General features: G+C 42.9%; 1 protein-coding gene across 1 annotated transcript; it reads left to right on the forward strand.

Annotated features, from left to right (window-relative positions):
• The first annotated feature begins 13,434 nt into the window (after positions 1-13,434).
• On the forward strand, positions 13,435-100,602 carry grin3a (glutamate receptor, ionotropic, N-methyl-D-aspartate 3A). Its single transcript, XM_036976532.1, has 11 exons — positions 13,435-13,530; positions 27,291-27,923; positions 53,737-54,377; positions 55,882-56,077; positions 57,633-58,487; positions 68,786-68,931; positions 72,269-72,384; positions 74,700-74,941; positions 77,176-77,337; positions 84,567-84,758; positions 100,369-100,602. The coding sequence occupies exons 1-11, from the start codon at positions 13,435-13,437 to the stop codon at positions 100,600-100,602; spliced, it is 3,513 nt and encodes a 1,170-aa protein (XP_036832427.1).
• The last annotated feature ends 8,287 nt before the right edge of the window (positions 100,603-108,889 follow it).

Below are 108,889 nucleotides of genomic sequence, written 5' to 3' on the forward strand. Positions count from 1 at the left end.
AAATGAATATAATCATTAACATAAAAAAAAATAACTTTTAAAGGCAATGAGGCTGACAACAGCGCTGAACGTTTAGCTTAAAATGTTGATAAACTATTAGGCTATTTCCTTCACATTATAAGCACAGCAACGCAGACACAGCAGTAGGCCATAAGCGCTAATTTTCCAAAATGCTATCAATTAGCGGAAAAACAACATTATCAAATGTGATTATGCAGGTAATGCTTTTATTATAAAGGTGCATTTATATGGTGAAAATTAACTTCCCCAAACTTCAAACTCACGCGCTGCTTATGTATACCAGTTTGGCTCTACACCCGTTGTAAAGCGGACTAATGTGCTTAAACGTTTTTAAGTTATTTGGTCACTTTAGTTGTTAAGCAAACCTTATTAAAACATATAGGCTAGGCTACAAACGGTGTGAGACTATGATTTGAAAAACAGGAATGCAATGTTTCTTGCCTTATTGCACACAAGCTGGGATAATATATAATTCACCAGTGATATTATTGTCACCCATCAGACGATCCTTGATTTAATCCTCTCTTTACATACTGTATGCTAAATAACATATTTGTGAAGTTTGTTTTCATTTAGAATGGACCATTGTCATGCCCCTGTCTCAAAACAGGGGCATGGGAAAAATACATGTCCTCTATGCACTTAAAGCGAAAAGAGGACACTTTTCCCATGGTTTACTTTCATGCCAGTCAGGTAGGCTATACTCCTGTTGTAAAGATAAGCAATGTACTTAATATTAGGAAAGTTAAGAAATAAATACAGTAGGCCTATAGAAAGCTGATGGGATCTTTCTCTTTTAATAGATGTCATCAAAACTGGGTGGCTACACAAGAATCTCAAATCTAAAATATATTTGGATTTGTTTAACACTTTTTTGGTTTCTTCATGATTCCATATGTGTTATTTCATAGTTTTGATGTCTTCACTGTTATTCTACAATGTAGAAAATAGTAAGAATACAGAAAAACCCTTGATTTAGTGGGTGTGTCCAAACTTTTGACTGGTACTGTATATAATCCCAACCAGAAGGCATGGATTACAGGCAACATCCGCACCGAGCTAAAAGCTAGAGCTGCTGCTTTCAAGGAGCGGGACACTAATCTGGACGCTTATCAGAAATCCCGCTATGTCCTCAGACGAACCATCAAACAGGCAAAGCGTCAATACAGGACTAAGATTGAATCCTACTACACCGACTCTGACGCTCGTCGAATGTGGCAGGGCTTGAAAACTATTATGGACTACAAAGGGGAACCCAGCCGCGAGCTGCCCGGACCCTTATCGGACACTATCAGAGCCTCCCAGGATGGTGATAACCAATCAGATTAGCAATCTCAACCCCCACTGACTCTCTTTACAGATGATTGTGAATCCAAAATGGAACCCTATTCCCTATACAGTGCACTAGTTTTGACTAGAGTCCAGGTTCTGGTCAAAAGAAGTGCACTATGTAGGGAATAGGGTAAAAAAAATTGCCGCGCTTCAGACTCCCAGTGTTGTATTATTATGATGATGGTTTGTTTTATTGTGTCCCAGCGTAGCTAATCATGCTACAGCAATGAGGTACTGAAGCCCTGTACACAGTCTACTTATACAACATTTGACACTGGTTGTATTACAACAGAGAGTTTAGCTGAACAAAAATAATTACAATAGCGTTATGGAGGCACCACACCAATTCTGCATTGTACAAATATATTAGTTGTATCACAACCAGGGACTGGGGATAGCCTAGTGGTAACATGGGTATACAGTACTGCTAGAGGCAGGGATATTGGTGGTAGTTAGTCTAGTGGTGACAGGGGTACATAGTATTGACTGGGGCAGGGGTATTGGTTGTAGTTAGTCTAGTGGTGACAGGGGTACATAGTATTGACTGGGGCAGGGGTACTGGTGGTAGCTAGTCTAGAGGTTACAGGGGTATATAGTATTGACTGGGGAAGAGGTATTGGTGGTAGTTAGTCTAGAGGTTACAGGGGTATATAGTATTGACTGGGGCAGGGGTATTGGTGGTAGTTAGTCTAGAGGTTACAGGTTTACAAAGTATTGCTAGAGACAGTAAGAGGTACAGTATTTGTTGAGAGGTTACTTGAGATAATGGTGATACAGCAGGTCTGGTGTCAGTAGGGTGTTGATTGGTTAACAGCAGGTCTGGAGGCAGTAGGGTGTTGATTGGTTAACAGCAGGTCTGGTGGCAGTAGGGTGTTGATTGGTAACAGCAGGTCTGGTGGCAGTAGGGTGTTGATTGGTTAACAGCAGGTCTGGTGGTAGTAGGGTGTTGATTGGTTAACAGCAGGTCTGGTGGTAGTAGGGTGTTGATTGGTTAACAGCAGGTCTGGTGGTAGTAGGGTGTTGATTGGTTAACAGCAGGTCTGGTGGCAGTAGGGTGTTGATTGGTTAACAGCAGGTCTGGTGGCAGTAGGGTGTTGATTGGGTAACAGCAGGTCTGGTGGCAGTAGGGTGTTGATTGGTTAACAGCAGGTCTGGAGGCAGTAGGGTGTTGATTGGTTAACAGCAGGTCTGGTGGCAGTAGGGTGTTGATTGGGTAACAGCAGGTCTGGTGGCAGTAGGGTGTTGATTGGTTAACAGCAGGTCTGGTGGCAGTAGGGTGTTGATTGGGTAACAGCAGGTCTGGTGGCAGTAGGGTGTTGATTGGTTAACAGCAGGTCTGGTGGCAGTAGGGTGTTGATTGGTTAACAGCAGGTCTGGTGGCAGTAGGGTGTTGATTGGTTAACAGCAGGTCTGGTGGCAGTAGGGTGTTGATTGGTTAACAGCAGGTCTGGTGGTAGTAGGGTGTTGATTGGTTAACAGCAGGTCTGGTGGCAGTAGGGTGTTGATTGGTTAACAGCAGGTCTGGTGGCAGTAGGGTGTTGATTGGTTAACAGCAGGTCTGGTGGCAGTAGGGTGTTGATTGGTTAACAGCAGGTCTGGTGGTAGTAGGGTGTTGATTGGTTAACAGCAGGTCTGGTGGTAGTAGGGTGTTGATTGGTTAACAGCAGGTCTGGTGGCAGTAGGGTGTTGATTGGTTAACAGCAGGTCTGGTGGCAGTAGGGTGTTGATTGGTTAACAGCAGGTCTGGTGGCAGTAGGGTGTTGATTGGTTAACAGCAGGTCTGGTGGCAGTAGGGTGTTGATTGGGTAACAGCAGGTCTGGTGGCAGTAGGGTGTTGATTGGTTAACAGCAGGTCTGGTGGCAGTAGGGTGTTGATTGGTTAACAGCAGGTCTGGTGGCAGTAGGGTGTTGATTGGTTAACAGCAGGTCTGGTGGTAGTAGGGTGTTGATTGGTTAACAGCAGGTCTGGTGGCAGTAGGGTGTTGATTGGTTAACAGCAGGTCTGGTGGCAGTAGGGTGTTGATTGGGTAACAGCAGGTCTGGTGGCAGTAGGGTGTTGATTGGTTAACAGCAGGTCTGGAGGCAGTAGGGTGTTGATTGGTTAACAGCAGGTCTGGTGGCAGTAGGGTGTTGATTGGGTAACAGCAGGTCTGGTGGTAGTAGGGTGTTGATTGGGTAACAGCAGGTCTGGTGGCAGTAGGGTGTTGATTGGTTAACAGCAGGTCTGGTGGCAGTAGGGTGTTGATTGGTTAACAGCAGGTCTGGTGGCAGTAGGGTGTTGATTGGTTAACAGCAGGTCTGGTGGCAGTAGGGTGTTGATTGGTTAACAGCAGGTCTGGTGGCAGTAGGGTGTTGATTGGTTAACAGCAGGTCTGGTGGCAGTAGGGTGTTGATTGGTTAACAGCAGGTCTGGTGGCAGTAGGGTGTTGATTGGTTAACAGCAGGGGACTTTGTAATTATGCTACATAGATATAGGCTATTTCCTCCTTCCAGCACATTCTTAGTCGAGCAACAAAAGATGCTAGTTGCATTTATAGATGTTATGCTTACTCTAGTACCCCCTCACTCTCTACTCTCCTCCTTAAAAACAGAATGACAGTGTAGAGGCTTTCATTCATTGTGGAATGTGACGTAAGCAATACTATGATGTTTTAATCCAACAGTCAGCCACCACCTGGGGAGAGGAAAGGAGAGGAGAGGAGAGACACATCCTAATCCAGACTGATGTTAGGTCCACATAACCAGCTTCTCAAGATGGCGTACATGTCTTCTCCTGGATCCCTACTCTCTGTTCATCAGTCAGTAGAAACTGTGTGAGATTCAACTCAATGTAATGAGTAGCAGACCTGGGAGGGTGGCAACGCAATTAGTTTAAGAGCTTTGGGTTAAGGATGTTACAGGGAATGTGGGATGGAGGAATGGATCACTGTGGAAGGAATTACAGCTCAGTCTTCTGGCTTCTGTATCAAATTTACAGTACATCCTAGATTTACCTTCAGATTTGTATGTGCGACTTACTTTAGAAATCACAGAGAGGTTTAGAAAATAACTGACAAATCAAAATATTATGTGTGAAAAGGAAATTAAATCGGTTGAGGAATTAGATGCAGGTAATGTGGAAAAGCCTGATGAAGGCAAATACAGTAGCTGCCAGATCATTACATCTGATATATCTATACACAGTATAATCTACAGTCTGTTCTGTTCTATCTGATATATCTATATACAGTATAATCGACAGCCTGTTCTGTTCGGTTCTATCTGATATATCTATATACAGTATAATCTACAGTCTGTTCTGTTCTGTTCTATCTGATATATCTATATACAGTATAATCTACAGTCTGTTCTGTTCTGTTCTATCTGATATATCTATATACAGTATAATCTACAGTCTGTTCTGTTCTGTTCTATCTGATATATCTATATACAGTATAATTAATATACAGTCTGTTCTGTCTGATATATCTATATACAGTATAATCTACATTCTGTTCTGTTCTATCTGATATATCTATACACAGTATAATCTACTGTCTATTCTGTTCTGTTCAATTCGGTTCAAATCTATTCTGTTTTATTCCGTTCTATTCTATATTCATCTTCAGTCTATTGCATCAAAGCTGGAGTGTGTACCATGATCACTGAACACGGGAAATATAACATGATCACTGAACAGGGGAAGATAGAACATGATCACTGAACAGGGGAAGATAGAACATGATCACTGAACAGGGGAAGATATAACATGATCACTGAACAGGGGATGATAGAACATGATCACTGAACAGGGGAAGATAGAACATGATCACTGAACAGGGGAAGATAGAACATGATCACTGAACAGGGGAAGATAGAACATGATCACTGAACAGGGGAAGATAGAACATGATCACTGAACAGGGGATGATAGAACATGATCACTGAACAGGGGAAGATATTACATGATCACTGAACAGGGGAAGATAGAACATGATCACTGAACAGGGGAAGATAGAACATGATCACTGAACAGGGGAAGTGTTAATAACTAGTCCTAAATCCTCTTCTCTACCTGGCGCTAGTCTAACTCCTCTTCCCTACCTGGCGCTAGTCTAAAGCCTCTTCTATACCTGGCGCTACTCTAAATCCTCTTCTCTACCTGGCGCTAGTCTAAAGCCTCTTCTATACCTGGCGCTAGTCTAAATCCTCTTCTCTACCTGGCGCTAGTCTAAAGCCTCTTCTATACCTGGCGCTACTCTAAATCCTCTTCTCTACCTGGCGCTAGTCTAAAGCCTCTTCTATACCTGGCTCTAACAGCCGTCGTGGTCTTGTCCATTCAGATCACTTTCAGGCATGTGTCTAAATTGTGTCTCGTTGTCCGTCCACTGTGTCCTCATTGTGACGAGATTCCCTGTATTCAAATGATTTGACCTACTGTGTATTCTTTAACAAATAATGTTTATTTATCAAATTTTTGATTTAAATGGTTTTACTGTTCATCTTTAAAAAACGCTTTATCCAATCCTACTGTGGAATATAGTGACTTTCAGAAAGATCTCATGTTGACTTTCAATCAGATCTCATGTTGACTTTCAATCAGATCTCATGTTGACTTTCAATAAGATCTCATGTTGACTTTCAGTCAGATCTCATGTTGACTTTCAATCAGATCTCATGTTGACTTTCAATCAGATCTCATGTTTACTTTCAGTCAGATCTCATGTTGACTTTAAATCAGATCTCATGTTGACTTTCAGTCAGATCTCATGTTGACTTTCAATCAGATCTCATGTTGACTTTCAGTCAGATCTCATGTTGACTTTCAATCAGATCTCATGTTTACTTTCAGTCAGATCTCATGTTGACTTTCAATCAGATCTCATGTTTACTTTCAGTCAGATCTCATGTTTACTTTCAATCAGATCTCATGTTTACTTTCAATCAGATCTCAAGGTGACTTTCAGTCAGATCTCATGTTGATTTTCAGTCAGATCTCATGTTGATTTTCAGTCAGATCTCATGTTGATTTTCAGTCAGATCTCATGTTGACTTTCAGTCAGATCTCATGTTGACTTTCAGTCAGATCTCATGTTGACTTTCAGTCAGATCTCAAGGTGATTTTCAGTCAGATCTCATGTTGCCTTTCAGTCAGATCTCAAGGTGACTTTCAGTCAGATCTCATGTTGACTTTCAGTCAGATCTCAAGGTGACTTTCAGTCAGATCTCAAGGTGACTTTCAGTCAGATCTCAAGGTGACTTTCAGTCAGATCTCATGTTGACTTTCAGTCAGATCTCATGTTGACTTTCAGTCAGATCTCATGGTGATTTTCAGGCTTCCGGTATAGCTAGAAGCGAGGGCCGAGCCAGTACTGGGGTGACTGAATGTATAAGTGAACAGCCAGTGGCTGTCTGGATCTGAATGTGAAGACTAAAAGGGTTTCTGTACATTTGCTGGTGTTTCTCCCTCCCTCCCTACTTTTGTCCCTCCCTCCATCCTATCTCCATCCCCAGCCCCCCTGTCGGTCTGCCTCTCCTCTCTCCAGACCCTCTTTAAACAGTGATTGCTGCTCTGCACAGCTCATACGATATATCATATTACAGTCTCTACCACTATCTCCTCTCTCCTAGCCTTAACTCATACTGTAGCAGAACACAGCCTCATCCTCTACAGTACTGTAGCAGAACACAGACTCAACCCCTACAGTACTGTAGCTAGTAGAACACAGCCTCAACCCCTACAGTACTGTAGCAGAACACAGCCTCATCCCCTACAGTACTGTAGCAGAACACAGCCTCAACCTCTACAGTACTGTAGCAGAACAAAGCCTCAACCCCTACAGTACTGTAGCAGAACACAGCCTCATCCCCTACAGTACTGTAGCAGAACACAGCCTCATCCCCTACAGTACTGTAGCAGAATACAGCCTCAACCCCTACAGTACTGTAGCTAGCAGAACACAGCCTCAACCCCTACAGTACTGTAGCTAACAGAACACAGCCTCAACCCCTACAGTACTGTAGCAGAACACAGCCTCAACCCCTACACTACTGTAGCAGAACACAGCCTCAACCCCTACAGTACTGTAGCAGAACACAGCCTCAACCCCTACAGTACTGTAGCTAGCAGAACACAGCCTCAACCCCTACAGTACTGTAGTAGAACACAGCCTCAACCCCTACACTACTGTAGCAGAACACAGCCTCATCCCCTACAGTACTGTAGCAGAACACAGCCTCAACCCTTACAGTACTGTAGCAGAACACAGCCTCAACACCTACAGTACTGTAGCAGATCACAGCCTCAACCCCTACAGTACTGTAGCTAGCAGAACACAGCCTCAACCCCTACAGTACTGTAGCAGAACACAGCCTCAACCCCTACAGTACTGTAGCAGAACAAAGCCTCAAAACATACAGTACTGTAGCAGAACACAGCCTCAACCCCTACACTACTGTAGCAGAACACAGCCTAAACCCCTACAGTACTGTAGCAGAACACAGCCTCAACCCCTACAGTACTGTAGCTAGCAGAACACATTCTCAACCTCTAAAGTACTGTAGCAGAACACAGCCTCAACCCCTACAGTACTGTAGCAGAACACAGCCTCAACCCCTACAATACTGTAGCTAGCAGAACACAGCCTCAACCCCTACAGTACTGTAGCAGAACACAGCCTCAACCCCTACAGTACTGTAGCAGAACAAAGCCTCAAAACATACAGTACTGTAGCAGAACACAGCCTCAACCCCTACACTACTGTAGCTAGCAGAACACATTCTCAACCTCTACAGTACTGTAGCAGAACACAGCCTCAACCCCTACAGTACTGTAGCAGAACACAGCCTCAACCCCTACAATACTGTAGCTAGCAGAACACAGCCTCAACCCCTACAGTACTGTAGCAGAACACAGCCTCAACCCCTACAGTACTGTAGCTAGCAGAACACAGCCTCAACCCCTACAGTACTGTAGCAGAACACAGCCTCAACCCCTACAGTACTGTAGCTAAAAGAACACAGCCTCAACCCCTACAATACTGTAGCTAGCAGAACACAGCCTCAACCTCTACAGTACTGTAGCAGAACACAGCCTCAACCCCTACAGTACTGTAGCAGAACACAGCCTCAACCCCTACAATACTGTAGCTAGCAGAACACAGCCTCAACCTCTACAGTACTGTAGCTAGCAGAACACAGCCTCAACCTCTACAGTACTGTAGCAGAACACAGCCTCAACCCCTACAGTACCCTAGATAGCAGAACACAGCCTCAACCCCTACAGTACCCTAGATAGCAGAACACAGCCTCAACCCCTACAGTACCCTAGATAGCAGAACACAGCCTCAACCCCTACAGTACCCTAGATAGCAGAACACAGCAGCAGTGAAGGCTGGCAGACTTTGCTCGGTGAACAACCCGGCATGAATGTCAGACACAACTTGTTGACAGCTCCAGTATTTAGCTGTTGTCTTGTCCAGGGTGGTAGGTATTGGAAGGGACAGGATACTGTAGCTGGGAACAGCAGCACACTGCTTTAACCATTGCAGTGGCAATGAGGAGCAACAGTAATGGCTGACAGGCCGTGCCTATTGAAAGACCCTTTCTATCAGGGAATGTCTGTCAGACTGCAGTTCCACACCACCTGTTTGTATACAGTACAGTCTGGATCCAAAATGGCACCCTAATCCCTATAGTGCGCACAACTTTTGACAGGCCTTGTTTAAAAGTAGTACACTACAGTGCCTTCAGAAAGTATTCACACCCTTTGATTTCTTCCACATGTTACAGCCTGAATTTAAAGTGGATTATATTGAGTTATTGTGTCACTGATCTACACACACATGAAAATATATTCAACCCGTTTGTTATGGCAATCCTAAATAAGTTCAGGGGTAAAATGTGCTTAGCAAGTCACATAATAAGTTGCATGGACTCATTCCATGGTCAATAATAGTGGTTTAAATGTTTTCTGTACCCCACACATACAATTATCAGTAAGGTCCCTCTATCGAGTAGTAAATTAAAACATTTTCAACCACAAAGACCAGGGAGGGTTTTAATGCTTGGCAAAGAAGGGCGCCTATTGTTAGATGTGTAAAAAATTATAGAACATCCCTTTTGGCAAGTTATTAACTTTGGATGGTGTATCAGTACACAGTCACTACAAAGACACAGGCATCCTTCCTAACTCAGTTGCCGGAGAGGAAGGAAACTGCTCAGGAATTTCACTATAAGCCCATTGGTGATTTTAAAACTGTTACAGAGTTTAAGGGTTGTGATATGAGAAAACTGAGGATGGATCAACAACATTGTAGCTACTTCACTACACTAACCTAATTGACGGTGAAAAGAAGGAAGATAACCTAAAACACAAGGCCAGCTCTACACTGGAGTTGTTTACCAAGACAACATTGAATGTTCCTGAGTGACTGAGTAACACTTTTGAAAATGGCTGTCTAGCAATGACCAACAACCATATTGACAGAGCTTGAATAATTAAAAAAAAACTGATAATGGGTAAATATTGTACATATAAATATTGTAAATATTGTACAATCCAGGTGTCCAGAAGCTCTAAAGACTCAGTAGTTGCCACCAAAGGTGATTCTAACATGTATTGAATGAGGGATGTGAATACTTATGTAAATCAGATATTTCTGAATTTCATTTTCAATAAATGTGCAAACATTTCTAAAATCACATTTTTACTTTGTTATTATGAGGTATTGAGTGTAGATGGGTGAGAAAAAAAAACATATTTAATACATTTTCAATTCAGGCTGTAACACAATGAAATGTGAAATATGTGGCGGCAGGGTAGCCTAGTGGTTTGAGCGTTGGGCCAGTAACCGAAAGGTTGTTGGATCAAATCCCCGATCTGACAAGGTAAAAATATGTTGTTCTTCCCCTGAACAAGGCAGTTAACCCACTAGGTTGTCATTGTAAATAAGAATTTGATCTTAACTGACTTGCCTAGTTAAATAAAGATTGCATTTATAAAATATAAAGGGGTGTGAATACATTCTAAAGGGGTGTGAATACTATCAAAGGGGTGTGAATACTATCAAAGGGGTGTGAATACTATCTAAAGGGGTGTGAATACTATATAAAATGGTGTGAATACTATCTAAAGGGGTGTGAATACTATATAAAAGGGTGTGAATACTATATAAAGGGGTGTGAATACTATCTAAAGGGGTGTGAATACATTCTAAAGGGGTGTGAATACTATCTAAATGGGTGTGAATACTATCTAAAGGGGTGTGAATACATTCTAATGGGGTGTGAATACTATCTAAATGGGTGTGAATACATTCTAAAGGGGTGTGAATACTATCAAAGGGGTGTGAATACTATACTATCTAAAGGGGTGTGGATGCTATCTAAAGGGGTGTGAATACTTTCTAAAGGGGTGTGAATACTATCTAAAGGGGTGTGAATACTATCTAAAGGGGTGTGAATACTATCTAAATGGGTGTGAATACATTCTAATGGGGTGTGAATACTATCTAAATGGGTGTGAATACATTCTAAAGGGGTGTGAATACTATCAAAGGGGTGTGAATACTATACTATCTAAAGGGGTGTGGATGCTATCTAAAGGGGTGTGAATACTTTCTAAAGGGGTGTGAATACTTTCTAAAGGGGTGGAGATAGTGTGGTGGAGAAATCAGAATTAGCTAATTAAGATGTCTTATCTGCAGAATATGCTTATGTGATTCAACTGTTAAACTCTCGTTGTTTCCTTTCGGACCCTTGTGATGACGGCTGTACTTCCACCCTCTTATGGGCCTGTCACCTTGGGCCCAGAGAGTGGAGCTGTCAGGTTTCTCTACCACATGTCCCTGTTGCTATGCCGAATATCAGAAATAGAATAGGGCAAAGGAGGTCAGAATGTTTCCTTCTGTGAATACGTGTCTATACCTATTGCAAACCATGTGAAGGGATGGTGTGAGTAATGGGAACCGGGCACTTGTCTCCACAATGTCTGTACGTCAGTCACACCCTTCTTGGGCCTTGGGGGAGATTGTCCTCTACCCTGGTTCATTTTTAACAAGGTGGAAACTAAGTAACAACAAATTCACTTTTAAGATCTTAGTACTGAAAATATATATATATATATATCTTTCTTCCTGGAGCCTAAGGTCTGGCACAGGATGTGTGGGTTTAGTGTCTGGAGCCATTGTACGTCATCTCTGAGGTTGCACCTATCCTGAGGTAGTAGATAACCCAGAGGCTCCACTCCACTCAGTGGGCTCTGACTCTATCCACTCTGTGTGCATGTTGTGACGGCTCCCGTACTAATAAGTACAATAAAGATTTTTGATCAGGTATAATTGGTGATTGGTTCTGGCTCTCCTCATTTGGTAGTTAAGATACTATCTAAAGGTGTATGAAAACTTTGCAAACACTTTCTAAAGGGGTGTAAATACTACCCTAAATGGGTGTGAATACTGTCTAAAGGGGAGTAAATACTACCTAAATGGGTGTAAATACTATCTAAAGGGGTGTGAATACTGTCTAAAGGGGTGTGAATACTGTCTAAAGGGGTGTAAATACTATATAAAGGGGTGTAAATACTGTCTAAAGGGGTGTAAATACTGTCTAAAGGGGTGTAAATACTGTCTAAAGGGGTGTAAATACTGTCTAAAGGGGTGTGAATACTATATAAAAGGGTGTGAATACTATCTAAAGGTGTGTGAATACTATCTAAAGGGGTGAGAATACTGTCTAAAGGGGTGTGAATACTATCAAAGGGGTGTGAATACTGTCTAAAGGGTGAGAATACTGTCTAAAGGGGTGTGAATACTGTCTAAAGGGGTGTAAATACTGTCTAAAGGGGTGTGAATACTATATAAAAGGGTGTGAATACTATCTAAAGGTGTGTGAATACTATCTAAAGGGGTGAGAATACTGTCTAAAGGGGTGTGAATACTATCAAAGGGGTGTGAATACTGTCTAAAGGGGTGAGAATACTGTCTAAAGGGGTGTGAATACTATCTAAAGGGGTGTAAATACTGTCTAAAGGGGTGTGAATACTGTCTAAAGGGGTGTAAATACTGTCTAAAGGGGTGTGAATACTATATAAAAGGGTGTGAATACTATCTAAAGGTGTGTGAATACTATCTAAAGGGGTGAGAATACTGTCTAAAGGGGTGTGAATACTATCAAAGGGGTGTGAATACTGTCTAAAGGGGTGAGAATACTGTCTAAAGGGGTGTGAATACTATCAAAGGGGTGTGAATACTATCTAAAGGGGTGTGAATACTATCTAAAGGGGTGAGAATACTATCTAAAGGGGTGAGAATACTATCAAAAGGGGTGTAAATACTATCTAAAGTGGTGTGAATACTATCTAAATGAGTTTGAATACTATCTAAATGAGTTTGAATATGATCTAAAGTGGTGTGAATACTTTCTTAAGGGGTTCTAATGGGGTGTGAATACTTTCTAAATGGGTGTGAATACTATCTAAATGGGTGTGAATACTTTCTAAAGGGGTGTGAATATTTTCTAACGTGGTGTGAATACTATCTAAATTAGTTTGAATACTATCTAAATGAGTTTGAATACGATCTAAAGTGGTGTGAATACTTTCTAAATGGGTGTGAATACTTTCTTAAGGGGTGTGAATACTATCTAAATGGGTGTGAATACTATCTAAATGGGTGTGAATACTATCTAAATGGGTGTGAATACTTTCTAAATGGGTGTGAATACTTTCTAAAGGGGTGTGAATACTTTCTAAATGGGTGTGAATACTTTCTAAATGGGTGTGAATACTTTCTAAATGGGTGTGAATACTTTCTAAAGGGGTGTGAATACTATCTAAAGGGGTGTGAATACTTTCTAAAGGTGGGGGGGTACTAAGCTAACATATTGACACACACACACACACAAGCAAACAGACAGACAGAGAGGCAGGGGTATGGTGGGGTGCAGGACGGACTCAAGCCCACGAGTAGCCTGGTCAATAGAGGGATTGTGTCGCTGCAGCCATGAGAATCCCAATACCTCATGAAACTGCAGAGACTCAACTAGCAGGAATTGGATCATCTCGCTGTGGTTTCCTGACACTTGTAGGTTGATGGGGTGGTAATGGTGGGTGACCCGGCCTATAGAGCGCCCGTCCAGTGGTTCAACATCCATGGGAATGGAGAGGGGATGAGTGGGGATGCCCAGCTCGACGCCAGGGTAACGTCCATAAGACTCACATCGGCCCCCAATTCGATGAGCAGCTGGAGAGACTTGGACTGGTCACCCCACAGCAGGGTAGCATGGAGAGGGGGGCGAGTAAGGGGAGAAGAACAATTATCTTTCTCTTTTGTCTTCTCTCCTCTTGACTTGGCTTGTCTTCTCTTATCTTTCTCTTGGATTATCTTCTCGCGTCTTCTTGTTTTCTCTTGTCTCTCTCCTCTTCTTTTTTCTCATCTCCTCTCTTGGCTTCTTTTCTCTTCTCTATCTTGACTTGGCTTGTCATCTCTTCGCTCCTCTCGACTTTTCTCTGCTCTTCACTAGGCTTCTCTCCTCTTCTCTTCTCTCCTCTCCTTTCCTCTAGGCTTGTCTTCTCTCTTTTTCTCTAGGCTTGTCTTCTCTCTTTTCTTCTAGGCTTGTCTTCTCTCTTTTCCTCTAGACTTGGTTTCTCTCCTTTCCTCTGGACTTGGCTTGTCTCCTCTCCTCTCCTCTTGTCCTCTTGTCCTCTCCTCTTGTCTCCAGTGTTATCACAAAATTTGAAATTGTGTTTTTTACATTGGGTAAAAATAGAGACTCAGCTAGAAAAGTATATATCATACACCACAGTTGAGGAACAATGGGAACGTAATTCTGCTTTGAAAGTTGCTATACTTGTACCCTCACTTTTGAGAAAATGGCCCTTGAATGTTTTGGTATAGCAGCTCACTGTGACCATTTTACTCACCCTAGCAGAGCTGGTTAGGCTGTTTTAATGTTACCCAGAAGGCATTTCTGCACTTCTGTGAAGTAGTGACGAGCGATATATGTCTAGTTTCCTGAAACGAGTCACATACAGTTACAATGTGCCATATGATATACATATAATCTGATGTAAGACATTTTCTGAAGGGCCCTTAGAAGTTGTATTGGGATATGCATCTTAGATCACCTGGGTTTGACTTTGTAATGCTGTAACTCGAGCCCCTCCCAGTAGGCTATGGGTTGTGTTAGCAGAGGATCAAACCCAGAGGTACTGTCTGAGGTACTGACTGTCAGACAGAGAGAAAGACAGCGGTAGTGGTGGTGGTGGTCTACCTTTTGGGAGAAATCTAAGAGGAAGGAAACATAAACCAAACTGACAGTACATTCCTGTGGCGTGTGGATAGTACACAGGGATTCATCCCAAATGACACCTACTGTACAACCTTTATAGAGTCCTGCTTCACTTTATAGAGTACTGCTTCCCTTTATAGAGTCCTGCTCCCCTTTATAGAGTCCTGCTCCCCTTTATAGAGTACTGCTTCCCTTTATAGAGTCCTGCTCCCCTTTCTAGAGTCCTGCTCCCCTTTATAGAGTACTGCTTCCCTTTATAGAGTACTGCTCCCCTTTATAGAGTCCTGCTTCCCTTTATAGAGTACTGCTCCCCTTTATAGAGTACTGCTCCCCTTTATATAGTACTGCTCCCCTTTATAGAGTCCTGCTTCCTTTTATAGAGTACTGCTTCCCTTTATAGAGTCCTGCTCCCCTTTATAGAGTACTGCTCCCCTTTATAGAGTCCTGCTTCCCTTTATAGAGTACTGCTCCCCTTTATAGAGTACTGCTCCCCTTTATAGAGTACTGCTCCCCTTTATAGAGTACTGCTCCCCTTTATAGAGTACTGCTGCACTTTATAGAGTACTGCTCCTCTATATAGAGTACTGCACCCCTTTATAGAGTACTGCTCCCCTTTATAGAGTACTGCTCCTCTGTATAGAGTACTGCTCCCCTTTATAGAGTACTGCTCCCCTTTATAGAGTACTGCTCCCCTTTATAGAGTACTGCTCCTCTGTATAGAGTACTGCTCCCCTTTATAGAGTACTGCTCCCCTTTATAGAGTACTGCTCCCCTTTATAGAGTACTGCTCCCCTTTATAGAGTACTGCTCCCCTTTATAGAGTACTGCTCCCCTTTATAGAGTACTGCTCCCCTTTATAGAGTACTGCTCCCCTTTATAGAGTACTGCTCCCCTTTATAGAGTACTGCTCCCCTTTATAGAGTACTGCTCCCCTTTATAGTACTAGTGTAGGACACAACATGGGTTCTTATAGTGAATGTCTCTGACCTGTTTTCCAAGGCAGAGTAAGAGAGACAGGGCTTGGTCATCTTTACCTTAGAGACAGCCAGAGAGACAGAGATCCAAACAGACAGTCAGACAGACGTCACTGTGTTCGTGGTCCCCCGACATGATTATCAGTCCTCTGCCGGTACCTGTCTGTCCCTGCCTGTTACGCCCTGTCTGACCCTGTCTGTCCCAGAGGGCATCGGGCCAGCCTCACCATGGCACAAAGACACCAGAGAAACATGAATGGTTGAGTTGATAACAAAGGAGACAGAATTACTCCGGCAATCAGATGTCACTTCTTCAAAGGAATCATTAAAATAAACTTAGAGTAGTATCTGGACAAAAAAAGAACCTTCCAAGACTCTGAGAATTATGGTAATATGATGGCTATGAATATGTCCTGGATGATCTACACACACACACACACACACACACACACACACACACACACACACACACACACACACACACACAGTCTATAACATGTTAATCACTGAAGAGGAATTATCAACAGTGAAGTAGTCTGAAGTTGAGCTGTGCTGTTATAATTCAGTCATTTTATATCAGTATATATTTGACCCGCTTCTATTTTTCTCTTCACATCAACATCAAGAATCCTAATTGGGTCCAAGCTTTGAACAGTGAACTATAAAGCCCTAATTGACCTGCTACGGAGCTGTATCTACACAATAAAGAAAGGAAACCGCTGCACACTGCTACTCATGTTCCCAGGGGATTCTATTATAACAACGTTTCCACCCGTAGGTCTTCATCCATAACCCACCCGTAGGTCTTCATCCATAACCCACCCGTAGGTCTTCATCCATAACCCACCCGTAGGTCTTCATCCATAACCCACCCGTAGGTCTTCATCCATAACCCACCCGTAGGTCTTCATCAGGCATCTACATCCCACCCGTAGGTCTTCATCCATAACCCACCCGTAGGTCTTCATCCATAACCCACCCGTAGGTCTTCATCCATAACCCACCCTTAGGTCTTCATACATAACCCACCCTTAGGTCTTCATCCATAACCCACCCGTAGGTCTTCATCCATAACCCACCCTTAGGTCTTCATCCATAACCCACCCTTAGGTCTTCATCCATAACCCACCCTTAGGGTCTTCATCCATAACCCACCCGTAGGTCTTCATCCATAACCCACCCGTAGGTCTTCATCAGGCATCTACATCCCACCCGTAGGTCTTCATCCATAACCCACCCGTAGGTCTTCATCCATAACCCACCCTTAGGTCTTCATACATAACCCACCCTTAGGTCTTCATCCATAACCCACCCGTAGGTCTTCATCCATAACCCACCCTTAGGTCTTCATCCATAACCCACCCTTAGGTCTTCATCCATAACCCACCCTTAGGGTCTTCATCCATAACCCACCCGTAGGTCTTCATCCATAACCCACCCGTAGGTCTTCATCAGGCATCTACATCCCACCCGTAGGTCTTCATCCATAACCCACCCGTAGGTCTTCATCCATAACCCACCCTTAGGTCTTCATCCATAACCCACCCTTAGGTCTTCATCCATAACCCACCCGTAGGTCTTCATCCATAACCCACCCGTAGGTCTTCATACATAACCCACCCGTAGGTCTTCATCCATAACCCACCCATAGGTCTTCATCCATAACCCACCCTTAGGTCTTCATGCATAACCCACCCGTAGGTCTTCATCCATAACCCACCCGTAGGTCTTCATCCATAACCCACCCATAGGTCTTCATCCATAACCCACCCGTAGGTCTTCATCCATAACCCACCCGTAGGTCTTCATCAGGCATCTACATCCCACCCTTAGGTCTTCATCCATAACCCACCCTTAGGTCTTCATCCATAACCCACCCGTAGGTCTTCATCCATAACCCACCCGTAGGTCTTCATCAGGCATCTACATCCCACCCTTAGGTCTTCATCCATAACCCACCCGTAGGTCTTCATCAGGCATCTACATCCCACCCTTAGGTCTTCATCCATAACCCACCCGTAGGTCTTCATCAGGCATCTACATCCCACCCTTAGGTCTTCATCCATAACCGACCCGTAGGTCTTCATCCATAACCCACCCTTAGGTCTTCATACATAACCCATCCGTAGGTCTTCATCCACATCCCACCCATAGGTCTTCATCCATAACCCACCCGTAGGTCTTCATCCATAACCCACCCTTAGGTCTTCATCCACATCCCATCCGTAGGTCTTCATCTACAACCCACCCTTAGGTCTTCATCCACATCCCACCCATAGGTCTTCATCCATAACCCACCCTTAGGTCTTCATCCACATCTCACCCTTAGGTCTTCATCCATAACCCACCCTTAGGTCTTTATCCACATCCCATCCGTAGGTCTTCATCTACATCCCACCCATAGGTCTTCATCCATTTCCCACCCGTAGGTCTTCATCCATAACCCACCCTTAGGTCTTCATCCACAACCCATCCATAGGTCTTCATCCATAACCCACCCTTAGGTCTTCATCCACATCCCATCCGTAGGTATTCATCTACATCCCGCCAGTAGGTCTTCATCAGGCACCCACACCCCACCCTTAGGTCTTCATCCATAATCCACCCTTCGGTCTTGGATAGGGAGCGTTGCTGCACAGCAATTTTCAGGTCTCTCCAGAGATGTTCGATCGGGTTCAAGTCCTGGCTGGGCCACTCAAGGACATTCAGAGACTTGTCCCAAAGCCACTCCTGTGTTTTCTTAGCTGTGAGCTTATGGTCGTTATAGCGTTGGAATGTGACGCTTCTCTCTAGAGCAGGTTATCATCAAGGATCTCTCTGTACTTTGCTCCGTTCATCTTTCCCTCGATCCTGACTAGTCTCCCAGTCCCTGCCGCTGATAAACATCCCCACAGCATGATGTTTCCACCACCATGCTTCACCATAGGGGTGGTGCCAGGTTTCCACCAGACATGACACTTGACATTCAGGCCAAAGAGTTCAAGCTTGGTCATCAGACCAGAGAATCTTGTTTCTCATGGTTTGAGAGTCTTTAGGTGGCTTCTGTCTGGCCACTCTACCATAAAGGCCTAATTGGTGGAGTGCTGCAGAGATGGTTGTCCTTCTGGAAGGTTCTCCCATCTCCACAGAGGAACTCTAGAGCTCTGTCAGAGTGACCATCGGGTTCTTGGTCACCTCCCTGACCAAGACACTTCTCCCCCAATTGTTCAGTTTGGCCGGGCGGCCTTGGCGGTTCCAAATTTCCATTTAAGAATGATGGAAGCCACTTTGTTCTTGGGGACCTTCAATGCTGCAGAAATGTTTTGGTGCCCTTCCCCAGATCTGTGCCTCAACACAATCCTGTCTCGTAGCTCTAGGGACAATTCCTTCAACCTCATTGCTTGGTTTTTGCTTTGACATGCACTGTCAACTGTGGGACCTTGTATAGACAGGTGTATGCCTTTCCAAATCATGCCCAATCAATTGAATTTACCACAGGTAGAAACATCTCAAGGATGATCAATGGATACAGGATACACCTGAGCTCAATTTCGAATCTCATAAGCAAAGGGTCTGAATACTTATGTAAATAAGGTAGTTGTTTTTTATTTTTAATACATTTGTAAAAATGTCTAAAAACCTGTTTTCGCTTTGTGACTATGGGCTATTGTGTGTAGATTGCTGAGGAAATGTGTTAATTTAATATATTTTAGAATAAGGCTTTAACGTAACAAAATGTGAAAAAAGTCAACAGGTCTGAGTACTTCCCGAAGGCACTCTATATTGACATCACTTCCTGAAACGGGAGATAAAAATATATACAATAGGTTCAAAATATCTGTCACAATTACGCATGGAGTCAGGAAGCAGGTGCAGAAGGAGAGTTTAATAACAATGATGAAAGGCAAATGAACAAACAGGAGATGTGTACTGAACATGAAAACAAACCAATACTGTGTGATGACTGAGGCTTCTGAGGGCCAAATAAAGGGAAGGTGATCAAGGTGATGATGAAGGTGTGCGTAATAATGGAGAGTAGGACCGGTACTTTGTGGTCCGTGTCGTCGAGTGCTGGAGAGGGGGAGCGGGTGTAGGCGTGACAATATCAACATTCAATATATCACAATATATGACCATACACAAGGAATGTGAACAATATTTCAAGTAATATACAATATTCAATTTGGGTTAAAAAAATAAAAATAAATCACACAATCATTTTGACATTTTGGAACCATAAAAACGGTTTGAGGTCAAACTGAAATAAATAAATAAATGTAAAAACTCCTCGTTAGGGCCAAGAGGAGAAAGCGTGTTCAGCCTGTGGATCCAGAAAGATCCCCTTTGAAGAAGTTTCCTCTCAATGCCCCCCCCCCCCCCCCCTGCATGACATCTTGACCATTTCTATTCTCAGAGAGCTGATAGAATGTCCAGCTGGTACAAAATGAACCAGATATTTTGTCTCCCCTGTCTGTATGTTGCTGCGATGCTCACTGATCTGTGTCTTAAGGCTTCTACTTCTACTTCAAAATGCAAATAACATTGGTGGACATGAAGATAATTCGACCTTTGATCTTAATTCTTTGTCCTGTGCGGGGGTAGGTAAAAGTCACATTTACATTTAAAACTGCATTGAGCACATTGGCCACGTTTTCAAGTACCATCCGGAACCTTGTTCAAGAAAAATGTCCCTTTTCGTCTGGTGGATTTAGCAGATGTAACCACGTTGTCTTTTGAAGACCATATGGTTTATCTTTAAAGGTTTCAGTTGTCAGTTAGTATCAGTATCAGTAATATACCAGTGCTTCCTGATGATGTCTTTAAATGCCCTCCCCGATGGTGAGTATTGGGTAAAGCATGATGAGACATGTTCTGGTGAGTATTGGGTAAAGCATGATGGGACATGTTCTGGTGAGAATTGTGTGAAGCTGCTTTTTCGTTACTTTTGTTTGAAGGCTTTACAACTGTTAGCCTTTCAAAACCATCATTGGCATGTTTTACTTACGTTTGTACCCTGGTGTACATTTACTTTGCAACGCTCGCAAATGCGATGCAAGCGGTGTGGTCAGCATGTCAGACTTGCTTTCAATGAGAATGACAGATCTACAACTCAGATGTGTGGATTTTTTTCAGGTTGCCCAAAAAAGTTACATATTGCAGTTTTAAATAACTAAAACATAGTCTTTGCGTCTTCATGCCCCTTTGTTTAGACAATCCTAAACTCAGTTCAGGAGAAAAATGTGTTTTAACAAATCACACAAAAGTAGGGGTTGACATGATTTTTAAATGACTAACCTCTGTCCTCCATACACACAACATATGTAAGGTCCCTCAGTCAACTGTTGAATCAATCACAGATTAAAGTACAAAGACCAGGGAGCTTTTTTTGAAAGCCTCAAGAAGATGGGCAGTGATTGGTAGATGGGTAACAATAACAAATCAGACATTGGATATCTCTTTAATGACGGTCTAGTTAACATACAAAGGTACTGTCATCCTTCTGAACTGAGCTACAGGACAGGAATGAAACTGCTCAGGGATGTTATCATCAGGCCATTGGTGATTTTAAAATGACTACAGAGTTCAATGGCCGTGATGGGACTGAAGATGGATCAACAACATTGTAGTTACTGTGAAAAGAACACAAATATACAAAATGTTCTAAAAATACGGATCTGGTATGCAACAAGGCACTAAAGTAAAACTTCCAAAAAGATACATGATAAAGGAATACACTTTTTAGCCTAAATGCAAAGCCTTATGTTTGGGGCAATCCAGCACATCACATCACTGAGTAACTGCCTCCTTATTTTTCAAGCATGGTGGTGGCTGCATCATGTTATGGGTATTCTTGACATCGGCAAATACACAGGAGTTTTTCAGGATAAAAAGAAACAGGATGTGACTAAGCACTGGCAAAACCTACAGCAAAACCTGCTACACCAAACATGGGAGGAGGATAGCATTTGGGGAATAGGTAGGACAGTGTTTGCCTAAATGGAGGATATCCTCTTGGGGGGGAAAGTGCTTGTCTAAGTGGTGTGTCTGCTTTTGGCCTGCAGTGTATTCTCACATATTCAATGGTTAGCTGACTCACCAAATCAACCAAGGGGGAGAGTACAACAACAACATAGAACCACAATCTGCAGGACAATACAACACCATAGAATCACCCTTTGCCATGTGTAGGCCATGTCATCTGATGAAGCGCTCCATCACTCTCCTTCCTGGTCAAATAGCCCTTACACAGCCTGGAGGTGTGTTTGGTCATTGTCCTGTTGAAAAATTATAGTCCCACTAAGCCCAAACCAGATGGGATGGCGTATCACTGCAGAATGATGTTGTCACATTCTGACCTTAGTTCCTTTGTTTTTGTCTTTGTTTTAGTATGGTCAGGGCGTGAGTTGGGGTGGGCAGTCTATGTTGGTTTTTCTATGTTGGTTTTTGAGTACGGCCTAGTATGGTTCTCAATCAGAGGCAGCTGTCAATTGTTGCCCCTGATTGAGAATCATACTTAGGTAGCCTGGGTTTCACTTTTGGTTTGTGGGTGTTTGTTTCCGTGTGAGTGTTTGGGCCACACGGTACTGTTTCGGTTTGGTTTGTGGGTGTTTGTTTCCGTGTGAGTGTTTGGGCCACACGGTACTGTTTCGTTTTGTTCACATCGTTTATTGTTTTGTTCCAGTGTTCAGTTTGTTTATTAAAAAGCCATGAACACTTACCACGCTGCACCTTGGTCCTCCTCTCTATCTCCAGACGACATCTGTTACAGCTGTGGTAGCCATACTGGTTAAGTGTGCCTTGAATCTGTTAATTACTCCATCAATCTACATCATATGTCAGGTTTATCAAAATCAGGGTAATCTCACTCAGATTTATCTACAAAATAATTTAATGTTCAAATCGGTTTACCAGTGCAGTTAGATTAACAAGAATTTAAGCTTTCTGCCAATATCAGATATGTCTATGTCCTGGGAAATGTTCTTGTTACTTACAACCTCATGCTAATCGCATTAGCTTACATTATCTTAACCATCCCGTGGAAGAGTGTGCAAAGCTGTCATCAAGGCAAATGTTGGCTTCTTTGTAGAATCTCAAATATAAAATATATTTAGATTGGTTTTATACTTTTTTGGTTACTACATGATTCCATATGTGTTATTTCATAGTTTTGATGTCTTCACTATTACTCTACAATGTAGATAATAGTACAAATAAAGTAAAACCTTGGAATGAGTAGGTGTGTCCAAACCCTTGACTGGTACAGTACATCTATTTTTTTATAGTACAACTGATCAGTAGCACTTGAAGTCCCCACAAGAATAGTAAACAAACTGGGGACATTTTGTTTGTCCCGACAAGGTCAAATGCTATTTCAAGGAGGTTTAGGGTTAAAGTTAGAATTAGTGTCAAGGTTAGAATTAGGTTTAGGGTCAGGGTTAGGAGTAATGGTTATGGTCAGGGTTAGGAGTAATGGTTAGGGTTAGGGGTTAGGAGTAATGGTTATGGTCAGGGTTAGGAGTAATGGTTAGGGTTAGGGGTTAGGAGTAATGGTTAGGGTCAGGGTTAGGAGTAATGGTTAGGGTTAGGGGTTAGGAGTAATGGTTAGGGTCAGGGTTAGGAGTAATGTTTAGGGTTAGGAGTAATGGTTAGGGTCAGGGTTAGGAGTAATGGTTAGGGTTAGGGGTTAGGAGTAATGGTTAGGGTCAGGGTTAGGAGTAATGTTTAGGGTTAGGGGTTAGGAGTAATGTTTAGGGTTAGGGGTTAGGAGTAATGGTTAGGGTCAGGGTTAGGAGTAATGGTTAGGGTTAGGGGTTAGGAGTAATGGTTAGGGTTAGGGGTTAGGAGTAATGGTTAGGGTTAGGGGTTAGGGAAAATAGTATTCTGAATAGGACTGAATTGTGTCCCCACAAGGTTAGTTGTACAAGACTGTGTGTGTGTTTGTGTGCAAGGAAATCGAAAAAATGTTGACTCATCCTACTTGCAGACACCAATACTATCCTCCTCTCTTTCATGTTGGAAAACGGTCTATGTCTCTGACATGCAGTCCACTTTTAGTTTTTGTTGCCATAGGCTACCTAGCTAAAAGTCTTGCTAGCCTAACTTCCTGAAGTGGGCAACAATGAACCAGCTAAGTTAGTTAGCTAGCTAGTTAATGTGAGCCTACTGGGCTACATCTTGGCTACATATTGAACTTCAATCGTCTCAGGCCAGTGGCACAATATATTAATTAATGGCTAGATCAGAATCGCCATCATAATCATTGGCCTGGACAGATAATGAAGTCAAAACCACAAGTCCAAATCCCCATATCCATCTATGGTTTAGGAAAGGGACGATTTAGCAAGCTAGCTACAGCAGGACATCAACACATGCAGACCAGAAACAAACACGTTTTTCTGACAATGATGTTTTGCTTAGGATGTGATTTGATTGGTCTGGTCTCCCTTGGGGGGGTGTTTTGCTGCGCTAGGACAACCCATAGCTGAGCTCAACTGATTGGCTAATAATTGTATTTATTTTTTATCAAGGGAGACCAAATGCTTGCTGGCACCAATCGATCAAATGCTTCAGCGGTCCAGACAACATCATATACATGGGCTACACATACTGAGACAGAGGGGCGCTGTTTCCCTCGCTCAGATGATTTCTCTGGTGATGTTCCTGCCAGTTGCGAATTAATGGAAAATTATGAAAACACAAAGATAGAGATGAAAGCATCGAGCTAAAGGCTGCTGATTTTAAGGAGCGGGAGACTAATCTGGGCGCTTATAAGAAATCCCACCATGGCCTCAGACAAACCATCAAACAAGCAAAGCATCAATACAGGATTAAGATTAAATCGTACTAGACCGACTCTGAAGCTCGTCGGATGTGGCAGGGCTTGAAAACTATTACAGACTACAAAGGGAAACCCAGCCGCGAGCTGCCCAGTGACGTGAGCCTACCAGACGCGCTAAATGCCTTTTATGCTCGCCTCGAGGCAAGCAACACCCGAAGCATGCCCGAGAGCACCAGCTGTTCTGGATGACTGTGTGGTAATGATGTGAACAAAACCTTTAAACAGATCAAGATTCACAAAGCCTCTGGGCCAGACGGATTACAAGGACGTGTACTCAAAGCATGCAAGGCCAACTGGCAAGTGTCTTCACTGACATTTTCAACCCCTCCCTGACCGAGTTTGTAATACCTACATGTTTCAAGCAGACAAGCATAGTCCCTATGCCCAAGGAAGCGAAGGTAGCCTGCCTAAATGATTACCACCCCGTGGGAATTACGTTGGTAGCCATGAAGTGCATTGAAAGGTGGTCATGGCTCACATCAGCAGCATCCTCCTGGACACCCTAGACCCACTCCAATTTGCATACCGCCACAACAGATCCACAGATGATGCAATCTCAATCACACTCCACACTGCCCTTTCTCACCTGGACAAAAGGAACACCTATGTGAGAATGCTATTCATTGACTACAGCTCAGCTTTCAACACCATATTGCCCACGATGCTCATTACTAAGCTAAGGACTCTGGGACTAAACACCTCCCTCTGCAACTGGATGCTGGACTTCCTAACAGGTTGCCCCCAGGTGGTAAGAGTAGGGAACAACACATCTGCCACGCTGATCCTTAACACTGGGGCCCCTCAGGGGTGTATACTTAGTCCACTCCTGTATTCCCTGTTCACCCACGACTGCGTGGCCAAACATGACTTCAACACCATCATTAAGTTTGCTGACGACACAACAGTGGTAGGCCTGATCACCAACAACGATGAGACGGCCTATAGGGAGGAGGTCAGAATACTGGCAGTGTGGTGCCAGGACAACAACCTCTCCCTCAATGTGAGCAAGACTAATTAACTGATCGTGGACTACAGGAAAAGGCAGGTTGAACAGGCCCCCATTAATTAACATCGACGGGGCTTTAGTGGATCGGGTCGAGAGTTTCAAGTTCCTTGGTGTCCACATCACCAACAAACAATCATGGTCCAAACATACCAAGACAGTCGTGAAGAGGGCACAACAAAACCTCTTCCCCCTCAGGAGACTGAAAATAATTGGCATGGGTCCCCAGATCCTTGAAAGGTTCTACAGCTGCACCATTGAGAGCATCCTGACCGGTTGCATCACCACCTGGTATGACAACTGCTCGGCATCTGACCATAAGGCGCTAGAGAGGATATTGCGAACGTCCCAGTACATCACTGGGGACAATATTTTCTGAAATATTCCAAGCTGTTTAACGGCACAGTCAGCTTAGTGTATGTAAACTTCTGACCCACTGGAATTGTGATACAGTGAATTATAAATTAATTATAAATTAAAAATTAAAATTATAAATTAAATATTCTGTCTGTAAACAATTGTTGGAAAAATGACTTGTGTCATGCACAAAGTAGATGTCCTAACCGACTTGAAAAAGCTATAGTTTGTTAACAAGACATTTGTGGAGTGGTTGAAAAATGAGTTATAATGACTCCAACCTAAGTGTATGTAACGTCCGACTTCAACTATAAACCTCATAAAGTATGTAATCTCATTATTGTTTTTCTTATTGTATAACTTTTTTATTATTACTTTCTTTTTACTAAATATTTTCTAAACTCTTCTTGAACTGCATTGTTGGTTAATTAAGGGCTTGTAAGTAAGCATTTCACGGGTAAAGTCCACACTTGTTCTATTCGGCACATGAGACAATAAAGTTTGATTTGATTTGAAAGATACATTATTTAATCATTTTAATTAATTTATTGATAAAATATTTGGGGAAGCCTGATTCCATTTGGCATCCATGAATACACACCACTGCTAATGATATTGATACCTTATTTTTTCGCAAACCCCTTAAAAGCTCTCGGGGGAAAATAAACATACACACAATTCACTATTGTAATTCACTATGTGGTTGGTTCCTTGAAGCTCACTGCTTTCTGACGAGGGAGAGTCACTGGTCAACGAGACCAAATTGGAGGTTTGTCTTTTTTCAGCTGCAATTTTACCAAAACGTCAACTGTCCGGTGACAACTGTCCGGTGACAACTGTCCGGTGACAAATGGGTTTTTTCAGTACAAGTGGCAGGAAGGGTAAACCCGCGGGCGCCTGCGTTAGTGGATTTTTTTAGCAGACATTTGGAGAGTGTCTAGTGGATGAAAGAAGAAAGAGAATAGCGGATGTTTTTTCCAGATCAAATGGATGTTAATATAATTTATTTTTGGAAGTTAACATATTTTACTAACAGAAAATGAGATGGAACCTAACAATAAGTTATGAATAATACCCAAACTGTAACGACGTGTTGATCATTCCCAAATCTGCATTGTTTTTCTTAATATGTTATTTTTCATTGACCTGCAAACCAAACGGAAACTCGATCATTTTCTTATATAAATGCATTTATTTATAATATTTTTAGATGAAAAGCTGCAGGTTTGGTCAATATTTGTATGTGCGTGAGTTATGGCCGCGCTCCCTCCTGTTGGTGTCTGACCGAGATCATTACATGGGAGACGGAGAGATCTAACCGGTGCTGCGCTGGGACATCAAGAGGTGCAGGGGAACGAGTGGAGATCCGTTTTTCGGTGTGGTCGGAGGTCCCTGTTGCGTGATGACGGGGCTCAGGATTTGGGTTGCGTTTGTCCGGTTTGTGCTGCTCCCTATGCTCGCACCATGCACCTTGCTGTTGTGCGTTCTGATTCCAGTGTGTCTCTCCCACCCGCAGCCTTGTCAAATCCTCAATCGGATTGGGCACACGGTGCGCGTGGGGGCCCTGCAACTGCAGCCGCGGCTCTTCAGCCACGTTTCCACCTTCAGAGGCGGTAAAGAAGCCCCTGTCCCGGTTGATGAATGGGATATACACGGCGGCACGAGGGAAGCAGTGGAGAGACAGTTGGAAAATATTACCAAAAGTGTCAATGAACACGATTTACGCAGCCTAGGGACTAGGGCGTCGATAAACAGCCAACACAAGGACAGGGGGTGTAAAAGTAAGAACATGTACAAACAGAACGAGAGTGAGAGAAGTGTGTTCATGCCGAGGGACTCGATCCTATTAGCCACGGAGACGTTGAATCGCATGGCCGGTCTGTTACCATATAACCTCTCATTGGAGGTAGTGATGGCTGTGGACGCGGGGCTCGGGGAATTACCCACGTTCTCCTCCTCTACCCCGGTCTGTGAAGACCCCATGTCGTTTCTGCAGAGTGTTTGTCATACTGTTATAGTCCAAGGAGTTTCTGCTATGATGGCTTTCCCTCAGACCAGGGACGACCTGGTGAAGTTGGAATTCATCGCGTCAACGCTTCAGATTCCTGTCATCAGTGTTGTCCAGAACGTATTCAAACGGCAGAGTAAGGTAAGGCAGTTAATGTCTGTTGGCTTAAAACACTAATGTAATATTAGCATAATATTGTCTTTGCCGTATGTGGTGTATGAACAGAGCCCTCAAGTTTAGAAAGTACAACCATGGACAGTTGAAGAAGGAACGGTTTGTTAATTCAGCATCACCGACAGGACTCCTCGTGCTGCTTTTGAGATTTCAACTCGACAAGTAAATGTTTGTATTTTTTATAAACTTGTCCTGTGTAACATGGGCAGCTAAATTCACACTCCATAAACAATCTATCCCACAAATATCACAGCACACACACACACACACACACACACACACACACACACACACACACACACACACACACACACACACACACAAACACACGCACCCCCACAACTTTTATTTTTTGCCCTAGCACTACACAGCTGTTTAAAATAATCAAAGCTTGAAGATGAATTAGTTATTTGAATTAGCTGTGTAGTGCTAGGGCAAAAACCCTGGGATCTTTCTCTAGCATCATGGCAGCATAGTGGTTAGATCTACACCCCCTGGGATCTCTCTGTTTGTCTCTACCCCAGCATCATGGCAGCATAGTGGTTAGATCTACACCCCCTGGGATCTCTCTGTTTGTCTCTACCCCAGCATCATGGCAGCATAGTGGTTAGATCTACACCCCCTGGGATCTCTCTGTTAGTCTCTACCCCAGCATCATGGCAGCATAGTGGTTAGATCTACACCCCCTGGGATCTCTCTATTAGTCTCTACCCCAGCATCATGGCAGCATAGTGGTTAGATCTACACCACCTGGGATCTCTCTGTTAGTCTCTACCCCAGCATCATGGCAGCATAGTGGTTATATCTACACCCCCTGGGATCTCTCTGTTAGTCTCTACCCCAGCATCATGGCAGCATAGTGGTTAGATCTACACCCCCTGGGATCTCTCTGTTAGTCTCTACCCCCAGCATCATGGCAGCATAGTGGTTAGATCTACACCCCCTGGGATCTCTCTGTTAGTCTCTACCCTCAGCATCATGGCAGCATAGTGGTTAGATCTACACCCCCTGGGATCTCTCTGTTAGTCTCTACCCCAGCATCATGGCAGCATAGTGGTTAGATCTACACCCCCTGGGATCTCTTTGTTAGTCTCTACCCCAGCATCATGGCAGCATAGTGGTTAGATCTACACCCCCTGGGATCTCTCTATTAGTCTCTACCTCAGCATTATGGCAGCATAGTGGTTAGATCTACACCCCCTGGGATCTTTCTGTTAGTCTCTACCCCAGCATCATGGCACCATAGTGGTTAGATCTACACCCCGTGGGATCTCTATTAGTCTCTACCCCAGCATCATGGCAGCATAGTGGTTAGATCTACACCCCGTGGGATCTCTATTAGTCTCTACCCCAGCATCATGGCAGCATAGTGGTTAGATCTACACCCCCTGGGATCTCTCTGTTAGTCACTACCCCAGCATCATGGCAGCATAGGGGTTAGATCTACACACTCATTAGTCATTTTAATAGCTTTTTACTGCATGTCAATGAATATTGAACAACAACTAGAACAGTGGTCTGTTGTTTGATGTGTCCCACATGGCACCCTATTCCCTACATAGTGAACTACTGACCAGGGCCCATTGCTACATAGTGAACTACTGACCAGGGCCCATATCTACATAGTGAACTACTGACCAGGGCCCATATCTACATAGTGAACTACTGACCAGGGCCCATATCTACATAGTGAACTACTGACCAGGGCCCGTTGCTACATACTGAACTACTGACCAGGGCCCATATCTACATAATGAACTACTGACCAGGGCCCATAGCTACATAATGAACTACTGACCAGGGCCCATATCTACATAGTGAACTACTGACCAGGGCCCATAGCTACATAATGAACTACTGACCAGGGCCCATAGCTACATAGTGAACTACTGACCAGGGCCCATAGCTACATAGTGAACTACTGACCAGGGTCCATAGCTACATAGTGAACTACTGACCAGGGCCCGTTGCTACATAGTGAACTACTGACCAGGGCCCATATCTACATAATGAACTACTGACCAGGGTCCATATCTACATAGTGAACTACTGACCAGGGCCCGTTGCTACATAGTGAACTACTGACCAGGGCCCATATCTACATAGTGAACTACTGACCAGGGCCCATATCTACATAGTGAACTACTGACCAGGGCCCGTTGCTACATAGTGAACTACTGACCAGGGCCCATATCTACATAGTGAACTACTGACCAGGGCCCGTATCTACATAGTGAACTACTGACCAGGGCCCGTTGCTACATAGTGAACTACTGACCAGGGCCCGTATCTACATAGTGAACTACTGACCAGGGCCCGTATCTACATAGTGAACTACTGACCAGGGCCCATATCTACATAGTGAACTACTGACCAGGGCCCGTATCTACATAGTGAACTACTGACCAGGGCCCATATCTCATAGTGAACTACTGACCAGGGCCCGTATCTACATAGTGAACTACTGACCAGGGCCCATATCTCATAGTGAACTACTCTTTCATTGGTTTTTCTCTATTTGTATTATTTTCTACATTGTAGAATAATAGTGAAAACATCAAAACTATAAGATAACACATATGGAATCAGGTAGTAACCCCAAAAGTGTTCAAAATATATGTTATATTTGAGACTCTTCAAAGTAGCCACCCTTTGCCTTATTGACAGCTTTGCACACCCTTGGCATTCTCTCAACCAGCTTCATGAGGAATGTTCTTCCAACAGTCTTGAAAGAGTTCCCACATATGCTGAGCACTTGTTGGCTGCTTTTCCTTCACTCTGCGGTTCAACTCATCCCAAACCATCTCAAATGGTTTGAGGTCGGGTGATTGTGGAGGCCAGGTCATCTGATGCAGAGCTTCATCAGAGCTTGGTCAAATAGACCTTACACAGCCTGGAGGTGTGTTTTGGGTCATTGTACTGTTGAAAAACAAATGATAGTCCCACTAAGCGCAAACCAGATGGGATGGTATATCGCTGCAGAATACTGTGGTATGCATATTGGTTAAGTGTGCCTTGAATCCTAAATAAATCAACGACAGTATCACCAGCAAAGCACCCACATAATATCACAACACCCTCTCCATGCTTCACGGTGGGAACCACACATGGAGATCATCCGTTCACCTACTCAGTGTCTCATAAAGACACAGAGGTTGGAACCAAAAATCCAAATTTGGACACATCAGACTAAAGGACAGATTTCCACCGGTCTGATATTCCATTGCTCGTGTTTCTTGGCCCAAGCAAGTCTCTTCTTCTTATTGTTGACCTTTTAGTCGTGTTTTTTTTTTTTACAGCAATTCAACCTTGAAGGCCTGATTCACACAGTCTCCTCTGAACAGTTGATGTTGAGATGTGTCTGTTACTTGAACTCTGTGAAGCAGTTATTTGAGCTGCAATTTCTGAGGCTTGTAACTCTAATGAACGTATCCTCTGCAGCAGAGGTAACTCTGGGTCTTCCGTTCCTGTGGGGGTCCTCATTAGAGCCAGTTTCATCATAGTGCTTCATGGTTTTTGCGACTGCACTTTTCTCTTTGACTATATGAGCTGTTCTTGCTATAATATGGACTTGGTCTTTTACCAAATATGCCTATCTTCTGTATACCACCCCTACCTTATCACAACACAACTCAAATGCATTAAGATGGATAGAAACTCCACAAATTAACTTTTAACAAGGCACACGTGTTAATTAAAATGCATTCCAGGTGACTACCTCATGAAGCTGGTTAAGAGAATGCCAAGAGTGTGCAAAGCTGTTATCAAGGCAAATAGTGGCTACTTTGAAGAGTCATAGTTTTGATGTGTTCACTATTATTCTGGGTTGTAGAAAATAGTAAAAATAAATAAAAAACCCTGTAATGAGTAGGTGTGTCCAAACTATTGACTGGTATGGTAAGTAAAGCAATTCATGTCCTGTCATGGTTCACACCGTAGGGCGCTTCATAAGTACACCTTCTGGATAGGACACTCGTCTGTCTCAGGGTCTTACCCCTAATCCAGCTAATTCATTCTGAGTGCCAAATGGAGCTTTTAGAGTCCTTGTTACAACTTGACCTGGATCAAAGACTGGTCATACCCACACTTTCAGGGCGGACACTAACCACATGGATACTATGTTGGTCTTAATGCACTTCCAACTGACAAGACTGTAATACTCACTGCAGGGCTAATATTCTGGTTACAGACTGTCAGACTGTAATACTCACTACAGGGCTAATATTCTGGTTACAGACTGTCAGACTGTAATACTCACGACAGGGCTAATATTCTGGTTACAGACTGTCAGACTGTAATACTCACTGCAGGGCTAATATTCTGGTTACAGACTGTCAGACTGTAATACTCACGACAGGGATAATATTCTGGTTACAGACTGTAATACTGTAATACTCACGACAGGGCTAATATTCTGGTTACAGACTGTCAGACTGTAATACTCACTGCAGGGCTAATATTCTGGTTACTGACTGTCAGACTGTAATACTCACGACATGGCTAATATTCTGGTTACAGACTGTCAGACTGTAATACTCACGACAGGGCTAATATTCTGGTTACAGACTGTCAGACTGTAATACTCACGACAGGGCTAATATTCTGGTTACAGACTGTCAGACTGTAATACTCACGACAGGGCTAATATTCTGGTTACAGACTGTCAGACTGTAATACTCACGACAGGGCTAATATTCTGGTTACAGACTGTCAGACTGTAATACTCACTCCAGGGCTAATATTCTGGTTGCAGACTGTCAGACTGTAATACTCACGACAGGGCTAATATTCTGGTTACAGACAGTCAGACTGTAATACTCACTACAGGGCTAATATTCTGGTTACAGACTGTCAGACTGTAATACTCACGACAGGGCTAATATTCTGGTTACAGACTGTCAGACTGTAATACTCACGACAGGGCTAATATTCTGGTTACAGACTGTAATACTCACTGCAGGGCTAATATTCTGGTTACAGACTGTCAGACCATAATACTCATGACAGGGCTAATATTCTGGTTACAGACTGTAAGACTGTAATACTCACTGCAGGGCTAATATTAGATCATTGTCAATCTGTCAGACAATTGTCAAATCATTCAACGGGACAGGAAGGAGCAAACACTTGCTTTGGGGGGACATTTACCCTGGTCCCAGATCTGTTGTCTCCTTCTATACCCAGGTCCCAGATCTGTTGTCTCCTTCTATACCCAGGTCCCAGATCTGTTGTCTCCTTCTATACCCTGATCTGAGATCTGTCTGTGCTCCTATCAACTCCATTGCTGTCATTGTCATGCCAAACAATCCATAAGGGGTTGGCAAGAAAGCACAAACAGATATGGGACCCAGGCTAGAAAAAACTCCTCTTGAAGTTTACTTTCCATAGTGGTTCCATTACGTTGATGCTGGCTGAACAGCGCAATGAGTTAATGCAGATTAATGGTAATTCTGGATTCTGTGTTGGCCATACAGCATTTGCTGTGATGCGGCCTCTGCAGAAGACAGGGCGTTCACACTTCTTGTGCTTCACAGATTGGAGTTGTTGTGAAGGAAGTTGTCAAGGAAATTATTTTTTGTCTATACAGGACATACCGAGCCAACCCTAACAATTATGTCAATGTGGAGCTATATATGAAGCCCTCCACAATGTTACAACATTTCGGGGTCGCACGGTGATGCGGTATGGAGCTTGATTTGACCTCCGCAAGCCTCCCCGTGCTACACAGTTGTATCACACACTCCGTACGGAGCCTCTGACCGCATTTCTGGATCAAGCATAAATCGGCTTTTATCTGGGTCATATTCATCAGGTCATTTAGAACTCTACTGTAATGAACGGCAGGACCTATCAGGTCATTTAGAACTCTACTGTAATGAGTTCAGGTCATTTAGAACTCTACTGTAATGAACGGCAGGACCTATCAGGTCATTTAGAACTCTACTGTAATGAACGGCAGGACCTATCAGGTCATTTAGAACTCTAATGTAATGAACGGCAGGACCTATCAGGTCATTTAGAACTCTACTGTAATGAACGGCAGGACCTATCAGGTCATTTAGAACTCTACTGTAATGAACGGCAGGACCTATCAGGTCATTTAGAACTCTACTGTAATGAACGGCAGGACCTATCAGGTCATTTAGAACTCTACTGTAATGAACGGCAGGACCTATCAGGTCATTTAGAACTCTACACTGGCAAGACGTCCTGCCTTTGTTTTGCCGTTTGGAGATGAAACCATGAAGAGATGAAGAGCTTCTTCTTTAGTGTGAGTAGATTAGTCTGTTTTCTGTCTGTCATTTACAAGAAGTAGACTTCACTATATACCCGGCACCATGGGGAGATTATTCAGCCTCACTAAGCATCTCATCCTGCCCCTCTGGAGAGATCTGGGGCCTAGTTTATAAATGTTGCTTAGGCACATTTCTAAGTAAACTTTGGGATTTATAAAAAACTAACTTTACGGGAGAATGGGCGGTCCTCCACGGACACTTTGACCCATGCTGTACGTACTGTACATAAACTGGAGAAATGAGAAACTGCAACTCCGATGGCAGAAGGATGAACCTCGACAAACGCTTTGAAATTGATACCATTGTGTAAAATAAAATCAAAATATTACCTCTTACGTATAATATATGAAGAGTTCCCTGGAGTGCACACAAAAGAAAAACAGCAGGACCCAGGTATATATATATATATTTATATATATATATAGTTTCCTGACCTTTCTTAAATACTTCAGACATAGGACATAGTTACATTTTGGGGGCGATTAACAGTCATTCAATGTGTTTCTATGGGCTAATAGCAGTAAGGCTTCCAAGATCTCTCTTCCAAGACTCTTCCAAGATCGCATAGCAGTTCAGACGTCTTTTGTCCTCGTCTTGTCGTGTCCTGTATATATATATATTTACAACTTTTTTCACATACATTTTATTTTTTTTCCATCAACTCATCTTCTAAACACTCTCCTGCAACCAGCCTCACCAATTTATATTTATAAAAAAGTATTATTTACCTCAGATCTGCAATCCTTCAGGAAGCTAGCCAGAAACTCCAGGAGGCTGGCCAGAAACTAGCCAGAAGCTAGCCAGGAGCTAGCCCAGAAGCTAATCCAGAAGCTAATCAGAAGCTAACCACGGTTTGTGGTCATCGGCTGTCCTTTAGCTCGAAAATCTATCGAAAATCTATCGCCAGTTTTGTACGGCGCAGCGCGGCTCGGAACGGAACATACCGGACCAATTTTTCTCTCCATGTCCCTGGATTTCAACTGCTCTCTGGACATTCATACCCGGATCTCACAGCTAGCTAGCTGCTATCCGTGTGACAGTCGGCTTTCGTCGATTCCGGAGCAAACATCGATTGTTCCGGTGCTAGCCAGCTCCGTCAATCACTCCTGAGTTCCATCATTCACTCCTGTGCTGCAGTCACCTATCCGGACCCGTTTCACTGCCTACGCGGAGCCCCACCGGGCCTTCACAACCGGACTGCCGACGTTATCTACCTGAATGAGATCCGGCTGGCTCCTCTGTCGCGACGTTACCTGAACGCCCATCTGCGGCCCGCTAACCGTTAGCTGTCTTTCCGGCTGCTATCTGAATAGACAATCGGACAATTTATTTATTTTTATTATTATGTTTTCTTCTCGGGCCTCTATAACTATATCTATTGTTCTTATTTTTGTTGTTGTTGTGTGATTTGGATTAATCCCCTCTACCACACGGAACCCCACTAATCTACTGACCGAACGCAAGAGGTGGCTAACAACAGACTCCATCCTATGCTAGCTTGCTACCGGTTGGCTTGGCTAGCTGTCTAAATCGCCGTGACCCTAAACCAACCTCTCCACTCACTGGACCCTTTTGATCACTCGACTAAGCATGCCTCTCCTTAATGTCAATATGTCTTGTCCATTGCTGTTCTGGTTAGTGTTTATTGGCTTATTTCACTGTAGAGCCTCTAGTCCTGCTCACTATACCTTATCCAACCTATTAGTTCCACCACCCACACATGCAATGACATCTCCTGGTTTCAATGATGTTTCTAGAGACAATATCTCTCTCTTCATCACTCAATACCTAGGTTTACCTCCACTGTATTCACATCCTACCTTACCTTTGTCTGTACATTATACCTTGATGCTATTTTATCGCCCCCAGAAACCTCCTTTTACTCTCTGTTCCAGACGTTCTAGACGACCAATTCTTATTGCTTTTAGTCGCACCCTTATTCTACTCCTCCTATGTTCCTCTGGCGATGTAGAGGTGAATCCAGGCCCTGCAGTTAACATTAGAAGCCTCCTCCCTAAGTTTGTTCTATTCACTGCTTTAGCACACTCTGCCAACCCGGATGTTCTAGCTGTGTCTGAATCCTGGCTTAGGAAGACCACCAAAAATTCAGACATTTTAATTCCAAACTACAACATTTTCAGACAAGATAGAACTGCCAAAGGGGGCGGTGTTGCAATCTACTGCAAAGATAGCCTGCAGAGTTCTGTCCTACTATCCAGGTCTGTACCCAAACAATTTGAACTTCTACTTTTAAAAATCCACCTCTCTAAAAACAAGTCTCTCACCGTTGCCGCCTGCTATAGACCACCCTCTGCCCCCAGCTGTGCTCTGGACACCATATGTGAACTGATTGCCCCCCATCTATCTTCAGACTCCTGCTAGGCGACCTAAACTGGAACATGCTTAACACCCCAGCCATCCTACAATCTAAACTTGATGCCCTCAATCTCACACAAATTATCAATGAACCTACCAGGTACCTCCCCAAAGCCTTAAACACGGGCACCCTCATAGATATCATCCTAACCAACTTCCCCTCTAAATACACCTCTGCTGTCTTCAACCAAGATCTCAGCGATCACTGCCTCATTGCCTGCATCCGTAATGGGTCAGCGGTCAAACGACCTCCTCTCATCACTGTAAAACGCTCCCTGAAACACTTCAGCGAGCAGGCCTTTCTAATCGACCTGGCCGGGGTATCCTGGAAGGATATTGACCTCATCCCGTCAGTAGAGGATGCCTGGATATTTTTTAAAAATGCCTTCCTAACCATCTTAAATAAACATGCCCCATTCAAGAAATTTAGAACCAGGAACAGATATAGCCCTTGGTTCTCCCCAGACCTGACTGCCCTTAATCAACACAAAAACGTCCTATGGCGTTCTGCATTAGCATCGAACAGCCCCCGTGATATGCAGCTGTTCAGGGAAGCTAGAAACCATTATACACAGGCAGTTAGAAAAGCCAAGGCTAGCTTTTTCAAGCAGAAATTTGCTTCTTGCAACACTAACTCAAAAAAGTTCTGGGACACTGTAAAGTCCATGGAGAATAAGAACACCTCCTCCCAGCTGCCCACTGCACTGAAGATAGGAAACACTGTCACCACTGATAAATCCACCATAATTGAAAATTTCAATAAGCATTTTTCTACTGCTGGCCATGCTTTCCACCTGGCTACTCCTACCCCTGTCAACAGCACTGCAGCCCCAACAGCAACTCGCCCAAGCCTTCCCCATTTCTCCTTCTCCCAAATCCATTCAGCTGATGTTCTGAAAGAGCTGCAAAATCTGGACCCCTACAAATCAGCCGGGCTAGACAATCTGGACCCTTTCTTTCTAAAATGATCTGCCGAAATTGTTGCCACCCCTATTACTAGCCTGTTCAACCTCTCTTTCGTGTCGTCTGAGATTCCCAAAGATTGGAAAGCAGCTGCGGTCATCCCCCTCTTCAAAGGGGGGGACACTCTTGACCCAAACTGCTACAGACCTATATCTATCCTACCATGCCTTTCTAAGGTCTTCGAAAGCCAAGTCAACAAACAGATTACCGACCATTTTGAATCTCTCCATACCTTCTCTGCTATGCAATCTGGTTTCAGAGCTGGTCATGGGTGCACCTCAGCCACGCTCAAGGTCCTAAACGATATCTTAACCGCCATCGATAAGAAACATTACTGTGCAGCCGTATTCATTGATCTGGCCAAGGCTTTCGACTCTGTCAATCACCACATCCTCATCGGCAGACTCAACAGCCTTGGTTTCTCAAATGATTGCCTCGCCTGGTTCACCAACTACTTCTCTGATAGAGTTCAGTGTGTCAAATCTGAGGGTCTGTTGTCCGGACCTCTGGCAGTCTCTATGGGGGTACCACAGGGTTCAATTCTTGGACCGACTCTCTTCTCTGTATACATCAATGAGGTCGCTCTTGCTGCTGGTGAGTCTCTGATCCACCTCTACGCAGACGACACCATTCTGTATACTTCCGGCCCTTCTTTGGACACTGTGTTAACAACCCTCCAGGCAAGCTTCAATGCCATACAACTCTCCTTCCGTGGCCTCCAATTGCTCTTAAATACAAGTAAAACTAAATGCATGCTCTTCAACCGATCACTACCTGCACCTACCCGCCTGTCCAACATCACTACTCTGGACGGCTCTGACTTAGAATACGTGGACAACTACAAATACTTAGGTGTCTGGTTAGACTGTAAACTCTCCTTCCAGACCCATATCAAACATCTCCAATCCAAAGTTAAATCTAGAATTGGCTTCCTATTTCGCAACAAAGCATCCTTCACTCATGCTGCCAAACATACCCTTGTAAAACTGACCATCCTACCAATCCTCGACTTTGGCGATGTAATTTACAAAATAGCCTCCAATACCCTACTCAACAAACTGGATGCAGTCTATCACAGTGCAATCCGTTTTGTCACCAAATCCCCATATACTACCCACCATTGCGACCTGTACGCTCTCGTTGGCTGGCCCTCGCTTCATACTCGTCGCCAAACCCACTGGCTCCATGTCATCTACAAGACCCTGCTAGGTAAAGTCCCCCCTTATCTCAGCTCGCTGGTCACCATAGCATCTCCCACCTGTAGCACACGCTCCAGCAGGTATATCTCTCTAGTCACCCCCAAAACCAATTCTTTCTTTGGCCGTCTCTCTTTCCAGTTCTCTGCTGCCAATGACTGGAACGAACTACAAAAATCTCTGAAACTGGAAACACTTATCTCCCTCACTAGCTTTAAGCACCAACTGTCAGAGCAGCTCACAGATTACTGCACCTGTACATAGCCCACCTATAATTTAGCCCTATCAACTACCTCTTTCCCAACTGTATTTAATTAATTTATTTATTTTGCTCCTTTGCACCCCATTATTTTTATTTCTACTTTGCACATTCTTCCATTGCAAAACTACCATTCCAGTGTTTTACTTGCTATATTGTATTTACCTTGCCACCAAGGCCTTTTTTTGCCTTTACCTCCCTTCTCACCTCATTTGCTCACATTGTATATAGACTTGTTTATACTTTATTATTGACTGTATGTTTGTTTTACTCCATGTGTAACTCTGTGTTGTTGTATCTGTCGAACTGCTTTGCTTTATCTTGGCCAGGTCGCAATTGTAAATGAGAACTTGTTCTCAACTTGCCTACCTGGTTAAATAAAGGTAAAATAAAAAAAAATAAAAATAAATAAAGGCCAAATTCAATGTGTTTCTATGGGCTAATAGCAGTAAGGCCAAATTCAATGTGTTTCTATGGGCCAATAGCAGTAAGGCCAAATTCAATGTGTTTCTATGGGCCAATAGCAGTAAGGCCAAATTCAATGTGTTTCTATGGGCCAATAGCAGTAAGGCCAAATTCAATGTGTTTCTATGGGCCAATAGCAGTAAGGCCAAATTCAATGTGTTTCTATGGGCCAATAGCAGTAAGGCCAAATTCAATGTGTTTCTATGGGCTAATAGCAATAAGGCCAAATTCAATGTGTTTCTATGGGCTAATAGCAGTAAGGCCAAATTCAATGTGTTTCTATGGGCTAATAGCAGTAAGGCCAAATTCAATGTGTTTCTATGGGCTAATAGCAGTAAGGCCAAATTCAATGTGTTTCTATGGGCTAATAGCAGTAAGGCCAAATTCAATGTGTTTCTATGGGCTAATAGCAGTAAGGCCAAATTCAATGTGTTTCTATGGGCTAATAGCAGTAAGGCCAAATTCAATGTGTTTCTATGGGCTAATAGCAGTAAGGCCAAATTCAATGTGTTTCTATGGGCTAATAGCAGTAAGGCCAAATTCAATGTGTTTCTATGGGCTAATAGCAGTAAGGCCAAATTCAATGTGTTTCTATGGGCTAATAGCAGTAAGGCCAAATTCAATGTGTTTCTATGGGCTAATAGCAATAAGGCCAAATTCAATGTGTTTCTATGGGCTAATAGCAATAAGGCCACATTCAATGTGTTTCTATGGGCTAATAGCAGTAAGGCCAAATTCAATGTGTTTCTATGGGCTAATAGCAGTAAGGCCAAATTCAATGTGTTTCTATGGGCTAATAGCAGTAAGGCCAAATTCAATGTGTTTCTATGGACTAATAGCAGTAAGGCCAAAGATAATTCTTAAAAATCCAAATTACTTCACAGATCTTCATTGTAAAGAGTTTAAACAATGTTTCCATTGCTTGTTCAATGAACCATGAACAATTAATGAACATGCACTAGTGGAACTGTCGTTAAGACACTAACAGCTTACAGACGGTAGGCAATTAAGGTCAAAGTTATGAAAACTTGGAACACTAAAGAGGCCTTTCTACTGACTCCAAAAGAAAGATGCCCAGGGTTCCTGCTCATCTGCGTGAACGTGCCTTTGGCATGCTGCAAGGAGGCATGAGGATTGCAGATGTGGCCAGGGCAATAAATTGCAATGTCCGTACTGTGAGACGCCTAAGACAGCGCTACCGGGAGACAGGATGGACAGCTGATCGTCCTCGCAGTGGCAGACCACGTGTAACAACACCTGCACAGGATCGGTACATCCGAACATCATGCGTGCGGGACAGATGCAAGATGGCAACAACAACTGCCTGAGTTACACCAGGAACGCACAATCCCTCCATCAGTGCTCAGAGGACTACAAGTACATAGGCTGAGAGAGGCTAGACTGAGGGCTTGTAGGCCTGTTGTAAGGCAGGTCCTCACCAGACATCCAGACATCACCGGAAACACCGTCGCCTATGGGCACAAACCCACCATCACTGGACCAGACAGGACTGGCAAAAAGTGCTCTTCACTGGCAAGTCATGGTTTTGTCTCACCAGGGGTGATGGTCAGATTTATGTTTATCGTTGAAGGAATGAGCATTACATTGAGGCCTGTACTCTGGAGCGGGATCGATTTGGAGGTGGAGGGTCCGTCATAGTCTGGGGCGGTGTTGTCACAGCACCATCGGACTGAGCTTGTTGTCATTGCAGGCAATCTCAATGCTGTGCGTTACAGGGAAGACATCCTCCTCCCTCATGTGGTACCCTTCCTGCAGGCTCATCCTGACATGACCCTCCAGCATGACAATGCCACCAGTCACACTGCTTGTTCTGTGTGTTTCCTGCAAGACAGGAATGTCAGTGTTCAGCCAAGGCCAGCGAAGAGCCTGGATCTCAATCCCTTTGAGGACGTCTGGGACCTGTTGGATCGGAGGGTGAGGACTAGGGCCATTCCCCCCAGAAATATCCGGGAACTTGCAGGTGCCTTGGTGTAAGAGTGGGGTAACATCTCACAGCAAGAACTGGCAAATATGATGCAGTCCATGAGGAGGAGATGCACTGCAGTACTTAATGCAGCTGGTGGCCACACCAGATACTGACTGTTACTTTGATTTTGACCCCCCCTTTGTTCAGGGACAAATTATTAAATTTCTGTTAGTCACATGTCTGTGGAACTTGTTCAGTTTATGTCTCAGTTGTTGAATCTTGTTATGTTCATAAAAATATTTACACATGTTAAGTTTGCTGAAAATGAACTCAGTTGACAGTGTGAGGACATATTTTTTTTGCTGAGTTTACAAAATAAATAATTATACCTTAAACTCCTAAACCTCAAATCAAATAGCTAAATGATCCTTGGTATGACCATTGTAAAACAATTCCATATGTTAGCTTAGCATAACCCTCCCCCAAAGTCCTCTACATTGTTAAATGCAAGAATATCTAGCCTGAGTGCCAGTCTGGTCGTGCTATCATGCTAACTCCTTGTCACTAATTGCCATGCCAATAACATCAACAGATTTGGCAAGAGCACTAACAGACATGGACCCACGTTAAGGAATCTCCCCTTTCTGGAGACACTGGAGGAAGTGTTACTTGGACATAGGGGTTTTGGGGAAAGTTAGTTTTATAGTGGGGTTTAGCACCAGGGCTGGTGATGGAGGCTAAAGGTTATACAGTTTAGTTGGAGACGGAATCTGCAGCTGCCAGTATACAGAGGCAATCCATCCATTTGCTTTTAGAATGTTAATTGCTGACAGGTTCTGGAACCATCTCCTTTGTTAGATCATTTATTGAGTTTGTTTATTGCTGACAGGTTCTGGAACCATTTCCTTTGTCAGATCATTTATTGAGTTTGTTTATTGCTGACAGGTTCTGGAACCATCTCCTTTGTCAGATCATTTATTGAGTTTGTTTATTGCTGACAGGTTCTGGAACCATCTCCTTTGTCAGATCATTTATTGAGTTTGTTTATTGCTGACAGGTTCTGGAACCATTTCCTTTGTCAGATCATTTATTGAGTTTGTTTATTGCTGACAGGTTCTGGAACCATCTCCTTTGTCAGATCATTTATTGAGTTTGTTTATTGCTGACAGGTTCTGGAACCATCTCCTTTGTCAGATCATTTATTGAGTTTGTTTATTGCTGACAGGTTCTGGAACCATCTCCTTTGTTAGATCATTTATTGAATTTGTTTATTGCTGACAGGTTCTGGAACCATCTCCTTTGTCAGATCATTTATTGAGTTTGTTTATTGCTGACAGGTTCTGGAACCATCTCCTTTGTCAGATCATTTATTGAGTTTGTTTATTGCTGACAGGTTCTGGAACCATCTCCTTTGTCAGATCATTTAATGCTTCTGCTAGTATTTCTGTCACACTCTACAGGACCCATTTAGGCTCGGTAGTAAATTATGCAGATGAATAAGGATTGTTGAATTTCCATGTTAATGGAGAAGGATTAAACCAATTGAGGCAATTAGACAAATCTTGATCATTTAGTGATTTTGCATTGGGCAGAATTTAGGATCAATTAGCCTAATATAAAACTTGCTGACCTCTGGAAGGAAACTAACCATAGCATTGATCTTTCGGCTCCTTTGCAAACTACTGCCAAAGTCAGTGCTAGAAGTACAGACATCAGAGGACAACAAGTACAGACATCCGAGGACTACAAGTACAGACATCCGAGGACTACAAGTACAGACATCCGAGGACTACATGTACAGACATCAGAGGACTACAAGTACAGACATCAGAAGACTACAAGTACAGACACCAGAAGACTACACGTACAGACACCAGAAGACTACAAGTACAGACACCAGAGGACTACAAGTACAGACCCCAGATGACTACAAGTACAGACAGCAGAGGACTACAAGCACAGACACCAGAGGACTACAAGTACAGACATATGAGAACTACACGCACAGACATCAGAGGACTACAAGCACAGATATCAGAGGACTACAAGTACAGCCATATGAGAACTACACGTACAGACATCAGAGGACTACAAGTACAGACATCAGAGGACTACAAGTACAGACATATGAGAACTACACGTACAGACATCAGAGGACTACAAGTACAGACATCAGAGGACTACAAGTGCAGACATCAGAGGACTACAAGTACAGACATATGAGAACTACACGTACAGACATCAGAGGACTACAAGTACAGACATATGAGAACTACACGTACAGACATCAGAGGACTACAAGTACAGACATCAGAGGACTACAAGTACAGACATATGAGAACTACACGTACAGACATCAGAGGACTACAAGTACAGACATATGAGAACTACACGTACAGACATCAGAGGACTACCAGTACAGACATATGAGAACTACACGTACAGACATCAGAGGACTACACGTACAGACATCAGAGGACTACAAGCACAGACATCAGAGGACTACACGTACAGACATCAGAGGACTACAAGTATAGACATATGAGAACTACACGTACAGACATCAGAGGACTACCAGTACAGACATATGAGAACTACACGTACAGACATCAGAGGACTACAAGCACAGACATCAGAGGACTACACGTACAGACATCAGAGGACTACAAGTATAGACATATGAGAACTACACGTACAGACATCAGAGGACTACAAGCACAGACATCAGAACTACAAACATCAGTCTCTGTATTATTATTATTTATTTGGACAATGTACAACAGGAACATACAGTACCAGTCAACAGTTTGGACACACCTACTGGACACACCTACTCATTCAAGTGTGATTCCTTATTTGTTCTATTTTCTACATTGTAGAATAATAGTGAAGACATCACAACTATGAATTAACACATGGAATCATTTAGTAACCAAAAAAGTATTAAACAAATCTAAATACATTTGATATTTGATATTATTTAAAGTAGCCACCTTTTGCTTTGATGACAGCTTTGCACACTCACATTCTCTCAACCAGCTTCATGAGGTCGTCACCTGGAATGCATTTCAATTAACAGGTGTGCCTTGTTAACATTTATTTTGTAGAATTCTGTCGTCCTTAATGCGTTTGAGCCAATCAGTTGTGTTGTGATAAGGTAGGGGTGGTATACAGAAGATAGCCATATTTGGTAAAAGATCAAGTCCATATTATGGCAAGAACAGCTCAAATAAGCAAAGAGAAACGACAGTCCATCATTACTTCAAGACGTGAAGGTCAGTAAATCCAGAACATTTCAAGAACTTTGAAAGTTTCCTCAAAAACAGTTGCAAAAACCATCAAGCGCTATGATGAAACTGGCTCTAATGAGGACCGCCACAGGAAAGGAAGACCCAGAGTTACCTCTGCTGTTGAGGATAAGTTCATTAGATTTACCAGCCTCAGAAATGCAGCCCAAATAAATGTTCAAGTGTTCAAGTAACAGAGTTGAACATCAACATCCAACTGTTCAGAGGAGATTGCATGAATCAGGCCTTCACGGTCGAATTGCTGAAAATAAACCACTACTAAAGGACACCAATAAGAAGAAGAGACTTGCTTGGGCCAAGAAACACAAGCAATGGACATTAGACCGGTGGAAATCTGTCCTTTTGTCCGATGAGTCCAAATGTGAGATTTTTGGTTCCAACCGCCCTGTCTTTGTGAGATGCAGAGTAGGTGAACAGATGATCTCAGAATGTATGGTTCCCATCATGAAGCATGGAGGAGGAGGTGTGATGTTGTGTGGGTGCTTTGCTGGGGACACTGTCAGTGATTTATTTAGGATTCAAGGCACACTTAACCAACATGGCTACCACAGCATTCTGCAGCGATACGCCATCACATCTGGTTTGCGCTTAGTGGGGCTATCATTTGTTTTTCAACAGGACAATGACCCAAAACACACCTCCAGGCTGTGTAAGGGCTGTTTGACCAAGAAGGAGAGTGATGGAGCTCTGCATCAGATGACCTGGCCTCCACAATCACCTGACCGCAACCCAATTGTGGTGGTTTGGGATGAGTTGGACCACAGAGTGGAGGAAAAGCAGCCAACAAGTGCTCAGCATATGTGGGAACTCCTTAAATACTGTTGGAAAAGCATTCCAGGTGAAGCTGGTTGAGAGAATGCGAAGTGTTCAAAACTGTCATCAAGGCAAAGGGTGGCTACTTTGAAGAATCTAAAATATATTTTGATTTGTTTAACTCTTTTTTGGTTACTACATAACTTCATGTGTTATTTCATAGTTTTGATGTTCTCACTATTATTCTGCAATGTAGAAAATAGTAAAAATAAAGAAAAGCCTTAAATGAGTAGGTGTGTCCAAACTTTTGACTGGTACTGTAAGTCTCAGTAAACAGAGAAATTATGCATTGCACCAGATTTAGCAAAGTGAGAGAGAGAGAGAGACAGAAAGAGGGAGAGAGGGAGAGGTAATATGACTGGCAATATGACTGGCAAATAGAATGAATAGAACCTCTAACCCTGGTAATATGACTGGTAAAGAGAATGAATAGAACCTGTAACCCTGGTAATATGACTGGTAAAGAGAATTAATAGAACCTCTAACCCTGGTAATATGACTGGTAAATAGAATGAATAGAACCTCTAACCCTGGTAATATGACTGGTAAATAGAATGACTAGAACCTCTAACCCTGGTAATATGACTGGTAAAGAGAATGAATAGAACCTCTAACCCTGGTAATATGACTGGTAAATAGAATGAATAGAACCTGTAACCCTGGTAATATGACTGGTAAATAGAATGAATAGAACCTGTAACCCTGGTAAATAGAATGAATAGAACCTCTAACCCTGGTAATATGACTGGTAAATAGAATGAATAGAACCTGTAACCCAGGTAATATGACTGGTAAATAGAATGAATAGAACCTGTAACCCTGGTAAATAGAATGAATAGAACCTCTAACCCTGGTAATATGACTGGTAAATAGAATGAATATAACCTGTAACCCTGGTAATATGACTGATGAATAGAATGAATAGAACCTCTAACCCTGGTAATATGACTGGTAAATAGAATGAATAGAACCTCTAACCCTGGTAATATGACTGGTAAATAGAATGAATAGAACCTGTAACCCTGGTAATATGACTGGTAAATAGAATGAATAGAACCTGTAACCCTGGTAAATAGAATGAATAGAACCTGTAACCCTGGTAATATGACTGGTAAATAGAATGAATAGAACCTGTAACCCTGATAATATGACTGGTAAATAGAATGAATAGAACCTCTAACCCTGGTAATATGACTGGTAAATAGAATGAATAGAACCTCTAACCCTGGTAATATGACTGGTAAATAGAATGAATAGAACCTCTAACCCTGGTAATATGACTGGTAAATAGAATGAATAGAACCTCTAACCCTGGTAAATAGAATGAATAGAACCTGTAACCCTGGTAATATGACTGGTAAATAGAATGAATAGAACCTCTAACCCTGGTAATATGACTGATAAATAGAATGAATAGAACCTCTAACCCTGGTAATATGACTGGTAAATAGAATGAATAGAACCTCTAACCCTGGTAAATAGAATGAATAGAACCTGTAACCCTGGTAATATGACTGGTAAATAGAATGAATAGAACCTCTAACCCTGGTAATATGACTGGTAAATAGAATGAATAGAACCTCTAACCCTGATAAATAGAATGAATAGAACCTGTAACCCTGGTCATATGACTGGTAAATATAATGAATAGAACCTCTAACCCTGGTAAATAGAATGAATAGAACCTGTAACCCTGGTAATATGACTGGGACATAGAATGAATAGAACCTCTAACCCTGGTAAATAGAATGAATAGAACCTGTAACCCTGGTAATATGACTGGTAAATAGGATGAATAGAACGTCTAACCCTGGTAATATGACTAGTAAATAGAATGAATAGAACCTCTAACCCTGGTAATATGACTGGTAAATAGAATGATTAGAACCTGTAACCCTGGTAAATAGAATGAATAGAACCTCTAACCCTGGTAACATGACTGGTAAATAGAATGAAAAGAACCTGTAACCCTGGTAATATGACTGGTGAATAGAACCTGTAACCCTGGTAATATGACTGGTAAATAGAATGAATAGAACCTCCAACCCTGGTAATATGACTGGTAAATAGAATGAATAGAACCTCTAACCCTGGTAAATAGAATGAATAGAACCTGTAACCCTGGTAATATGACTGGTAAATAGAATGAATAGAACCTCTAACCCTGGTAATATGACTGGTAAATAGAATGAATAGAACCTCTAACCCTGGTAATATGACTGGTAAATAGAATGAATAGAACCTCTAACCCTGGTAAATAGAATGAATAGAACCTGTAACCCTGGTAATATGACTGGTAAATAGAATGAATAGAACCTCTAACCCTGGTAATATGACTGGTAAATAGAATGAATAGAACCTGTAACCCTGGTAAATAGAATGAATAGAACCTGTAACCCTGGTAATATGACTGGTAAATATAATGAATAGAACCTCTAACCCTGGTAAATAGAATGAATAGAACCTGTAACCCTGGTAATATGACTGGTAAATAGAATGAATAGAACCTCTAACCCTGGTAATATGACTGGTAAATAGAATGAATAGAACCTCTAACCCTGGTAAATAGAATGAATAGAACCTGTAACCCTGGTAATATGACTGGTAAATAGAATGAATAGAACCTCTAACCCTGGTAATATGACTGGTAAATAGAATGAATAGAACCTCTAACCCTGGTAAATAGAATGAATAGAACCTGTAACCCTGGTAATATGACTGGTAAATATAATGAATAGAACCTCTAACCCTGGTAAATAGAATTAATAGAACCTGTAACCCTGGTAATATGACTGGGAAATAGAATGAATAGAACCTCTAACCCTGGTAAATAGAATGAATAGAACCTGTAACCCTGGTAATATGACTGGTAAATAGGATGAATAGAACGTCTAACCCTGGTAATATGACTAGTAAATAGAATGAATAGAACCTCTAACCCTGGTAATATGGCTGGTAAATAGAATGATTAGAACCTGTAACCCTGGTAACATGACTGGTAAATAGAATGAAAAGAACCTGTAACCCTGGTAATATGACTGGTGAATAGAACCTGTAACCCTGGTAATATGACTGGTAAATAGAATGAATAGAACCTGTAACCCTGGTAATATGACTGGTAAATAGAATGAATAGAACCTGTAACCCTGGTAAATAGAATGAATAGAACCTCTAACCCTGGTAATATGACTGGTAAATAGAATGAATAGAACCTGTAACACTGGTAATATGACTGGTAAATAGAATGAATAGAACCTCCAACCCTGGTAATATGACTGGTAAATAGAATGAATAGAACCTCCAACCCTGGTAATATGACTGGTAAATAGAATGATTAGAACCTGTAACCCTGGTAAATAGAATGAATAGAACCTCTAACCCTGGTAACATGACTGGTAAATAGAATGAAAAGAACCTGTAACCCTGGTAATATGACTGGTGAATAGAACCTGTAACCCTGGTAATATGACTGGTAAATAGAATGAATAGAACCTCTAACCCTGGTAATATGACTGGTAAATAGAATGAATAGAACCTCTAACCCTGGTAAATAGGATGAATAGAACCTCTAACCCTGGTAATAAGACTGGTAAATAGAATGAATAGAACCTCCAACCCTGGTAATATGACTGGTAAATAGAATGAATAGAACCTCTAACCCTGGTAATATGACTGGTAAATAGAATTAATAGAACCTCTAACCCTGGTAAATAGAATGAATAGAACCTGTAACCCTGGTAATATGACTGGTAAATAGAATGAATAGAACCTCTAACCCTGGTAATATGACTGGTAAATAGAATGAATAGAACCTCTAACCCTGGTAAATAGAATGAATAGAACCTGTAACCCTGGTAATATGACTGGTAAATATAATGAATAGAACCTCTAACCCTGGTAAATAGAATGAATAGAAGCTGTAACCCTGGTAATATGACTGGGAAATAGAATGATTAGAACCTGTAACCCTGGTAAATAGAATGAATAGAACCTCTAACCCTGGTAACATGACTGGTAAATAGAATGAAAAGAACCTGTAACCCTGGTAATATGACTGGTGAATAGAACCTGTAACCCTGGTAATATGACTGGTAAATAGAATGAATAGAACCTCTAACCCTGGTAATATGACTGGTAAATAGAATGAATAGAACCTCTAACCCTGGTAAATAGAATGAATAGAACCTCTAACCCTGGTAATAAGACTGGTAAATAGAATGAATAGAACCTCCAACCCTGGTAATATGACTGGTAAATAGAATGAATAGAACCTCTAACCCTGGTAATATGACTGGTAAATAGAATGAATAGAACCTCTAACCCTGGTAAATAGAATGAATAGAACCTGTAACCCTGGTAATATGACTGGTAAATAGAATGAATAGAACCTCTAACCCTGGTAATATGACTGGTAAATAGAATGAATAGAACCTCTAACCCTGGTAAATAGAATGAATAGAACCTGTAACCCTGGTAATATGACTGGTAAATATAATGAATAGAACCTCTAACCCTGGTAAATAGAATGAATAGAACCTGTAACCCTGGTAATATGACTGGGAAATAGAATGAATAGAACCTCTAACCCTGGTAAATAGAATGAATAGAACCTGTAACCCTGGTAATATGACTGGTAAATAGGATGAATAGAACGTCTAACCCTGGTAATATGACTAGTAAATAGAATGAATAGAACCTCTAACCCTGGTAATATGGCTGGTAAATAGAATGATTAGAACCTGTAACCCTGGTAACATGACTGGTAAATAGAATGAAAAGAACCTGTAACCCTGGTAATATGACTGGTGAATAGAACCTGTAACCCTGGTAATATGACTGGTAAATAGAATGAATAGAACCTGTAACCCTGGTAATATGACTGGTAAATAGAATGAATAGAACCTGTAACCCTGGTAAATAGAATAAATAGAACCTCTAACCCTGGTAATATGACTGGTAAATAGAATGAATAGAACCTGTAACACTGGTAATATGACTGGTAAATAGAATGAATAGAACCTCCAACCCTGGTAATATGACTGGTAAATAGAATGAATAGAACCTCCAACCCTGGTAATATGACTGGTAAATAGAATGAATAGAACCTCTAACCCTGGTAATATGACTGGTAAATAGAATGAATAAAACGTCTAACCCTGGTAATATGACTGGTAAATATAATGAATAGAACCTCTAACCCTGGTAATATGACTGGTAAATAGAATGAATAGAACCTGTAACCCTGGTAACATGACTGGTAAATAGAATGAAAAGAACCTGTAACCCTGGTAATATGAATGGTAAATATAATGAATATAACCTCTAACCCTGGTAAATAGAATGAATAGAACCTCTAACCCTGGTAATATGACTGGTAAATAGAATGAATAGAACCTGTAACCCTGGTAATATGACTGGTAAATAGAATGAATAGAACCTCTAACCCTGGTAATATGACTGGTAAATAGAATGAAAAGAACCTCTAACCCTGTTAATATGACTGGTAAATAGAATGAAAAGAACCTCTAACCCTGGTAATATGACTGGTAAATAGAATGAATAGAACCTGTAACCCTGGTAAATAGAATGAAAAGAACCTGTAACTCTGGTAATATGACTGGTAAATAGAATGAATATAACCTCTAACCCTGGTAAATAGAATGAATAGAACCTCTAACCCTGGTAATATGACTGGTAAATATAATGAATAGAACCTCTAACCCTGGTAAATAGAATGAATAGAACCTGTAACCCTGGTAATATGACTGGTAAATAGGATGAATAGAACGTCTAACCCTGGTAATATGACTAGTAAATAGAATGAATAGAACCTCTAACCCTGGTAATTTGGCTGGTAAATAGAATGATTAGAACCTGTAACCCTGGTAACATGACTGGTAAATAGAATGAAAAGAACCTGTAACCCTGGTAATATGACTGGTGAATAGAACCTGTAACCCTGGTAATATGTCTGGTAAATAGAATGAATAGAACCTGTCACCCTGGTAATATGACTGGTAAATAGAATGAATAGAACCTGTAACCCTGGTAAATAGAATGAATAGAACCTCTAACCCTGGTAATATGACTGGTAAATAGAATGAATAGAACCTGTAACACTGGTAATATGACTGGTAAATAGAATGAATAGAACCTGTAACCCTGGTAATATGACTGGTAAATAGAATGAATAGAACCTGTAACCCTGGTAAATAGAATGAATAGAACCTCTAACCCTGGTAATATGACTGGTAAATAGAATGAATATAACCTGTAACACTGGTAATATGACTGGTAAATAGAATGAATAGAACCTCCAACCCTGGTAATATGACTGGTAAATAGAATGAATAGAACGTCTAACCCTGGTAATATGACTGGTAAATATAATGAATAGAACCTCTAACCCTGGTAATATGACTAGTAAATAGAATGAATAGAACCTCTAATCCTGGTAATATGACTGGTAAATATAATGAATAGAACCTGTAACCCTGGTAATATGACTGGTAAAGAGAATGCATAGAACCTCTAACCCTGGTAATATGACTGGTAAATAGAATGAATAGAACCTGTAACCCTGGTAATATGACTGGTAAATAGAATGAATAGAACCTCTAACCCTGGTAATATGACTTGTAAATAGAATGAATAGAACGTCTAACCCTGGTAATATGACTGGTAAATATAATGAATAGAACCTCTAACCCTGGTAATATGACTAGTAAATAGAATGAATAGAACCTCTAACCCTGGTAATATGACTGGTAAATATAATGAATAGAACCTGTAACCCTGGTAATATGACTGGTAAAGAGAATGAATAGAACCTCTAACCCTGGTAATATGACTGGTAAATAGAATGAATAGAACCTGTAACCCTGGTAATATGACTGGTAAATAGAATGAATAGAACCTGTAACCCTGGTAATATGACTGGTAAAGAGAATGAATAGAACCTCTAACCCTGGTAATATGACTGGTAAATAGAATGAATAGAACCTCTAACCCTAGTAATATGACTGGTAAATAGAATGAATAGAACCTCTAACCCTGGTAATATGGCTGGTAAATAGAATGAATAGAACCTCTAACCCTGGTAAATAGAATTAATATAACCTGTAACCCTGGTAATAAGACTGGTAAATAGAATGAATAGAACCTGTAACCCTGGTAATATGACTGGTAAATATAATGAATAGAACCTCTAACCCTGGTAATATGACTGGTAAATAGAATGAAAAGAACCTCTAACCCTGGTAATATGACTGGTAAATAGAATGAATAGAACCTGTAACCCTGGTAAATAGAATGAAAATAACCTCTAACCCTGGTAATATGACTTGTAAATAGAATGAAAAGAACCTGTAACCCTGGTAATATGACTGGTAAATAGAATGAATAGAACCTCTAACCCTGGTAATATGACTGGTAAATAGAATGAATAGAACCTCTAACCCTGGTAATATGACTGGTAAATAGAATGAAAAGAACCTCTAACCCTGGTAATATGACTGGTAAATAGAATGAATAGAACCTGTAACCCTGGTAAATAGAATGAAAAGAACCTCTAACCCTGGTAATATGACTGGTAAATAGAATGAATAGAACCTGTAACCCTGGTAAATAGAATGAAAATAACCTCTAACCCTGGTAATATGACTGGTAAACTCTCAGGTACACTGGCAAAGGCTGCCTGGTATTGTGATGTAATAATTTCCATGGTAATTTTATAATGTTCAATCAAATGATGTTAACTGATGTTGCTCATGTAATGGCCACCAGTCCACTTCCTGCTTTTACTTCCTACTTTGCTCTTTGTAGTGGCCACCAGTCCACCCATTATGCCATCATTGACTTGAATGGGGACGCCTGTTCTATTGATTCCGTTTCTATGGCAGCACATGTAGTGAGGAGTGGAGGAGAGTTGAGAGAAGGCCAAGATTGTGCAAAGCTGTCATCAAGGCAAAGGGTGGCTACTTTGAAGAATCTCCCATTCTAAAATAATTGTTTTATTTAAAAAAAATACTTTTTTGGTTAATAAATGATTCCATATGTGTTATTTCATTGTTTTGATGTCTTCACTATTATTCTACGATGAAGAAAATAGTAAAAAACTTTGACTGGTACTGTATCTCTCGCTCTGCCTCTTCTCCTCCCTCTCTCCCTCCTTTCAGAACCCTTTCCATTTCCAGATGCCGATGCAGAACCCGGCCCTGCCCCAGGTGGAGCTGCTCTACTCCCTGCTGGTGATCAACAGCTGGTATGACGTCAGCCTCCTGCTCTGTCAGGAGTGGAACATTTCTAGCTTCCTTGTTCGTCTCCGTAACAACACCAAGTTCCACCTGGGTTCTGTGGTCAACATCACCACCTACACTACCTCCTCTGGATCTCACCGCAACAGCTCTGTCTCCAAGGCTGACTTCCAGACCTCTCTACGGGGATACCTGGAGTCCATCAAGGAGTCAACGTCTACAGTCGTAACATTCGGCTGCGACATCCGGGACATGAAGAGGATCTTTAACGTGGTGACCAAGCTGGGCCTGATGCTGCCAGAGTACCACTGGGTGTTGGGGGACACGCAGGACGTGGAGGAGCTGAGGACCGAGGGGTTGCCGGCAGGACTGCTGGCCCATGGCAGGATGGGGACTCCCTCCCTGGATCACTACGTACAGGATGGGCTGGAGCTGGTGGCCCGGGTGGTGGGGTCAGCTGCGTACCGCTCCCCTGAGCTCGCCCTCATCCCCTCCATCACCAACTGCATGGATACACAGAGTAGCCAGAACAGGAACATGACCTCAGGGAAATATCTGTCCAGGTGCAGTACTGATGCTGATTCACTTCTGATATAAGCATTAATAAAGAAGATTGTGGTGATTTAATCCTAGTGGTTTAGGACAAAAGCTCTGTATTGGTCAACACCTGTAAATACATAACCTAGAGGACATACTGTATGTCTCTTATAAAAATTCCACAACAACAAACTTGCCAAAACAGAGAGAGCTGAGATCCCCCTTACTGTCTCAAGTCAGGTGTGGAGCATGTCCTTAACTGACTTGCCTAAAGGTAAACATTTTTTTTTTAAATGACCACCTGATAGAGTCTGACCCCCTAATAGTGAAATATATTTATTTTACCTTAATTTAACTAGGCAAGTCAGTTAAGAACAAATTCTTATTTTCAATGACAGCCTAGGAACAGTAGGTTGACTGCCTGTTAAGGGGCAGAACGACAGATTTGTACCTTGTCAGCTCGGGGATTTGAACTTGCAACCTTTCAGTTACTAGTCCAACACTCTAGGCTACCCTGCCGCCCCATCTATCAGACATACACAGTCTGACCCCCTGATAGGGATATTTATAGTCTGACCCCATGATAGAGATATCTATAGTCTGACCCCATGATAGAGATATCTATAGTCTGACCCCATGATAGTGATATATATAGTCTGACCCCCTGATAGGGATATCTATAGTCTGACCCCATTATAGAGATATCTATAGTCTGACACTCTGATAGAGATATCTATAGTCTGATTTCATGATAGAGATACCTATAGTCTGACCCCCTGATAGTGATATCTATAGTCTGACCCCATGATAGTGATATCTATAGTCTGACCCCATGATAGAGATATCTATAGTCTGACCCCATGATAGAGATATCTATTGTCTGACCCCATGATAGAGATATCTATAGTCTGACCCCCTGATAGTGATATCTATAGTCTGACCCCCTGATAGAGATATCTATAGTCTAACCCCCTGTTAGTTATCTATAGTCTGACCCCATGATAGAGATATCTATAGTCTGACCCCATGATACTGATATCTATAGTCTGACCCCATGATTGAGTTATCTATAGTCTGACCCCATTATAGAGATATTTATAGTCTGACACCCTGATAGAGATATCTATAGTCTGACCCCATGATACTGATATATATAGTCTGACCCCATGATGGTTCTGTTTGACCAGCAGGTCACAGATACAACCCCCTCTTTGCCTTTCCTGGCATCAGGGCTCAGGCCCTGCCAAAAGGGCACATAATGACCCAGGCTTGTGCAGCTTAGAGCTCATCTCAGTAGCTAGGTGAGGTAAGACGGTGCTGTCTGCTGCAGTAGTTTAGTCACAGTGTCCTCAAGCTGCAAGTGCAGGTGTAAAGAATTATATGATTTCATTGAGATTCATGAACAGAAGACAGTCCCACATCAGATTCACCTGAGTGGTTTTCTGTTCTGGCCTTCAACCCCTGAATTCTAAGCCTCAAATGTACCCTTATCCTATAACCTCATCTGTTCCTCTGCCCCTCCCCCTGCAGGTTTCTGTCCAACACGTCGTTTGAAGGTCTGACTGGTTTCATCTCGTCCCAGGAGGAGACAGTGATCTCCTCTGAGAGCCATCACTTTATTTGGTCCCTGCAACAAGACCCCATAGGGAAGCCCATGTGGACCAGACTGGGCCGATGGAAGCATGACAGGGTGCTACTGGACTACACTGCCTGGACCAACAAACAGGTGAGAGGGAGGAGGAGAGAGAGATGAGGGAGGGGGAGGGGCTCAGAGAAACAGATATGTTACAACTTCCCCCTGGTCTCCCCTTACTAATAGATATGTTACAACTTCCCCCTGGTCTCCCCTTACTAATAGATATGTTACAACTTCCCCCTGGTCTCTCCTTACTAATAGATATGATACAACTTCCCCTGGTCTCCCCTATGTTACAACTTCCCCCTGGTCTCCCCTTACTAATAGATATGTTACAACTTTCCCTGGTTTCCCCTTACTAATAGATATGTTACAACTTCCCCCTGGTCTCCCCTTACTAATATATATGTTACAACTTCCCCTGGTCTCCCCTCACTAATATATATGTTACAACTTCCCCTGGTCTCCCCTTACTAATAGATATGTTACAACTTCCCCTGGTCTCCCCTTACTAATAGATATGTTACAACTTCCCCCTGGTCTCCCCTTACTAATAGATATGTTACAACTTCCCCTGGTCTCCCCTTACTAATAGATATGTTACAACTTCCCCCTGGTCTCCCCTTACTAATAGATATGTTACAACTTCCCCTGGTCTCCCCTTACTAATAGATATGTTACAACTTCCCCTGGTCTCCCCTTACTATTAGATATGTTACAACTTCCCCTGGTCCCCCCTTACTAATAATAGGCACTCAACTTATAAACAATTCCCCCACACTTCCCTACCAGTGAATCAAGGACATTCCCTCCCTCTTCCCTACCAGCGAATTAAGGACATTCTCCTTCTTCCCTACCATCAAATCAAGGACATTCCCTCCCTCTTCCCTACCATCAAATCAAGTACATTCTCCCTGTGCCCTACCAGCTCATCAAGGACATTCTCCCTGTTTCCTACCAGCTCATCAAGTACATTCTCCCTGTGCCCTACCAGCTCATCAAGGACATTCTCCCTGTTTCCTACCAGCTCATCAAGGACATTCTCCCTGAGCCCTACCAGCTCATCAAGGACATTCTCCCTCTTCCCTACCAGCGAATCAGGGATATTCTGATAAGCGTGACAACGTTTGATGATGTAATGTTACAAGTAAAGTAGGAAGACCAGGTTTTAAAAGGCAACAGGATAGTCATGTGACATGAAGGAGGTGTTTCCATGTGGTCTGGAGAAGCGGTTTAATGCTCTGACTGAATGGAAGCTGATAATTATTAGTTTTTTACTCTGCTGGTCTCAGCAGGTCCCAGGAAGAAATGACGAGTGCTCGCTTTCCGAGACCGAGTACCAATGTATCCGACACCGAGACAAGACCAAGACACTCAATATGTTGACTCCAGTACTACAACCCTAGCTCATGGACTATGCTGCCTGGACTAGAACATTATAGCCTGGGTACCATACCTGTTTGTGCTATTATTCCTCTCCTTGCCACCTCTTGTCAGATGCCAAACATGTAAATGCTGGCACTGCTACGGTTAACCTCTCTTTTCCACCTTCCTCATGTTTTCTTTCTTTCTCTCTCTTTCCTTCCTTCTCCCTCTCTCCTTCTACCCCTCCCTGATGGACTATGTTGCCTGGTCTAACAAACAGGCATCCTATCAGGGCGGGGACTGGAGGTACCTGTCGCGGCTCCATCTGCGGGTGGTCACCCTGGTGGAGCACCCCTTCGTCTTCACCCGGGAGGTGGATGAGGACGGTCTCTGTCCCGCTGGTCAGCTCTGCCTGAACCCCCTCACCAACAACACAGCCCTGCTCCAGTCTCTCTTCCTCCAGATGCGGGGGCCTAACGACAGCATTCCCATGGAGTATAAGAAGTGTTGCTACGGCTACTGCGTCGATCTACTGGAGAAACTGGCGGAGGACATGGGGTTTGACTTCGACCTGTATATTGTAGGCGACGGCAAGTACGGTGGGTTTAAGAGCGGACGCTGGACAGGGCTGGTGGGGGATCTCCTCAGCGGAGCGGCCCACCTGGCCGTCACATCTTTCAGTATCAACTCGGCCCGGAGCAGGGTTATAGACTTCACCTCCCCGTTCTTCTCCACCTCTCTGGGCATCCTGGTACGGACCCGGGATACGGCCGCGCCCATCGGGGCATTCATGTGGCCCCTGCACTGGTCCATGTGGCTGGGGATATTCGTCTCGCTACACGTTACTGCCGTGTTCCTGACCATCTACGAGTGGAACAGCCCGTTTGGGATGACGCCGCGAGGCAGGAACAGAGATAAGGTGTTCTCCTTCTCCTCGGCTCTGAACGTCTGCTATGCCATCCTGTTTGGTCGTACAGCTGCCATTAAACCTCCTAAGTGCTGGACGGGGCGGTTCCTCATGAATCTCTGGGCTATCTTCTGCCTGTTCTGTCTGTCCACCTACACAGCCAATCTGGCCGCCGTCATGGTGGGGGAGAAAACATTCCAGCAACTCTCAGGAATACACGATCCAAAGGTAGGAAAACTCAGCTGTATTAACTCCTGTCCAGTACTACAACACGTGCATAAATAGTGCACCGTAGGGTGTTGTGGGGCTGAGGCCTGAAGCTGGGAAGAGTGGCCTGGAGAGGGTCTGGGGAGAGGGTCTGGGGTAAGGGGGCTAGGGGGAGGAGCCTGGGGAGAGGGGGCTGGGGAGAGGGAGAGAGGCAGAGGGGCTAGAGAGTGGGTTTGGGGAGAGGGGCTGGGGTAAGGGGTTCTATGGAGAGGGAGAGGGGCTAGGGAGTGTGGCTAGGATATGGGGAGAGGGGCCTGTTTTAGAAGGGTTAAGGAGAGGGAGAGGGACTGAGGAGAGGGGCTGGGAAGAGGGAGAGGGGAGAGGGGCCTGGGAGAGGGCCTGGGGATAGGGTATGGGGAGAGGGACAGGGGCCTGGGAGAGGGCCCTGGGAGAAGGGCCTGGGGAGAGGGCCCTGGGATAGGGGCTGGGGTATGGGGAGAGGGGGCTGGGGAGAGGGAAAGGGACTGGGAGAGAGTCCTGGGGAGAGGGGTTAGGGAGAGGGCCCTGGGAGAGGACCTCGGGAGAGGGGTTAGGGAGAGGGGAGAGGGCCCTGGGAGAGGGGTTAGGGAGATTGGAGAGGGCCCTGGGAGAGTGGCTGGGGTATGGGGAGAGGGAAAGATACTGAGAGAGAGTCCTGGGGAGAGGGGTTAGGGAGAGGGCCTGGGGAGAGGGGAGAGGGCCCTGGGAGAGTGGCTGGTGTATGGGGCTGGATGAGGCATAAGGTTCAGGAGGTTATGGATTTTACAATGGAGAGGAGTTGAAGTGAAAAGGGTATTTTTGAAAAGAGTCCAGTAGATATATGAGGGTTGCAGTGTTGTGGAGAGTTCCAGTTTAAAGTGCAGTATCATCACAATTAATCAGTGGTCTGTCTGGGACAGTCCGACTGGTCTAAGCAACTGCCTCCGGAATAGGTCAAATAATGTATCAGTGTGAATGTGGGATCAAATCCATCCCACTGCTATTCTAGATCACCCTCTCATCCTATCTTTCCTGTCAGTCTTTCACTGTCCTGTCTAAACAATACATGCGAAATGGTTGGACAGCCCAACTCCTTTAAAAAAAATAAAAAATAACAATCACAGTTTAAAGGTAACAGGAGCTAAGAGAGCTCTGTAACAGGTAAGCTGTGATGAGGAGGTTACAGACCACAGTTACAGGAGGTTACAGACCACAGTTACAGGAGGTTACAGACCACAATTACAGGAGGTTACAGACCACAGTTACAGGAGGTTACAGACCACCGTTACAGGAGGTTACTGACCACAGTTACAGGAGGTTACAGACGAGAGTTATAGGAGGTTACAGACCACAATTACAGGAGGTTACAGACCACAGTTACAGGAGGTTACAGACCACAGTTACAGGAGGTTACAGACCACAGTTACAAGAGGTTACAGACCACAATTACAGGAGGTTACAGACCACAGTTACAGGAGGTTACAGACCACAGTTACAGGAGGTTACAGAAAACAGTTACAGGAGGTTACAGACCACAGTTACAGGAGGTTACAGACCACAATTACAGGAGGTTACAGACCACAATTACAGGAGGTTACAGACCACAGTTAAAGGTTACAGACCACAGTTAAAGGTTACAGACCACAGTTAAAGGAGGTTACAGACCACAGTTAAAGGAGTTACAGACCACAGTTAAAGGAGGTTACAGACCACAGTTAAAGGAGGTTACAGACCACAGTTACAGGAGGTTACAGACCACAGTTACAGGAGGTTACAGACTACAGTTACAGGAGGTAATAGACTACTCTAACAGTTACAGGAGGTACAAGACCACTCTAACAGTTACAGGAGGTACTAGACCACTCTAACAGTTACAGGAGGTACTAGACCACTTTAACAGTTACAGGAGGCACTAGACCACACTAACAGTTACAGGAAGTAATAGACCACACTAACAGTTACAGGAGGTACTAAACCACAGTAACAGTTACAGGCGTTACTAGACCACAGTAACAGTTACAGGAGGTACTAGACCACACTAACAGTTACAGGAGGTATTAGACCACACTAACAGTTACAGGAACTACTAGACCACTAACAGTTACAGGAGTTACTAGACCCACTAACAGTTACAGGAGGTAATAGACCACACTAACAGTTACAGGAGGTTCTAGACCACACTAACAGTTACAGGAGGTACTAGACCACAGTAACAGTTACAGGAGGTTCTAGACCACACTAACAGTTACAGGAGGTTCTAGACCACACTAACAGTTACAGGAGGTACTAGACCACACTAACAGTTACAGGAGGTACTAGACCACTAACAGTTACAGGAGGTACTAGACCACTAACAGTTACAGGGGGTGATAGACCACACTAACAGTTACAGGAGGTACTAGACCACACTAACAGTTACAGGGGGTGATAGACCACACTAACAGTTACAGGAGGTACTAGACCACACTAACAGTTACAGGGGGTGATAGACCACGCTAACAGTTACAGGAGGTACTAGACCACTAACAGTTACAGGGGGTGATAGACCACTAACAGTTACAGGGGGTGATAGACCACTAACAGTTACAGGAGGTACTAGACCACTAACAGTTACAGGGGGTGATAGACCACTAACAGTTACAGGGGGTGATAGACCACTAACAGTTACAGGAGGTACTAGACCACTAACAGTTACAGGGGGTGATAGACCACTAACAGTTACAGGGGGTGATAGACCACACTAACAGTTACAGGAGGTACTAGACCACTAACAGTTACAGGGGGTGATAGACCACTAACAGTTACAGGAGGTACTAGACCACTAACAGTTACAGGGGGTGATAGACCACTAACAGTTACAGGAGGTACTAGACCACACTAACAGTTACAGGAGGTACTAGACCACTAACAGTTACAGGAGGTACTAGACCACTAACAGTTACAGGAGGTACTAGACCACTAACAGTTACAGGAGGTACTAGACCACTAACAGTTACAGGAGGTACTAGACCACTAACAGTTACAGGAGGTACTAGACCACACTAACAGTTACAGGGGGTGATAGACCACTAACAGTTACAGGAGGTACTAGACCACTAACAGTTACAGGGGGTGATAGACCACTAACAGTTACAAGGGGTGATAGACCACACTAACAGTTACAGGAGGTACTAGACCACTAACAGTTACAGGGGGTGATAGACCACTAACAGTTACAGGGGGTGATAGACCACACTAACAGTTACAGGAGGTACTAGACCACTAACAGTTACAGGGGGTGATAGACCACTAACAGTTACAGGAGGTACTAGACCACTAACAGTTACAGGGGGTGATAGACCACTAACAGTTACAGGGGGTGATAGACCACACTAACAGTTACAGGAGGTACTAGACCACTAACAGTTACAGGGGGTGATAGACCACTAACAGTTACAGGGGGTGATAGACCACTAACAGTTACAGGGGGTGATAGACCACTAACAGTTACAGGGGGTGATAGACCACACTAACAGTTACAGGAGGTACTAGACCACTAACAGTTACAGGAGGTACTAGACCACTAACAGTTACAGGAGGTACTAGACCACTAACAGTTACAGGAGGTGCTAGACCACTAACAGTTACAGGAGGTACTAGACCACACTAACAGTTACAGGGGGTGATAGACCACTAACAGTTACAGGAGGTACTAGACCACTAACAGTTACAGGGGGTATTAGACCACTAACAGTTACAAGGGGTGATAGACCACACTAACAGTTACAGGAGGTACTAGACCACTAACAGTTACAGGGGGTGATAGACCACTAACAGTTACAGGGGGTGATAGACCACACTAACAGTTACAGGAGGTACTAGACCACTAACAGTTACAGGGGGTGATAGACCACTAACAGTTACAGGGGGTGATAGACCACTAACAGTTACAGGAGGTACTAGACCACTAACAGTTACAGGGGGTGATAGACCACTAACAGTTACAGGGGGTGATAGACCACACTAACAGTTACAGGAGGTACTAGACCACTAACAGTTACAGGGGGTGATAGACCACACTAACAGTTACAGGAGGTACTAGACCACTAACAGTTACAGGGGGTGATAGACCACTAACAGTTACAGGGGGTGATAGACCACACTAACAGTTACAGGAGGTACTAGACCACTAACAGTTACAGGGGGTGATAGACCACTAACAGTTACAGGGGGTGATAGACCACTAACAGTTACAGGAGGTACTAGACCACTAACAGTTACAGGGGGTGATAGACCACTAACAGTTACAGGGGGTGATAGACCACTAACAGTTACAGGGGGTGATAGACCACTAACAGTTACAGGAGGTACTAGACCACTAACAGTTACAGGGGGTGATAGACCACTAACAGTTACAGGAGGTACTAGACCACTAACAGTTACAGGAGGTACTAGACCACTAACAGTTACAGGGGGTGATAGACCACTAACAGTTACAGGGGGTGATAGACCACGCTAACAGTTACAGGAGGTACTAGTCCACTAACAGTTACAGGGGGTGATAGACCACTAACAGTTACAGGGGGTGATAGACCACTAACAGTTACAGGAGGTACTAGACCACTAACAGTTACAGGGGGTGATAGACCACTAACAGTTACAGGAGGTTCCGCTTCGCCACGGTTCGGGAGAGCAGTGCCGAGGATTACCTGAAGAAAAGCTTTCCAGAGATGCACGAATACATGAGACGGTACAACGTACCAGCAACCCCAGATGGAATAGAACATCTGAAGTGAGTCATGACTATACAGTACTGACTCATCACAGCTTTTAACATGGGTACCAACATGATACAATACTGACTCATCACAGCTTTAACATGGGTACCAACATGATACAATACTGACTCATCACAGCTTTAACATGGGTACCAATACAGGCTTTATACAGGGAGACTTCATAACAGTTCTGAATATGTCCCACTCATAATACTCTGCCACATAGGGCTAGATTTAACAGGTTTAGTACTGCAGTAAAACACCATAATACTCTAGATTTAACACGTTTAGTTCTGCAGTAAAACACCATAATACTCTAGATTTAACAGGTTTAGTTCTGCAGTAAAACACCATAATACTCTAGATTTAACACGTTTAGTTCTGCAGTAAAACACCATAATACTCTAGATGTAACACGTTTAGTTCTGCAGTAAAACACCATAATACTCTAGATTTAACAGGTTTAGTACTGCAGTAAAACACCATAATACTCTAGATTTAACAGGTTTAGTTCTGCAGTAAAACACCATAATACTCTAGATTTAACACGTTTAGTTCTGCAGTAAAACACCATAATACTCTAAATTTAACAGGTTTAGTTCTGCAGTAAAACACCATAATACTCTAGATTTAACACGTTTAGTTCTGCAGTAAAACACCATAATACTCTAGATGTAACACGTTTAGTTCTGCAGTAAAACACCATAATACTCTAGATTTAACAGGTTTAGTTCTGCAGTAAAACACCATAATACTCTAGATTTAACACGTTTAGTTCTGCAGTAAAACACCATAATACTCTAGATTTAACAGGTTTAGTTCTGCAGTAAAACACCATAATACTCTAGATTTAACACGTTTAGTTCTGCAGTAAAACACCATAATACTCTAGATGTAACACGTTTAGTTCTGCAGTAAAACACCATAATACTCTAGATTTAACAGGTTTAGTTCTGCAGTAAAACACCATAATACTCTAGATTTAACAGGTTTAGTACTGCAGTAAAACACCATAATACTCTAGATTTAACACGTTTAGTTCTGCAGTAAAACACCATAATACTCTAGATTTAACATGTTTAGTTCTGCAGTAAAACACCATAATACTCTAGATTTAACACGTTTAGTACTGCAAAAAAACGATAACTTAATACATATGGAATCATGTAGTAACCAAAAAAGTGTTAAACAAATCAAAATACACAGCTGGTTGTTGAGAATGCCAAGATTGTGCAAAGCTGTAATCAAGGCGAACACTTGGCTACTTTGAAGAATCTAAAATCTATTTTGATTTGTTTAACACTATTCTTTGGTTACTACATGATTCCATATGTGTTATTTCATAGTTTTGATGTCTTCACTATTATTCTACAATGTAGAAAATAGTACAAATAAAGAAAAACCCTTGAATGAGTAGGTGTCCAAACTTTTGACTGGTAATGTAACATACCTTTCTCTCTGTGTGAGGGAGGTGAGGAGATGACTGAAGACTTGCACCTGCTCGCCACTGATCAGATCCTTCTGGAACGTATTCTGATAAGGACGTGCATATCGTATCGGCTTGCCTGAGTTTCTTTCAGAGGCAGAGATAGCCCTCCCACATCTTTACTATAGCCAACAATATATATTAGAATGCACTGTATGAAAAAGGGCTTAACATGTGGACGCCTGGAAGTTATTAAAAAATAGAATTGAAAAATAGCTAACGGCAGGCAGCCTAACGATTAAGAGCGTTGGGCCAGTTACCAAAAGGTAAAAGTCTGTCTGTGCCCTTGAGCAAGGCACTTCACCCTAATTGCTCCAATAAGTCACTTTGGATACGTGTCTGCTAAATGGCAACGATGTAAAATGTTGCATGTCTAACATCAGTAAGACTCAATCATGCGCACTCTTACTGACAGCTGTGGCTGCTTTGTGTGATGTATTGTTGTCTCTACCTTCTTGCCCTTCTTGCCCTTCTTGCCCTAATCTTTGTACCCTGTTTTGTGCTGCTATCATGTTGTGTTGTCATGTTGTGTTGCTACCATGCTGTGATGTCATGTTGTGCTGCTACCATGCTGTGTTGTCATGTTGTATTGCTACCATGCTGTGTTGTCATGTTGTGCTGCTACCATGCTGTGTTGTCGTGTTGTTTTTCTACCATGCTGTGTTGTCGTGTTGTTTTTCTACCATGCTGTGTTGTTTTTCTACCATGCTGTGTTGTCCTGTTGTGTTGCTACCATGCTGTGTTGTCGTGTTGTTTTTCTACCATGCTGTGTTGTTTTTCTACCATGCTGTGTTGTCATGTGTTGCTACCATGCTGTGTTGTCATGTTGCTACCATGCTGTGTTGTTGTGTTGCTACCATGCTGTGTTGTTGTGTTGCTACCATGCTGTGTTGTTGTGTTGCTACCATGCTGTGTTGTTGTGTTGTTTTGATAGACCACTAACAGTTACAGGAGGTACTAGACCACACTAACAGTTACAGGAGGTACTAGACCACTAACAGTTACAGGAGGTACTAGACCACTAACAGTTACAGGAGGTACTAGACCACTAACAGTTACAGGAGGTACTAGACCACTAACAGTTACAGGAGGTACTAGACCACTAACAGTTACAGGAGGTACTAGACCACACTAACAGTTACAGGGGGTGATAGACCACTAACAGTTACAGGAGGTACTAGACCACTAACAGTTACAGGGGGTGATAGACCACTAACAGTTACAAGGGGTGATAGACCACACTAACAGTTACAGGAGGTACTAGACCACTAACAGTTACAGGGGGTGATAGACCACTAACAGTTACAGGGGGTGATAGACCACACTAACAGTTACAGGAGGTACTAGACCACTAACAGTTACAGGGGGTGATAGACCACTAACAGTTACAGGGGGTGATAGACCACTAACAGTTACAGGATGTACTAGACCACTAACAGTTACAGGGGGTGATAGACCACTAACAGTTACAGGGGGTGATAGACCACACTAACAGTTACAGGAGGTACTAGACCACTAACAGTTACAGGGGGTGATAGACCACTAACAGTTACAGGGGGTGATAGACCACTAACAGTTACAGGGGGTGATAGACCACTAACAGTTACAGGGGGTGATAGACCACACTAACAGTTACAGGAGGTACTAGACCGCTAACAGTTACAGGAGGTACTAGACCACTAACAGTTACAGGAGGTACTAGACCACTAACAGTTACAGGAGGTACTAGACCACTAACAGTTACAGGAGGTACTAGACCACACTAACAGTTACAGGGGGTGATAGACCACTAACAGTTACAGGAGGTACTAGACCACTAACAGTTACTGGGGGTGATAGACCACTAACAGTTACAAGGGGTGATAGACCACACTAACAGTTACAGGAGGTACTAGACCACTAACAGTTACAGGGGGTGATAGACCACTAACAGTTACAGGGGGTGATAGACCACACTAACAGTTACAGGAGGTACTAGACCACTAACAGTTACAGGGGGTGATAGACCACTAACAGTTACAGGGGGTGATAGACCACTAACAGTTACAGGAGGTACTAGACCACTAACAGTTACAGGGGGTGATAGACCACTAACAGTTACAGGGGGTGATAGACCACACTAACAGTTACAGGAGGTACTAGACCACTAACAGTTACAGGGGGTGATAGACCACACTAACAGTTACAGGAGGTACTAGACCACTAACAGTTACAGGGGGTGATAGACCACTAACAGTTACAGGGGGTGATAGACCACACTAACAGTTACAGGAGGTACTAGACCACTAACAGTTACAGGGGGTGATAGACCACTAACAGTTACAGGGGGGTGATAGACCACTAACAGTTACAGGAGGTACTAGACCACTAACAGTTACAGGGGGTGATAGACCACTAACAGTTACAGGGGGTGATAGACCACTAACAGTTACAGGGGGTGATAGACCACTAACAGTTACAGGAGGTACTAGACCACTAACAGTTACAGGGGGTGATAGACCACTAACAGTTACAGGAGGTACTAGACCACTAACAGTTACAGGAGGTACTAGACCACTAACAGTTACAGGGGGTGATAGACCACTAACAGTTACAGGGGGTGATAGACCACGCTAACAGTTACAGGAGGTACTAGTCCACTAACAGTTACAGGGGGTGGTAGACCACTAACAGTTACAGGGGGTGATAGACCACTAACAGTTACAGGAGGTACTAGACCACTAACAGTTACAGGGGGTGATAGACCACTAACAGTTACAGGAGGTACTAGACCACTAACAGTTACAGGGGGTGATAGACCACTAACAGTTACAGGGGGTGATAGACCACTAACAGTTACAGGGGGTGATAGACCACTAACAGTTACAGGAGGTACTAGACCACTAACAGTTACAGGGGGTGATAGACCACTAACAGTTACAGGAGGTACTAGACCACTAACAGTTACAGGGGGTCATAGACCACTAACAGTTACAAGGGGTGATAGACCACACTAACAGTTACAGGGGGTGATAGACCACACTAACAGTTACAGGGGGTGATAGACCACTAACAGTTACAGGAGGTACTAGACCACTAACAGTTACAGGAGGTACTAGACCACTAACAGTTACAGGGGGTGATAGACCACTAACAGTTACAGGGGGTGATAGACCACTAACAGTTACAGGAGGTACTAGACCACTAACAGTTACAGGGGGTGATAGACCACTAACAGTTACAGGGGGTGATAGACCACTAACAGTTACAGGGGGTGATAGACCACACTAACAGTTACAGGAGGTATTAGACCACACTAACAGTTACAGGAGGTACTAGACCACTAACAGTTACAGGAGGTACTAGACCACTAACAGTTACAGGGGGTGATAGACCACTAACAGTTACAGGAGGTACTAGACCACTAACAGTTACAGGGGGTGATAGACCACTAACAGTTACAGGGGGTGATAGACCACTAACAGTTACAGGAGGTACTAGACCACTAACAGTTACAGGAGGTACTAGACCACTAACAGTTACAGGAGTTACTAGACCACACTAACAGTTACAGGGGGTGATAGACCACTAACAGTTACAGGAGGTACTAGACCACTAACAGTTACAGGAGGTACTAGACCACTAACAGTTACAGGGGGTGATAGACCACTAACAGTTACAGGGGGTGATAGACCACTAACAGTTACAGGAGGTACTAGACCACTAACAGTTACAGGGGGTGATAGACCACTAACAGTTACAGGAGGTACTAGACCACTAACAGTTACAGGGGGTGATAGACCACTAACAGTTACAGGGGGTGATAGACCACTAACAGTTACAGGAGGTACTAGACCACTAACAGTTACAGGGGGTGATAGACCACTAACAGTTACAGGAGGTACTAGACCACTAACAGTTACAGGGGGTGATAGACCACTAACAGTTACAAGGGGTGATAGACCACTAACAGTTACAGGAGGTACTAGACCACTAACAGTTACAGGGGGTGATAGACCACTAACAGTTACAGGGGGTGATAGACCACTGTAACAGTTCCTTGTTTTCTGTTCTTCCAGCTTCATCACCCATCACAAGGGTTCCGCTTCGCCACGGTTCGGGAGAGCAGTGCCGAGGATTACCTGAAGAAAAGCTTTCCAGAGATGCACGAATACATGAGACGGTACAACGTACCAGCAACCCCAGATGGAATAGAACATCTGAAGTGAGTCATGACTATACAGTACTGACTCATCACAGATTTAACATGGGTACCAACATGATACAATACTGACTCATCACAGCTTTAACATGGGTACCAACATGATACAATACTGACTCATCACAGCTTTAACATGGGTACCAACATGATACAATACTGACTCATCACAGCTTTAACATGGGTACCAACATGATACAATACTGACTCATCACAGCTTTAACATGGGTACCAACATGATACAATACTGACTCATCACAGCTTTAACATGGGTACCAACATGATACAATACTGACTCATCACAGCTTTAACATGGGTACCAACATGATACAATACTGACTCATCACAGCTTTAACATGGGTACCAATACAGGCTTTATACAGGGAGACTTCATAACAGTTCTGAATATGTCCCACTCATAATACTCTGCCACATAGGGCTAGATGTAACACGTTTAGTTCTGCAGTAAAACACCATAATACTCTAGATTTAACAGGTTTAGTTCTGCAGTAAAACACCATAATACTCTAGATGTAACACGTTTAGTTCTGCAGTAAAACACCATAATACTCTAGATTTAACAGGTTTAGTTCTGCAGTAAAACACCATAATACTCTAGATTTAACAGGTTTAGTTCTGCAGTAAAACACCATAATACTCTAGATTTAACAGGTTTAGTACTGCAGTAAAACACCATAATACTCTAGATTTAACACGTTTAGTTCTGCAGTAAAACACCATAATACTCTAGATTTAACAGGTTTAGTTCTGCAGTAAAACACCATAATACTCTAGATTTAACACGTTTAGTTCTGCAGTAAAACACCATAATACTCTAGATGTAACACTTTTAGTACTGCAGTAAAACACCATAATACTCTAGATTTAACAGGTTTAGTACTGCAGTAAAACACCATAATACTCTAGATGTAACACGTTTAGTACTGCAAAAAAACGATAACTTAATACATATGGAATCATGTAGTAACCAAAAAAGTGTTAAACAAATCAAAATACACAGCAGGTTGTTGAGAATGCCAAGATTGTGCAAAGCTGTAATCAATGCGAACACTTGGCTACTTTGAAGAATCTAAAATCTATTTTGATTTGTTTAACACTATTCTTTGGTTACTACATGATTCCATATGTGTTATTTCATAGTTTTGATGTCTTCACTATTATTCTACAATGTAGAAAATAGTACAAATAAAGAAAAACCCTTGAATGAGTAGGTGTCCAAACTTTTGACTGGTAATGTAACATACCTTTCTCTCTGTGTGAGGGAGGTGAGGAGATGACTGAAGACTTGCACCTGCTCGCCACTGATCAGATCCTTCTGGAACGTATTCTGATAAGGACGTGCATACCGTATCGGCTTGCCTGAGTTTCTTTCAGAGGCAGAGATAGCCCTCCCACATCTTTACTATAGCCAACAATATATATTAGTATGCACTGTATGAAAAAGGGCTTAACATGTGGACGCCTGGAAGTTATTAAAAAATAGAATTTAAAAATAGCTAACGGCAGGCAGCCTAACGATTAAGAGCGTTGGGCCAGTTACCAAAAGGTAAAAGTCTGTCTGTGCCCTTGAGCAAGGCACTTCACCCTAATTGCTCCAATAAGTCACTTTGGATACGTGTCTGCTAAATGGCAACGATGTAAAATGTTGCATGTCTAACATCAGTAAGACTCAATCATGGAGACTCTTACTGATAGTTGTGGCTGCTTGGTGTGATGTATTGTTGTGGCTGCTTTGTGTGATGTATTGTTGTTTCTACCTTCTTGACCTTTGTGCTGTTTGTGCCTATAATCTTTGTACCCTGTTTTGTGTTGCTATAATGTTGTGTTGTCATGTTGTGTTGCTACCATGCTGTGTTGTCATGTTGTATTGCTACCATGCTTTGTTGTCATGTTGTGCTGCTACCATGCTGTGTTGTCATGTTGTGCTGCTACCATGTTGTGTTGTCATGTTGTGTTGCTACCATGCTGTGTTGTCATGTTGTATTGCTACCATGCTTTGTTGTCATGTTGTGCTGCTACCATGCTGTGTTGTCATGTTGTGCTGCTATCATGCTGTGTTGTCGTGTTGTTTTTCTACCATGCTGTGTTGTCGTGTTGTTTTTCTACCATGCTGTGTTGTCCTGTTGTGTTGCTACCATGCTGTGTTGTCATGTTGTGTTGCTACCATGCTGTGTTGTTGTGTTGCTACCATGCTGTGTTGTTGTGTTGCTACCATGCTGTGTTGTCATGTGTTGTTGCCATGCTGTGTTGTCATGTAAATGTTGTTGCTATGCTGTGTTGTTGTGTTGCTGCCATGCTGTGTTGTTGTGTTGCTGCCATGCTGTGTTGTCATGTGTTGTTGCCATGGTGTGTTCTTGTGTTGCTGCCATGCTGTGTTGCGTTGCTGCCATGCTGTGTTGTTGTGTTGCTGCCATGCTGTGTTGTTGTGTTGCTGTCATGCTGTGTTGTTGTGTTGCTGCCATGCTGTGTTTTGTGTTGCTGCCATGCTGTGTTGTTGCGTTGCTGCCATGCTGTGTTGTCATGTGTTGTTGCCATGGTGTGTTGCTGCCATAATGTGTTGTTGTGTTGCTGCCATGCTGTGTTGTTGTGTTGCTGCCATGCTGTGTTGCGTTGCTGCCATGCTGTGTTGTTGTGTTGCTGCCATGCTGTGTTGTTGTGTTGCTGCCATGCTGTGTTTTGTGTTGCTGCCATGCTGTGTTGTTGCGTTGCTGCCATGCTGTGTTGTCATGTGTTGTTGCCATGTTGTGTTGCTGCCATGCTGTGTTGTTGTGTTGCTGCCATACTGTGTTGTTGTGTTGCTGCCATGCTGTGTTGTCATGTTGTGTTGCTGCCATGCTGTGTTGTCATGTTGTGTTGCTGCCATGCTGTGTTGTCATGTTTTGTTGCTGCCATGCTGTGTTGTCATGTTTTGTTGCTGCCATGCTGTGTTGTCATGTTGTGTTGCTGCCATGCTGTGTTGTCATGTTTTGTTGCTGCCATGCTGTGTTGTCATGTTTTGTTGCTGCCATGCTGTGTTGTCATGTTGTGTTGCTGCCATGCTGTGTTGTCATGTTTTGTTGCTGCCATGCTGTGTTGTCATGTTTTGTTGCTGCCATGCTGTGTTGTCATGTGTTGCTGCCATGCTGTGTTGTCATGTTTTGTTGCTGCCATGCTGTGTTGTCATGTTTTGTTGCTGCCATGCTGTGTTGTTGTGTTGCTGCCATGCTGTGTTGTCATGTTTTGTTGCTGCCATGCTGTGTTGTTGTCTTAGATCTGTTTTCATGTAGTGGTTTCTCTCTTGTCGTGATGTGTGTATTCAGTAGCAAATTGTGTGTCTTTTCAGGCATGATCCACAGCAACTGGATGCTTTCATCATGGACAAGGCCTTACTAGACCACGAGGTGTCTATAGATGCAGAATGCAAGACACTCACCGTGGGGAAACCATTTGCAATTGAAGGCAAGTAGATTGACATGAAATAAGGTGTTAATTCTGTATCCATAATGAAGAGGAACAATACAGGTATGCCCTCTGTCCCCTCTCATTTTTGTGCTAACTACAGAACCACTGGTAGAAAGGATAAGACAAGACATTATAATATAGAACCACTGGTAGAAAGGATAAGACAAGACATTATAATATAGAACTACTAGTAGAAAGGATAAGACAAGACATTATAATATAGAACCACTGGTAGAAAGGATAAGACAAGACATTATAATATAGAACCACTAGTAGAAAGGATAAGACAAGACATTATAATATAGAACCACTGGTAGAAAGGATAAGACAATACATTACAATATAGAACTACTAGTAGAAAGGATAAGACAAGACATTATAATATAGAACCACTGGTAGAAAGGATAAGACAAGACATTATAATATAGAACCACTAGTAGAAAGGATAAGACAATACATTACAATATAGAACTACTAGTAGAAAGGATAAGACAAGACATTATAATATAGAACCACTGGTAGAAAGGATAAGACAAGACATTATAATATAGAACCACTGGTAGAAAGGATAAGACAAGACATTATAATATAGAACCACTGGTAGAAAGGATAAGACAAGACATTATAATATAGAACCACTGGTAGAAAGGATAAGACAAGACATTATAATATAGAACCACTGGTAGAAAGGATAAGACAAGACATTATAATATAGAACCACTGGTAGAAAGGATAAGACAAGACATTATAATATAGAACCACTGGTAGAAAGGATAAGACAAGACATTATAATATAGAACCACTGGTAGAAAGGATAAGACAAGACATTATAATATAGAACCACTGGTAGAAAGGATAAGACAAGACATTATAATATAGAACCACTGGTAGAAAGGATAAGACAAGACATTATAATATAGAACCACTGGTAGAAAGGATAAGACAAGACATTATAATATAGAACCACTGGTAGAAAGGATAAGACAAGACATTATAATATAGAACCACTGGTAGAAAGGATAAGACAAGACATTATAATATAGAACCACTGGTAGAAAGGATAAGACAAGACATTATAATATAGAACCACTGGTAGAAAGGATAAGACAATACATTATAATATAGAACCACTGGTAGAAAGGATAAGACAATACATTATAATATAGAACCAGTGGTAGAAAGGATAAGACAAGACATTATAATATAGAACCAGTGGTAGAAAGGATAAGACAAGACATTATAATATAGAACCACTGGTAGAAAGGATAAGACAAGACATTATAATATAGAACCACTGGTAGAAAGGATAAGACAAGACATTATAATATAGAACCACTGGTAGAAAGGATAAGACAAGACATTATAATATAGAACCACTGGTAGAAAGGATAAGACAATACATTATAATATAATATAGAACCACTGGTAGAAAGGATAAGATAAGACATTATAATATAGATCCACTGGTAGAAAGGATAAGACAAGACATTATAATATAATATAGAACCACTGGTAGAAAGGATAAGACAAGACATTATAATATAATATAGAACCACTGGTAGAAAGGATAAGATAAGACATTATAATATAGAACCACTGGTAGAAAGGATAAGATAAGACATTATAATATAGATCCACTGGTAGAAAGGATAAGATAAGACATTATAATATAGATCCACTGGTAGAAAGGATAAGACAAGACATTATAATATAATATAGAACCACTGGTAGAAAGGATAAGACAAGACATTATAATATAATATAGAACCACTGGTAGAAAGGTTAAGACAAGACATTATAATGTAGATCCACTGGAGAAAGGATAAGACAAGACATTATAATATAGAACCACTGGTAGAAAGGATAAGACAATACATTATAATATAGAACCACTGGTAGAAAGGATAAGACAATACATTATAATATAGAACCACTTGTAGAAAGGATAAGACAAGACATTATAATATGGAAGTCATTCTGTCTGTTCCCAGGTTACGGCATCGGCCTGCTGTGTTTTTCTGTCTGTTCCCAGGTTACGGCATCGGCCTGCTGTGTTTTCTATCTGTTCCCAGGTTACGGCATCGGCCTGCTGTGTTTTCTGTCTGTTCCCAGGTTACGGCATCGGCCTGCTGTGTTTTCTGTCTGTTCCCAGGTTACGGCATCGGCCTGCTGTGTTTTCTGTCTGTTCCCAGGTTACGGCATCGGCCTGCTGTGTTTTCTGTCTGTTCCCAGGTTACGGCATCGGCCTGCTGTGTTTTCTGTCTGTTCCCAGGTTACGGCATCGGTCTGCTGTGTTTTCTGTCTGTTCCCAGGTTACGGCATCGGCCTGCTGTGTTTTCTGTCTGTTCCCAGGTTACGGCATCGGCCTGCTGTGTTTTCTAAGTCATTCTGTCTGTTCCCAGGTTACGGCATCGGCCTGCGCCAGAACTCCCACCTGACCTCTAATATCTCAGAGCTGGTGAGCCAGTACAAGTCTGACGGCTTCATAGACATGCTACATGATAAGTGGTACAAGGTGGTACCCTGTGGGAAACGGAGCTTCGCAGTCACAGAGGTAATGTACATCACTCTACTTCAATCAGTCACAGAGGTAATGTAGAACATACTACTTCAACCAGTCACAGAGGTAATGTACATTATACTACTTCAACCAGTCACAGAGGTAATGTACATTATACTACTTCAATCAGTCACAGAGGTAATGTAGAATATACTACTTCAACCAGTCACAGAGGTAATGTACATTATACTACTTCAACCAGTCACAGAGGTAATGTACATTATACTACTTCAACCAGTCACAGAGGTAATGTAGAATATACTACTTCAATCAGTCACAGAGGTAATGTACATCATACTACTTCAATCAGTCACGGAGGTAATGTAGAACATATTACTTCAACCAGTCACAGAGGTAATGTACATGACTCTACTTCAATCAGTCACAGAGGTAATGTATATCATACTACTTCAATCAGTCACGGAGGTAATGTAGAACATATTACTTCAACCAGTCACAGAGGTAATGTATAGCATACTACTTCAACCAGTCACAGAGGTAATGTATAGCATACTACTTCAACCAGTCACAGAGGTAATGTACATCATACTACTTCAACCAGTCACAGAGGTAATGTATAGCATACTACTTCAACCAGTCACAGAGGTAATGTACATCATACTACTTCAACCAGTCACAGAGGTAATGTACATCATACTACTTCAACCAGTCACAGAGGTAATGTATATCATACTACTTCAACCAGTCACAGAGGTAATGTACATTATACTACTTCAACCAGTCACAGAGGTAATGTACATCATACTACTTCAACCAGTCACAGAGGTAATGTACATTATACTACTTCAATCAGTCACAGAGGTAATGTAGAACATACTACTTCAATCAGTCACGGAGGTAATGTACATGACTCTACTTCAATCAGTCACAGAGGTAATGTATATCATACTACTTCAATCAGTCACGGAGGTAATGTAGAACATATTACTTCAACCAGTCACAGAGGTAATGTATAGCATACTACTTCAACCAGTCACAGAGGTAATGTATAGCATACTACTTCAACCAGTCACAGAGGTAATGTACATCATACTACTTCAACCAGTCACAGAGGTAATGTATATCATACTACTTCAATCAGTCACAGAGGTAATGTATAGCATACTACTTCAACCAGTCACAGAGGTAATGTACATCATACTACTTCAACCAGTCACAGAGGTAATGTATATTATACTACTTCAATCAGTCACGGAGGTAATGTACATGACTCTACTTCAATCAGTCACAGAGGTAATGTATATCATACTACTTCAACCAGTCACAGAGGTAATGTACATCATACTACTTCAACCAGTCACAGAGGTAATGTATATCATACTACTTCAATCAGTCACAGAGGTAATGTAGAACATACTACTTCAATCAGTCACGGAGGTAATGTACATGACTCTACTTCAATCAGTCACAGAGGTAATGTATATCATACTACTTCAATCAGTCACGGAGGTAATGTAGAACATATTACTTCAATCAGTCACAGAGGTAATGTATAGCATACTACTTCAACCAGTCACAGAGGTAATGTATAGCATACTACTTCAACCAGTCACAGAGGTAATGTAGAATATACTACTTCAATCAGTCACAGAGGTAATGTACTGTACATCATACCTCTTCAACCTGTCACAGAGGTAATGTACTGTACATTATACTACTTCAATCAGTCACGGAGGTAATGTACTGTACATTATACTACTTCAATCAGTCACAGAGGTAATGTACTGTACATTATACTACTTCAACCAGTCACAGAGGTAATGTACTGTACATCATACCTCTTCAACCTGTCACAGAGGTAATGTACTGTACATTATACTACTTCAATCAGTCACGGAGGTAATGTACTGTACATTATACTACTTCAACCAGTCACAGAGGTAATGTACATTATACTACTTCAATACAAATACTGATGTACTACATCACAATGCTAAATGATCTCTATTCTGTGATTTCAAAAAGTCTTAATGATGTTCATTATAAATTACAGAAGCTTGTCGCTGCAACAGAAAATAAAACTGCCCATTTGTTTTCGTCAATAATCTTCCATAAATAAGACGCTATTTGAAAAATGTGTGAAATATTTCAGTTTGATTCTTATGCAAGGGAAATGTACAAATGATGAATGTATTGATATGCTGAACTCACAGCATACAGTACAAACTGTGTTTTATATCCTGTGTGTTTGTCTCTGCTCTCTCCAGACCCTACAGATGGGCATTAAGCATTTCTCAGGCCTGTTTTTGATGCTGTGTGTCGGGTTGGGTCTGTCTCTCCTCACCACCCTGGCTGAACACATAATCTACCGCTTTGTCATACCCAGAGTCAAGGAGCCCAAGTTCAAGTACTGGCTGCATACTAGTCAGGTAACTAATTTAACTATCACTATGTTAACCGGCTGCCTACTTGTCAGGTAACTAATTTAACTATCACTATGTTAACTGGCTGCATACTAGTCAGGTAACTAATTTAACTATCACTATGTTAACCGGCTGCCTACTTGTCAGGTAACTAATTTAACTATCAGTATGTTAACTGGCTGCATACTAGTCAGGTAACTAATTTAACTATCACTATGTTAACCGGCTGCCTACTTGTCAGGTAACTAATTTAACTATCACTATGTTAACCGGCTGCCTACTAGTCAGGTAACTAATTTAACTATCAGTATGTTAACCGGCTGCCTACTAGTCAGGTAACTAATTTAACTATCACTATGTTAACCGGCTGCCTACTAGTCAGGTAACTAACTAAACATAGTGATAGTTAACTGGCTGCATACTAGTCAGGTAACTAATTTAACTATCGCTATGTTAACTGGCTGCATACTAGTCAGGTAACTAATTTAACTATCACTATGTTAACTGGCTGCATACTAGTCAGGTAACTAATTTAACTATCACTATGTTAACTGGCTGCATACTAGTCAGGTAACTAATTTAACTATCACTATGTTAACCGGCTGCCTACTAGTCAGGTAACTAACTAAACATAGTGATAGTTAACTGGCTGCATACTAGTCAGGTAACTAATTTAACTATCGCTATGTTAACCGGCTGCCTACTAGTCAGGTAACTAATTTAACTATCACTATGTTAACCGGCTGCCTACTAGTCAGGTAACTAATTTAACTATCACTATGTTAACCGGCTGCATACTAGTCAGGTAACTAATTTAACTATCACTATGTTAACTGGCTGCATACTAGTCAGGTAACTAATTTAACTATCACTATGTTAACTGGCTGCATACTAGTCAGGTAACTAATTTAACTATCACTATGTTAACCGGCTGCCTACTAGTCAGGTAACTAACTAAACATAGTGATAGTTAACTGGCTGCATACTAGTCAGGTAACTAATTTAACTATCGCTATGTTAACCGGCTGCCTACTAGTCAGGTAACTAATTTAACTATCACTATGTTAACCGGCTGCATACTAGTCAGGTAACTAATTTAACTATCACTATGTTAACTGGCTGCATACTAGTCAGGTAACTAATTTAACTATCACTATGTTAACTGGCTGCATACTAGTCAGGTAACTAATTTAACTATCACTATGTTAACTGGCTGCATACTAGTCAGGTAACTAATTTAACTATCACTATGTTAACCGGCTGCCTACTAGTCAGGTAACTAATTTAACTATCACTATGTTAACTGGCTGCCTACTAGTCAGGTAACTAATTTAACTATCACTATGTTAACTGGCTGCATACTAGTCAGGTAACTAATTTAACTATCACTATGTTAACTGGCTGCCTACTAGTCAGGTAACTAATTTAACTATCACTATGTTAACTGGCTGCCTACTAGTCAGGTAACTAATTTAACTATCACTATGTTAACTGGCTGCATACTAGTCAGGTAACTAATTTAACTATCACTATGTTAACTGGCTGCCTACTAGTCAGGTAACTAATTTAACTATCAGTATGTTAACCGGCTGCATACTAGTCAGGTAACTAATTTAACTATCACTATGTTAACTGGCTGCATACTAGACAGGTAACTAATTTAACTATCAGTATGTTAACTGGCTGCCTACTAGTCAGGTAACTAATTTAACTATCACTATGTTAACCGGCTGCATACTAGACAGGTAACTAATTTAACTATCGCTATGTTAACCGGCTGCCTACTAGACAGGTAACTAATTTAACTATCACTATGTTAACCGGCTGCATACTAGTCAGGTAACTAACTAAACATAGTGATAGTTAACTGGCTGCATACTAGTCAGGTAACTAACTAAACATAGTGATAGTTAACTGGCTGCATACTAGTCAGGTAACAAACTAAACATAGTGATAGTTAACTGGCTGCATACTAGTCAGGTAACTAACTAAACATAGTGATAGTTAACTGGCTGCATACTAGTCAGGTAACTAACTAAACATAGTGATAGTTAACTGGCTGCATACTAGTCAGGTAATTAACTAAACATAGTGATAGTTAACTGGCTGCATACTAGTCAGGTAACTAACTAAACATAGTGATAGTTAACTGGCTGCATACTAGTCAGGTAACTAACTAAACATAGTGATAGTTAACTGGCTGCATACTAGTCAGGTAACTAACTAAACATAGTGATAGTTAACCGGCTGCATACTAGTCAGGTAACTAACTAAACATAGTGATAGTTAACTGGCTGCATACTAGTCAGGTAACTAACTAAACATAGTGATAGTTAACTGGCTGCATACTAGTCAGGTAACTAACTAAACATAGTGATAGTTAACTGGCTGCATACTAGTCAGGTAACTAACTAAACATAGTGATAGTTAACTGGCTGCATACTAGTCAAGTAACTAACTAAACATAGTGATAGTTAACTGGCTGCATACTAGTCAGGTAACTAACTAAACATAGTGATAGTTAACTGGCTGCATACTAGTCAGGTAACTAACTAAACATAGTGATAGTTAACTGGCTGCATACTAGTCAGGTAACTAATTTAACTATCACTATGTTAACTGGCTGCATACTAGTCAGGTAACTAATTTAACTATCACTATGTTAACTGGCTGCATACTAGTCAGGTAACTAACTAAACATAGTGATAGTTAACCGGCTGCATACTAGTCAGGTAACTAATTTAACTATCAGTATGTTAACCGGCTGCATACTAGTCAGGTAACTAATTTAACTATCAGTATGTTAACCGGCTGCCTACTAGTCAGGTAACTAATTTAACTATCACTATGTTAACTGGCTGCCTACTAGTCAGGTAACTAATTTAACTATCAGTATGTTAACCGGCTGCATACTAGTCAGGTAACTAATTTAACTATCAGTATGTTAACCGGCTGCCTACTAGTCAGGTAACTAACGCAGCGTTCTAATGCACCGTAACAATGTTGTGTAACTTCCAGTGTGCTTTTACTATATACCTTGAGGTTGAACCTGCTTTAAGTTACAGTTTTAACAGTGTCCAAGTAGGCTACTGTGGCTATTTGATCATAATGTAGACCTACCAGAGAGGCCTACCATCAAAAACAATGGAGAAAATGCATCCCGTAACATTTTACCATGGAAATATCTGTTCTATCATTCAGCCTACAGTAGGAGCCAATGTGTGGTGTTCAATGTAGGTCTACATTCCATGAGATTTAAAACAAAAAACATGCAGGGCTTCACATTAACAAGTTTATCCACTTGTCCTTCAGACAAGGAGGTGACTGAACATGTTGTTGTTTGATGCAAGAAACCACTTTACAAATCCCATACCATTATTACAGAGAATGAGACAAATGATGCTAATCAAACCATATGTATTTATATAGCCCTTCGTACATCAGCTGATATCTCAGTGCTGTACAGAAACCCAGTCTAAAATCCTAAACAGCAAGCAATGCAGGTGTAGAAGCACGGTGGATAGGAAAAACTCCCTAGAAAGGCCAAAACCTAGGAAGAAACCTAGAGAGGAACCAGGCTATGTGGGGTGGCCAGTCCTCTTCTGGCTGTGCCGGGTGGAGATTATAACAGAACATGGCCAAGATGTTCAAATGTTCATAGATGACCAACATGGTCAAATAATAATAACCTTCTGCCTATTGGCTACTTAGCTTATTCAAGACTGTCTCAAAATACAACACTGCCCCTTTAAGAGAAAAAAAAGCTATTGGCTTTTCAAATGTGTCTAGAAATGTACACGTTTTGTGCTCTTGGAGGAAGCAATCACTGCCTTATCGTTGACAAGAAATGATCTATAACTGGACTAATAACTCACTAACTAGCAAATAATATGAACAAAATGTGCCCACGTGGCAACATGCAGCTCTCACTTCGATCTCAAAGCAAGTGCATCTACTCACGACTGCTCATGCTGTAAACACAGTCCAGTTCAAAGAGAATGGCACAGATCCATATATGGCAATGGACTACATGCATATAGGCTTCCTGCAGTTCTGATTGGTTAAGGTGCACCAGTCTGAGTAGAGTACATGCTAAGTCCTGCATGTCAATGCAATAGAATCCTACTCAGATGCGTTCTGTCTACAAAAAAATCTCTTGCATAGTTAGTTGTGCAAACTAAGTTTTGCATAGTTTGTTTTGTTTCGGTATGTTGCGATCACAATTAGCACAGTAAAGGGAAATATTGATAGTGTTAACTAACAGGGAAACCTCTAGGAAGTTGAAGTATAATCTCGTGCTTCTCTCCGTGGGCTGATAGTACTTCTCTCCGTGGGCTGATAGTACTTCTCTCCGTGGGCGGATAGTACTTCTCTCCGTGGGCTGATAGTACTTCTCTCAGTGGGCTGATAGTACTTCTCTCAGTGGGCTGATAGTACTTCTCTCCGTGGGCTGATAGTACTTCTCTCCGTGGGCTGATAGTACTTCTCTCCGTGGGCTGATAGTACTTCTCTCCGGGGGCTGATAGTACTTCTCTCTGTGGGCTGATAGTACTTCTCTCCGTGGGCTGATAGTACTTCTCTCCGTGGGCTGATAGTACTTCTCTCCGTGGGCTGATAGTACTTCTCTCCGTGGGCTGATATTTCTTCTGCCTGGCAGTCCCATTCAGAAATGACTGAAATTCTTCTGAGAATATCATACTCTGGTATCTGTATAGTTTCTGTTTGACATATTATGCTCTGTCCCACAGAGGTTACATCGAGCAATGAACTCATCTTTCAATGACGATAAACTGCAGACTGTAGCCAAGCCAGAAGAAAGGTAACAATGTCCTGTGTACCTTCACATAAAAGCCGCACAGAAAAAGACCGTGGATTGACTGGTGATTTAAAGGTGGCAGTTTGACAGCGTGTGTCACTGGTTTTAATGGCAGGGAAATATAATTGTCAGTGATGATAGCAAAGACACTATTCCCTACATAGTGCACTACTTTTGACCAGAACCCTATGGAATGAGGGGTCCATTCTTGGACACTTCGAAAACCTATTAGATGAATCACCTTACTAACTGACCATGGAAAAGATCCTATCCATGTCATGTACCATGTCCAGTAACAGATAGAGAATCTAATTTATAAAAATAACTTTTAATGTGAATAGATTACACACTATGAATTTAGTCAGTCTTGCATATCACTGTAAAATAAAGACCTGACAGACGCCTCACTTTATATTGCGCTATTAGGTTAATGTATAGTTTTAGAAACGTGGCTCTCTGTCACAGGAGGCTGGTGGCATCTTATTTGGGAGGACGGGCTCATGATAACGGCTGGAGAATAATTAGTGGAATGGTGTCAAATACATCCAACACATGGTTTCCATTTACTCCATTTCAGCTAATAGTATGAGCCCTCCTCCCCTCAGCAGCCTCCACTGGTACATTGTAGATTAGGTTCCCTGTTGGGGTTTTTATCAGCCACTGCCAAATTGACTGTGGAAAAGAACTACAGGGTGACCAGTGGCATATAAAGATTACTGGAAAAAACAAGATCACAACGCCACAAATGAAATCTGTGTTTTTTTGTTCGACCCCAAGGTGCATCATGGGTAACAACCAACAACAACTGCAGCCATGTGTACCATGGCACAGCTCCAACTGCAACAGGAGGAAGATCCCACCTCAGGAGTCCCTGCTAAATGTTCTGGAGTCTCCCCCCTGTGATTGCTCTCCTCCTCCTCCCTCAGCCCTTCCACCTCCTTCCTCTCCTCCTTCTCCTCAGGTAGCATTGCCACCTCAAGCACAGAACACATTTTTAAAACACCTGTAAGAGCTATTTCCTGTATTCTAGAGCCTTAATTAATTCAAATAAAGCTAGCCAATACCAGTAGTTACGATTTATTCATAATGGATTGATCAAATAAGGTCATTTTTTGACATTTTGTTGTTTTACAGCCGGAATTTAAAATGGTTTAAATTTAGATTTTGTGTCACTAGTCTACAAACAATATCCCAAAATGTCAAAGTTAAATTTAGTTTTTAGTAATGTTTACAAATGTATAAAAAATTAAATACGTTCAAGAGTAAGAATTTGTCATATAAATTGCATTGACTCAGTCTGTGTGTAATAATAGTGTTTAACATGATTTTTTAACGACTACCTCACCTCTGTACCCCACACATACAATCATATGTAAGGTCTCTCAGTCAATCAGTGCATTTCAAGCACAGATTCAACCAAAGTCCAGGGAGGTTTTCTGATGCCTGGCAAAGAAAGGCACCTATTGGTAGATGGGTAAAAAAAAACCTGACAAAGGCATATCCCTTTTTATTTTACTTTTATTTACCTTAATTTAACCCTTTGAGCATGGTGAAGTTATTAATTACCCTTTGGATGGTGTAGAGGAAGGAGTTTAACGACTGGGACCGGAGAAAACTGAAGATGGATCAACATCATTGTAGTTACTCCACAATACTAACCTAAATGACAGAGTGAAAAGAAGGAAGTCCGTACAGAATACAATTATTCCAAAACATGGATCCTATTTCCAACAAGGCACTTAATTAATGCTGCAAAGAATGACATTTTGGTCCTGAATACAAAGCGTTATGTTTTGTGCAAATCCAACAACACACTCTTCATATTTTCAAGCATCGTGGTGGCTGCATCATGTTATGGGTATGCTTGTCATTTTTCTGCACAGGCAAAATCCTAGAGTAAAACTTCATTCCCCTTTTGAGCAGGACAATAACCTAAAACACAAGGCCAAATCTACACTGCTTACCAAGACAATATTGAATGTTCCTGAGTGGCCTAGTTACAATTTACTTAAACTGGCTTGAATCTATGGCAAGACTTGTCTAGCAAAGATTATCAGCCAACTTGACAGAGCTTGAAGAATTTTTTAAAGATTGATGGGCAAATATTGTACAATCCAGGTGTGCAAAGCTCTTAGAGGCTCATAGCTATAATTGCTGACAGGTGTTTCTAACATCAGGTGGTCTAATCAAGAGATCTTATTGTTTTATTTTTTATATTTTAGACATTTTTACAATTTCTCTTCAACTTTCACATTATTTTTCTATTTTTGTGTAGATTTAAATTAAATCCCACTTTGTAAAGTAACAAAATGTGGAAAAAGTCCAGGGGGTTGAATACTCTCTAATACTCTGTAATTTATATTTTGATTGGGGGGATTGGGTGTCCAAATGTATCTTATTTTGTCCTCTTCCTCCACAGGTGAAGAGCCTGGTCCCCCGGCAGGCAACATCTAACGGGAGGACAGACCAGGTGGGTCTGCAGGCCAAGACCAACCACATGCTGCAGGAGCTGTCAGAGCTGGAGACACACATCACCATCATCAAACAACAGCTGCACATCGCCATGATGAAGAAGAGGGAGCTGGAGCAACCAGGAGAAACACATGACAGAGTAGAGACTGATACCAACAGAAACACAACATGACAGAGTAGAGACTGGTACCAGCAGAAACACAACATGACAGAGTAGAGACTGATACCAGCAGAAACACAACATGACAGAGTAGAGGATTGGTACCAGCAGAAACACAACATGACAGAGTAGAGACTGATACCAGCAGAAACACAACATGACAGAGTAGAGGATTGGTACCAACAGAAACACAACATGACAGAGTAGAGACTGATACCAGCAGAAACACAACATGACAGAGTAGAGGATTGGTACCAGCAGAAACACAACATGACAGAGTAGAGGATTGGTACCAGCAGAAACACAACATGACAGAGTAGAGGATTGGTACCAGCAGAAACACAACATGACAGAGTAGAGACTGATACCAGCAGAAACACAACATGACAGAGTAGAGACTGGTACCAGCAGAAACACAACATGACAGAGTAGAGACTGGTACCAGCAGAAACACAACATGACAGAGTAGAGACTGGTACCAGCAGAAACACAACATGACAGAGTAGAGGATTGGTACCAGCAGAAACACAACATGACAGAGTAGAGACTGATACCAGCAGAAACACAACATGACAGAGTAGAGGATTGGTACCAGCAGAAACACAACATGACAGAGTAGAGAATGATACCAGCAGAAACACAACATGACAGAGTAGAGACTGATACCAGCAGAAACACAACATGACAGAGTAGAGACTGATACCAGCAGAAACACAACATGACAGAGTAGAGACTGGTACCAGCAGAAACACAACATGACAGAGTAGAGACTGATACCAGCAGAAACACAACATGACAGAGTAGAGGATTGGTACCAGCAGAAACACAACATGACAGAGTAGAGACTGGTACCAGCAGAAACACAACATGACAGAGTAGAGGATTGGTACCAGCAGAAACACAACATGACAGAGTAGAGACTGATACCAGCAGAAACACAACATGACAGAGTAGAGGATTGGTACCAACAGAAACACAACATGACAGAGTAGAGACTGATACCAGCAGAAACACAACATGACAGAGTAGAGACTGATATCAGCAGAAATACAACATGACAGAGTAGAGACTGGTACCAGCAGAAACACAACATGACAGAGTAGAGGATTGGTACCAGCAGAAACACAACATGACAGAGTAGAGGATTGGTACCAGCAGAAACACAACATGACAGAGTAGAGGATTGGTACCAGCAGAAACACAACATGACAGAGTAGAGACTGATACCAGCAGAAACACAACATGACAGAGTAGAGACTGGTACCAGCAGAAACACAACATGACAGAGTAGAGACTGGTACCAGCAGAAACACAACATGACAGAGTAGAGGATTGGTACCAGCAGAAACACAACATGACAGAGTAGAGACTGATACCAGCAGAAACACAACATGACAGAGTAGAGGATTGGTACCAGCAGAAACACAACATGACAGAGTAGAGACTGATACCAGCAGAAACACAACATGACAGAGTAGAGACTGGTACCAGCAGAAACACAACATGACAGAGTAGAGACTGGTACCAGCAGAAACACAACATGACAGAGTAGAGACTGGTACCAGCAGAAACACAACATGACAGAGTAGAGGATTGGTACCAGCAGAAACACAACATGACAGAGTAGAGACTGATACCAGCAGAAACACAACATGACAGAGTAGAGGATTGGTACCAGCAGAAACACAACATGACAGAGTAGAGAATGATACCAGCAGAAACACAACATGACAGAGTAGAGACTGATACCAGCAGAAACACAACATGACAGAGTAGAGACTGATACCAGCAGAAACACAACATGACAGAGTAGAGACTGGTACCAGCAGAAACACAACATGACAGAGTAGAGACTGATACCAGCAGAAACACAACATGACAGAGTAGAGGATTGGTACCAGCAGAAACACAACATGACAGAGTAGAGACTGGTACCAGCAGAAACACAACATGACAGAGTAGAGGATTGGTACCAGCAGAAACACAACATGACAGAGTAGAGACTGATACCAGCAGAAACACAACATGACAGAGTAGAGGATTGGTACCAACAGAAACACAACATGACAGAGTAGAGACTGATACCAGCAGAAACACAACATGACAGAGTAGAGACTGATATCAGCAGAAATACAACATGACAGAGTAGAGACTGGTACCAGCAGAAACACAACATGACAGAGTAGAGGATTGGTACCAGCAGAAACACAACATGACAGAGTAGAGGATTGGTACCAGCAGAAACACAACATGACAGAGTAGAGGATTGGTACCAGCAGAAACACAACATGACAGAGTAGAGACTGATACCAGCAGAAACACAACATGACAGAGTAGAGACTGGTACCAGCAGAAACACAACATGACAGAGTAGAGACTGGTACCAGCAGAAACACAACATGACAGAGTAGAGGATTGGTACCAGCAGAAACACAACATGACAGAGTAGAGACTGATACCAGCAGAAACACAACATGACAGAGTAGAGGATTGGTACCAGCAGAAACACAACATGACAGAGTAGAGACTGATACCAGCAGAAACACAACATGACAGAGTAGAGACTGATACCAGCAGAAACACAACATGACAGAGTAGAGACTGATACCAGCAGAAACACAACATGACAGAGTAGAGGATTGATACCAACAGAAACACAACATGACAGAGTAGAGACTGATACCAGCAGAAACACAACATGACAGAGTAGAGACTTATACCAGCAGAAACACAACATGACAGAGTAGAGACTGATACCAACAGAAACACAACATGACAGAGTAGAGACTGACACCAGCAGAAACACAACATGACAGAGTAGAGACTGGTACCAGCAGAAACACAACATGACAGAGTAGAGACTGATATCAGCAGAAATACAACATGACAGAGTAGAGACTGGTACCAGCAGAAACACAACGTGACAGAGTAGAGACTGATACCAACAGAAACACAACATAACAGAGTAGAGGATTGGTACCAGCAGAAACACAACATGACAGAGTAGAGACTGGTACCAGCAGAAACACAACATGACAGAGTAGAGACTGATACCAGCAGAAACACAACATGACAGAGTAGAGGATTGGTACCAACAGAAACACAACATGACAGAGTAGAGACTGATACCAGCAGAAACACAACATGACAGAGTAGAGACTGATATCAGCAGAAATACAACATGACAGAGTAGAGACTGGTACCAGCAGAAACACAACATGACAGAGTAGAGGATTGGTACCAGCAGAAACACAACATGACAGAGTAGAGGATTGGTACCAGCAGAAACACAACATGACAGAGTAGAGGATTGGTACCAGCAGAAACACAACATGACAGAGTAGAGACTGATACCAGCAGAAACACAACATGACAGAGTAGAGACTGGTACCAGCAGAAACACAACATGACAGAGTAGAGACTGGTACCAGCAGAAACACAACATGACAGAGTAGAGGATTGGTACCAGCAGAAACACAACATGACAGAGTAGAGACTGATACCAGCAGAAACACAACATGACAGAGTAGAGGATTGGTACCAGCAGAAACACAACATGACAGAGTAGAGACTGATACCAGCAGAAACACAACATGACAGAGTAGAGACTGGTACCAGCAGAAACACAACATGACAGAGTAGAGACTGGTACCAGCAGAAACACAACATGACAGAGTAGAGACTGGTACCAGCAGAAACACAACATGACAGAGTAGAGGATTGGTACCAGCAGAAACACAACATGACAGAGTAGAGACTGATACCAGCAGAAACACAACATGACAGAGTAGAGGATTGGTACCAGCAGAAACACAACATGACAGAGTAGAGAATGATACCAGCAGAAACACAACATGACAGAGTAGAGACTGATACCAGCAGAAACACAACATGACAGAGTAGAGACTGATACCAGCAGAAACACAACATGACAGAGTAGAGACTGGTACCAGCAGAAACACAACATGACAGAGTAGAGACTGATACCAGCAGAAACACAACATGACAGAGTAGAGGATTGGTACCAGCAGAAACACAACATGACAGAGTAGAGACTGGTACCAGCAGAAACACAACATGACAGAGTAGAGGATTGGTACCAGCAGAAACACAACATGACAGAGTAGAGACTGATACCAGCAGAAACACAACATGACAGAGTAGAGGATTGGTACCAACAGAAACACAACATGACAGAGTAGAGACTGATACCAGCAGAAACACAACATGACAGAGTAGAGACTGATATCAGCAGAAATACAACATGACAGAGTAGAGACTGGTACCAGCAGAAACACAACATGACAGAGTAGAGGATTGGTACCAGCAGAAACACAACATGACAGAGTAGAGGATTGGTACCAGCAGAAACACAACATGACAGAGTAGAGGATTGGTACCAGCAGAAACACAACATGACAGAGTAGAGACTGATACCAGCAGAAACACAACATGACAGAGTAGAGACTGGTACCAGCAGAAACACAACATGACAGAGTAGAGACTGGTACCAGCAGAAACACAACATGACAGAGTAGAGGATTGGTACCAGCAGAAACACAACATGACAGAGTAGAGACTGATACCAGCAGAAACACAACATGACAGAGTAGAGGATTGGTACCAGCAGAAACACAACATGACAGAGTAGAGACTGATACCAGCAGAAACACAACATGACAGAGTAGAGACTGATACCAGCAGAAACACAACATGACAGAGTAGAGACTGATACCAGCAGAAACACAACATGACAGAGTAGAGGATTGATACCAACAGAAACACAACATGACAGAGTAGAGACTGATACCAGCAGAAACACAACATGACAGAGTAGAGACTTATACCAGCAGAAACACAACATGACAGAGTAGAGACTGATACCAACAGAAACACAACATGACAGAGTAGAGACTGACACCAGCAGAAACACAACATGACAGAGTAGAGACTGGTACCAGCAGAAACACAACATGACAGAGTAGAGACTGATATCAGCAGAAATACAACATGACAGAGTAGAGACTGGTACCAGCAGAAACACAACGTGACAGAGTAGAGACTGATACCAACAGAAACACAACATAACAGAGTAGAGGATTGGTACCAGCAGAAACACAACATGACAGAGTAGAGACTGGTACCAGCAGAAACACAACATGACAGAGTAGAGACTGATACCAGCAGAAACACAACATGACAGAGTAGAGGATTGGTACCAACAGAAACACAACATGACAGAGTAGAGACTGATACCAGCAGAAACACAACATGACAGAGTAGAGGATTGGTACCAGCAGAAACACAACATGACAGAGTAGAGGATTGGTACCAGCAGAAACACAACATGACAGAGTAGAGGATTGGTACCAGCAGAAACACAACATGACAGAGTAGAGACTGATACCAGCAGAAACACAACATGACAGAGTAGAGACTGGTACCAGCAGAAACACAACATGACAGAGTAGAGGATTGGTACCAACAGAAACACAACATGACCGAGTAGAGACTGATACCAGCAGAAACACAACATGACAGAGTAGAGGATTGGTACCAGCAGAAACACAACATGACAGAGTAGAGACTGGTACCAGCAGAAACACAACATGACAGAGTAGAGGATTGGTACCAGCAGAAACACAACATGACAGAGTAGAGACTGATACCAGCAGAAACACAACATGACAGAGTAGAGGATTGGTACCAGCAGAAACACAACATGACAGAGTAGAGAATGATACCAGCAGAAACACAACATGACAGAGTAGAGACTGATACCAGCAGAAACACAACATGACAGAGTAGAGACTGATACCAGCAGAAACACAACATGACAGAGTAGAGACTGGTACCAGCAGAAACACAACATGACAGAGTAGAGACTGATACCAGCAGAAACACAACATGACAGAGTAGAGGATTGGTACCAGCAGAAACACAACATGACAGAGTAGAGACTGACACCAGCAGAAACACAACATGACAGAGTAGAGGATTGGTACCAGCAGAAACACAACATGACAGAGTAGAGACTGATACCAGCAGAAACACAACATGACAGAGTAGAGGATTGGTACCAACAGAAACACAACATGACAGAGTAGAGACTGATACCAGCAGAAACACAACATGACAGAGTAGAGACTGATACCAGCAGAAACACAACATGACAGAGTAGAGACTGATACCAGCAGAAACACAACATGACAGAGTAGAGGATTGATACCAACAGAAACACAACATGACAGAGTAGAGACTGATACCAGCAGAAACACAACATGACAGAGTAGAGACTGATACCAGCAGAAACACAACATGACAGAGTAGAGACTGATACCAACAGAAACACAACATGACAGAGTAGAGACTGATACCAGCAGAAACACAACATGACAGAGTAGAGACTGGTACCAGCAGAAACACAACATGACAGAGTAGAGACTGATATCAGCAGAAATACAACATGACAGAGTAGAGACTGGTACCAGCAGAAACACAACGTGACAGAGTAGAGACTGATACCAACAGAAACACAACATAACAGAGTAGAGGATTGGTACCAGCAGAAACACAACATGACAGAGTAGAGACTGGTACCAGCAGAAACACAACATGACAGAGTAGAGACTGATACCAGCAGAAACACAACATGACAGAGTAGAGGATTGGTACCAACAGAAACACAACATGACAGAGTAGAGACTGATACCAGCAGAAACACAACATGACAGAGTAGAGGATTGGTACCAGCAGAAACACAACATGACAGAGTAGAGGATTGGTACCAGCAGAAACACAACATGACAGAGTAGAGGATTGGTACCAGCAGAAACACAACATGACAGAGTAGAGACTGATACCAGCAGAAACACAACATGACAGAGTAGAGACTGGTACCAGCAGAAACACAACATGACAGAGTAGAGGATTGGTACCAACAGAAACACAACATGACAGAGTAGAGACTGATACCAGCAGAAACACAACATGACAGAGTAGAGGATTGGTACCAGCAGAAACACAACATGACAGAGTAGAGACTGATACCAGCAGAAACACAACATGACAGAGTAGAGACTGGTACCAGCAGAAACACAACGTGACAGAGTAGAGACTGGTACCAGCAGAAACACAACATGACAGAGTAGAGGATTGGTACGAGCAGAAACACAACATGACAGAGTAGAGACTGATACCAGCAGAAACACAACATGACAGAGTAGAGGATTGGTACCAGCAGAAACACAACATGACAGAGTAGAGACTGATACCAGCAGAAACACAACATGACAGAGTAGAGACTGATACCAGCAGAAACACAACATGACAGAGTAGAGACTGATACCAGCAGAAACACAACATGACAGAGTAGAGGATTGATACCAACAGAAACACAACATGACAGAGTAGAGACTGATACCAGCAGAAACACAACATGACAGAGTAGAGACTGATACCAGCAGAAACACAACATGACAGAGTAGAGACTGATACCAACATAAACACAACATGACAGAGTAGAGACTGATACCAGCAGAAACACAACATGACAGAGTAGAGACTGGTACCAGCAGAAACACAACATGACAGAGTAGAGACTGATATCAGCAGAAATACAACATGACAGAGTAGAGACTGATACCAGCAGAAACACAACATGACAGAGTAGAGACTGATACCAACAGAAACACAACATGACAGAGTAGAGGATTGGTACCAGCAGAAACACAACATGACAGAGTAGAGACTGGTACCAGCAGAAACACAACATGACAGAGTAGAGACTGATACCAGCAGAAACACAACATGACAGAGTAGAGACTGGTACCAGCAGAAACACAACATGACAGAGTAGAGACTGATACCAACAGAAACACAACATGACAGAGTAGAGGATTGGTACCAGCAGAAACACAACATGACAGAGTAGAGACTGGTACCAGCAGAAACACAACATGACAGAGTAGAGACTGGTACCAGCAGAAACACAACATGACAGAGTAGAGACTGATACCAACAGAAACACAACATGACAGAGTAGAGGATTGGTACCAGCAGAAACACAACATGACAGAGTAGAGACTGATACCAACAGAAACACAACATGACAGAGTAGAGGATTGGTATCAGCAGAAACACAACATGACAGAGTAGAGGATTGGTACCAACAGAAACACAACATGACAGAGTAGAGACTGATACGAGCAGAAACACAACATGACAGAGTAGAGGATTGGTACCAACAGAAACACAACATGACAGAGTAGAGACTGATACCAGCAGAAAACACAACATGACAGAGTAGAGGATTGGTACCAGCAGAAACACAACATGACAGAGTAGAGACTGATACCAGCAGAAACACAACATGACAGAGTAGAGACTGATACCAGCAGAAACACAACATGACAGAGTAGAGACTGATACCAGCAGAAACACAACATGACAGAGTAGAGGATTGATACCAACAAAAACACAACATGACAGAGTAGAGACTGATACCAGCAGAAACACAACATGACAGAGTAGAGGATTGGTACCAGCAGAAACACAACATGACAGAGTAGAGACTGATACCAGCAGAAACACAACATGACAGAGTAGAGACTGATACCAGCAGAAACACAACATGACAGAGTAGAGACTGGTACCAGCAGAAACACAACATGACAGAGTAGAGACTGATATCAGCAGAAATACAACATGACAGAGTAGAGACTGGTACCAGCAGAAACACAACATGACAGAGTAGAGACTGATACCAACAGAAACACAACATGACAGAGTAGAGGATTGGTACCAGCAGAAACACAACATGACAGAGTAGAGACTGGTACCAGCAGAAACACAACGTGACAGAGTAGAGACTGATACCAGCAGAAACACAACATGACAGAGTAGAGACTGGTACCAGCAGAAACACAACATGACAGAGTAGAGGATTGGTACCAGCAGAAACACAACATGACAGAGTAGAGACTGATACCAGCAGAAACACAACATGACAGAGTAGAGACTGGTACCAGCAGAAACACAACATGACAGAGTAGAGGATTGGTACCAACAGAAACACAACATGACAGAGTAGAGACTGATACCAGCAGAAACACAACATGACAGAGTAGAGGATTGGTACCAGCAGAAACACAACATGACAGAGTAGAGACTGATACCAGCAGAAACACAACATGACAGAGTAGAGACTGATACCAACAGAAACACAACATGACAGAGTAGAGGATTGGTACCAGCAGAAACACAACATGACAGAGTAGAGACTGATACCAGCAGAAACACAACATGACAGAGTAGAGACTGATACCAGCAGAAACACAACATGACAGAGTAGAGACTGATACCAGCAGAAACACAACATGACAGAGTAGAGGATTGATACCAACAGAAACACAACATGACAGAGTAGAGACTGATACCAGCAGAAACACAACATGACAGAGTAGAGACTGATACCAGCAGAAATACAACATGACAGAGTAGAGACTGATACCAGCAGAAACACAACATGACAGAGTAGAGACTGATACCAACAGAAACACAACATGACAGAGTAGAGGATTGGTACCAGCAGAAACACAACATGACAGAGTAGAGACTGATACCAGCAGAAACACAACATGACAGAGTAGAGACTGGTACCAGCAGAAACACAACATGACAGAGTAGAGACTGATATCAGCAGAAATACAACATGACAGAGTAGAGACTGATACCAGCAGAAACACAACATGACAGAGTAGAGACTGATACCAACAGAAACACAACATGACAGAGTAGAGGATTGGTACCAGCAGAAACACAACATGACAGAGTAGAGACTGGTACCAGCAGAAACACAACATGACAGAGTAGAGACTGATACCAGCAGAAACACAACATGACAGAGTAGAGACTGGTACCAGCAGAAACACAACATGACAGAGTAGAGACTGATACCAACAGAAACACAACATGACAGAGTAGAGGATTGGTACCAGCAGAAACACAACATGACAGAGTAGAGACTGGTACCAGCAGAAACACAACATGACAGAGTAGAGACTGGTACCAGCAGAAACACAACATGACAGAGTAGAGACTGATACCAACAGAAACACAACATGACAGAGTAGAGGATTGGTACCAGCAGAAACACAACATGACAGGGTAGAGACTGATACCAACAGAAACACAACATGACAGAGTAGAGGATTGGTACCAGCAGAAACACAACATGACAGAGTAGAGGATTGGTACCAACAGAAACACAACATGACAGAGTAGAGACTGATACCAGCAGAAACACAACATGACAGAGTAGAGGATTGGTACCAGCAGAAACACAACATGACAGAGTAGAGGATTGGTACCAGCAGAAACACAACATGACAGAGTAGAGGATTGGTACCAGCAGAAACACAACATGACAGAGTAGAGACTGATACCAGCAGAAACACAACATGACAGAGTAGAGACTGGTACCAGCAGAAACACAACATGACAGAGTAGAGACTGGTACCAGCAGAAACACAACATGACAGAGTAGAGGATTGGTACCAGCAGAAACACAACATGACAGAGTAGAGACTGATACCAGCAGAAACACAACATGACAGAGTAGAGGATTGGTACCAGCAGAAACACAACATGACAGAGTAGAGACTGATACCAGCAGAAACACAACATGACAGAGTAGAGACTGATACCAGCAGAAACACAACATGACAGAGTAGAGACTGATACCAGCAGAAACACAACATGACAGAGTATAGGATTGATACCAACAGAAACACAACATGACAGAGTAGAGACTGATACCAGCAGAAACACAACATGACAGAGTAGAGGATTGGTACCAGCAGAAACACAACATGACAGAGTAGAGACTGATACCAGCAGAAACACAACATGACAGAGTAGAGACTGATACCAGCAGAAACACAACATGACAGAGTAGAGACTGGTACCAGCAGAAACACAACATGACAGAGTAGAGACTGATATCAGCAGAAATACAACATGACAGAGTAGAGACTGGTACCAGCAGAAACACAACATGACAGAGTAGAGACTGATACCAACAGAAACACAACATGACAGAGTAGAGGATTGGTACCAGCAGAAACACAACATGACAGAGTAGAGACTGGTACCAGCAGAAACACAACATGACAGAGTAGAGACTGATACCAGCAGAAACACAACATGACAGAGTAGAGACTGGTACCAGCAGAAACACAACATGACAGAGTAGAGACTGATACCAACAGAAACACAACATGACAGAGTAGAGGATTGGTACCAGCAGAAACACAACATGACAGAGTAGAGACTGGTACCAGCAGAAACACAACATGACAGAGTAGAGACTGGTACCAGCAGAAACACAACATGACAGAGTAGAGACTGATACCAACAGAAACACAACATGACAGAGTAGAGGATTGGTACCAGCAGAAACACAACATGACCGAGTAGAGACTGATACCAACAGAAACACAACATGACAGAGTAGAGGATTGGTATCAGCAGAAACACAACATGGCAGAGTAGAGGATTGGTACCAACAGAAACACAACATGACAGAGTAGAGACTGATACCAACAGAAACACAACATGACAGAGTAGAGGATTGGTACCAGCAGAAACACAACATGACAGAGTAGAGACTGATACCAACAGAAACACAACATGACAGAGTAGAGACTGATACCAGCAGAAACACAACATGACAGAGTAGAGGATTGGTACCAGCAGAAACACAACATGACAGAGTAGAGACTGATACCAACAGAAACACAACATGACAGAGTAGAGACTGATACCAGCAGAAACACAACATAACAGAGTAGAGGATTGGTACCAGCAGAAACACAACATGACAGAGTAGAGGGTTGGTACCAACAGGAACACAACATGACAGAGTAGAGACTGGTACTAGCAGAAACACAACATGACAGAGTAGAGACTGATACCAGCAGAAACACAACATGACAGAGTAGAGGATTGGTACCAGCAGAAACACAACATGACAGAGTAGAGACTGGTACCAGCAGAAACACAACATGACAGAGTAGAGACTGATACCAGCAGAAACACAACATGACAGAGTAGAGGATTGGTACCAGCAGAAACACAACTTGACAGAGTAGAGACTGGTACCAGCAGAAACACAACATGACAGAGTAGAGACTGGTACCAGCAGAAACACAACATGACAGAGTAGAGACTGATACCAGCAGAAACACAACATGACAGAGTAGAGACTGATACCAGCAGAAACACAACATGACAGAGTAGAGACTGATACCAACAGAAACACAACATGACAGAGTAGAGGATTGGTACCAACAGAAACACAACATGACAGAGTAGAGACTGGTACCAGCAGAAACACAACATGACAGAGTAGAGACTGATACAAACAGAAACACAACATGACAGAGTAGAGACTGATACCAACAGAAACACAACATGACAGAGTAGAGGATTGGTACCAGCAGAAACACAACATGACAGAGTAGAGACTGGTACCAGCAGAAACACAACATGACAGAGTAGAGACTGATACCAACAGAAACACAACATGACAGAGTAGAGGATTGGTACCAGCAGAAACACAACATGACAGAGTAGAGACTGGTACCAGCAGAAACACAACATGACAGAGTAGAGACTGATACAAACAGAAACACAACATGACAGAGTAGAGACTGATACCAACAGAAACACAACATGACAGAGTAGAGGATTGGTACCAGCAGAAACACAACATGACAGAGTAGAGACTGGTACCAGCAGAAACACAACATGACAGAGTAGAGACTGGTACCAGCAGAAACACAACATGACAGAGTAGAGGATTGGTACCAGCAGAAACACAACATGACAGAGTAGAGACTGATACCAGCAGAAACACAACATGACAGAGTAGAGGATTGGTACCAGCAGAAACACAACATGACAGAGTAGAGACTGATACCAGCAGAAACACAACATGACAGAGTAGAGACTGATACCAGCAGAAACACAACATGACAGAGTAGAGACTGATACCAGCAGAAACACAACATGACAGAGTAGAGGATTGATACCAACAGAAACACAACATGACAGAGTAGAGACTGATACCAGCAGAAACACAACATGACAGAGTAGAGGATTGGTACCAGCAGAAACACAACATGACAGAGTAGAGACTGATACCAGCAGAAACACAACATGACAGAGTAGAGACTGATACCAGCAGAAATACAACATGACAGAGTAGAGACTGGTACCAGCAGAAACACAACATGACAGAGTAGAGACTGATACCAACAGAAACACAACATGACAGAGTAGAGGATTGGTACCAGCAGAAACACAACATGACAGAGTAGAGACTGGTACCTGCAGAAACACAACATGACAGAGTAGAGACTGATACCAGCAGAAACACAACATGACAGAGTAGAGACTGGTACCAGCAGAAACACAACATGACAGAGTAGAGACTGATACCAACAGAAACACAACATGACAGAGTAGAGGATTGGTACCAGCAGAAACACAACATGACAGAGTAGAGACTGGTACCAGCAGAAACACAACATGACAGAGTAGAGACTGATACCAACAGAAACACAACATGACAGAGTAGAGGATTGGTACCAGCAGAAACACAACATGACCGAGTAGAGACTGATACCAACAGAAACACAACATGACAGAGTAGAGGATTGGTATCAGCAGAAACACAACATGGCAGAGTAGAGGATTGGTACCAACAGAAACACAACATGACAGAGTAGAGACTGATACCAACAGAAACACAACATGACAGAGTAGAGGATTGGTACCAGCAGAAACACAACATGACAGAGTAGAGACTGATACCAACAGAAACACAACATGACAGAGTAGAGACTGATACCAGCAGAAACACAACATGACAGAGTAGAGGATTGGTACCAGCAGAAACACAACATGACAGAGTAGAGACTGATACCAACAGAAACACAACATGACAGAGTAGAGACTGATACCAGCAGAAACACAACATAACAGAGTAGAGGATTGGTACCAGCAGAAACACAACATGACAGAGTAGAGGGTTGGTACCAACAGGAACACAACATGACAGAGTAGAGACTGGTACTAGCAGAAACACAACATGACAGAGTAGAGACTGATACCAGCAGAAACACAACATGACAGAGTAGAGGATTGGTACCAGCAGAAACACAACATGACAGAGTAGAGACTGGTACCAGCAGAAACACAACATGACAGAGTAGAGACTGATACCAGCAGAAACACAACATGACAGAGTAGAGGATTGGTACCAGCAGAAACACAACTTGACAGAGTAGAGACTGGTACCAGCAGAAACACAACATGACAGAGTAGAGACTGGTACCAGCAGAAACACAACATGACAGAGTAGAGACTGATACCAGCAGAAACACAACATGACAGAGTAGAGACTGATACCAGCAGAAACACAACATGACAGAGTAGAGACTGATACCAACAGAAACACAACATGACAGAGTAGAGGATTGGTACCAACAGAAACACAACATGACAGAGTAGAGACTGGTACCAGCAGAAACACAACATGACAGAGTAGAGACTGATACAAACAGAAACACAACATGACAGAGTAGAGACTGATACCAACAGAAACACAACATGACAGAGTAGAGGATTGGTACCAGCAGAAACACAACATGACAGAGTAGAGACTGGTACCAGCAGAAACACAACATGACAGAGTAGAGACTGATACCAGCAGAAACAAAACATGACAGAGTAGAGACTGATACCAGCAGAAACACAACATGACAGAGTAGAGACTGATACCAACAGAAACACAACATGACAGAGTAGAGACTGGTACCAGCAGAAACACAACATGACAGAGTAGAGACTGGTACCAGCAGAAACACAACATGACAGAGTAGAGACTGGTACCAGCAGAAACACAACATGACAGAGTAGAGACTGATACCAGCAGAAACACAACATGACAGAGTAGAGGATTGGTACCAGCAGAAACACAACATGACAGAGTAGAGACTGGTACCAGCAGAAACACAACATGACAGAGTAGAGACTGATACCAAGAGAAACACAACATGACAGAGTAGAGACTGGTACCAACAGAAACACAACATGACAGAGTAGAGGATTGGTACCAGCAGAAACACAACATGACAGAGTAGAGACTGATACCAGCAGAAACACAACATGACAGAGTAGAGACTGGTACCAGCAGAAACACAACATGACAGAGTAGAGACTGGTACCAGCAGAAACTGGTAGGGGCGGCAGGGTAGCCTAGTGGTTAGAGAGTTGGACTAGTAACCGGAAGGTTGTAAGTTCAAACCCCCGAGCTGACAAGGTACAAATCTGAACAAATCTGAACAGGCAGTTAAACCCATTGTTCCTAGGCCGTCATTGAAAATAAGAATGTGTTCTTAACTGACTTGCCTAAAGGTAAAATAAAAAAACACAACATCGCTGAGTAGAGGACCTGTCTGGTCACAAAATGACTGAGGTTTAAGGGAAGATATTTTAAACTCTGTTACACTGGTACCAGCAGACACACAGGAACACTGAGTCCGAGAGCAGCACAGAGGACCAGCAGGAGGACAACCAGCAGGAGACCCAGAGACCAGCCAGACTCACCCAGGCCCAGAGCCCTCTACCCAGACCCAGAAACCCAAACCGAGAGCCCTATATTCAGATACCTCTACTCAGACCCAGAGCCCTCTACCCAAACCCAGAGCCCTATATCCAGACCCAGAGCCCTCTACCTAGACAATCAGACCCATAGCCCTGTACCTAGACAATCAGACCCAGAGCCCTGTACCTAGACAATCAGACCCTGAGCCCCGTACCTAGACAATCAGACCCAGAGCCCTGTACCTAGACAATCAGACCTAGAGCCCTGTACCTAGACAATCAGACCCAGAGCCCCGTACCTAGACAATCAGACCCAGAGCCCTGTACCTAGACAATCAGACCCATATCCCTGTACCTAGACAATCAGACCCAGAGCTCTGTACCTAGACAATCAGACCCAGAGCCCTGTACCTAGACAATCAGACCCAGAGCCCTGTACCTAAGACAATCAGACCCAGAGCTCTGTACCAGAGGATCATGGTGTGTCCTGATCACTGGAACCGTCTGCTCTCCATCTCCAACCAACCTCCAAGCTCTCTCTGACCGGAGATAACCAGAGGACACTGTCTCTACCCAAAGCCTTGCTCCCGGTCCTACGGTGGATTGTTTCAATAGATCTTCTAGTGGTCCCTTTTCTTTACTCTCTGAACATCATATCTCACATCTTATTTGATAAAGAATGTGATCTTTTGGATGTTTTCCGACAGTACTGTTTGCTGTCTCAATACACCTAACATGAAGACAGAGGGTACTGAGGAACTGATGATACAATACTATATTGAATCAGAACTTTTCCTCATGAATGCATTTACACACTTACAGTTCATTTAGATTTGTGAAAGATGTGGTTTAAGGGAGAAAGAGTGTGACTGTGCCATAGAGGTGTGTTGGTATCAGGTGGTGGTGAACATTTGGAGAGCAGGGTAGAGGTGTCAGGGTAGGGTGAACATAGCTGTAGAAGTGTCAGGATGATAGCTGTAGAGGTGTCAGGATGATGTATGGTAGCTGTAGAGGTGTCAGGGTGCTGTATGATAGCTGTAGAGGTGTCAGGATGATAGCTGTAGAGGTGTCAGGGTGATGTATGATAGCTGTAGAGGTGTCAGGATGATGTATGATAGCTGTAGAGGTGTCAGGATGATGTATGATAGCTATAGAGGTGTCAGGATGATAGCTGTAGAGGTGTCTGGGTAATGTATGATAGCTGTAGAGGTGTCAGGATGATAGCTGTAGGGGTGTCAGGATGATGTATGATAGCTGTAGAGGTGTCAGGAAGATGTATGGTAGCTGTAGAGGTGTCAGGATGATGTATGGTAGCTGTAGGGGTGTCAGGATGATAGCTGTAGAGGTGTCAGGAAGATGTATGATAGCTGTAGAGGTGTCAGGGTGATTTATGATAGCTGTAGAGGTGTCAGGATGAAAGCTGTAGAAGTGTCAGGATGATGTATGATAGCTGTAGAGGTGTCAGGGTGATAGCTGTAGAGGTGTTCGGGTAATGTATGATAGCTGTAGAGGTGTCAGGATGATAGCTGTAGGGGTGTCAGGATGATGTATGATAGCTGTAGAGGTGTCCGGGTAATGTATGATAGCTGTAGAGGTGTCAGGATGATAGCTCTAGAGGTGTAGGCATGATGTATGATAGCTGTAGAGGTGTCAGGATGATGTATGCAAGCTGTAGAGGTGTCAGGATGATGTATGATAGCTGTAGAGGTGTCCGGGTGATCTATGATAGCTGTAGAGGTGTCAGGATGATAGCTGTAGAAATGTCAGGATGATGTATGATAGCTGTAGAGGTGTCAGGATGATAGCTGTAGAGGTGTCAGCATGATGTATGATAGCTGTAGAGGTGTCAGGATGATAGCTGTAGAAGTGTCAGGATGATGTATGATAGCTGTAGAGTTGTCAGGATGATGTATGATAGCTGTAGAGGTGTCAAGATGATGTTTGATAGCTGTAGAGGTGTCAAGGTTATCTATGATAGCTGTAGAGGTGTCAGGATTATAGCTGTAGAAGTGTCAGGATGATGTATGATAGCTGTAGAGGTGTCAGGATGATGTATGATAGCTGTAGAGGTGTCAAGGTTATCTATGATAGCTGTAGAGGTGTCAGGATGATGTATGACATCTCTAATCACTGCATCTGACAACCTTCAACTAGAGGAGGATACTCTGCCACCAGTCGACCCAGCACACCAGTCCATTCAGCAGTCCGCCCAGGTCAGCAATGCCCATTTGTCCCTCCCGGATAAATATGACGGAGTAGAGGATTGGTGCCAGCACGCAACCCCATCTAAGTGGCTTCCTACTCAAGTGCTCCCTCTATTTTGCACAACAGATGGGAGGCCTCACCACCGAGAGGTCCCAGGTTGCCATGGTTATTTCTCTGCTGACTAGGCGGGGGTTGGAGAGGGCTTCAGCCATCTGGGAGAGAGGAGAGGAGGAGCTGGCTTCGTATGAGGGGTTCATGGCTCTGTTCAGATGTATCTTCGATCATCCGCCGTAGGGCAGAGGGGAGTGAGCTTCTATTCCAACTACGGCAAGATGAACAAACCGCTGCCGAGTAGGCGCTCACCTTCCAGACAGTAGCAGTATCCAGTGGATGGAATGAGCCGGCACCCCGTACGTTATTCAGAAGAGGACTGCGCAGGGAGGTCCAGATGCAACTGGCATGTCGAGACGACAACCTCTCCTTGGAGCCTGAACGACGCAGACGGAAACAGCTGGGGCTCTGTCCCTATTGTGGTCAAGGGGGGCACCAGCTTCAGCAGTGTCCGGTACATCCCAACTCGGTATCCCTGGTCACATCTGTCCATTGACTTTGTCACTGATCTCTGATGCTTTCACCACCATTTTGGATTCTCAAAATCCTGCCGTTTTATCCCCCTCTGGTCTCCAGGTCGCTAAGGCAGTGTTTCAGCAGGTCTTCTGGCATTATGGCCTTCCGGAGGACATCGTCTCCGACCGTTGCCCCCAATTCGCATCACGGACATGAAGAGCCTTCATGGAGAAGTTTGAGGTCACGGTCAGCCTCAGTCTAAAGGGCAGGTGGAGAGGATGAACCAGGAGCTGGGGAAGTTCCTGAGGAGCCACTGCCAGGACCGGCAGGGGGAGTGGGCCCAATTCCTTCCAGAGGCGGAGTACGCCCAGAATTTGTTACGTCACTCCTCCACCAGGCTGACTCCATTCCAGTGTGTTCTGGGTTGTCAGCCGGTCCTGGCTCTGTTGACCCCAGGCCAGACCGAAGCTCCTGCGGTGGTTTAGGCAAACAGAAAAGGTGTGGAGCGATACTCACGTCACCGTGAGTCCAATGTCAGGAGTAGAAGGATTGCCACTGCAGTTAAACTCCCGTGTTCCATCATGTTCTACCAGGAACCTCCCACTCCCTGCAAGAAGCTGAACCCCGGTTTGTGGGGCCGTTCAAGGTTCTCCGAAGGGTCAAAGAGGTGACGTATATATTACAGCTACCCAGTGACTACCGTATCTCACCTTCCTTTCATGTCTCCCTTCTCAGGCCGGTGTTTCCTGGTCCCCTGGCTAAAGCTGTCCCCTCGTGGGGGGGGGGGGGGGGGATTCTGTCACGTCTACTCCCACTCTCCTTCTTCGGCGCTCGACGTTGCCGATTTACAAATCACTGCCTCTGACAACCATCATTACGTACACCATCGTTACCCGCACTAATACCTCATTATGAGACTCACCTGGACTCCATCCCTTCCCTGATTGTCGCTCCCTTTGGTTCATTCCCCAGGCAGTATTGGTTATGTGTTTATGTCCAGACGCTACTCTTGTTTTGTATCGTTCCATGTTCATCGTGTTATTAAACTCACCACCTGCACCTGCTTCTCGACTCCCAGCGTCTGCGTTAGTCTTGTCCAGAGTAAAGCTGTTCTCTTCCTTGGGGGCTGTCAGGATATATTATGAGTTATTTTCATGGGTTTGAATTTGTTCTTATTTATTAACAAAGATAATCAAGTTTCATCTCATGTGTGTGTGTGTGTGTGTGGCTAATCTCCTTACAATGACATATTACTGACAAACACATCTAGTTGATTTTGTTGTGATTATAATTACATAGTCACCAAAACACAAAAAATGGAGCGCTGATTATTTCTACCAAGGGAGGACCTTATCTACCACAGGGCACCCTATTCCCTTTATACACTACTTTTGACCAGGGCCCATTGGGACTATAAGGAATAGGGTGTCATTTGGGACACGTGCAGGAGATGACTGGAATGACCATTAAGATCCAGTCTAGGAGCCACCGAACAAGATGAGTTACAAATGAACATGATTCATAACTAAACATTACTAAACACTTTTGAAAGACAACTCAGTCAGATTATATTGTCACTTGCAGAATAATCTTTGGGAATGCAGTCAATTTAATTAAATGATGACTGCTAAATTTATGCTAAATACTACCATTAAGTGTTAATGCCTTCGAAGCTGGTGTTTGGAGGATATATTGGTGTTTGGAGGATATATTGGTGTTTGGAGGATATATTGGCACAGGTGTTTGTTAGGCCCGACACGAAGTTGAACACCGGCTTTTAGGCCATTAACACTTTTATACAAACGGGTTTCCAAAATAATGATTCATATAATATACAAATAATAAAATGATTGACATATTTTCATTAAAAACATTTTCATACATTTATTTATACCATTTCATCCTTTTCACAACATCCCGACACCAATCTATGGTTTGCTACCCAAGCCGGCTAGTTGTTCAAATCAAATCAAACTTTGTCACATGAACCGAATACAACAGGTTACCGTGAAATGTTTACAAGCCCTTAACCAACAGTGCAGTTCAAGAAAGAGTTAAGAAAATATTTACCAAATAAACTAAAGTAAACAATTATAAAAAGTAACAATAAAATAAGAATAAAGAGGCTATTTCGTATGCGGTACCGGTACCGAGTCAATGTGCGGGGGTACAAGTTGAGGTAAGTCAATGTAAATAGTCCAGGTGGCCATTTGATAATTTTTCTTATGGCTTGAGGGTAGAAGCTGTTAAGGAGCATTTTGGACCTAGACTTGGCGCTCTGGTACCGCTTGTTGTGCGGTAGCAGAGAGAACAGTCTATGACTGGGGTGACTGCCTTGGATGCAGGAAGCTTGGATGGCAGGAAGCTTGCCCCCAGTGATGTACTGGGCCGTACGCACTACCCTTCGTATCGCCTTAGAGTAGGATGATGAGCAGTTGCCGTACCAGGTTGTAATGCAACTAGTCAGGATGCTCTCGATGGTGCAGCTGTATAACTTTTTGAGGATCTGGGGACCCATGCCAAAGGAAAAGGCATTGTTGTGCCCTCTTCACAACTGTCTTGGTGTGTTTGGCCATGATTGTTTGTTGGTGATGTGGACACCAAGGAACTTGAAACTCTCGACCCGCTCCACTACAGCCCTGTTGATGTTAATGGAGGCCTGTTCGGCCTGCCTGTTCCTGTAGTCCACAATCAGCTCATTTATATTGCTCACGTTGAGGGAGACGTTGTTGTCCTGGCACCAAACTGCCAGGTCTCTGACCTCCTCCCTAAAGGCTGTCTCATTGTTGTTGGTGATCAGGCCTATCACCGTTGTGTCGTCAGCAAACTTAATGATGGTGTTGGAGTCGTGTTTGGCCATGCAGTCGTGGGTGAACAGGGAGTACAGGAGGGGACTGAGCACGCACCCCTGAGGGGCCCCTGTGTTGAGGATCAGCGTGGCAGACGTGTTGTTGCCTACCCTCACCACCTTCGGGGAAGCCCGTCAGGAAGTCCAGGATCCAGTTGCAGAAGGTGTTTAGTCACAGGGTCCTTAGCTTAGTGATCAGCTTTGAGGATACTATGGTGTTGAACGCTGAGCTGTAGTCAATGAATAGCATTCTCACATAGGTGTTCCTTTTGTCCAGGTGGGAAAGGACAGTGTGGAGTGCAATAGAGATTGCATCATATGTGGATCTGTTTTGGGCGGTATGCAAATTGGAGTGGGTCTAGGATTTCTGGGATAATGGTGTTGATGTGAGCCATTACCAGCCTTTCAAACCAATTCATGGCTACGGACATGAGTGCCATGGGTCTGTAGTCATTTTGGCAGGTTGCCTTTGTGTTCTTGGGCACAGGGACAATTGTAGTCTGCTTGAAGCACGTTGGTATTACAGACTCAATCAGGAACATGTTGAAAATGTCAGTGAAGACACCTGCCAGTTGGTTAGCACATGCCCCGGAGCACACGTCCTGGTAATCCATCTGGCCCCGCAGCCTTGTGAATGTTGACCTGTTTAAAGGTCTTACTCACGTCGGCTACGGAGACAGTGATCAAACAGTCGTCCGGAAAGGCTGATGCTCTCATGCATGCCTCAGTGTTGCTTGCCTCGAAGCGAGCATAGAAGTGATTTAGCTCGTCTGGTAGGCTCGCGTCACTGGGCAGCTCACGGCTGTGCTTCCCTTTGTAGTCTGTAATAGTTTGCAAGCCCTGCCACATCCGACGAGCGTCGGAGCCGGTGTAGTATGATTCAATCTTAGCCATGTATTGACGCTTTGCCTGTTTGATGGTTCGTTGCAGGGCATAGCGGGATTTTTTGTAAGTATCCGGGTTAGAGTCCCGCAGCTCTACCCTTTAGCTCAGTGCGAATGTTACCTGCAATCCATGGCTTCTGGTTGGGGTATGTACGGGACGACGTCCTCACTGCACTTATTGATAAAGCCAGTGACTGATGTGGTGTACTCCTCAATGCCATCGGAAGAATCCCAGAACATGTTCCAGTCTGTGATAGCAAAATAGTCCTGTAGTTTAGCATCTGCTTCATCTGACCATTTTTTTATAGACCGAGTCACTGGTGCTTCCTGCTTTAATTTTTGCTTGTAAGCAGGAATCAGGAGGATAGAGTTGTGGTCGGATTTACCAAATGGAGGGCGAGGGAGAGCTTTGTACGCGTCTCTATGTGTGGAGTACAGCTGATCTAGAATGTTTTATTCCCTCTGATTGCACATTTAACGTGTTGATGGAAATTTGGTAGAACTGATTTAAGTTTCCCTGGATTAAAGTCTCCGGCCACTAGGAGCGCCCCCTTTGGGGAGTGATTTCCTGTTTCCTTATTTCCTTGTACAGCTGGCTGATTGCGGTCTTAGTGCCGGCATCTGTCTGTGGTGGTAAATAAACAGCCACGAAAAGTATATCTGAGAACTCTCTAGGCAAGTAGTGTGGCCTGCAATTTATCATAATATACTCTACCTCAGGCGAGCAAAATCTAGAGACTTCCTGTTTATAAATTTGCACAGACTGCCCCCCCCCCCCCGGTCTCCTGGAGTGTGCTGTTCTATCCTGCCGGTGCAGCATGTATCCCGCTAGCTGAATATCCATGTCGTCATTCAGCCACGATTCCGTGAAACATAGGATATTACAGTTTTTGATGTCCCGTTGGTAGGATATTCGTGATCTTACCTCGTCTAGTTTATTGTCCAATGGCTGCACGTTGGCGAGTAATATTGACGGTAACGGCAGCTTTCCTAGTTGCCTTCTGCAGGTCCGGACGAGGCATCCGGCTCTTCTTCCTCTGCATCGCTTCCTTTTGCATATAATTGGGATGTCTGCAATGTGGTGTGTTTGGGGAATATCGTGTGAGTCCTGCATGTTGTTGTTGAAAATATATTTTTCTAATCCGAGGTGAGTGATCGCTGTCCTGATATCCAGAAGCTCTTTTCTTCCGTAAGATACGGTTGCAAAAACATTATGTACAAAATAATTTACAAATAACGCAAAAAAAATAGCACAATTGGCTAGGTGGTGGCCATCTCCTTCCTTTTGTCCAGGTGTGAAAGGGCAGTGTGGAGTGCTATTGAGTTTGAGTCATCTGTGGATCTGTTGGGGCAGTATGCGAATTGGAGTGGGTCTAGGGTGTCCTGGAGGATGCTGTTGATGTGTGTCCTGACCAGCCTTTCAAAGCACTTCATGGCTACCGACATGAGTGCTACGAGACGGTAATCATTTAGACAGGTCACCTTCACTTTCTTGGGCACAGGGACTATGGTGGTCTGTTTGAAACATGTAGGCATTACATACTCGGTCAGGGAGAGGTTGAAAATATCAGTGAATACACTTGCCAGTTGGTCCGCGCATGCTTTGAGTACACGTCCTGGTAATATGTCTGGCCCCGCGGATTTGTGAATGTAGACCTGTTTAAAGGTCTTGCGCACATCGGCTACCAACAGCGTTATCACAGTCATCCAGAACAGCTGGTGCTCTCATGCATGCTTCAGTGTTGCTTGCCTCGAAGCAACCATAAAAGGCATTTAGCTTGTCTGGTAGGCTCGTGTCACTGTGCAGCTCGTGTCTGGGTTTCCCTTTGTAGTCTGGAATAGTTGAAGCCCTGCCAAAACGAGCATCAGATCCGGTGTAGTTTGTTCTATCGGTTCGGTCGCTCGACGCAACTCAGTCGTTCAGTCTTGTTCTG

The sequence above is a fragment of the Oncorhynchus mykiss genome, chromosome 5 (assembly GCF_013265735.2).
Source record: "Oncorhynchus mykiss isolate Arlee chromosome 5, USDA_OmykA_1.1, whole genome shotgun sequence".
NCBI lineage: Eukaryota > Metazoa > Chordata > Actinopteri > Salmoniformes > Salmonidae > Oncorhynchus > Oncorhynchus mykiss.

Bases quoted from the DNA above. Each gene is read 5' to 3' on its own strand.
- grin3a (XM_036976532.1), top strand. From the start codon at position 13,435: ATGGTGGGTGACCCGGCCTATAGAGCGCCCGTCCAGTGGTTCAACATC. The intron at 54,378-55,881 runs GTGCAGTACTGA...CTCCCCCTGCAG, and splicing joins TCAGGGAAATATCTGTCCAG to GTTTCTGTCCAACACGTCGT. The intron at 68,932-72,268 runs GTGAGTCATGAC...GTGTCTTTTCAG, and splicing joins GATGGAATAGAACATCTGAA to GCATGATCCACAGCAACTGG.